This window comes from Phaseolus vulgaris, chromosome 7 (genome assembly GCF_000499845.2).
Source record: "Phaseolus vulgaris cultivar G19833 chromosome 7, P. vulgaris v2.0, whole genome shotgun sequence".
NCBI lineage: Eukaryota > Viridiplantae > Streptophyta > Magnoliopsida > Fabales > Fabaceae > Phaseolus > Phaseolus vulgaris.
This window is the reverse complement of record NC_023753.2, coordinates 37048579-37174426: the sequence shown is the minus strand read 5'-3', so window position 1 is coordinate 37174426 and position 125848 is coordinate 37048579. Positions and strand designations below refer to the sequence as shown.

Genomic DNA, 125848 nt, shown 5'->3' with positions numbered 1-125848 from the left:
TTAACTTTTATTAATAAATTATATTTAATAATAAATATATATATTTTTGGTTTATTTGTTAAATTTTTACATTTAAATAAGTCGTAAGCAACCCATACTATATACATGGTTAGTCATAAACTCATGTGAACTCTTTAGATGTCCCATAAACTTTCGCGAACCTTTTAACTTAATATAAAAAAAATACAAAAAAAAGAAATCTAGTAACTTTTACAATTTAATTTAAAAATCTAATCCTGCAAACTTTTCACAATTTAATATAATGGTTAAACAGATATGCCACAAATTCCCTCATTTTACAATTTAATACATCAATAAAAAATATAGTAATTAAAATAAAACGTATAAACTAAGTAAAATCATTTCTTGAAAAAGCATATATAATATTTAAATATTTTTATAGTTCAAAAATACTTTTATTTAGTATAAAATTGTAAACTAAGTAAATAGTAGATTTTTTTAAGTGATTTAATAAAAAAAATTGTTAATGTTTGGCATGCCATGATTTTTTAGAGTTTAAATTTAAAATAGTATTTTTAGATTTTACCACTAACCTTTGGGAGTAAAATATCCTTTTCAAGTATAAAAAATATAAAAATGTCACTCTAATACTCTAATACCCTAAACCATTGGTAATATTTTGTAAGAGGGTGATGTTGCACATATTCACATATCTTCTTGATGTACAAGAGGAAAATGGAATTAAAATGAAGAAAAAAGAGAAAATGCAAAAGAAAGTAGAGAAGTTGAAAAACTCAAAATCCTTTCAATATAGTAAATTCTTAAAAAACTTAAGTTGAATGATTAGTGAGAAGAAAATGTTGGAAATATCTAAGTCCATCTTCAACACTAACATACCTCCAATCAACAACCCTCAAAATCCCCACAGTCACTTCTTCCACCCTCACCCCCCATCCTTCTCTTCACACATCCCCACCCTCAAATCCCCCACCATTGCACTCGCCACCGCGCCGGAGCAGCATCCCTGCGCCGGCAGCTCCTGCCAGAACCACCCCTCTCCACCACCCACCAATCTCACCTTCCCCTCGCTCTCCACCATCGTCAAAACCCCTCCCCACCCTTTCAGCACCACGTTCCACGTCACCCTCACCTCCTCCTCCCCCTCCTTCAAAACGCCGCCCTCACACCCCACGCCAAACCGACACACCCCCGCCGCCTCCACGCGCAGCGTCTCGCCGGCCCTCACGCCGGAAGCCACTACGCCGTCGCGGGTGGAGACGGAGACGGCGAAGACAAGGTCCTCCAGCGAGAGACTCGGCTTCGGCGGCTTCTGGTTGCGGCGCGCGGCGGCCGCGTGGCCCATCGCGAAAAGGCGGCGGTAGGACACGGCGGAGGAAAGGGTGGCCAAAGAGGGGAAGTGGGTAGTCAAGACGGGCTTCCAAACGTGATCGGAGGACATGGAAGAGAGCCATGACTTTGACACGCATGAAGCTATGGTTAGGGTTTTGGGGTCAAGGTAGGTGGCTACGAGGACGAGAGCTTCCCATGGTGGTGGAGACATTCTCGTACTAACCAAAAGTTTGTTTCCGTTAATGTTGGCTTCGGAGAGTTACAGAAGATGACGACGACGATGATGATGTGTCGTTTTGAGGTTTCTTGCAACGCTTTTAAATTGTTTGGAAGCGGTTGAAGTGATGCAGTGAAGGAGGCACGTGGAGGAAGCATGTGATTTGCATGGCTATTGAGTGCCACGTAAGATTCGATGGTGAAAGATGAAATCTGGTTGTGTTATGACACGTGCCTAGGTTGCTTTCAACACACTCACCACATTTCTTACTTCTTCTACCTTCTGTCGAACTACATTTGGAGAACCACTTTCTTTGTTTCCTTTCTATCTCCTATAAGGGAAAATAAGTTTTATTTTATAAAACTATTACTATATTAAGTGTTCAAATATTAATTAGGATTGAATGAATAATTAATTAGAGACATAATCATTATATTTCCACTTAATTAAATATTAATACTAATAATTTATTTTTATGTAATCGGAAAAATAATGGGTATAATAGAAAGTCATATTCTATGTTTTTGAGTTTCTAAATATTGGTTCTTTTTTTTAAAATTTATAAAATTCATGTTTAGATATATTTTTACAAATTTATAAAATCTCTCACATTACAAATGATTACTTCTTATTTTTTAGAGTCTTGGATTTATCAAGTGAAGTATTTATAAATATGAATTATCTCTATTAAGGAAATAATAATTATAAAATTATATGCAATTATTGTATACAATATTTGACGATATTGTACCAATTATATGCCATTAATTTAATAATTATAAAATCTCATGATTAGTATCCTACCTAATTAGATTGTAATTTGGGAGAGAGAAACACCCTATATATTTCCTATACATGAGTGATGTAATATACACATAAGAGAATAAGAAACATCTTTTCTTCTTTGCATCTTTTATCATTTTCTTATATGGTATCAGAGCACCGATCTTGGTGCCCTGACAGCCTCTCCATTTTTATCCCCTAAATAAAAAATCATGTCTGGCAAAGAAGGCACAAGTAATGAGTCCGATAGAAACCTCGTACAACACTTCAGTGCCGAACAAATTCAGCAATTGGCAAGGGCTATTTACTCGCTCAACAATAACGGTAAAAATGACACGTTTGTTAGCTCTGCATGTCTGCTTGCCCATAACTCCTCTTCTAATTCTGCTTTTACGAAACCATGGATTTTGGATAGCGGAGCAACCCATCACATTGCATATGATTCACAATTATTCACACACACTTCATCATCATTTATTTCAAATGTTAATCTACCCACAGGCTCAACTGCGCCCATCTCATCTACAGGCACAATTAAATTCAATGACAAAATCACTCTCAAAGATGTTCTTTGTGTTCCTTCTTTTAATTTAAATCTCATGTCCATTAGTAAGATAACCAGTTCACTAAATTGTTGTGTCGTTTTTACTCCACATGGTTGCGTTTTACAGGACTTGGCTACGGGGAGGATGATTGGCTCGGGTAAACAACACGCAGGCTTATACTACATGTCCCCTCTTCCAAACCAAGCCCACGCATGTCAAATATCGACCGATCCTGATTTATGGCATAAGCGCCTTGGACATCCTTCTCCAGCGTGTCTACAACTTGTATCTTCCTTACTACCTATCCCAGTAAAAATCTCATTCCCATTCATAATCATTGTAGTATTTGTCCCAAAGCTAAACAGACAAGGCTACCTTTCCTTTAAGCACAATAAAATCTCATTCTCCATTTAATCTATTGCATTGTGACATTTGGGGTCCTCATAAAACCCCAACTCATTTTGGAAAACGTTTTTTTCTCACTATAGTCGATGACTATACTAGATGTACTTGGCTATTTCTTATGAATCACAAATTTGAAACCCAACATCTCTTAGAGTCATTCATTACATTTGCACAAAACATCTATTAAAACCATCCGCGTTGACAACGGACTGAAATTTATTTCAATGTATGATTTTTTTCTCAAAAAAGGTATTGAATGTCAACGCACTTGCGTTTACACTCCTCAACAAAATGGGGTAGTAGAACGCAAACATAGACATGTTTTAAACACAGCACGAGCCCTCCTATTTCAGTCCAATTTACCATTAGAATTTTGGGGAGAATGTGTTTTAACCGCCACATATATCATTAATCGCTTGCCATCACCTTTACTTAAAAAATAAATCACCTTTTGAGCTACTATATAATCAACCACCTTCACTTTCTCACCTAAAAACTTTTGGTTGCCTTTGTTACGCAACTGTTGTTTCACCTAAGCAAAAATTTGATCCCCGTGCCCGACAATGCATCTTCATTGGTTATCCTCACAGTCAAAAAGCATACAAATTATTTGATATAGATGCAGGCACTTTTTTTACAAGTCGGGATGTCATCTTCCATGAAAGTGTTTTCCCATTCTGCCAACAGTCACAGACACAATCCTCACCTCCATTACAAGGTATTTTGCCCACTATTGACATTGACTTACCCACTCCTGTCCAACATTCACTCGATCAACCTTCTTCTCTTACTCATCACAATGCACCTGAACCTCCATCAAACCAACCTTTTTCTCCTACTCGTCACAATACACCTGAACCTCCATCAAACCAACCTTCTTCTCCTACTCGTCATAATACACCTGAACCTCCAGTAGACCAACCTTCTTCTCCCATGCCAAGAAGTTTAGCACCCATTCCCAAACTTTCTCCAACCGACCTTCCTGTTCGACGATCCAGTCGCACATCAACCCAACCTTCCTGGCTTCAAGACTACGTAACGGGATCCCAAGCCAATCATTCGACCACTGCCCAAGACCGACCGAATGGAACCAGGTATCCTATGCATCATTTTCTTTCTAATTCACGATTTTCTTCTACACATAGTGCATATCTTGCTAACATCATAGCCACCAAAGAACCTCACACTTATGCTCAAGCTATCCTTGATCCAAATTGGCAAAAAGCAATGGACGAAGAGCTTTCCGCCTTGCAGCTAAATCAAACGTGGACCTTGACATCGTTACCCGCTGGACAGAAACCCATCGGATGCAAATGGGTCTATAAAATAAAGTACAACTCAGATGGTAGCGTCGACAGATATAAGGCGCGCCTTGTCGCAAAGGGGTACACTCAGATTGAAGGTGTCGACTATTCTGAAACTTTCTCACCAACAGCAAAATTAACAACTTTGAGGTGTCTCCTCACCATTGCAGCAGCCAGAAATTGGTTTACTCACCAGCTAGATGTGCAAAATGCCTTCTTACATGGCACATTGCATGAAATCATTTACATGGACTTGCCACCCGGACATCATCGACAAGGGGAGAACATTGTATGTCGACTCAACAAATCCCTTTATGGTCTCAAACAAGCATCTCGAACATGGTTTTCAACATTTTCTCATGTGATTAAATCTGTAGGATTTCAACAGTCCAAGACAGATTACTCTCTATTCACAAGACAGAATAACTCATCATTTACTGCCCTTTTAATTTATGTGGATGATATTCTTCTGACAGGAAATGATTTGACAGAAATTCAGCGTGTTAAAGATTGTTTATTACAACAATTTCGCATTAAAAATCTTGGAGACCTAAAATATTTTATAGGGATTGAATTTTCCCGTTCCAAAGCTGGTATTTACATGTCCCAAAGAAAATATGCGCTTGATATTTTGCAGGATACGGGACTCACAGGTGCTCGTCCAGACAAATTTCCAATGGAACAATACCTAAAACTCACACCAGACGATGGAGAGTTATTAAAGGATCCAGTCAAATACAGGCGACTCGTGGGACGACTGATATACCTCACCGGTTACTCGGCCTGACATAGCATTTTCGGTTCGGACCCTAAGTCAATATATACAGGATCCACGGAAACCTCATTGGGATGCCGCAATTAGAGTCCTAAAGTACATTAAAGGATCACCAGGACAAGGATTGTTATTGCCATCCGAAAACAATCTGACATTGACAGCTTATTGCGACTCAGACTGGGGAGGTTGTCAGACAACTCGGAGATCAGTATCTGGATATTGCATTTTTCTTGGTTCATCTATTATCTCATGGAAGTCAAAAAAACAAACAAACGTATCAAGATCATCAGCGGAAGCAGAATACCGCGCAATGGCCAATACTTGTTTGGAAATAGTTTGCTTGCGATATCTGTTGCAGGATTTAAAGGTGCCATGCAACTTGCTAGCTCAACTTTTCTGTGACAATCAAGCGGCATTACATATAGCAGCAAACCCAGTATTTCATGAACGCACAAAACACATTGAGATAGACTGCCACATTGTGCGAGAAAAATTACAAGCTGGGATAATCAGTCCTTCATATGTACCGACACAATATCAGCTCGCAGATATTTTTACGAAGGCATTGGGCAAGGAACGATTTTTGACGCTACGACACAAGTTGGGGTTCTTGATCTTCACCTACCAACTTGAGGGGAGTATTAAGGAAATAATAATTATAAAATTATATGCAATTATTGTATACAATATTTGACGATATTGTACCAATTATATGCCATTAATTTAATAATTATAGAATCTCATGATTAGTATCCTACCTAATTAGATTGTAATTTGGGAGAGAGAAACACCCTATATATTTCCTATACATGAGTGATGTAATATACACATAAGAGAATAAGAAACATCTTTTCTTCTTTGCATCTTTTATCATTTTCTTATAATATCTGAACCTATCCTACTAGAGGCACTCATTTTACTTAAAAAAACTTGAAATTTGTTTCTAATTTTTTTACATGCAATATCTCTCTAAGTTAATTAGATAAAATTTCTACATATTATACAACAATAAGTTGTTTGATATTTTATAACGAAACTTTCAGTGAGAGAATATTACAAATGAACATTTATTGTTTATAAAGTTTTAGTTTCACTATAAAGAGATCAACAATACTAGATGACAAGACAATTATTAATAACGATAGTGAAATAAAGACAAAACATAGGTGCAAAAGGTAAAAGTACTTCAAGTTTTGGACCTCAATCTAGTCAAAGTCCAACACCTCAAGCCTTTTTTATGATGTATTTTCATTCACCTGAGTAGTGTTTTTGAGATACTATTTTTGTACTGTTATTTGCACAATTAGGAGATAAATTTGTAAGATTTTTTTTTATTTTCTTTATGTATGAGATTATTGAATCCTCATATTTAATTTATAGATATATAATCTCTTTAATTCGTTTGTTTATTTATGACACTTCAATATGCAATATTTTATTTTTTCACAATAAAATGAAATAAATTTTATTTAAATTAAGTCATCTGCATTTATAGTTAATTTGTGTGAGGTAACGAGAATTGTTACAACAACTCTATTACTCTAAACATTGAATCTTCAAACGAGAGGTTTATATTATTTTATTTTTATTAATCTTATAATGTACATCGATAGAATATTTATAAATATTTTTTTCATTATTTTCCCTTATTCATTTTTTTTTCTTGAACAACGTTCCTCGTATAAACAAATATATGTTTTATACAAGTAATGCCACATCTTTTACTACGTTGATACATTTTTTCAAAACAAAATAGTGTTTATTAATGGTGTTTATCAGCAAAAAATCTAAATTTAAGTTAAAAGCCTAAGGAAAGTGGCACATACAAACAAATGCCTTCACGTGAAATTGAATAGCTGACTCTCTCTTACACTTGTCATATGCCAAAAACAAAAAAAGTAAACATGATATGTATAAGGAAATAGAGATACTTATTAATGGAATGACCCAATTCTGATTATACTAGTGATGCAAATCACAACATCACTTGTTAATCAATAAGCACCTACTAATGGAGTTATTTGTTAGTTTTTTAGTTTTTTTTTTTATGAAAAGTGTTAAAGATCACAAATCGACTAAAGATTATAATATTTTATAGTATATAAGCCGGTCGAGTTAGATTTAAAGTTCACTTCTTAATATGGTATCAGACTCATTTTGAGTCTATCAATCCTAACGATTGTTTGTTGGATTTATCAGACTATCCGCTATTAGGACAATTATTGGATATCACCTATCTCATGCACGAGCTGTCACTCTCGACGTGAGAAAGTGTGTTGGAGATCCTACATCATTTAAAAATTAAAACATTTCATAATATATAAGTGAATGTAAACCTCACTTTATAAGTGAGTTTAGTTAACCTTAAAAGTTAAATTCTTTATATAAACAATGTTACATATAAAACTAACATGTTTTTGTTGATGTATTTATTTGTTGTGAGGTAGGAATTCTTGGATAAGAAAGAAAAGAAAAAGGAAAAAAGAAATGCATGGAAGGGTTCACGGGAGTTGTGAGAAGGATTGGTGGTTTGTAAAAAAGACAAGAAAAAAGCATAGGTGAGATGGTTTCGAATGTTGTTTCTTTCTTCTTATATCTCTTTCTCTGTCCGTTATTAGTTACTCTCAATACCCCATTCCAACCTCCATCCATGTGACTGCACATGTCACACTGCCACTTCATTTTCTCTATCATTCACATGCATTCATCAACTATTAACACTTTCTCTCTTCAAAAACCTCTTATCTCTACTTTTACATTTTTAACAATATATTATATATATTAAGAAAATTCAAAAGATTAGTATTACAATTTTTTATTTTTAAAATACATTTTTACAATTTTTTTTATATAATAATTAATATTAATAGAATGTACTTATTGATCTTAGTGAATGCATGTACTTATTTTTATTTTATCAATGTGTTCTTTAATCTTATTATTGGCAGTGAGTTAACTCCCATTGAAGTTTTGTAATTAAGAAAATAACGAAAAGATTCCACAATAAAAAAGAAACCAAATTTAAAACTGAATAATTTTATAATTAACAATTTGAAAGTGTAATTTTGAATAAGAGAAGAAATGAAGTAACTAAATATTTTACTTTAAGGAAAATTTTAAGTTTTATTCATATATACTAAAATATAAACTCTTAAGCTATTGTGAAATTTTAGTTGTTAAATGTTAATTAAAAGTCCAAACATTAGTTTTTAGTCTAAAGTGTTAGGTTAAAAGTTGCAAATTAATACATTTAGTTAAAATCATCGGATAAAATTAACAAAGGCTTATTGATGGAAAAGTTCAATAAAATATCTGATAAATAAAATTTAAATATATAGTCATAATGTTAGAAATTTTAAACGTATTATTTTTTTCCAATTATATAAAAATTGGATGTAATATTAAGAAAGTGAATAAAAATTGAAGTCCGTTAGGGTGGAGAGGACTCTATATTTAAGCTTGCAAAGCCTCCGCCATCGCACTCTCAATTGCTCCACATTAACTTTTTTTTTTCTTTTTAATGTTTTTTATTATATGAAATTGTGTGTATGTGAAATATCATTAAATATTTATATTAATTATTTCATCAACACCATATTTATAAATAATATCTAAATTTAATGTTGTAATTTATTTTAATATATTGTTTTTTATAAAGTTTTTTTTAAATTTTAATTTTTTTATATATGAGTTATTAATATAAGAGAACTAACATGACATTCAACACAAAATCTTAAAGTTTATTCTTAAAATTTTGAAAAATGAAGAAATGAAGTGAAGATTTAAATGATATTAACTGTGAGAGTAGAGAATGGAGACAAAATTGAGCATATGTTTGATAAGAAAGAAGAGGTGTGAGAAGAGGCAATTTAATAGGCAAGAAAATATGATATCTGCAGTGGTCATAGTGAAAAAAATGGCTGTTTCTTCGCTATCTCTGTACCGATTCCCATCAACATAGTGCCACATTTCAGCTTCTAAAATGGACAAAGTCTTACCCAACTTCCCATATAACCACCCAACTCTACTCTACTTGGAAACCACTCTCTCTCTCACACACACACAACTTCCTTCTCTGTCTCATCTCAACCACCATGGCCACAAACATCCTTCACTTCTGCCTCCTTGCAATCCTTCTCCTCCTCAAGGAGAGCCATGTAAACAACATCATTCTTATTTCTCCTGCATTGCTCTTTCTAATGACCTAAACAATAGTGTTTTAAGTGGAGTTGATGCCACTGCATTCACATGGCTTGTTTTTTTTGTTCACTTTCTCACTTTAGCTTCTGGTGTGAAACTTCTTCCTATAAAAATATACATGAACCACAAGGCTTAACTGTTGTACTTATTATCATCTTCAGGCTATGGTTGCTGTTGCTACCTCTAAGTCTCCAGCTCCAGCTCCAGCACCAGGACCAGGACCAGCACCAGCACCAGCACCAACACCAGGAGCAGCACCAAAACCAAAACCAGGACCAGAAGCAGCACCAGCAGCACCAGCTCCTGAGTCAAACAAGGTAAGGCTTTGGAGATGTAGAAAATGTGTGAGGAAGTTAATTATTAATTAAGAAAAGAAGCATGTATGTTAATTTTGTGTTTGTTTTGTTGAGTGACAGAATAATGGGACGAGTGAGGGGAGTCTTAAACCACAAGGTATGGATAAATGAATGGAATGATAATGAATGTGATGTTGAGATTAATTAAACTGGAAAATGGTGGATGAAATTGCAGATTGTGGACCTCGTTGTGCGCATAGATGCTCAAACACACAGTACAAGAAGCCATGTTTGTTCTTCTGCAAGAAGTGTTGTGCGAAATGCCTGTGTGTGCCTCCTGGAACCTATGGCAACAAGGAGGTGTGCCCCTGCTACAACAACTGGAAGACCAAAAGGGGAGGACCCAAATGCCCTTGAATGAATCTTCAATGTCCCTTCTTTTTTCCCTTGTATTATAATCACCACCCCATCTAGATTTTCTTCCTTCATTCAGCATTTTCATTCTTCCTCAACTCACAGTTTGTTTGGATAGTTTTTACTACTCAAACTCATTTTTACTCTCCCTTTTAGTTTTAGATTAAATTCAATTCTTCTATATTTCATTTTCAGTAATAGTATTGGATCTTCAACATATCTATAAATTTTCATTTATTAAGGTAAATTTAACTCTAATTTAATTTTATGAAATTAACTTATAAAATAAATGTTTTACTCGTTTATATACTATACAATATTTTATCTTTAATTAATATAAAAAAAATCGAAAAATATTTGGCTTACCAACAATTCTACACTTAAAAGTTATAATAATAAATAGTGGTAACATCACATCTCTAACATAATGAAACTTAAGATACACTCTCTATCCAAGTAGGCACAAAATAACAGACACACTTTATATATATTAATTCGAAAATTATATTTAAACATATTATTCGAAAATTATATTTAAATTTTCAAAACATACATAATATTACATATAAATAAAATTTCTATGTGCGTAGAAGTTTGCCGGTTAATTATCAAAGCCTATGCCTAAATTCTTAATAGTAACTCGTGCATGCAGAAAAAAATTATTATCGACCAAAAAAACAATTCATTGCATATTTATATTTAATAACTAGACTTACAAGTATTAGTGAATTAATTTATAATATTATTACATATTTATATTTTTAAAATGATATAATATACAAAATTACTTTTTAAAATATTTTTAATTTATAAAAACAAGCAACCCGTCAAATTTGGTTGCAAGCCAATCCACCATTCAGATGTAATTTGTCATTCCTAATTGCAGATTACACATAACTTTACCTCAAATTGTGTTAAAATTTTATATCATTATATAATTCATATTAGTTGGCAATTAATATTTTCATCACTACGGAAAAAATCAAAATAAAATACTTAAAATAATTATTAATATGTAAAATTAGTTTTTTCTAATACGTTTAACATTTTTTATTATTTAATAGTTGGTGGTGTGTGTACTGCCACTGAGTGACAATCCATGATCATCTCAATAAAAGAATTTTATTCATTAATTAGTTATAGATTCACCATAAGGAATTCTAGAAGTTGTAGAACTAAAATTTTTACACAATTATGATCTTATCTTTCTTTTATATGAGAGTATAAAAGATAAGAAATAAGTTAAAGAATTGTTTGGTGAAAAATATTTTATTTTGTTTTATAATTTTATTTAGTCTAAGAATAAAATAATTAATAAATAAAATAATCAATAGATTAAAGTTTATACATATGTGTATTGTGTATGTTGTGTGTGCGCGTGTACACTTACACGTATAAGAGTGGTGCATGTATTAATAATCTAATATTATGTGTATGTTGTGTGTGTGCGTGAGTGAATATGTAAGATTGAGTACATAAACATGTATGAGTGTGTGTATGTGTTAATAATAATCTGACACCACTTTCATCCGAACATAAATTGTTTTATATAATAAAATTATTTGTATAATTACTTTAAAAACGTTATTTATGTATAAAATAAAACACAATATTATATTATATTTTTTGTTTATTAAAGATATATATAACAAAAGTACTACAAAATAATTATTAGATATAAAATAATTTTATATATCAAAATTAATTAGTCACTATATTAACTAAATTAGTTACTATCTTATAGACTATAATAACTATTAGCATTCAAAGTATAGTTTCTATTATTAATAAATAATTTCTACCTGGTATCTAATTATATTTGGTAGCTACAATTTTGATAACTAATTATATACTAATAATTTTATAATATCTAAAATAGTATCTAATTTAATTAATATAGTTAATATAATAATTAATTATTTTTTTTCTAAAATTCATCTCTATTTTTTTAGTGTTAGAATAAAAAAAAATTAGATAAGAAAGAATAATTTTATTTTTAATCACTCATTATTACTATGTTTATTAAAATAAAAAATAGTCCGATAATTGATTAGGGTATTCGTAACGATAATAAATTATGAAGATGTTTTTCACTATAAAAAAATTGTTAATGTTTATATAAGTGTCAATATGTTTTTGGAATATAGTTTTTTTGGTATATACTTAAAAACAAACCTCATCATGTCATAAGAAATAGATTGTTAAATGGGAGATGAAAGGGTAGCATTAGCTGTAATTATAGTTGGAATCACTGATCTCATAAAAGGAATTTAATTATAATAAACTGTATATTCTGTTTCTACAATGAAAGCTTCTATGTAAATAAAATAAAACACAATATTATATTATATTTTTTGTTTATTAAAGATATATATAACAAAAGTACTACAAAATAATTATTAGATATAAAAAAAATCTCAGTTCGTTTTTTTTTTTTTATCATAGGTCACCAATCAGAAGTTGAATATGAAGATAAATATAAGTTATTATTATCATTTAAATTTTAAATTAGGCATTGAATTGAAATAAAATAAAACAATAAAAAATAATTCAGCGCAAACTTCAAATTAAGTTTAATTTTCATACATTAATTTTAGATTAAATATTAGATAAAATCAATTGAATTTTAAAATAAAATAATGATAAAATAAAATAATTCACTAGAATCAAAGTTTATATAGATATGTGTATTATGTATTTGTGTGAACTAGTCTATATACTTTACACGTGTGTGCATGTATTAATAATCTAACATCACTTAGTAAATCATAAATTATTTGTATAACTTCTCTTAAAACAGTGTGCATGTGTTAATAATCTCACACCACTTCCATTAAATCATAAATTATTTTATATAATAAGATTATTTATATAACTCTTCAAAAAAAATACATTATTTATGTATAAAAAAATATATTTATGTTTATTAAAAATATCATATGTGTGTGTTGTGTCTGTGTGCGCATGCGTGAGTGATAATGAATATGACACATAAATAATGTAAGTGTGTGCGCATGTGTTACACTTTCATCATATCATAAATGGTTTATATAATAAGAAGTGAATTTGAAATAAAATACTTAAAGTTATTAATACGTTTTACAATTTTATCAATTAATATTTGGTGGAGTGTGTTTCTGCTACGCTATTGAGTGATTCTGAATGAGTAATTATGAATTATTGATTATTTTTTAGGATCATCTCAATCAAAATATTTTATTCATTAATTAGTTATAGGTCCACCACTATAAGGAGACTCTAGAAGTTGTAGAACTGAGATTTTTACACTATTATACTGTTATCTCTCTTTCATACAAAAGAGTTTAAAAGATAAGAAATAAGTAAAAAATTGTTCGATGAAAAAGATAATTTATTTTATTTTATAATTTATTTAATTTTAAAATAAAATAATCATAGAATTAAAGTTTATATACATGTGTGTATGTTGTGTCTATCTGCATGTGCATGTATGTATATACGTGTGTGTATGTGTTAATAATCTGACATCACTTTCATTAGATCATAATTTGTTTTATATAATAAGATTACTAGTATAACTACTCTAAAAGCGCTATTTATGTATAAAAAAAACTATATTTATGTTTATTAAAAATATCATGCGTGTGTTGTGTGTGCGTGCGTGAGTGAGTACTTGTGAACACATAAACATGTATGCTGTGTGCATGTGTTAATAATCTGACACCACTTTCATCATATCATAAATTGTTTTATACGCTACAAGAAAATCATGAAATAAAAATCAATCAAAAAAATCATATACACCGTGTGTGCATGTGTTAATAATCTAACATCACTCATATTATCCTATTAGATAATAAATTGTTTCATATAATAAGAGTATTTGTATAAACACTCTAGAAGTGTTATTTATGCATAAAAACTATATTTATGTTTATTAAAGTATCATGTGTGTATTGTGTGTGCACGCGTGAGTAAGTAGGTATGTGTGGACACAAACATGTAAGCGTGTGTGCATGTGTTAATAATATGACACCACTTTTATAAGATTATTTGTATAACTACTTTAAAAACGTTATTTATGTATAAAAGATAATATTATATTCTATTTATGTTTACTGAATATATATATATATATATATATATATAAACAAAATATGTAAACTAATTTTCTTTTTGCATTACAAGAAAATTATTAAATAAAAAATAATTTTAGAGACAAAAAATAATTAATTATTATATTAACTAAATTATATATTATTGTAGAGACTACAATAATTAGTGGTATGTAAAGTAATTTCTATTGTTAATAAATAGTGTCTAAATTGGTGTTTAATATAACTATCAAAATTTTAACCACCAACTAATCATATTCTAAAATTGATAGCTAAAATTTTGGTAACTATCAATTTAAAAATTATTTTATTAATAATATAAACTATTTTAGATACCAATAATTTTTTTAATCTTTAAAATAATATATAATTTAATTAATATAGTGACTAATTATTTTTTCTCTAAAATTAGTCTTTTTAGGATTGGTATAAAAAAGAGATAAAAGAAAAGACAAAATAAAGAAAGAAATAAGAAATAATTAGATAGAAACGAATAAAATTATTTTATTTATTATTATTTTTAATTATTTATTATTATTATTATAATTATTAAAATAAAAAATAGTCCGATAATTAATTAGGGTTTTCGTAACGATAATAAATTATGAAGATTTTTTTCACTATAATTTTTTTTTAATATTTAATATTTAATAAATTAAGTGTCATTGTTTTTTTGTAAACTGATTTCTGTAGATGCTTTTCAAAGTAAAGCTCATCATATCATAACCAATAGATTGTGAAATCACATATGAAAGGTGGAATTAACTGTAATTATAGTTGGAATCATTGATCTCATAAAAGAGATTTAATTAATAATAAAATAAAATGAGCACAATCCATGATTTCTGTTTCTACAACGAGAGCTTCAATGGAATACTATTTTCTTCATTCTTTTAGCTTTTTTATCACAGGCCATCGATTGAATATTACTGTAAATAAATAATTTATTTTTTAATGTCAGAAATTCGAATTATTATATTAGTCTTTAAATTCGAATTATTTTTTTTATGAATTTTAGTCTTTAAAATTTAACAAATTTCGAATTTCAATATTCAAATATATCTCTAAAAATAAGATATATTATTTTACTTGGCCGAAAAATATTAAGCTTTTTCAAACATTTGAATCAGATTGTTGATTCAACTTAAACACTTTCAATCTTAATTATAATCTCCAAATATACGTTATTATTATCATTTAAATTGTAAATTAGGCATTGAATTGAAATAGAATTAAAGACTTGAAATCAAATTTTAAAAATTATCAAAAAATAATTTTTATTTTTATTTCAAAGATTAATACGATCATTAGAGTTTTAATTAGAAATAAACTAATCTTTAATAAATTTGAAACAAAAAGATATATTTCAATAAATTCTTTTTTTCAACAAGTTTATTCAAATATATCTTTAAAATTCGAAATAAAAGATATATTTGAATAAATAGAAGGCTTTAAATTTTGAATAAAAAGTAAACTTCTTTAAAAAACAGTTTATTCATAAACTAAATCAAATTAAAAATTAAAATTAAAAAACTAAATTTGATTTGTTCTAGTACAAAGCATCACTCTCTTCTTCTTCACTCAAGAAAATGGCCCAAGAAAGTGGCTTCATGGTGTTTGTGGACAGTTTCTTGACAAATAGTGGTTGCCCTTTTGGTTTTGAAAGATGAACATGGGTGAGAGGTGGTACTATGATCATGCGTTTACGATGTTGTCTCTGCTTCTTGTTTTCTTCTTGTTTAGTTTGCAAGGGAAGCAGCACCTGCATTGGCTTGCCAGAAGGAGTTTCCACAGCAGAAGGTTGTGGACGAGGGTAGAACAAATCTGTCGGAAAAAAGTTGTATTGTTGGAATCCAGCCATGGATGTTCGATGTCTTCGATGATCTCAGAAACGAGGATGAATGAGAAAGAGAATGTTCTTCACTGAGACCTGCGAAAGAGTCAAAAGCATTGGTTCATGTGAATGTTATACATAGAGAGGGTTCAAGGGTGGTAGGGTTTATTCTTTATAGATTATTGTTATATATCTTTTTAACCGTTTGATATAAAATCTGTTTTCATAATATTAAATTTTAGGTTATATCATATCTTTTTGGTAAACCAGTTTATATTCTTTTTCTAATGTTTTTAAAATTTTCATTTTGGCTTTCTAATTAAGTTTCAAAAGAATCAATTGTAAGTTATCTTTTGGGAAAAATCTTTTATGTTTTCAGAATTTTATCTTGGTTTTAAAAAATCAATTTCGTTCTTCTGTAAATATTATTTGTATTTTGTAAACATTTACACAAAATCAATTTAGTTTTTATAAGAATTGTGTCCTAAGAATTTTTTTTATGAAAAATTAATATAATTATAGGAATTATTTAATTAACGGAGTTTCAAAGGTTATTCTAAAACATTAACAAAATAACGGAGGTTTTCTAAACATTCGTTAAACTTTAAAGGTTTTTGTTTTAAAATTTTAGCAAAATAACGGAGGTTTTTTAACTTTGTTAAATTTCAAAAGTTTATTTTAAAAACTTAGACAAATAACAGAGGTTTTTTTTAACCATTCAAAAGGTTTATTTTAAAATCTCAGCAAAATAATAGAGGTTTTTTAACTTACGTTAAATTCGAAAGGTTTTTTTAACATTCGTTAAATTTCAAAGGTTTGTTCTAAAACCTTAGTAAAATAACGGAGATTTTTTTTAATATTAGTTAAATTCCAAAAGGTTTATTGTAAAATCTTAGTAAAACATTCAAAAAATTTCAAACTTTAATAAATAAATATAATTAAATATATTCATAAATAAATAATTAAAAACTACATAGTTTTAATATATTTTATAACTAAATTCTCTAAAATTTTGAAAGTGTAATTCACATTACAAATAAGTTTTCTAAAGTTTAAAAAAATTATTTTAAAAACTCAGCAAAATAACCTTGGATAATAAGTATTTCAACAACTAATCTTGGATAATAAGTATTTCAACCGTATTTACATATTTTTTAGTTGGTTGGTTTATATAATTCATAGTTTTTTTGTTTGTTTCAAGCTCATATTAAAAAAATCTAACTTATTTTGTTTTAGCTTTTGATGTACGTATATTTTATGTGCAATTTTAATTTTAGTTATAATTGATAATATTTAATTACCATAATTTTGAAATATTTTAAATTAAGTTTTTTTTTAAAATACATCTAATAATTAATTTATTATGAAAATGAGAAGTAATAAAGTTAATTTTTCCTTACAATATGTATTTGCAATCTTTAGTCAATAATACACATGACTTTGAAGCCCCCACATCTGATAGATAATGCAATTATTTAGGATATATAAAGTAGTGATAAACACAAATTATTGTCGAGTTAGGTAATAATGGCTTCTGACCGAAGTTGGGAGAGTAAGGTGATGGAAGAAGCAATATTGGGGTGAGAAAAAGATAGTTTCTTATTAGTTTTTCTTCTCCTTAGATATATAATAGACATTAGTGAGAATTAATAGAGGTTTTAATTCTTGATAATGTAAAAATAAACATCAGCTAAAACGATTGTTTTTCTTGTAATGTATCTTATTTTATTTTTTTAATTTTTAAATTAAAGTTTATTATTTTAAAACCATTTAAGAGTATTCTCAGCCTTTAACCTCCTTGATTTTGATTATATGTACAAATATAGACGTTTGTAAGTATTTTTATCATATTGTTTTATATTATATATATAATTTTACTTATGTAATTTGTTTTATTATACGAAAGATGATTGAATATATTGTTTACTATAAATCATATAGTGAAGTTATGTTGTAAAAAATTTAAATATTAAATTAAATATTCTAAATGCTTAGATATTAATTTATATAAAATATGAGTGACGCTAAGTTTTATTTAATTTAGGTGGAAGTCCTTTTTTTACTATCTCTTAATTTTTTTTCTTCCTTTATTATTCATCATGTTTTAATTTTTGTTGTTTTATTGTAAATTTTGTATTATGAGTTAAAAATATATATTATTAAGAACTAAGAGGCGCATCGTGCATGTGTATCGATTTTTTTAAAAATATTATTATAAATTTATACGGTAATATTTTAGCATATGTAAAAAATATAATGTAGGTAAAGAAAATGGAAGAATTAGAATAAAATGAGGAAAAAAATAAATTTAAATTTAATAAACAAATATATATTTTTGCATAGATTAATCAAAACCTAAAAAGAAAAAGAGAAGAGAGATAAGAATGAAAGGTGGAGAAAAAAAAAATGAGAATATGAGTGTGGGTCTCCATAAAAGAAAAAAAAAGAAATAAATGAAGTGGGGCTTAAAATATCTTATTTAAAAAATGTTATAATTGAATTTGTTAAACAAAAACATGAAAACCAGAAAACAAATTAAATGATTCTTTACACAATCTTTTCAACTGCTCTGTAATAACCATTTTGAATTAGATAATATTAAATATTTTACTTTAAATGGTGTCATTTTGTTTCTCTTAATAAAATGAATAAATGAACAACTACTTAAATTCCTTTCACAATAAAAAGATTAACTAGGTTGTGCAAATAAGTTTTGAAGAACCTATTGAAGTATGAAGCATAAAAACTATTAATCAACCACATGTTTTTGAATTCATGTTGCCCCTTTTCATTCAAAGAATTAAGACAATTAAAACCTTCTCTTTCATAAAAAACATAACAAGCTCTATATTCACTTTGTTCTTTACATTCACATCAAAGTAAAACTTTATATTTGTCACACTCATTAAGAATTCAATAATAAGAATCCTAAATTGGCATATTTGTGTTCTTAATAACTCTTATTTCTTGTATCACTTATATCTTTCTTTATCTTAAATTATGAATAATGCATACCAAAATTTAGATCTCAGATCTTTGACAAAATTAAAAATACACACACTTCAATTATGACTACAAATATAATCTCAACCTTTATAATTCATATTCAATGAGAGAGAGAAAAATTGCATGACAAATTCATTTATAAATAAACTCAAACCAACAATTTTATTTAATATAACTTTTTCTAATTCTCTGTATGATTCACATCTTTAAGTTCTAATGAGAATCAATATCACAGAGCTTTAATACATGACTTGACATAATGACACTAATTGATAATTGAAATTTTAAGATAAAACATACATCATATGTGGTTTTAAACACCACCATCATTATATAAAACTCATAATAAGATCAACGAAATTACCCTTTAAATCTCTAGAGTTTCAACGAAAGATCCAACGCATCGCCATTGATATTTTCTAGATTGAAATAACCATGGTTGAGGATGGGCTTTTCCAACAATTTGATATATGGCTTTGTTCCATCAATTGGTGAAACTTCCATTGCCAGATTCTCTTGAGTTAAATGAGGCTCGATGTGAACTATAAGTGCTCGGAGATTTGAAAAAATATAGTTGCAAACTTCACATTCAACAACAATTTCATTTGGAAAGTTCATAATGTTGTTTGACATGGTTTAGAACAAGAACTCATTGAGAAGAGAACATGAGTACTTCAAGCACTCAAATGGAATCTTTATATCAAAAAATATTTACACACATTAAATATATACATATTAAAAATAAAATAAAATAAATAATATTTATTAAAAATATTTATGACATTAATTTTTATTTTATATATTAAATGTAGGCGGTCAAAATATAAAAAAATAACTGATATAATAAATGAATATTTTTCTTATGACAGCGATTAAGTTACTTTAGGATAAACTTTTGAAAAAGGTAATACTTTCAATTAATCTATATAAATTTATATATTTAGTTTTATTAAACCAAACTAGGGGTGATTGATCATGTTTATCAAGAACTAGACATAGTTTATGTGTTTCAAACTAACCTCTATAAAAACATTTTTCAATCTCTTTATCCTTTAATTTTTATATTGCATGTTATGAATTTGAACCTAACTTAAAGAGGAGAGTTTATTGAAAATGTTTATTCAAAATGAAAGTTTTTCACAAGTTTCAAGTCGTAGGTATTACCCATTAACCCGAGTTCATAGGTAATACTCACCAATTTTAGTTTGTGGCTAAATCAGTAGGTAATTCTGGATACTTTAAAAAAAAAATTATTATTATTATTTTTAAGCTTTTTATTACTATTTATGATTATTAATATTATAATATTAAATTTACCTAACAATATAGATTCGTGAGTAATATTTGTGGATAATGTAAAATTTACCTATAAATAGAGATTCATGAGAAATAATTCTTAAATAATGTTCAATTTACATACGGATTCATATTTGTGGGTAACAATCCATATAGGTAATGCAAAAGTTACCTACAGATTCAAATTGATGGGTAATAATCCATAGATAATCAGATCCATCGATAATAATTTGTAGATAAAACTAATTTTACCTACGAATTCAAATTCGTGGGTAAATTTGATTTTTTTTTGTAATGATATGTGACACCTAAAAGTTTTATACAAAAACATTCCATTTATGTAAAATCACACATTTGAAATCAAAATCAATTTTTGACTTGAATAACTTTTTTGACAAGAATGATGCTTGATTAGTTGAGTTTTCCTAAGTTGTCATCATTTTCTTGTCTTCTTAGAACACCAAAAAGATTTTCAAGAGACCCCGTAAGTGTCCTAGTCATCCACCCTAAGTGTGTACACTTGGTAAGATAATCATCACCCTAAATTTATTTTTTTGGGTGATGATATTTTGACACCCAACCCCACCTTACACCCACAACAAAATATTAATATTTGTAATATTTTGTTTTAAAAAAAATAAAAAATCTCCTTAATGAAAATATAAGCAAAATGCAAAATGTTAAAATAATTTTCAAAATTAAAAAAATTATAAATAATTAAAATATTAATATTTATTGAGATGTAGGATGGAACATGAATGTAAAAAAAAAAACATTTTTGTATTTTTTTTTATATTCACTATCTTTTATTTTCTTTTTCCATTTCTTTTGGTGTTCTTGTCATGCTTCCACACCTTATCTCTTCCACCCTCTTAAGCTAGACAATAACCACCAAAAATAAAAAGAGACATCTTGGACACACACACCCAAACTCCTAGCCACATCCTTATTTTTTTATCAGCAATGAATAAATAAAATTAGAAGGATACTTCAGGGGTATCCCAACCCATTACAGTAACCGGAAGTGAACTTCCTATATCATCCACAAAAGAAACTCTCCTTTATGGTTGGAGCAGAACAACCTTAAAGTGAGAAAACCATACCCAAAAATATAACCAACAGGTTACCTCAAAGCATCATTCAACTTTACCAAAACACCCATAACCGAGGCCACCTACATTCACCTCGCCAAGCGACGATTTACCCATGCACGTTGCATAACTTCGGCGACCACCGACTACACACATGGAGAACGCCGCTTCCTCGACCGGCGATCTTGTTGACAGAACGCCGCTTCATCGATCGGCGATCATGTAGACCTATGGAGAGCGCCGCTTCATCAAACGGCGATCAGGTTGACCTTTGCATACCTTCGGCGACAACCGACTACGCACGCATGGAGATCTTCGTTTCATCGACCGACGATCAGGTTGACCTAACTTCGACGACCACCGACTACGCACGCATGGAGATCGCCATTTCATCAACCGGCAATCATGTTGACCTTATATAGCTTCGGCGACCACCGCCTACACGCATATGGAGAACGCCGCTTCATCGATCGGCGATCATGTTGACCTATGGAGAACGCCACTTCATCGACCGGCGATCATGTTGACCTTTGTATACCTTCGACGACCACCTTCTTATGTTTATCTAAGAAAACAAAGAAACCTCACCCATCTTCTCCCAATTATAGGTCACAGACTTAAACATTTTCACCACTCAAATCACCTTCAAAATTCATAATAAACCTTGTTTTAACCTGCCTTAAGAGGTCTGCAACAAAACCCCACAAAAAAAACCTCCAAAGCAACCAAGAAAGACAACCAAGAACCACCACCTTTCATTTCCATAGCTTCCATAAACCTTTAGTCTTTGTTCTTCCAAGAACACTCCAATAAACCTATCTTAAATCCATCCCAACCCTTCATAGAACATCTGCACCTTCAAACTAGGATCCTTCTGCAACAATAGATCACCCTTCACAACAACAAAACCCACCAAGATTCGTCTTGTTGGAAGTTTTGCATCATGTTTGTTGTGTTGCACCTTTAAGGCTTGGACTGGACATTCATTAGTCTATAATTTTTTTAAAGTTTTAACTATTTTATTAATTAAGAGGTAATTTTTTTATAGAATTAATAAAAAAAATCAAAAAATGCAGAGTAAGCATAATAACTGACATGGAATGCAAACAAGAACTGGTAGCTTTCTCTGTCATTGGTTGGTCATAAGCTTTTTGAAAACAATAAACAAAGTTTTTTATTTTCTTTTGAGGAAGTTGACAACTGATCAGCTCAGAGAATATTTCAGTATTTATCTGGTCATGGATACATAATAATATCATAACAGGAATGTTTCAACCAAATCCCAGGAATTATTTTAATCTGGGGGGACAAAATCTACATAAATATACCAAAAATATTCTAAAAAATATGAGGAGAAACAATTAAGGAACCATGAACAGAGATATCAGTTACCGTTTTCAATTGAATTTGTCTCATATGTTTTCTATTAACACGTTGACCCAGTTATTTTCTTGTTATTCATAAATCATAACAACCCTTTTATGTCCATTTCATAACACACTCTCAACATTCATCCTCAAAGGTTGCAAAACTTCATAAAATAGATTAATGCAACACACGACACGACACATATATAGCACTGCACAAGGCATCACCAAACTGAACTTTTGAACTTTTTACATCCTTAAAAACATGACAGACAATTCACACAACATGTGTTTCAAATACCACAGTATGCATTGATCCTGGAATCAGATTTTAAGGCTTCTTCAGTGATAAAGAAACGTAGGTATCCATAGTGGTCTAGTGGTTTATAACGTAGAGGATGTTCCTCATCAACTAGCCCCTCTTCTGGTTCCATTATCTTGTTAACATATGAAAGTAGTCCCATTGAGTATCTTTCTTTCTTTGACTTCACTAAAACTCTGTGTTCACAAGCTGGTATTCTGCCATTACTCCATACCTGTGCCATAATGCACATGTATTTAGGGTTTGGTTATTATATAAAATTTAGTGAGACTAAAAGTAAGATTTGAAATATTTTTATGTTTGAGCATAGAAGATTGAAGAAAAGTGACTCACCATCAATGCATCACCACCCATTACCAAATACAAGGAAGGTGAAACACCAACCTCAAACCATTCCCCACCCTTCAATTTGACCCCCAAGCCTTCTACCTTCTGATTCAGTATAGTTAGAAGAGCAGTGTCAGAATGAGGAGGCACTCCCAAATTGCTCTCACCCACTTCTGGTTTTCTGTATTTGTAGCCTCGAAGAACATATTCAGTTGATTCAAGTAAAGACTCAAGTTTCTTCCTCTCCACTCCATAGCTCTCAAACATCATTCTCTTCACAATATGATCAAGTTCCACTAGGTTCTTAGCATAGGAATTCACACTTTTACTAGTGAAAAAGAAAATTCAAAGATTAACATATATTTTTTTATTAATATATATTAATCAAAAGAAAGAAATATATTTTCAAGAATGTAGACATACATGCATATGAATAATCAATGTAAATATTGAGGATGACAAGTAAATGCCGTACATATTATTTTGTCCACAAGATTATAACATTTTTTAGTTGAAAAAATAGTTTATGGAAGAAATTTTACATTATATGGTAAGTTTTGTTCACTTTTACATTGTTTATATCGTAAAAATTTAAATTTATCATGCTTTTTAATTGATTAAAAATGTAAAATAAAATACATTGACATAGTGCATAAATTACACTCTTAATCCTTATCAAACTTTTACTTTTAGTCTATGCAATTTACAAAATCAACCTTTAATTCCTTGATGAAAACAAAAACTAGACTATTTTTATATATAGAAATTAAAGATCAATAATTATTTTTTTTATCAGTAAAAAATAATAAATAAATATGAATCACTTAAATGTGTCTCAACCCTTATAAAAAAAATAGAGTTTCATTTCACATTTTATCACAAACTACCAACAAAATTTTATTCTAAAAAACAATTAAAGAGGTATGCCCTTGCCAGCAGCCAAACAGTCCGGATATATCATCACAATAAATTCCAAAATACATACAAACATAAATAGTTCACCAAACTGTAGTGTCCAACAATATAACACCTTTTCTTTTTACTCTTTTTAATCTCCTATAAAAAAAAAAAACACAACAAAAACAAAAAAATGCATAATATTTACGCATCACAAATACTCTTCCAAAAAGTCATATTAATTTAATGTAAGAAACAAATGTTACTATTGTAAAAAAAACTTTTTACTCCATTAAGAGATAATCACCCTAAACCAATAACTACTTATAGAAAGTGAAACTAAAAGCATCATAATTTCCAAGATCAAAAGTATATTTTGAAGTAAATAGTTACCAGAAATGATGATTTCCTTGTGGCCACATAACATGTGTGTATTTCTGGCAATCCTGAAAGCTGAGTGGATTGATGATACCTGCAGATTCATACAAAGGAATCGAAGGTCGCTGGCCAGAGTAGCTGAATATAGGTTTTTCAGTGGTTTTCCTTCGTTTTGTTTCTGTTGAGAGGTCAAAAAGTTTGCTCATTTCTGAGTAAATAGAGTCATATGTCTGCAAACTGATGTTATCATAGAGTGCCAAGAAAGCACCATGATCCTCAAGTGCACTACGCACTACTTGACAAGTTGAAACCCATGTTTCTGTTCCTTCTTTCAGATTTTGGTTAGTGAAGTCTACAACTTGTAGCTGAGACTGTGTTTCGGATCCCATGACCCTTTGGACTTTAAGCTCCCACCCTAAGGTTTTTTATATATATGAACCACTTATCACAATTTTGGGGGCTGATTCTGTGATGCTGGCTAATGTTTTTTATATGAGTTGCAACATTCCTAATATATATCTCCTTATTTATTTTATTTTTATTACTAATAAAAGAAATATTAATATTGATATATAGAATTTCATTTGGACTTGGAGACTGATGTTATGGGTGGTCCTGATAAACCCAACAAATACTCGATAGGATAGGCTTAAAAATGGCTCCGATATCATGTTAAGAAGTAAGCTTTTAAGCCTAACTCAACCCCATAAAACCGACTCAATGAGGTGAGGTTTGCACCCACTTATATACTATGAAAGGTTATAATCTCTAATCGATGTGGGATTTCCAACCGTTTTCAATAATATAAGTTGATTGAATGTGAATGTTTTAAAGTTTAAATAAACAATAAAACCAATGTCATATTATAATAAAAGATAAAAAAAAACATATTTAATCCTTTATAGAAAATACTATGATTTTATTTAGAAAATACTGTGGATAGTTTTGTATTTTGTTTTTGTAAGGCTGATACTTAATTCAATTATATGTTGTTATAAAGTTTGATCCTATGATAACTTAAATATAATAGAATAATGTTTGGTGCATAGATAAAATATCATTTTCTTATGTGTTTATCTTGGTAGTAGAAATTGTTTTTTATTTTGACGTGGAACTGATTAGAAAACAACAATATTTATATTCAAATAGAAAGATAGTTATAAGATAGTAATTAATAATTTTTAAAAAGTTATATATATTATTTATAATTTTAAGAAAAAGTAACTATATAAAGAAAAAGCTACAATTTACTTAAATTATGATTTTTATTTTTATTTTTTTGAAAATAAAAGAATAAACTGAATGTTACCCTTTAGAGAAAACAAATTTAATGTTGACATTTTAAAGTAATTTATAGCTTATCATATGATTATTACACCTACAGGAAGAAAGATTAAATTGAACATGATAGAATGGCCCATATGCTTCTTCCCTTATGGTTTTGATAATGACAAAGCCTACTATTGAAGCACACTTTATAGAGTCAAAATTAAAAGGAGCTAACTCCTTTCTCATCAATCAAGTCATTATACAATGATCTAATTTAAGCTTTAAAATTAGATTATAAGGTGATTAAACAAGTTACGATATTAACTTGTGTTTTTTTTTACAAGTTCCACTGATTTGGATTAGGGCTAGTTCTGGAATGTGGGATATGGGCTCACCCTTGTCAGACTTGGTCAGGTTCAATTTTTGGTTTTTGGGCTTTGGGTCAACTCTTGAACGGATGTATCTGCAAGAGACTCTGATGATAAAGTCAAGATCGGTATATTTGATTATCAGATGAAAAGTATGTTTGATTATCAGATAAAAATCACTTTACTTACCTCTTAAGCAAATCACCTAATTATAGTTAATGATGTCTGGAGTGCAATTTGGGTTGGTATAGTGAGCGAAATCTGGAAACATAGGAACTCGACCATCTTCAATAGAGGTGTGAAAGATGTGTCTGAAGTGTTTGCTTCGATGCAAGTAAAGGTGTGGTCTTGGATTGTTGCAAAGTCTAATTCTGATTATATCCCTTATTCTAGTTGGGTTCTAAATCCTTTGACTTGTATGAGGCTGTTTCATTGATTATGGTTAGAGTTGATTTTGGTGCCGGTGTGTTGGGTTGGTAGACGTGTTTCTAGGTGTTTGATGTCGTGTTTTTCTGTATAAGGGTTGAACCACCCCTGAAGTGATCCCTATTTATTTATTTTTTATAACTGATAAAAAAAAATTAGACTTTTACTCTTTGTACCTTACAATTATCAAATATACTATAATTGTTTTGAACCTGTTTATTTTAACTTTAATAATACAATATTTTCTTATTTCACTATTTATTTATTTTATTTTTTCATACGTTCTCTCAGTCTTTTGACCTACCTAGCCCGTAAATTACATTAGGTGTTTTCAAATAAGCGTTTTTAAGAAAATTAAATTATGAGAATCGAGTCCTAAGCTAAACTTAAGTTTAACATATACAAACTTGAATTTAAGTTAAGTCCTAAAGACTAAGGGACATGTTTTTAAACTTAATGATCTTATTATTATGCAAAAATATAAATGTTAATTTTATAGCTTTTAAAAATGAAGCCTAAAGCATAATAATTGAAATAAATAAATTAAAACAAGAATTTGCAGCTTTCTTTGTCATGGTCTTTTTAAAAACACAAGAAGCTAAGCTTTTTGTGATGGTTATTTTCATAAAGTTGACAATCAGGTCAGAGAATATTTCAGTATTTATGAGGTGATGGGTACATAATAATATAATGACAGGAAAGTTTAAATAAAATCTATGAATTATTTTAATCTGTGGGGACAAAATCTACACATATTCCAAAAATATTCTAAAATTATGGAGCAAAACAATACAATTAATAGGACAACACTATAGATATTGCCCATTTTATGTATCATATATAAATCCTTGGATCTTGTGCAGAGAAGAACTAACTTTATCCCTCACTAGATATCAATTACAGTTTTCAATTTATTCATCAATCATAACAATCTTAGTAAAACTAGTTTTTTTTTCTTCTAGTTTACTCGAGATTAAGGAATGTATATCCTCTTGAAGAAAATATAATTAAATATTTTTATTTATTATTTTATTAATATTATATATTTACTATTATAAATCTAAATTTTATTTTATTGTTTACTTCAATTATTTTTATAGTGTATTTTTTATTATTTTTTTATATATGATATATTCTCTTATTTTGTAATAAATAACAAATTATTAAATTTCATTTTCTTTCAAACTGTTATACTTGTAATGATTTTTTTTTTTATAAAATACTTAAATTAAAAATTTACAAAAATAAATAAATTTTATTTAATTTTTTGTATTAACTTATATGAAGTGATCTACGGATTCGTCAAACACACAATTATATAAGATAAATTAGACCTATTGACTGTTAAGTGTCATGAAAATAAGTCCATTTTCAACAATTTTTTTTTTTTAATTTTAACAAAATTTTTGGAGTAAAATAATAATAATCATTTCATCTACAGAAGATAGCCCGGAACATTTTACATCTTGAAAAATATATGGAAAGATATTAATATAAAAAAAATTATGAAATAAAAATCAATTTAAAAAAAATAATTAATTGATAAAATTAGAGAGCATTGGTAACTTTTATATTAATTATGCAAACTATTATATTTAGTATACTTTTTAATTGGTAAAAAATGCATAAGAAAATGTATGCTCTGATAAAATTAAACTCTGGTCAATTTAATCCTAGTCAAACTTTTATTTTAGACTATAAAATTTACAAAATTGGATCATTTTTATAAAATATAAAAAAATAGCAATAAAAAAAGCCTCATACTTTCAGGTTGTTGCCCTTAGTAGTTAAATATAGACTTTTGAGTGATGTTCATCGATTTTGTTTGTATTGAGAGGTCAAAGAATTTCTTATTATATACTAATATTTTTTTTCCACTAATGTGCCTTTGTAAAGATTTTGATACTAATAATAGATATGTAAGTTATCACTATAGTCAAATTAATTGATTAATATATAGCCCCATTTTATCCCTATTAATACTACTACTTTAACTCGGCCTTTTTTAAATTATATATTTCCATATTTTTAATTTCTATATTTTCTTAAATACATAATTTTTTTTATTTTTAAGTTATATATTAAATATTTACACTAAAAATTAAAAGCATCTTTAGAAAGTAATATCTTGAAAATTATAAAATTATATGCGCAAATAAAAAGTATGAAATGTAATGGGATTTGAAATTCATCATTCGACCATTTGGGAGCTATTCTAACTACTAAAAAAAAATTACTAAATAAAAAATAGTTTTAGAAACACAAATAATTAGGTATTATATTAATTAAATTAGACATCATCTTATACATTAAAAAATTATTGACATATGCTAAAATATTTATTTGCTTTTAGTGTTTTATTTTAAATTTCACCTTTAAAGTACTTTTACTCAATCATATCTTTTGTTTGATATTTAATTATTTAAACATAAAAATAAAATAAAACGTGTGAATAATTAAAAGTAGTGTTATGAATTCTGCCTTGGTTTGTGTTGCGTTTATTGTTAGAAGTAATGTTCCGTGGATGCTTCAGAATCGATGGAATACTTGTCTTAATTTTTGTGGGATAACTCATATTTTTCGTGAAGGGAATGCGTGTGCTGATAAGTTGGCTACTTTAGGATTTATTCATAGAGAATCATTTCATTGGTATAATAGACTCCCATCTAGTCTGTTCTTAGAATTCTTTATGAATAGGTATAATCTACCTATGTATCGTTTGTGTTAACATATGAGTTTTGGTATAGTCCCCCCATATTTTTGTATTTTCTTTCTTTTTTCTTTTTTTTAATAATATTTTTTTTATGGCAGATGATTGTTGTTACTTGAAGTGTCAGCTTAGCTGAGATGTCAAGTTGCATAGTGATGCATAACACGGAAATTTTAAAAAAAAAAAAAAGTAGTGTTATGAATTATGATGACATTGAAGGAACATTTGGTGAAGGAACATTTGGTGAAGTGAAAATAATTATATTCTGCATTTATCCTCCATGTATATGCAGGTGTAAGATATTGACAGGATTTGTTGGTGTTGATATGGAAAGGGATGAAGAAAAGTTTGTATTTTGTGATTGAACCTATTTTAGTGCTGCCTTTGATAATGTTTTTTAAACAAAAACAAAATGGTCATTAACACGTAACATTCAAATTATTTGGATAGCAACTTCTTTATAAATATTCCTGGACCACTAAATAACTTTACAAATTAAGATGCTTCTCAATTAATTCATTTATTTAGTTTACTTTACAATAATTGGTAATAAAAAAATAAATCTTCAAGAAATGTATAACGTCATGTGTTATCCTACGATATAACAAAATAAATTTGTTTGCATTAGTTGAATTCAACAATCAATGGATATAAGATCTTCATCATTTTCACCATTCACATTTAAATTGATCTCAGAGGCTTCCTGTTACTAGAAAACAGTTCTAATGACTCTTTAAAATCCTCTTCGTGGATGGTTTTAGAATTATAATTCTTTTAGTTGTCATTAATTTTATACTTTTTAATAATAGTGCGAACTGATATTATATATACTAAATATATAATAAATGTTATCTATGTTTCATATTAACTAGAGATAATGATATTGTATCGGTCGGTCCCGGACGACCGAAGGTTGCACATTAAATAACCAAATACAATAAATACGTGGCATGGAACGGTTACAACTAGCGTTGAATAAGTCAAAGACACTTCGAGAAGCACTTCCTTGATTTCAGGAAGCCACTACACACGACCAAGAGACCACTATGCATGTCTTTAGTAACCGGTTACCTGGCCCAGACAAACCTAAGCCCAAGTTAACCTATAAAAGGAACTTATGAGAGGGGGAAAGGTACGTTTTTTCATGATAGGAAAGACTTAACAAAATACTAGCACTGACTTGAGCGTCGGAGTGCAATCGCAGGTACCCCGCCGACCAGACGAACGTGCGCGAGAAGGAAGAAAGACTCAAAGAATCATATAGCTACCGACACGACACCAATTGTGTATCGATGTGGATCAATATTACTCAGGCCCTGACATCCACACAGGTACATATATTTTATACTATATAAATTAGTAGAAACTGAGTCAGTTTTATAAGATTGAGTTAAACTTAAAGTTCACTTTTTAATATGATATAAGAATTTATTCTAACAAGAATTTGTTGGACTAATTAGATCACCCGTTATAATGTCAATATTGGACTATTTATAATATAGTTCCACACATGAGTTGACGAACTTTGACGCGAGGAGAATGTGTTAGAGATCCGACTAGAAATAATGACATTTCATAATATATAAGTGAGTGCAAACATCATCTTATAAACTGATTTTAAGGTGTGTTGGACTCAAAATTCAATTCTTAATATAATCATTTTCGTATATTTACTTTTCTATTTAAATTTATGTGTTATTGGGTAGACATATCTCAATGAAAATACAAACTTATAAGACAATTCAATACATTCAACAAAATTAATAATCAACACAAATAAAATTTATTTCAAAACTATATAAAATAAAATATATTTCACAGTGCAAACTAAATGATAAAAAGTATACAAAAATACAATAAAACCAAGACAAAGATAATCTAAATATTGATGGAGACGATCCAAATCAAATTTATTAATCGTATAAATCTGATTATTAAAAGGTTTTAGTTCATAGTCGACTATTTTTGTTAATAAAACCACCAGAATATGTTGAGACTATGGTATGAGGAAATGGTATACAACAATATTTTACATTAGATTAAATAGTATAAAAACTTTATTATAGTTAATATATTATGAAGGTGTCTTAAATTTTAATCACCTTATTTGCCACCTATTCTGATGTGTTATGAGCAGGTATAGAACAAAGACACAATATTCAGCAAAATAAAATAAAATAAAAAGGAGAATTTGGCATGATATGAAGAGAAGAAGGGAATTTTGTATTTTCTTCTTCAACCTATTTGTGAGTTGCTGATTAATGGTATTTTGAAATAAAAATGGTCCTCACGAGCAAAAATTTAAAATTATTTACATGACAACTTCATTATACAATAACCAATAAATATTCCTGGACCACTCAATAATTTTACAAATTAAAATGGTCATGATTAATTCATTAGACTTTTCAATAATTCTTAATGAAAAAATTAAATATTCAATAAATCTGTAACGTCGTGCTTACTGTATGAGATAACGAAATACATTTCTTTTATGCAAAAAAGAAAATTCTTTCACGATAAAACCTTGCTTAACGTTTTTCTCTGTAGGATACATATATAATAAAATTGAAAATTTGAGAAATAAAATATCTGTATGCAATAAAAAATTAACTAAATTAAAATACCACGTTATAAAGGAATGATGAAATTGTAAATCTTCTTGTCAATTCTCTCACACGTATTTATTGTAAATGAAGGATAATGAAAGTGTTACGAATGTAAAGTAGATATGAGACTGTAAATGTGCAACTAAGGTTATTTTTTCATATGGAGGCACAAGGGAAGGTACAAAGGTGGAGGAATAATTTTTCATTTTAAATGACTCTGATACCATATTAACAAGTGAACTTTAAGTCCAAATCAATCTTACAAAATCGGCTCATAAAATCGGATTTTCACTTATTTATATACTATATAAATGTGTTTATCTTTAGTTGGTGAAATTTTCAACAATAGTTTAAAAGGTAAATTAATTACATTAAGTATAAGTTCTTTCAAATGCCACTAAACTTTACTAAAATCTTCACAACAAACTAAAAGCATCCAACACAGCAATTCCTAAACTAATATTTAGAAAGATAAATTTAATATTTTTAAAAATATGGGGCTGCAAGTGGAAAAAACGGGGTGCTGGAAGAATTTTCCTCTTATAGAAAAAAGGTTTTTATGGGTTTGGCCCATGTAAAAATAAGAAAATGGCAATTTCTTCATACATCATATCAATTTTTAACCTGCACCCTATTATTTTTACAAATTTCCAAAATTATCCTTATTCCGAATTTGAAAATTCAAAATAGTAAATATAATTCAAAAATAAAAAATCTGGAACAACAAAATTAAAAATACATTTCAGATAAAAAATTATGGAATTTAAAAAATGTGCTCAGAATATTTCTGGATAAAAGGTTCCAGAAGTAATTGTTATTTACCCCCTTCTTTTATGTAAGGTTTTTTTCGACATTTAAAAGAAGTAATTTTGTCTTTTTCAATAGGAGATTAGGAGATTTTTGTCATTTTCAATAGAAGATTGGACGCATGTTAGAATTGATACGGTGTTGAGAGAAATTACCTGAGAAAATATATACTTTTTAGATTTTGGATTGAAATGGAAATGGGCTTAAAAAACACAAGTAGGTTAATTTCTAACAATAATTTATATTCATATACACATTTTTAAAAGTTAGAAAACATTACAAGAAAATCATTAAATAGAAATTAATTTTTAAAAACCAAAATAATTAGTTACCATAGTAACTAAATTAGAGATCATTTTAGAAACTAAAAAAAAAATTGGTTTCTAAATTAGTTTCTATTATTGTTAAATAGTTTTTAAATTGGTTTCTATTATTGTTAAATAGTTTTTAAATTGGTATCTAATTAGCAACCAAGGTTTTAGAGACCAAATTTAGAAACTAAATAATTGGTAGTTAAAACCTTGGTTGCTAATTAGATACAAATTTAGAAACTATTTAACAATAATAGAAACTAATTTAGAAACCAATTTTTTTTTAGTTTCTAAAATGGTTTCTAATTTAGTTACTGTTGCAACTAATTAATTTGGTCGGTTTCTATTTCATGATTTTTTTTTAAAGTTATATTAGAAAAAAAACTAATCACTAACTTATACAAGAAATAGATTACTTTTAGAAATAAATTATAATAAAAGCAGAAGGACAATCAAACAAATTAAATTAAGAAATTGCATATAAAATGAACGAACTTATATGTATGTATTATTAAATGATTACATTATAATAAGTCCTTTCGTGCATCGATTTTTTTTTTAAATTTTCTTTCTCTGTTTACTATTTCAAACTACTACATGTTCTGAAAAGTGGGCTCAATAAGAAAATGTTGTCATGAATTGCAATTTTCTTTGTTCCATGAATGTCCTTTATATCTGTCATATTCTAATTTTGCTTAACTATATTTGGTTTGAAATTTGAATACAACTATATCTCTTATGTTAAACTAATTCACTCAATATTTCGCTGTTAACTTGTTACCATTAACTTTATTAAACAGAACACCAGAAAACCTTTTTCAATGGACACTTTAAAACAATGTCTTGTGTTGGTGATTTCTATTTCTCAAGTCTTGCATGACCCAGAAAAAAAAACATTGATGTTTTCTAAATCTGCTGTGGAACAACCTAATTTGTTTCTAAAGATGAACGATGATAATGTTGAGTTGAGTTCTTTAGCAAGTGTTGAAGAAATGAAGGGCAATGCAAGTGGTATTGTTCTTTGTCCTAAACCAAGAAGAGTTAGGGTTTTTGCCAGCATCTCAACAAAGTCATTGAGATGGAAATGTTTCCAACAAGGTGAAGAGTCAAATTCAAAAGCAGGGACAGAACTTCAAGACATCACTTCTTTGATCCAAGATGGAGATGTTTCCTCACCCCCATTTCTTCTTGGCTCTCCTCCTGTGAGAGTGGATAACCCTTTGATCAAAGATGCACAATTTGGATATGAAAAACATGTTTTTCAGTCATCATCTTCTCCTTCTTCTGCTTCATCATCATCAGGTTTATTTTCTCCCTCTTCCCCTTTGAGGAGTGTGAGAATGAACTTTGGAATCAAATCTGCTGCTGTTAGAGTAGTAGGGTTTGATTGCCATGTTGGAACTTTTGCTTGATCCTCTGCAAAGGAGTGTAGATACAAGACCATAGACATTTTGTATACCATGGCTCCAGAGTAAATATAATATGGCAGGCTTCAGGGTTTTGCTCATACTGTATATATCAAAATATGGTTTTGAAAGGATGATCATCATCTTTGTTTTTGTTCATGTTGGATACAACAAAATATGAAAATAAATGGATGAATGGAAATTGTAATAAACTTAGATAAATATGGCTCTGGTTTATGGGGTTATACATGCTATGGAGGAAGCTCAAAAGATGAGGCTTACTAATGTCTGGCTGAAATGTGATTCTGCTTTGGTTTGTGCTACGTTTACTCCTAGAACAAATGTTCCTTGGATGCTTCGTAATCGATGAAATGTTTGTCTTAATTACTGTGGGAAAATTAGGTTTAGGGTTACTCATTTTTTGTGAAAGGAATGTGTGTGCTGATAAGTTGGCTAATTTATGATTTATTCATAGAGAATCTTTTCATTAGTATAATAGGCTTACATCTCTTCTGTTCTTAGAATTCTTTATGAATACGTATAGTCTACCTATGTATCGTGTTTTTGTTAAGATATGAGTTTTGGTCTAGTCCCCCATATTTTTTCTATTTTTTTTCTATTTTTTTTTTAATAATACTTTTTTATGTGATGACAAATGATCGTTGTTACTTGAGGTGTCAGCTTAGCTGAGATCTTAAGTTGCATCGTGATACCTAACATAAAAACTTTTATTTTAAAAAAAAAAAACTTAGATAAATATGCAAATTTTGGTAAAGAAATATAGTTGTTTATCTTCAGATTTTATTTACCTCAATTTCTAATTTGATTCCCCTTTTCAATATATATTTTCTTACATCTATTATATTAAGGTGATAGATACTTGTATGCTTGAATTGACTATATTATTGATGACTGTTGTTTATGTGTAATTATTGGAAAGAAAATAAGATTTTTGTTTGAGATCAAATAGTTCAACTACCAATAAAATTTTAATGCTTGAATCACTATGTTTTTAAGTTTAAATTTATATTGTGATACAATTTATTTAAATTTATTTTTCAAAAGGACTAAATTTATTTGTACTAGTATTTACTTATATAATTTTAATAAAATATTAAGAATTTATACTTTCCTATCACATGTAAATATTAGGAATTTCAAAGTATTTGAAAGGTTTGAAATATTTTCTCACGAACTATATGTCCATTACACATTTGCTAATAGACTAAGTAGATGGCTAATGGTAGAAGAGAAATTTAACTAATGGGATTGAATTTTATAAATTTATTTGACATTTTTCTAATTTAAAATAACTATATGGGAAACACCCTCGTAATCTTAAAGACTAAAATGAGGGTTTATACTAAATAGTTTGATATAAAAAAACAATGATTTTTTTATGAGAGGTATGTGAAATGAGTTAAATTGTAACCTTAGGGAATCAAAATGTCTAATATAAAATTGTAATGCACAAAAAAATTGGATCCTTGGAACACATGCATTACTAAATAGAGTATTTTGGTAAAATATTATTTATGAGATTTAACCCTAATTTCACACACAAAACAATAAATTTATATTGCGAGAGATTTATATTTTTATGATGGTAAAATAGAATACAACCAATATCTCACTTTCACAAAAATGTATAATTTATCATATTTAATCCCAATTTCACTTCAGTAATGTAATATTTTTTTTTATCAGCAATAATAAATAAATAAATAGAATCACTTCAGGGTGATTCAATTCATAAACATAACAAGACATTGTAGTATACATCTTCAACACACCCACTCCCAAACGAGGAAAAAAGCCACAATCATGCATAAACAAACTAGAAACCACCAAAGTTATAAAAGGGGTAAAGAGGATAACCCAACAAACAAACAAAAAGCGATAGAGAATATCCAACCCAAACATGTATGCCATTAATGTATATTTGAAGTCTAGAATTTGGAAATATAATACTGAAATTGGTAATTTATTTTTTAGTCAATTAATATGTATATATATATATAATTATAAAATAAGTATTTTTTAGCAGAAAATAATAATTTAGGCGGAGAAACAAAATTAATAAAATATATCATTTTCTTTTAAAAAAAAAAACAATTTAGGCAACTCATGGATATCTTGTGGCTATATATTTTAATAATACACTCGTAGATAAAAAAAATATTTTGTCATCAATAAAATATCAAAGACACGAAAACAATTAAATTAATAAAAATATTTTACTTGGGTATATGAAAATGGTGAGATGCATCAAATAAAAAAGCTAGAAAAGGACATAGACATGACAAATTTGAAAATGTATCGATGAAACCCATAATTTTCTAAACTAAAATAAACCCCACAAATAGTGCTTTGAAATTATGAAAATAAATTAATGTTATCTTTCTATGGTCCCTTAATTGGTCAAGGTTCAATGAAATGGACCTTCCAACATCACCAAAAAGATTATATATGGTTTTGTTAATTAGGTTTCCATATATATGACCAAGAAAGAAAGAGCCAAATGCAATGAAAATCAATGCATTTGATTGGATATTAAATAATTATTAAAATGAATTAGCATTTGGCAGCTTCATTTGTTTGTAATCAAAATTCAAATGTTTGAAATAAAACAAAGATTTGTTTGAAATCATGAATGATTATAACAAATGTGGTCCTAAGTGTTGATTAGTAGTGATATCACTAGAGATATAATTCTATAATATTAAAAATCTGGGACCAGAAAATGATACAACATTGGACGTATATATATTAATGTGTATTAAAAAATTATTGCACGAATAATTTTCTAGAAATTGATGAAAAAATATAATAATTATCTCAATTGACGACAATTGAAAAAATTACAAGAATCATTGATCACAGACGTGGACCTTCATAAAAGTATATTTTAAATAAAAAAATTAGTTAATTTTATCCCGTCAACATAGAAAGTAATTGAATTTTGTTTAATTAATAAAATAATTAACATTTTTGTACTATCAGTTTAATTTAATTAATATTTAATACATAGTAAATTTCTACTAATTGATATCCGTTATTATAACACATATGTGGAAAATTGATAATTATAGTATTTAGTACTATAAGAAAATTATTTAATATTATTTAATTGTAAAGATAAAAAAAAAGTTATTGTAGTAACTAAGTTTGTTTGATATTAATTTAAAAATTATTTTATAGATTTTTATTAATAATAAAAATTATTTAGATACCAATAATTTTTTAGTTTATAAAATAATATCTAACTTAATTACTATATAATTAATTATTTATTGTTTCTATAATTAGTTGATATTAAATGATTTTATTGTAATACAGTAAAAAAAATTACATTATTAACTAATATTTTTTTATGTATAATTAAAGTAATTTTTTAATATATATCAATCCGAAAATTATATATTATAGTATTAGAGTTATTATATTTCAACCAATAAGTTATATATAAAAATAAACATGTTCACATGCTACCACAATTTCACACCTTACCTCCATACATGCACACACGCTCACACGTCTTCATACACATACATGCCTACACACTATTCACACTCACATACGTGAACACACAAACTATAAGTAAAAAGAATTATATTAAATTAATTTCGATACATACTTATTAATTAATTTCAAAACTAAATTCATGCCTTTAGTAAGTTTGAAATATCCTTTATACAGAATAATAATTAAAATTAAGTTTTTAATATTAATTTAGAATTCTATATTTTAATCTATCTTATATAGTGTAATAATATTTAAACAATGTAGAAAAACAACTAAAGTAGTGTAAAATTTAATATATTTATGAATAAAATTTTATAATAATTTTTATTTAATAATTTATTTTTGAATATATATAAATTCACGTAGCCATGCATTGGATTTTTTTACCATAAACAAGAGAAACTATTGGAAATAAAAATGGGAGATGTGTAAAACTAGAAGTTTTTAGGTTTAAACATCAAAGATCAAACTTATAAAATGGTAGATAAGTTAATAAATTATCACACCTAACATATAAGACAAAAGCAGGATGTCTAAAAAGAAATTGTTTGGTTTTACGGAGTTATATATGTTATGAAGGAAGCTCAAAAGATGAATCTTACTAATGTATAATTTGGATGTGATTATGTCTTGGTTAGTGGTGCATTTAGTGCTAGGACTAAGATTTCATGGATGTTTCGGGATTGGTGGAACACTTGTCTTAATTACTCTGGAAAAATAAAGTTTATGGCTACTCATTTTAATAATAATTTTTTCATATGATGACAGATGATTATTGTTACTTGTGATGTCAGCCTAACTGATATGTCAAGTTGCATAATATATCTAACATAAAAACTTTATAAGAAAAATGAGTAAAAGGAAAGAGAAAAAGATATATTGTATATTAAGTTTCCATCTATGATAATAAATATCGCAGTTTAAATAGACATGAGAAAAAAAATCTAAAATAAAAATAAAAATATTAATACAAATGTGCAACAACACATGAAAAAATAAAATAAAAATGACATGGAGCAATTATACATGCGAATATAATGGTGGAATATTCTTCTAGTTAACAGTTTAAATTATATTAATAAAATTAATTTAATTTTAAATATAGTAATTTAATATATAATTTAGAATACACATATGTATTTAAAATATAATATTATTTCAGTTTAAAAAATATGTATACTTTTTATTTTATTACATAAGGAATGAACTCTTAATTTCATGGACGAACTTGACCAAGAACTCCAGAGAAAAAAGGTAAGAAACTCTTAAGACTCTAGCCAGAATCCTACAACCAATCTACAGACTCAGAGAGAAATTATTCTCAGTGCATAAAAAGATCTCATAACTTAATCTTTTGAAAGGTGTGAATTAGGATGATGTGTGAATATCCTCTTCCTGTTGTTGACTTCTCCACTGAAAACATGAAGCCTGGCACTGATACATGGCTTGCAGCATGTCAAATGGTGCGTAGAGGCTTTGAGGATCACGGTTGTTTCCTTGCAAACTTCAACAAGGTTACTCCAAAGCTTCTCAACTCCCTTTTCTCTGCTATGGAACAACTCTTTGGTCTCCCTGTGGAAACCAAAAGGAGAAAAACCAGTGACAAACCCAACCATGGCTACACTGGACAAGTACCCACATCCCCTCTATTCGAATCCTTTGCCATTCACAATCCATCCAACATTCAAGATTGCCAAAAATTCTCACGCGTTATGTGGCCAACAGGAAATCATCAATTGTGGTACTTATTATCATCCACACTTTTACTTATATCACTTACATGTAATCACGATTTATATTTGGTTATAGCTTGCTGATTTTCTGGTTTTGGAGATTCTTGATCCATACTTATTTATTATTGTTGATAAAGAAAAAACTTATAATATAATCAAGGTTATTAACTACTTTTATCTCTCTTATCAGTGAAAGTGTGAACGAGTATGCAAAGTTGTTACAAGAGCTGGACCAAAGCGTGAAGAGAATGGTGTTTGATAGCTATGGGTTGGACAAGGTGAAATGCGAGATGTTCCTGGAATCAACGGATTATAGTTTTCGAAGCTACAAATATAAGATACCTGCGGTGGATGAGAGCAATGTGGGGGTGAATTCTCATACGGACTCAACCTTCATAACCATATTGCATCAGAGGGTAGACGGATTGGAAGTTCAATTGAAAGATGGAGAATGGTTTGGTATTGATGCCTCACCTTTGTTTTGTGTCATTGCTGGTGATGCATTTATGGTAAGCTTCTATCACTCCTCAATCAATATTTTGGTGTGGAAATATGACAATTTAGTTTCCTAGATAACAAAATTATTCTTAAAAAGTCTGAGGATTACTCTAAAATCACTTGATCTCTTACTTAGTCTCAAGGTATCTGGAAGTTTTACATCTGATACTGAAGTCAGTATTATCATATCAGTAATAAATGTCTTGATATAGTTGTTCATTTATACTATTATTCTTAATGGATCTTTAACTATGGGATCTTTAGAATTGATCAGGTCATTCTTAATGTTGATTTATTTGCTGTAAGATTATTAGTTTTAGATATTTATTGTTATTTGATTGATTACATAAACATTATATATTAACATTATATATTGTCTCACAATTTTTTATCTTATTTGTTTTTTTTTTAAGACTGATACTTCTTAGTTTTTTCTAGTATTTTATCAATGTTATTTGGTTCTTCTCGTTTACTTCTCGATTTTGTCTGGTCCTTCTTATCAAAACTGATATTTCTTAGTTTTATCTTGATTTTGCTCCTTTGTTTAAATTGTATGATGCGTTAGTCTAAATCTTATTGGTTTACAAGATCGTAGTATACATTTGCTCTTTAATTTCAAGTTTAATTTGATGAATCTAAAAGAAAATTCCACACCCTTCCCAAAATATTGGATTATGTATACACAAACTATTTAAACAAATAATATAGATGTTTTTAGTAATTAAATTGTTCCACATTTGGATTGTTGTAATAAGTGAGACTTGGAGTCAAGAGAATAATTTTATTTTTAAAGTGGTGTGATTGATGTTAAAAAATATTTATTTTGGTTCAATTAAAGGTCTAATTGTAGATATCTTCGATCTATGTTTCTTATTATGATTGATTTCTTGATCTTCTAGTTTGTATGAATTTGATTAAATGATGTTTTAGTATTGTTGGTTAGTTTCTTTATGGATAGTTTGGTGTTTGCAGGTGTATTGTTAGTTGGATGTTAAAGTTGTCATTTTTTTAGAATACTTTGGAAGTTTATGTTGTTTTATATAAAAGTTAGATTATCCTAAAAACTTGATCTTGTACTGAAATTTTATTTTGATCTGTAGTGCAATGTTTGTTGGATCATTAGTTAGTAGAGTGTTAGAAAACTTGTTTTTGGAGTTTTGTATAAGGGTTGGAACACTCCTGAAGTGTCTCATTTTATTTTATTTATTCTTTGTTGATTAAAAAAAACCCTAAAAACTGTTCATAAGCAAAAGATGATTATATACCCTAAAATATATTTGAAAGTTTATATATTGAGCTTTTTTTCATTATTTAGTCTTGGATTCCATTTTGCATAACATTTGACTTGTGTGCATTAATTGATTTACTAATTATTTGCGTAGGTATGGAGCAGTGAAAGGATTCGAGCTTGTGAACATCGTGTCATCTTGAACTCAAAAGTAACAAGGTACTCCTTAGGACTTCTTTCGTACAGTACTAAGATGGTGCAGACATTGGAGGATTTAGTCGATGAAGAACATCCAATACGCTATAAGCCATTCGACCATTATTCGTATGTTGGTTTTCGTTTCACAGAAGAAGCCGTCAAATGTACAAGTCGTATCAAAGCTTATTGTGGTATTTAATTTCACACAATCTATGTATCTTACGAGGGAGTTGAAGACCCTTTTATTTGTATAACTATGGCATGTTTAAATGAATATTATTTCAGTGTGTTGCTACATCTTAAATCGGTCCATTCATTTATTTACACTAAATTTTATGTCATAAGGTTGATTGTATAAATTCATTTCAAGAATTAAAATGAGAAACTCTTGAAAATATAACTTTTGTCAAGAAATAAATACTAGAATGTTAGTTCCTGGATCCTGGATTGATCTACTAGGAGAGAAGAATCACTATGAAGGAAGAAAAAAAGATTTGTTGAAATTAAAAGATGAAAGTGGTTTGAGAACCTGTTTGTGGTTTGGGCTTTTGTATGAGGTTCTTTTGGTTCTGTTTAAAATGTTTTTTTTTGGAATGTAGACCAAGGTTTTGAGGTTGCTTCTTCCTGCACCTCCATACCTTCTTCTCTCACCTCCATAGATTTTCGTATTTCCAAAAATGCCCCTCTTTAATATTTCGGATTACATAATCCGGAAGTCATTTTTCAAATTTGTAATTAGTTTCTGGATTATATAATTCGGAAGTCTTTTTTCAAATGCGTTTCCGGATTACATAATTCGGAAGCTATTCTATGGGGGTGGCACAAGAAGGATACAATTGTATTTTCATGTTGTGTATGGAGGTGCCAGAAGAAGATATGGAGGTGCAGGAAGAAACAGTCAGGTTTTGAATGTGATGTAATGTTTTTATGAAATTTTAAATTTGCAGGTGCTTGAAGAGTTATTATTTTTTATGTTTTATTAAGATGGACATGTAAAAGTTGACACTATTCTTAGGATTTGTTGTATAAGAATTGAATTATCTCGAAATACTCTTTATTATTTTATTTTTATTTTATAAAAAACAACTAAAATCTTAATTCTCGAAAGAATTCTAAAATTATATTGAAAGTGAAGATCTCAAGGAAATAAATAAGAGATATGTTGAAAGAATTAGAAAAAGAAATATAAAAGCTCTCAATTTGTAAATGTCATTATAGTTACTTCCCATGACTTTTACCATTTCCATGTAACACATGTGTTTCCTAGAAGTCTAATGATGAGTTTTTCCTTAATTTTAGAAACTAGACCTTGTTGTTTGAGATTAGGGGTGACAAAATGGATTGAACCCGGTGGATCGACCCACCAATCCATCTTCATTTAGATGAAACGGATTAACCTTTTAAAATCGTCAACTTATCAAGCCACAAATACAAAACAAAAATTATAAAAGTGACGGATTACAAATTTAAATATGTATAGCCTAGATATGGGTTAGCCCGACTCGATCGCTTTTGGTGGACCAACAGGGAGTCGAGTCAAAACAGATTAGACTAACTTTTCACTCCTATTTGTGTCGCTTACTTTTAATTAATATAGTAATTAATTACTTTTTATCTCTAAAATTAGTTTTGTTATGATAACCAAGTGACTATATATTTATTAATAAAAAAATGTTACAATGCAATTTATCTATTTTATATTAAAATTATCCATTAATTATAATCACATTAACAAATATTAAAATTAAATAAATTAATTCTAACAAAATCAATATTTATTTTAATAAATATTAAAAATAAATTACATGAGTACTGAATAACTTAACGCTTAACGCTAAAAGAAAGAGGGAAATGATCAATACCATAGATGATGTAAAATATTTCATAATTATGCGATCATATAGAGCATATTTTTTTATAACATATAATTATTTAAATGTCTTAATGATAACATTTTTAACTAGATGATGTTTTGTTAGTATATGACTATTATTTAAAATTCCAATGTTAATTATAATTTCAAGGTGCACCTAATTTTGTCTGTAGAGGAATTTTTATAATAAATTATCCTTAACATGTGTTTTTCATTTAGGGTTCTCGGATTTTTCTATCCCATTTCAAATCCATACATTGATTCACTTTCATTAAAATCCAACATAGTTTTGAGACAACACATGTATAGCAATAGAAGCCAAATGAAGAAGACGTAACAGAGAAAATACAAAAATCAAACATGAGAATCCAAAGTGCAGTGAAGCTATTTCCAAATATGAAATACATATAACACATAGTTTGGTGAAAGTTTAACCTAGGCAAAGCTTTTCTTCAAACGCCACAATAAGCTTTCATATTAGCACTGTAAAAGTTTAGTAATCCAAGATGATCAAAGGGCTTATAGTGCACTGGGTGTTCTTCATCAATAAGCTCTTCTGGCACTTTCATAATTCCTTTGTAGAAGGCAAACAGACCAAGAGAGTACCTTGTGTCCTCCCCATTCTTCATCACAACCTTATGATTAGGGGACTGTATTCTGTCATTGCTCCAAGCCTGCATTATTCAACTTCTCTAGTCTCAATATATTCCCCACATTTTCTTTTTTATAGTTAAAAACTTTCTGAAGTATAATTACAAAAACTACTAAAACTTCCTTTAGAGTATATTCAACCTCATAAAACTAACTTATAAGATGAGGTTTGTATCTACCTATATACTATGAAATGTCATAATTTTTAGTTGATGCGGGATCTTTAATCTTTACTCACGCTGAGACTACCAACTCGTGCATGAAACTATATATTATGGGTGATCCAATAACGGTCTGATAGCGGGTGGTCTGATAAATCCAACAAACCATCGCTACAATAGACTCGAGATGGTTATGATACCATATTAAAAAGTCGAGTTTAAACCTAACTCAATCTCTTGCACTCATTTATATACTATGAAATATCATAATCCGTAGTCAATATACGATCTCCAACATAATAAAATAAATTAAATGATATCAATTTTGCTTACACCAACAAATATATCATTTAATATAGTTTTTTTTTTATCAAAATCGACTAGTATGAAGTAACAATATTTAGTTTTGTTCTCACCATGAGTGCATCACCAGCCATGACAACAAAGGAATTTGTTGAAGAGAAATCAACATCAATCCAGACACCATTCCTTGTCTCCACCATGAGTGCATTGACATGATTTTGATGAAGAATTGTGGTGAAGCTCTTGTCAGTGTGAGCCAAAAAACCCAGTTGAGGCTCAACCTCTTCTGGTGCTGTGTGTTTCAAAAGCCTGAGGAGATAACTTGTAGACCCTATGTATGACTCATAGTACTCTGAAAGACCATAACTTTCAAATATCATTCTCGCCACCTTCCCATCCAGTTCTTCTGCTACCTTTGCATACTCAATTATATGTTTACTACATCAATCCACAACAACAAAAGTTAGTAAAACCACTTTAGTATATAATAATGAAAAGACTATAAATAAAGTTTTTCTTATCTTTCTAATGATTTTTTTTATCGACAAGAAAAAAAAAATGAAACAGTTTAGAAATGGTCCAACCTTTTTACAAAATAACTCTTTTCAAAAGAGAGATCTTATAAACTTATCAAAAATGTCAACTCAAAACCAACAGAACAACTAAAGAAAACACCACAAAATCCACTCGGTAACTCAGTATCATAGGTTTTTAATAAAAAACAAACAAGTACACGGATCAAGACACCAATCTGAAAAATAAAAATATGATAAGATAAAATAATTGAGTGAAGGAAGAAATTAGATGGGTATGTACCAAAACTGATCATTGCCTTTTGGCCACATTTTGTGGGCAAAACTTTGAATTCCCTCTAGGGTTGTTCCCTGGTCTATACCCATGCTTTGGTGGAGGGGAATCTTGGGGTGTTGTCCAACGTAGCCTTTCAAGGGTGCACCCTCATATGTGTTTCTTCTTTTGGTTTCAACTGAGAGATCGAACAGCTCCTTCATGGAGCAGAATACATCATTTCGTAGCTCATCACAAACTTTATCATACACAGCTACAAAGCAACCATGTTCTTCAAATGCTTTGCGCACACTTCTGCATCTTTCTAACCAGGAATCGCTCCCTGGCTTCAACTCTTCTGTGCTGAAATCTAGAACAGGAAGCCTAGGATGTTGTTCTTCAGAACCCCCCATTCACTGTGATGTCTCTCTTAATTATTGGTTTTGCTAACTACTGCTTCAAATTGGACTATGATTTTGAAGCTTGAGCAGAAGAACAATATTTACATACTTTTATAGAATATGTGTACAGTCTAACAGTTGAATGTAACGAGTCTAACAATATTTTATTCGATATCAATTCTATATTTATTTTCTTTATTCTTAAGATAGTATCAGAGTCATTTTTTTAGTCTATTCTAACGATTATTTGTTAGATTTATTATGTCACTTTTGTTGGACCGTTATCGAACCACTTATAATATATAGTCTCACATACAGATTGGTAGCCTAAGCATGAGAAGGTGTCACTACAGGAAAATCATGAAATAAAAATCAATTTTAGAGATAAAAAATAATTAGTTATTATAGTGACTAAATTAAAGACCATTTTAAAAACTAAAAAAACTTTTCGTTTCTAAATTAATTTCTATTATGGTTAAATGGTTTCTAAATTAGTATCTAATTAGTTACCAAGGTTTTTGCTACCAAATTTAGAATCTAAATAAATGGTAGTTAAAACATTGGTAGTTAATTAGATACCAATTAGAAACTATTTAACAATAATAAAAATTAATTTAGAAACCAAATTTTTTTTTAGTCTTTAATTTAGTTCATATAACAACTAATTAATTTTTGTTTCTAAAATTAATTTTTATTTCATGATTGTCTTGTGGATTGAACGTAACAAGTTTAATCCTTCATTTATATTATTCAATTATTATGTTATGTTATTATTCTAATATATAAATAAAGAAATCAAGAATATCAATCTTATATTTATTTTCTTGATTCTTTATAACTTTCAAACAATAATAAAGTTAAGAACAGTTCAAAGAAAACACTTAATTAAGGTATGAAATTTCAATAATGACAAACCAATTAAACTAAAGAGTTTTTTTAATATTCTCCGTATATGTTAAAGCCAACAATGTGAGTATAAATGTATTAATATTTTGTAATCTTTTAAAATATTATGTATATTATTGAATTATTGGAGGTCCCACTTTAGGGTGGTCATGATTCATGTGCCATTAGCCAAGATTAAGTTATATAATGACATTTTAGTAATTAATAAATTAATTGCTTTTCGATCTTAGCTATAATATGTCTTGTCCAGCGCAAGGTAATTTGTATTTTGTATGGGTGACAAGGACTTTGCTGTAAATACTTTTATTTTATTTCACAAGTCAATGAAGGCTTTACTTTAGTTTGAATTCTAAATTTTTAATTAAATAGTGTGTTTTACAGTGATTATGGATTGTGTCTTAAAAAAAATAATGAAATAAACTAAACATTACAAGAATAACATTAAATAAAAACCAATTTTTAGAAACTAAAATAATTAGTTGCAATAGTAACTAAATTAGAGACCATTTTAGAAACTAAAATAACAATTGATTTCTAAATTAGTTTCTATTATTGTTAAATAGTTTCTAAATTGGTATTTAATTAGCGACCAAGATTTTAACTACCAATTATTTAGTTTCTAAATTTAGTCTCTAAAACTTTGGTTGCTAATTAGATATCAATTTAGAAATTATTTAACAATAATAGAAACTAATTTAGAAACCAATTTTTGTTTTAGTTTTCAATATGATCTCTAATTTAGTTACTATTGCAACTAATTATTTTGGTCTCTAATGTAGTGAAACTAATTAATTAAATAATATATAAGGTTGAAGTAACTTAGCCTTAATTATTTATGAGTTTATTTATAATATTTTCTAATAGAAATAGTGTGTTTTACTATAGATTGTATCTTAAACACAAATGAAATAAAAAAAATAGCTAACTAAATAATATTCTGAGCAAAAAAACACTAACTAAATAATATATATACGCATGAAATGGAAGATAACCCAACCTTATGAGTTTTTTTTTATAAATATTCTTTCAATACGATTCTAATATTTTTTTATGACTATTTTTCGTCAATAAAAATTAAGAATATTTATAAAATAATAATTACTCATATATTCAATAAATTTATCATTAACTATCGCGAAATAAGGTATTGATATTTGTATTATTTTAATCAGGTTAATATTAAAATTATTTTAGTTAAGACCAAATCTAACTATCACTTCTCATATCTCTCTTTAGAATTTTAGATTAAGAATTAGAAATTCAACACATAAGTATAAACAAAGATAATAAATTAAATTTTCATTTCTAAAATAAAAGATAATAATTATACTTATACTTATTCACAATCAAGAAAAAATAATGCATTCAATCTCAAAACTAACTTATTTATTATAATAATAGAGTTCTTATTCAAGTTTTTTTTATCAATAAAAATAGATTAAATAAAACAGAAAAATTTAAGTTTTTTTTATCAATAAAAAATAGATTAAATAAAACAGAAAAATTTAAGGGTGATAGTAAAAGAATGTTTTTAAAATTGAGTTGAGCACCACAATCTCTTTGGAAAACCTCTGTAATACACTTCTTTGTAAAAAGGTTGGTCGATTTTAATCTATAATATTTTTTACTTACATAAAAACTTTTTTAATAGTTGATTAAATTTCTTCATAAAATATTTCAAATATGTTACTTTTGTAAAACTAATTTAGTTTATACATTACCTATTTTTAACTTATACAGAATATATTTTATTAATCAAATCTTATCACATAACTTAAATTCTCATTGTTCCACCAAAACCTTAATTATATTATTCAATTAAATATATTAAATAATTGAATTATATTTAATAATAAAATGTTGATATATCTGTTTTGGTGCAGGCATAATTTCTTAAACAATTGTCTTGCTTAAGTAATATTTCTTTTTATATTTCCAAAATTACAAATATTTGTTTATTATTTTTTGTTGTCGGTGATGCATATACAATAGGAATGAAATTAACCTACGGAACTTGGTCTTCTTCTGCTTTTCATTCAAAGCTTTCTGAATATGTCTGAATCATGAACCACAATAAATGACTAATTATGAGTCTTTTTCATCGAGATGAAAATGGGACGTGGCTGTGTATATTTTCATTATATTTGTAGTTGTCTCTGAATTAAATATTTTATTATAAAATTTGTATCTCCTTCGTCAGATAGTGGATATATTCCGTTTGTCAGATAGTGAATATACTTATATTTATATAATTCAATACCTTTAAATATTAATTAAATAATTTTTTATAAAAAATAAAATTTCTTATAAATATGAGATTTCTAATACTAATATAATCTTAAAACTTCAACTTTTTATGTTTAATTCAACTTCAATCTCATATAAGATAAGATTTACATAATTTAGTGTAATCGATGTAAGATATCCTATAATCCTGAAAACTAACCCTTGAACATCATTGCTTACTATAAAAAACTCAGTTTCATCAACATGGAGAACACCTATTGCAAGCTGAAACCCTTCAACTTCATGATTAAAAGAATTTGGCAATGTCCCTGTGCTTGTAAAAAGAAGCACAAAGGAAAAGCAAGAGGGGATGTGAAGTTAGAGTAGATTTCATTCATCTGTATAAGGGATATTGCTACAAATTTCAATCTAGTTGTGGACTGCATGCATTTCAAAATGGAAATCACTTTTCATCCTTGCATTCATGAGCATCACAGATTTTGAGCTACATTCCAACTGAAAAAAGAATACAGAGATTCTTGACAAGAGAATGATGGAACATGTTTCTCCATAAGCACTTCTAAAAGTGAAAATTAAGAAGAAAAATGAGATGAATCTTTCCCTAGAATAGAATTAGTTTATGCATAAGATTATAAGTTAATTTATAGAAACTCTCCTAATTTCTTCAGAATTTTTATTTTTTAACAATGCATAAGCTAATTTTAGCTTAAAGAGTATTTTTTCTTTTTAGAAGTACTTGTGGAGAAGTTTGTCCAAACATACCCTAGATGATATACTAAAATTATCAACAATATGAACAATAGCACTGAGTAAATTCAATTAGGAAAAATGGTGGTGTGATCTTTGGTGTTAACTGTCAGCAATGCTTTGATCCTTAACCAAATCAGTTGAAGAACTGAACATTGTTGATTCCTCATCACCATTTTCAGAAGTTGAGCTAGAAGCATCCATCTCCTTCTCTGGAAAGTCAATTTGTACACATTCAACCACTGCATTGTTACAACTATTATAATCATGATTCCTATTTGAAGGTGTCAAGTCTTCTTTCTTGACAACATTAAATACAATCCCATTATGGATCATTCCAGGCTGCAAAAGATCACCTTCAGATACCATTATGTTAGATCCATTCATGACAACCCTGTTGCCATTTTCTTTCTGATCTGTGCTCTCGGAGCACTTATCAGGAGTTGTGTTCCTTGAACTGTGATGCTGAAAATCATGAGGGCTAGTCTGTGTCACATTATTTAGTTCAGTATCAACTTCTAAGTTTTCAACAAAGTCAATGAACATATCTGCTGATGTAGTTCTCATCAAAGGCCCACCGGATCTGGTCCAAGAATTCAAGTCAGCACTTTCAGATTCACTGTCACTTGCCTCATGAATGCTACGATGGGACTTCCAATTTTTACCAGTGGCTCCACTGGGACTATTAAGACCTTGATGCAATGAGGAAGCAGCATCTGCATGAAGGTCTTCTAGGGATCCTGTAGAATTCTCTCGAGCAATGACATTCCACGAGGGAATTCTTCTTGGACCACTGAATTTGCCTATAGTGGGCAGACCATGAGAAGCAGCAGCAGCAGCTCTCTCGGCACTTCTTTTGAGACGCCTCATATGATTCAGAATTGCAACAGACTCATCAAGAGCAAGCTCAATTCCACAGTTTGCTTTTATGGCAGAAAGCTTCTCCCAAGTGCCTCTTCTCCCTTGGTTAGCTGCCTTTTGAAGTTCTACATAAGAAGGGTTCTGTATGATTTTTAAGTACTGGAGTAGGATGAGAGAGAAAAAACAACATACACAAGTTAATCACTATTCAAATGAATCATCTCCATTAAATTATGTAAATAAATTCCTCACAATTTTCAATAACACTTGATATTTCTTTTCTACAAATAAAGCATAGTGTATTTAATTGTTCTTGAGCACATACCTGAGACAGAGTTGCAGGCATAACAACTGTTACATCACCCTCCCAGTCTTGAGCAAACAGTTTGGCAAGTCCACCTAATGGAAAGCCGAGCTCCAGTACTTGATCACATCTATGTTTCACCTCCATCTCCACTAGATGAGCAAGCTACATAATTGAAAACCACATTGGATTAGTATAGTTGCATACTCAGAATAGTAGTGCAGCAGTATACTGAAGATCCAATGGAAAACAAGTATGATGCCTTTTTGCAAAAACTGGTGAAATATACCACCATTTTCCACTCAAGTTGAGGAGGAGGTTGCATAAAAATTACACAATTTGAACTTAAGATCCGCATATGCCAATGAATATTCAGATGGAAGTTATGCCTACGCTAAATTCGTAAACAAATAGTAACATATTCCTAAGAATATTTTACCATTATTTCAACATTCAGCTGCTGCTAAAGAAGTCATCTTGTTAAAAATCAAAGCAATGTCACTAATTACTAAGACACGAATGAACCACCTGCTTATTGGATTAAACCATCAGACATCAACAAAGATAAGTTGTATGTTTGTGCAAGCAAATGGCAATGGCAGCAATCTGTTTTAGTCATCCAAACTCTGCATGCATTAATTTCTCCTTGAAATTGACAGGGAATAGTACAGGTAATAAAACTCCATGATGATTTATTTAACCAATAAACAGTAAATACCAATAGAGCTGTGATCTTTAAATTTCAAACACTGATGAATTCACATAAGCAAACGTGCAAAACACACCCAAATCACATTCATCAGTAGAACAACAGCCAGCCAAGCCAAGCCAACCCTTCCCTCCCCCTCCCAAATGGGGTCATCAGCTATAACAATCAACTGAAGTTATAACATTTTATCTAAGTTTTTATATTTCAGTTAGGAACAGAGACCGGATTAATGGAAAATGTAGAAGTGAAAAGTTCATTTAACAAACAAAATAAACCGACACGTCAACATGTATGTATTCATAGAGGTCCGAGCCCATGACATACCTTTGCTGCAAAATTTCCTCCATAAGCTCGTATAAATTCTTTCAATCTCAACAATGGTGCAATATGAGGATTGGCCTGACTAACTATAAAATGGTTGACGTTGAACAGCTCTTTCAACTGCATCATAGGTAAATCCATCTCCAAGCTACCATCCCTCCAACGGCGCACTGGAGTGGAACCCTTTTCAGGACCCAAGTTAAAAGGAGGATGGTAAGGAACAATATCTCCACTTCTATCCTTTGCCATTAATTCCTGAGCCTCGAAAAGGCCAGGAAAGGCACAAGAAGCAGTGACTGCACTCCATATAACAACATGAGGTGAAGTCAAGTAGTTAAGACATCTAGGTGGTTCATGCTTTCTTGGGGAACAAACTGTAATCCCAAGAACTCGACCCGTCATATCATATGCTTCTTGAAATGTAAGATTGCTTGTTAGATTCCTCAGCATCATTTGCAAATGTCTGATCTCGTGAACTGCACCATATGTTGTGACCCTCTTCACAACTGTAAAAATCCCACCTAATTGATCAAAAAACTGTAATGATTGCAATGAATCCTCAAAAAAGCTTCGAAGCTCAGGCCAAGCCCTAGTGGCAACAATGGAGCACATGATGGATCCTACACTTGAACCAGCAATTATCCTCGGCATAAGTTTATGTTCTACCAGTGTTTTAACCACACCAACATGAAAAGCTCCAAGGGAAGCACCCCCACTTAACAACAAAGCAGTCCTCCCAAATGCATGTCTAGTTTCATGCATGAAAGAAAGTTTTTCTTCCAATGGAAGCTCCTCCGAATCAGAGTTGCAAACCATTCTCAACTGAGTTGATACCTCGTCAATATACTCCTTGATTAGTCTTGGCATTTGAAGCCTACCTTTGTGGAGTTCAGGGTTACACATATTACCAAGATCTCTAACAAGATCTGCACGCATACAAAATATTATATCCCTAAGAGACCCCTCTTGCCGGCGATGGCGAAGCTCTTCAAGCTTGTTACTCACCAGCTCCACATCATAAAGGTGAGATTCATTCATCTTTGGTGTCTCTCTATCAAGCATTTTGGCTGCATGAGCCCACTCCTCATAGGTCAATGCAGATCTCATCATATTTCTCCAAAATTTCCGCCTATATACCATCTCAGCCCTCACCTTCACATTGGTGTACCGTTTCAACAAGAAAGCAACTATAGTCATCATTGCCAATATCCCCTGCGGATTTCTTGGGTGCAACCATGACAAAATGGGTCCCCAAAATTCCCTAAAACCATGTAAGATATCCAACAACACAAAACGAATCTGATGTCTCAATTTTAAGATAGACTTGCAGCACAGAACCCTGAAAGCAATAGTCCTGCCCAGAATGCTAGAAGGGCCAATCGCAAAAGGGACAAAACTAGCCTCGTTGCTTATATGATCCATCCTTAGACCAAAAAGGATGAAAGTAAATACTTTTCTTCTCAAAAGCCAAAACCCTTAAGAGATCATGTACTCTCTAAAAGGGTTTAGACGATACAAGCTGGCCCTTTTATGATACCATCAAATAGCAAAATCTGAAAGGCAAGGCTTTACAATTGCATCATCTGGTAGACCTAAGAAAATATTATAAAGGAATCGACTTTACATAAAACTCCCAAGTAGAGCACAAATGGATGAAATAACAAGGAACCAGTCAGAAAGTAATATCAACAAAAGTCAGATAGATTATAAATACAACTGCACATTCGATTTGAAGATTATCCCATCAGTGATTTGAATAGAAAGCAGAGGCAAAAACACAAATTTTGCTCATGGAATCGAGTAGGGAAGGTTTTGAATCAAATATTTGATTCCAGGGGAACGATTCTGGGAAGCAGAAGGAGGGTCAGATTGGATACAGAAAAAGGGGGTGAAAACAAATGTTGTAAAGTATGATTGCAGAAAGGAAATGGTGATAATAATTGAAATAAAGAAATGTTCCCGCTAAGCCAAGAAAGATGGAGCTTAGCGAGAAGAGAAGTGGTCGTTTACACTACGAACACGATAACTATGATTTGGAAGTTAAACAAATGAAAATGAAGGAAATTGGGAATTGTGAGGTGAAGATAAAGTTGTCGTTATGTGACGCGGGGGGCAGTCAGAAAAGTGCGCCGTGGCTTCGCTGTTAACCAATTTCCAACACTACAACTAATGTTCCGTACGTTCGTTGCTAACATATAATTACTAATTCTTTAGAAAAAAAAATGGTTGTTTATGTTTAGCCTATAAAACATACATAACATATGGATTTTTTTCAATTTTAACTCACCAAATTAGTTTATCAAAAGAATTTTTTTCATTTTCTTACTAATATTTTACTCTTTTTCTAAATGGTAAATGTTAATTTAATCTATTTAAAAATATAAAATATATCTTAAATTTAGATTACTATAAAATTTAATTATAATATAAATTTAATTTTAAATACTAATATTTAAAATACAAGTAGAACGAAAGGTGTAGAGTGTAATCATAGATCTCAACGGGCAACGGATAATTTAAGAATTCCAAGCTTGCGTGTCACAATTTCATATGGATATGTTTAAATATACAATTTTAGAATAATAAAACAATAATATTGTATTTTAAAATAATATACCAAACCTTAAAATTGACTTTAATTATTTTAAAAATGATGTTTTATTCATTAAGTAATCGAATTTGGTCTTAATACCTATCCTTTATAAATATTCTTTTACAGAACAAATTAAGTTATTCAAATTATTATTTTTGGGCATTATTGTAATTAGGAAAATGTGTAATATTAGGTTTGATAATGGTACATAAGAAAAAGGTTTTTTGCATGAAATTTCAATGTTGCTGACAGTGCATTTCATCTCTCATTAATGCCTTGTACGTTTGAATTGGAAAGACTTTTCAAACACAATTTCCCAAGCTTCCGTTGAAAGACTCCAGAACCATCAAGAATTAATTTAATATTCATAAATATGTATTCATAAATTATTTATTCTAAAATTATATTTTAGATTATGTAATCTATAAATATATATTCTGTATTAAATAATTCATAATATATTTATAATTTATTCAATATATTTCAAATTATACAACTTAAATATATTTTTTATTTTAAAAATATATTTTAAAATGTTTAATCTTAAGTAAATTTATAGATGAAGATGATTATTGTATTTTCAATCTAATCTATAATCTTTTTAATTCATAAATAATTGAGACTTTTTTTCAAAAAAAAAGTGTGAAAATAACAAAACAAAATTAGTTGAGATCATATAAAGTATATTGAGCAAAATGACAAAAAGAAGTTAGTTAACCTTTACTATCAATCGTGTAAATAACCCAAACAATAAATAAACATTTCAATAAGTATAAAATTGTTCTAATTTATAAATATAATTATTTTACTTTTTTCTTATTTTTTTTAATTATTTAAAAAATAATTAAGGAAGCGAGACACATTTTTTAGAATAACATTCGTACTAGGGTGGCAAAGCGGGTCAACCCGTCCCGCATTGACCCGCTCCACGCTTAGTCCGAATTTCGTACAATGCAAAACTAATTTTTAAAATCCATCTATAAGAAAGAAATGAAAACATATATAGACATGAACAAATACAATATACCAATTTAAAATATATACAAAATTATTATAATATTTATATTTTGTGAGATCTCTCCTGTAAATATTTCTTCAAACTTCAAAATCTATATGAAAATTTGTAAATAACTCATTTCTCATAAAATTTAAATATGAAAATTTCAAATAGTATTATATAGGAAATCAATACAACCAGTCATGCTAGGATGCCAACTCCTCTATTCATTAACAATAATTTGTAGGAATTACATAAATCAAAGTAGCAAATCCAAAAGAAAAGAAGAGTGAAATAGCTAGTGACATGAGAAGAGTAATACAAGTTTTAAGTTTTAAAATGGTTAAATATTTTTTTTTCTTTTAAGTAAAATTGATTTTGAACTATGTCCAAATTTTATATTTCGATATTTTATAATAAAAAAACTATTAAAATATGTTTTTATTTTTTACATAACAAACTAATTTATAATATTATAATATTTATGTTAACAATGAGTTAACATGAAATATTTTAACATCATAAAATTTATTTGTCACGTAAAAAATTGATAAAAAATTATTTTAATAGTTTATTTATTACAAGTATTCAGAAAATATAAAATTAATCAAATTTTACGTAAAAATTTGAAAAATATATTTAATGATTTCCACAATAGGCTTTTAATCGAGAATTGGGATCTTTGATTTTCTCTTTGTCAAAAAAGTGAAGGTATCCATAATGGTGAAAAGGCTTATAACGCAAGGGGTGTTGTTGATCAACTAACTCCTTTGGTATCTCCACCATGTGAGTGTTATAAGAAGATAGTCCCATGGAGTATCTCGTTTTCTTAGCATTCATCGTCACTCTGTGTTCGCATGATCGTATCCTTCCATTGCTCCAACACTATAAATCATCAAATTAATCTATGCATGTTAAATCACTCCACACTATTCACACTACCTATATCTTTTAACATAAATAAATCATAAATAAATATTAATCAGAAAAATTATGAAATAAAAATTATTTTTTAAAGACAAAAATAATTAATTACAATAATAACTAAATTAGATACCATTTTAGAAACTAAAATAAAAATTGATTTATATTATTGTTAAATAGTTTTTAAATTTGTATCTAATTAGCAACCAAGGTTAAACCTGGTTGCTAATTAGATATCAATAATAGAAACTAATTTAGAAACCAATTTTTGTTTTAGTTTATAAAATGATCTCTAATTTAGTTACTATTACAACTAATTATTTAATTATTTTGGTCTCTACAAATTGGTGGTTTCTATTTCATGATTTTCTTGTAGTGATTTAAGAGGTGACTCAACCCTTATAGCAAAAAATCACGTCTCAACTTAAACCAAGCCTCTAACAGAAACTATCAACTAGTTTTATCTCAATAAAATTCACATCAATAATTACAACAGGTTTAATAACATTTTTTTTATTTTCTAACTTTTTTTAATTTTGTATTTTCTAACTTTTTTAACATTTTCACATCAATTATTCTTATTCATATATACTTTTATTTATTATATATATTATTCTAACGTTATTACTATCTATTTAACAAAAAAATATTGTGTTCACTAGTTTAAAAAAAAACAAATTAAGGGGGTCAGTGAAATGAAATTGAAAAAAATTATGATGATAATAATAAAAAAACAAGGCTATTAAACCTACAAATAATAGATTGATATTTTACTTGTAAGCATTTCTGTCCAGACCCACTCTATCACTCTAGTTGTTTTACCAATGTTATATGATTTTAGTTTTAATCATATACAAATAGGTTTATGGGCAAATCAGACAATTATTCTTTGCTTTCATTTTTTTTAAGACAACCAAAATCATTTGGCAATGGTAATATATTAATTAAAAAAAATACTTTGGTAGTGCATCATTAAATTATTAATAAAAATTAATTTTAGAAAACTAATAACTAATTATTATATTGAATAAATTATATATTATTGTATAAATTAAAAATTATTAATATTTAAAGTAGTTTCTATTATTAATAAAATATTATAAATTAATTTTTAAATTACTATCTAGTTAAGGTTGAGTTACACTTAAAAGTTCATTTCTTAATATGTTATCAATCTATCTTAACGAGAGTTTGTTAGACCTATCAGACACTCACGTCGCCGAGAGTTGTCAACTCATTCACGAGACTATACAATAAGTGGTACAATAACAGGTGTCCGGACAAAAACAGTAAATTCTCACTAAGATAAACTCTAAATGACTCTAATATTATATTAAGAAGTGAACTTTAAGTCTAAATCAAACCAACTTATAAGGTGAAAATCATTTGATTGGTATAATAGGCTTCCATCTAGTCTGTTTTTAGAATTCCTTATGAATAAGTATAGTTTACTTTTATATCGTTTTTGTTAACATTTGAGTTTTAGTCTAGTCCCTCATACTTTTGTATTTTTTTTTTAATAATAATAATTTGTTTGTGATGATAGATGATTGTTATTACTTGAGGTGTGGGTCTAATTGAGATATCAAGTTGCATAGTGATATTTAACATGAAAGCTTTTATAAAAATAAAAATAAAAACAACTTATAAAATGATGGTTGCATCCCACATATATATTATGAAATATATATCTTTATCTCTAATGGATGTGGATTAACTATGATCTTTAAAATCTAGATTAATGGTTAGTTATATATAATTTTCTATATCATCCCATTATAAATTTACCTTGTATTATATTATTTTTCTCTAAACTAATCAAATCAATATTACCTTTTTTTTCAAACTATCAAATCAAATAGTTATATATAACTCTAAGATGTAAAAACATAGTTTTCATTCTGAATTAATGCATTAAAAGTCATTAACCTTTAAAGACGATATGATTGGTGAGAGGTGACTAACCTGTAATGCATCCCCAGCCAAGACAAGGAAGAAGGAAGGTGAAGCATGAAGCTTCAGCCACTCACCATTCTTAAGTTTGACTTCTAAGCCATCGAGGTTATTGAGCTGATGCAATATGGAAGTGACAGACATGTCAGTGTGAGAATGAATCCCCACATCATTCTCACCCTTTTCTGCTACTCTATACTTGAAGCTCCGAAGCAGATAATTTGTCGATTCCATGAAACTCTCCCACTTCTTCATCTCCACACCATAGCTCTCAAACACCATTCTCATCGTCACACCGTCTATTTCTCCCAACACCTTCGCGTACTCGTTCACGCTTTCACTAATCATCCAACCAAAACACATTACTCTTTGTAACACAGTACACAGATACTAACAGACACGCATATATTGATACGACATGAACATATAGATACTAACACTGATACAGATATTGATACGACATCAACATATAGATACTAACACTGACACAGATAATAAAACTGACACAGATATTGATACTACATAAACATAGATACAGATAGTTTTTAAGAAGTTAGGTACCTGAAACGATGGTTTCCTTGAGGCCACATTATGTGTGCGAACTTCTGACATCCAGCCATTGTCAGTGGATGGTCGATGCCGAGAGATTCGTAGAGAGGAAGAAACGAAACCTGTCCATAGTAGCCATGGAAAATCTTGTCACTGGTCTTCTGTCTTTTGGTGTCCACGGGAAGCTCAAATGCTTGTTCCATTGCAGAGACAACAGCGTTGCGAAGCTCTTCGCCAATTTTATCGCAGCGAACGACGTAGCATCCATGATCCTCAAGCGCAGTTCGCACCACTTTACACGCTGAAAGCCATGGTTCTGTACCAGGCTTCAGGTTTTCATCGCTCAGGTCAACTATCGGTAGGGGAGATGCGCTAAGAGATACCATTCTTTGTCTCTTCAAAGCAGCAAAGTTTCAAATATTTCTTTGGAAGATGATGTTTCACACTTTTCAAAATTTATAATCACATTTAACAACTTTTTTATTTAATAAATTTAGTTTAATGTATATAGTTGTTAAATAGATTAAGAGAAAATACAGCTGTACAAATAGTTTTGGGCCATGATACCTTCACACTTTACAACTACACTCTTAATAAACAAATAAATTAATATTTTGACTATTTTTATTTTTATTTTTAATTAAAAATAATATAATATTATTGTAAATGGTTGTGGAGTAGTGTTTTTACTATTTGTGGTGTTAATAAAACTTTTTCCAATAGTTTATTTTATTGATGTCTTCACATCTAACCTTTTAGAAAACTTTTTCTTAACACTTCACAAACAAATGTTAATTTTTTATTATGTAAGATGTATGTTTTTATTGTTGATGGTGTATATCACCATCCAACCTTTTTCTAGGTCATCTAGTAATCAATATAATTTATTGCGAAATTTTTTTTGTAATTTATTTTATGTAAAAAGTAAAATTATGGCTATTTTTCCTATTTTAAGTATGAGAGATAATGTATAGTTTCACATCATTCAGGAATCGATACCAATAACATTTTATATAATTCTTTCTCCTCCAATTCATTAAACAAACCGTGAAACACGACCTCTAAAACAGATAATACTTTAAATGCAATAATTGACTCTATAATGATGTTATTTATCAAAGTTGAATCGGAATAATTATAAATGTATAAAAGTTTCAAAACAATAATTCTCTATTTTTTTATTTTGAAATATATGTAGTCTTTTTCTTAAATATTGTGATAAGATGATATAAATTAGAATATATAATTATTGATGTGATTTTTTTATCATTCTGAGCTGTATATCAACAATTTATATTTTAAAACTTATGATTAATTAGATATTAATTTAAAAATTAATTATTAATAATAAATATTAATTTAAATATTAACAAAATTTTAATTTATAAAATAGTATTAATTTAGTTAATATATTAATTAAAAAATTCATAATTTTTTTAATAATATTAATTTATTTGTAATTATTTTTAGAATAAAATTAATCATATTTACATACATAAAAACAAGAGATCCAGATGAACGTTGGATCAACAAAGTCAACAGACCTGATTAAGTAAAAAAAACTTTCTCTACAGTAATGGACAAACAATTATTTAATGTTCTATATAAATTAGTGAATTTAACACGATGCACAAAGAAAAATAATCCTTCCAAATATTTACAAAAAATAATAGTACTATATTTATCAATAAATATTAGAACAAAATACCTAACAAAACAAATGGATAAACGTTTTTGTTGTTAGCAATAAATAATAACATTAAAAAAATATTGTCTGAAATAATAAATTGATTTAGTGAAAATAATGGTATTACATTAATTATTATTATAGGGCATGGTTGGTTGTGTGGAGCCATTTTAAGACTTAGGATAACAATATTTTACCTAACATAAAATGTCTTTTGTGTAGGGAAGACTATACATTATATAAGGAATCTACTTATATTGTCGAAAACAAATGCATTCTGATATTTTGTTATGATATGATAACATAAAAAAATTGTCCTAAAAAACTATAAGCTAACCAATGATGTGAAATAATTAAATAAAGATAGTTATATTCAACTACCACCATTTTTAAGCTATATCAAAGGAGTGATTGTAATTCGTTTAGGTCTGGATAGAGTTTTTAATTTTTAAGATATTTAAAAAGATCAATAATTGATTTCATTTAAATATTTTATTTAAATTAGACAACTCTATTTAGATTAAATATTTTAATTACTGCTAAATGTAAAATTATTTAAATATAAAATCATTGTTAGTAATTTAAAATATCAAAACTCAAGACCTTTTAGTTGATATTATTTTTTTTATTAAGTCTAGTAACATTGATAGAAAAAAATTATGGAAAACTTGGAAATCAATTTTTTATTTATTTATTATTTTAATCACTTACTTTATGTTTATCTTTAAATAAATTTTAAATATTTTTTTAATCTTTATTATTATTATTTTTTTAATAGATTATGAATATTGATTTACTAATTTTAGTATTGGATTCGTCGAATTTAGATTATCTGAACACAATTATACTATTGTCTTTCTGATTATTAGACAGTTTAACACTGACAAGATGATCTACGATGAAATTATTTTAATTTTATGTGCCTTTTGAATTTTATTAAAAAAAAATTATGTAATCTGGACCAGGGCTAATTCCTCCGTGAAAGAGAGACTAGTGGTGGCTGTGGGTGGGAATGCACTATTGTAGGGTTCTTTTCGTTATTTCACATCTGTGAGGAGGTACAGGAAGAAGAATGATGGGGTGCAGGAAGAAACACCCTAATTCAACCATAGAAGCAAAGTTTTTTTTTTCCTTCTAACTTCTCTTAACTGGCTGCTTCTTCCTACACCTCCATACCTTCTTCTCTCACCTCCATAGATTTTCGTATTTTCAAAAATGCCCCTCTATAATATTCCAAATTACATCATCCGGAAGTCATTTTTCAAATTTGTAATTAGCTTTCGAATTATATAATCCGGAAGTCTTTTTTCATATGCATGATTACTTTCCGGATTACATAATCCGGAAGCCTTTTTTAACTTCCAGATTATGTAATCTGGAAGTCTTTTTTCAAATGCGTTTTCGGATTACATGATCCGAAAGCTATTCTATGGGGGTAGCGCAAGAAGAATAAAATTGTATTTTCATGTTGTGTATGGAGGTGCAAGAAGATATGAAGGTGCAGGAAGAAACCGTCCTCTTAACTTACTTGAAGCTCGAGTGAAGAGATACACCTTCGCAAAACCTTTATTCAAGGTTTACATCAATATTAATTATTTTACCAATTATGTAAATCACAATATCATATTACGTATAATTAATAGAATATTTTAAATAATATATATAATCATTGTTATTTTTTCTTTTATAACAAAAATATGAAATTTATAATAAAAAAATTATTATAAAATGAATTTTACAACATTTTTTTATTATAAATATATATTTTTTAAATTGAATATATACTTACAAATCGTATGTATGCATGAACAAAATTATAAATATATTTTTTTTAAACATTTGCAAATATAAATTTTCTAAAATAACCATGATACGAAACATTAATTATTAATGTCATTGAGAAATATAGTTTGAATTGTTTATTTACGTACATAATAATTCTATTGAAAAAAAAAATTGAACCCATTTAATAATTGGGCAAAAAAGTTTACAAACTTTATTTTTTTCTTAAGAAGTAAACTTCAACCTTACAAAATTGTTTCGTAAGGTAAAGTTTGCACCGAGTTAAAAACTATGAAATGTATTTGTTTCTAGTAGATGTGGGATCTTCAACATACTTTCCTCTCATCGAGACTTGTCAACTCGTACGTATGACTATATATTATGGGTTGTCCAATAGCGGTCTGATAACCTCAACAAAATATCGCTATGATAGACTCTAAACAAATTTGATATCATCTCAAGAAGTGAATTTTAAACCTAGCAAACTCAACATTACAAAACTGATTCATAAGGTGAGGTTTACGCCCACTTATATACTAGAAATTGTTCTTATCTTTTGTCAGTGTGAGATCTCCAACGTCTTTTATAAGTTTTGCACATTAGTTGTAGTCTAACGAAAGTGTAAATGTGTTTAAATAACCTCGAGAACACCCATGGTCTCTCTTTATTCTTCTTTCCGGTACTCTTTGGTTATGCCACCACGCATAACCATTGCCTACTGCCATCTCTTAAGATGTCGTCCTCCCTTTCACCTTTGCCAATGTCGTGTTTCACACTTCTATGTTGGAGATTTCATATCGACCAGAGATAAAGCCAATTTATACTATATAAGTGGGTGCAAATTTCACGTTCAAAGCCAATTTTGTAAGATTGAGTCAGACTTAAAATTCACTTCTTAAAATGATATCGTAGACATTTAGATATATCACAACAAGAATTTGTTGGGCTTATCGCGTCACCTGCTATTGGACCATTCATAAATATCTAGTCCAACTCACGAGTTGGCTGATCTCAGTGTGAGGGGGTGTGTTGGGGATCTCACATGAACTGGAGATAAGATAAATTCATATATAAATGAGTGCAAACCTCGTCTTACAATCTAATTTTGTAAGATTGAGCTAGATTTAAAATTCATTTCTTAAAATTATGTTAATTTTATTTATGTATATGTGAGCTTCCTCTTTGAGTGATATAAGAAGATTTCATGTTCGAGTTAAACTTGTTAGGTATGAGATGAGAAAACTTCATGAAAGAATTTGTTTTACTAACTTTGATTCTAGATGATGATTATTTTCTTGTTTTGGTTTATGTTATCAACCCATGATTAGTATATATTTTTAAGAAAATAAATTGATTTTTGACATATTCTATTCTAACATGGAAAAAGAAAAAAAATATATATTTCTTTATATTTTGATTAGGTCTGAATTGACTAAAGATAAAACCCAAGAAATTACTAATGGACGTTCACGTCATTGTGGTGAAAATTATAATATTCATGTATTAATAGTAGGATTTAGGGTTTCATCAAAGTTGAAGTTTACTTTTATGAAAAATATATGTAATAAATAAATATATATATATATATATATATATATATATATATATATATAAATTGAAGACAAAAGTAGCCTCCATGACAAAACCATAACCTTTTTTTTTTTCTTTCTAATTCATCCTCTTAAGAATATTTGAGTGGGGATTGAGAATTGCAATGCAGTTTAAACCTTGGAAGAAATACTGGTATTAGCACCTTAAATTTATCCTTCATTTTATTCTAATATTTTTGGCATAATTGTAGCAAATAATGAGAACTTTACTTCTATTTTCTTAAGACTCAGTAATATTGATGCTTGTTTAAACAAGTTGAATATTGATATTGAATCCAATTTGGACTTGAAATTGATTACATAATGTTAATGTGTAATTGTTTGTTGCATTCGACTTTGATGTTTCTTTTAAGTGTAATAGATAACAATGTGACTTGAATATGATTATTATGGAATGCAATAAATAGAACACAATCATTGACCATTTCTTCATATAATTAATTTATGACTAAATAAATATAAAAAATGTTTAATTTCTTTCCAAATTTAATTATTACAATTTCAAAATCAAAGAGATGCCATTTTAATGTCATTTTATACCCTTTGAGTTTTTTTTGAAATGTTTTGATTATTAATGTCTGTGTCTTTTCTTGAGAAAACTTTTTGCAGTGAAGTATTTATTGGGTCCTTTAATTGTTAATTTGAGTTTTTGTTAACAAACTTAACTTACTAATGGAAGAACACATGCTGATTAATTTTTTTGCAAAGACTCAGATAAAAAAAATGGCATGAGAAACAATATTTTCGCTTATTTTTTTATTCATGTCATGGATAAATAAAACGTAACATTATTATTTTTATTAACACCATGAACAAATAAAAAAAACATCACTCTTAATAAAAATAAAAATGAGAAAACAACAAATTTTACTATTAGAAAAGAAATAACCTTGCACGTGTAAAACAATTATCTTATGAATTTGTTTTGGGATTTCTACATGATTTAAATCATAATCTCTTTCCTCCTCTTTCTCTTTCATTAGGGAATTAAATTCATTCAACTCAATAATTTGTTACATTTTAAGATAGATGTTTGTTTTTTTTATTGATATTCTATTATAAATAAAATAATATATAAATTACATTTAACCTCGGATATAAAATTATAGTCAACGAGAATAATTATATTACCATAAATATTATTTATAGGTTTATAAATTTTAAGACATTTATTTATTAAGTACATTATGCTTATAACGAATGCAAACCCCAATATAGAAAACAATGCATTATAATACTATATTTGTGTAATATATTAATAAGAATATTTTTGTAATATTTTCTTTACATTATTTTGGTAAAAAAAATAAAAATTAACTCCTTCCATATAAACCCTACTTTTTTTTTTGCTATATTTATTTTGGAACATTGCTGAATTTTTATTTATAATTATATAATATATAATGATGTCATTTTTAGATTATATTAGATTGCTATATCATATAATTATATTATAATATAATGTAATATACTATTAACTATATAATATAAGTGTATAATTTTCAAAACTCATATAATATTTAAAGATTTACCTTATACAACTGGATTAGATCGATAACGTTCCTGAATTTAGTAGATTGATAATTTTTCTTATATTTTAAAAAACTAAAATTAATTTTATTTTAAATATTTTATACATTTATATAACTATAAGCTATACTAATAAGTAGAAAGATTCATGCGTTATCTAACTAGTTTTACTCTGGTTAAATTTTAATTTTAATTTTTAAAAAAAATTAATTGACAAATTTATCTTTATAGTTTTTGGTGATTTAGTTCTTCAATTTTAGTAAATTCAAATTTTTTTCTCAAATTTTAATGTTACACACGGTTATTTATCTTATTGAATCAATTAAATTCTAAAAACTTAACACATACATTTAAATATCATTAAAAAACTAAGTAGAAATAAGATAAAAGATAAACAGAAAACAATTAAGCACAAAAAATTAATGTAACTCGATACAACATAAACAAAAGAAATTAATGGTTCTACAACCACATTATATATAGCTTTTGCCCGTTTTGAAATATATCACTTAGTGTGCCACGTTTATAGAAAAAAATTAACAGTAAAAATCATATATAAAAATAGAAAACAAAAATTACAATTTGAGTTTTTAATTTTAATAATAATAATAATAAATTAAAAATAACCTAGTTGTGGTGAAAAACACTTTAAACGACAGAATAAACGAGTTGAAAATTGCAGCCACGTGGGTGTCTCGCGCCAAGTGTTGCCACGTAGCCAAAAATGATTAAATGACCATAACAAACCTTAAACAACGATTACCCAAAAAATGCAAATGAAATTGAAACAACAGAGCAAAGAATTTCACCCGATCTGAAGCTTCCAACAGAACAAAGCTCTTTCTCTCTCACTCACACTCCTTCATTCATTCACCGTTTTCCATTCTCCCAACCATTACAAGGAAACCCAACTGAGAGAGTGAAGAAGAAGAAGAAGAAGGTGGAAGAGAAGGGACAACATCAATGGGGGGTTTTGCATTGGGTTCTGCCTTCGATTCCAAATCTGGGCAGATAATAATGGCTGCTTTGCTTTTGATGATTGTGTCCTTCTATGTTGGCACGCTTTTTGGCAACAATGCCCCCCTTTACGTCTCTCAGCTTGCTTCTCATTCTTCTTCTTCTTTTCCCAACAATGTCTCCTCTAACGGTAATCTCTTCAGCTCAACTCAGCTACGAAAATCGCTTTTTCGATGCTTCTATTAAAGCCCTTTTGCCCAATTTTGAAGCTTTGCTATCTGGGTTTCTCTTGAACTTCCATAAATTTCATATATTGGGTTTCTTTAAAATGTTTCTGTTTGGAAATTCCCAGATTTATAGTAAGTTTTCAGTTTATGAATGTTGGAGCATCTTCTTTAGTTATATTCTAGTGAATGAGTGTTAAACCGCAGTGTGTTAGTTCTACATAGAATCATTTCGGTGCTATCAGATCCAAGTGGGTCCTCTCCAAAATAGATTGCATTAAATGTGCAAAGGAAACTGCTTTATATGAATTGAATGTGCATTTGGCTTGGTTGAGTTGCTTGAAGTTTTTAATTACATTTTTGTGGGGGATATCACTTAGTGTCGGTGGCTTATTTGGAAACTTGTTTTAAGGTTAAATCCTTAATGTTTCATGGTGCTGCTTTGAGAAAGATTACTAAATGTTTTTAACTCTTGCAGGTACTGCTAAATTTAGTAACAGAGTTGCTCTGACTTATCGGAAAACCCCTCTTGTAATTCCAGAAACAGGGGTGGATGTGTGCCCTTTGACGTTCAATGAGTATATTCCCTGTCACGATGTTTCCTATGTGGCAACTTTGGCCCCAAGTCTTGATTTTTCTAGAAAAGAAGAACTGGAGAGGCACTGTCCTCCTCTTGAAAAGCGCTTATTCTGCTTGGTTCCTCCACCAAAGGATTATAAAATACCTATCAAGTGGCCTCTTAGCAGGGATTATGTTTGGCGAAGCAATGTGAATCACACACATCTTGCAGAAGTCAAAGGAGGCCAAAATTGGGTCCATGAGAAGGATCAGCTATGGTGGTTTCCTGGTGGTGGTACCCATTTCAAGCATGGGGCCTCTGAGTACATAGAGAGGTAGCTGTTGTTGATTTATTTAAGTTCCTTATGTTCTTTGTCTAAGTACCATGCTGATTGTAGAAATGTTAGTTTGATGATTCCTGTGGTTACATTGGCTGACGGTTGTGATGATTTTATTTTTCTTCCACTATACCAAATCCATGTGAGTAATTTTTTAAAATCAGATTGTGAAAGAAATAACATTATAATTTTGTAGCAGTAACTCTTAGAATTCTATAATAGTGCTCTTAACAGTTACAAATATAAAGAGTAAATACTCTTAATTAGACCTTTAATACGCATTCAATCACTATTAAACTTTGTAATAACTCCTTAATCAATAACATCAAACAATGATACTTGGTCATCTCAGAACATGCAACACCACATCACATTATGCAATTATACTTGGTCATTTCATATAAGGTGCCACCAAGTGTGTGCAAACTGCAAGGAATCTAAAACAACAAATGTGGCCAGCATTTGTGCCAGCCAGTCCACACTTTTCTTATAAAATTCATAACTTAGAAATCCAAAACACATGTTTGCTTGATTCTTGTTTCTATTATTTCTTAGCACATAAATATAACTCCCCAAACTCATAACTTACCCTAACAACACTGTATTGTTCGGAGTAAGTTTCTTAAGTTGGAACTAGATTCTGGTCAGCATTTCTGCTGGCCAGTGAACACTTTTCTTGCAAATGTCATAAGTTGATATCTAAAATACATTTTGGCATGGTTCTTGTTTCTGGATCCTCATGACATATAGAACTAAAATTGTTTATTTCATGTCACCCCTCAAAGGTAACCCAAACTGTGTTCAAATCACAAGAACATTAGAAGATCAAATTTTTGCTTATAAAACTCTAGTTATAAACCTCTTTTCTTATAAAAATTATTTCTTGAGCTAGAAAATTTCTTTTACCATGATTTTTGCTTCTGAATTATCCTAACACATATAGCTAATGATTATATCTCATGGAACTCCTTAAAGGTTACTCAAAATGTGTTTAAATCACTAGGAATCACTGCACCAAATTCTGATCAGTATTTCCCTTGCCAGGGGTCACTTTTCTTAGAAAAATCATAGCTTGAAGTCTAGAATGCATTTTCGCATGGTTCTTGTTTTCTAAGCTTCTTAACACATAAAAGAAACTTCTTTGGTTCACAAAAAAATTTACATCCAAAAAAACTCGTGAAACAAGCAAAATAAAAAGGCACCACAGTAGCTGCTGGGCCTTTTTCCATTTTTCAGCAACCACCAAAATTAAAAATGTCATAACTTTTCTCATTTCAAAATCTTTTCAATGATTCTTATTTCTACATCCTAAGACATAAAGTGATTATTTTCATGTTCAAAACCTCAAATAAAGGAAAGATAACCACCACAAAACAACAACGAAAATTTGCCAATACCAAGCAAGATTTGGTTTCTTTAGCCTTTAGTCTTTGTTTCACTTTCAAGTTTATTTTAGTAACTTAATTTGTTCATATCCCGTCCAAAACTCCATGAAGGCCTTGTGTCTTAGAGTGTTTTATTGGAACTCCACCAAGTGAGCCAAGTTTTTCAAGTTTTCATCCATACAAAAATAAGCTCAAGTTTTTGGTGAAGGTGCAGCACACAACCAAATGATCACATTTTAAAATACACTCATACATCATCAACACAATATCATGTGGAGAAAAGGCAAGTGAAAAAGAGAGAGGAAACAAACATTGAGTGCGAGATTAGATATTTGTGGGTGGCCAATAAACCCAACAAACTTCACTGGGACAGACTTTGATATCATCCCAGTATGTGGTTTTATGCCTAACTCAGTATCACAAAACCAACTTGTAAGGTAAGGTTCACACCCTACTTATATATTATAATTTGACTTTATTTCTAATTGATGTCTGATCTCCAACACACCCATTTCATTTCCCTTGCCCATGGTTTTGAAATTTAGGACTTGGTGTTCATTTGGAACAGGGTTGGCACACCTCTCTATTCTAGGGCAAGGAAGACAAGTCTTTTGGCTTATTATGTGCCTCCTTGGTTAGTTGATCTTTGGGGAGAGATTAGGCTAGGTGTGACCAATTTTAATTAGCCTAATTAGGACACTAAACCACTTAGTTAGGAGTCAGCATTTCTTAAATTATTTTAAACTATTTGGTACAAAATTTTGCTCATTAAAATTCTCTGAATTTATACTAATTATGGTTTTACCATAAATGACTTGACTGTAGTCAATAGAAAGAGAATTTTTGCAGATGGATTTCTTTGCTTAAGGTTAACTAATTAGTGATGGAGCCACTAATCATGGTTAATCTGTATTATTCTCTACCTTGAATTTTGGGATGTTACATGTCCTCCACTAAATATTATTACATCATTTCTAAATTACTGAAAAACTATCATCCAGCTTGGACTCACAACACTTCTTTTGAGCCTCATCCTTGGACCTTTAGACTGTCCATTGTGTCCCTCAGCCTCTTCACTATCAACTTCAGATTCAGAGATTGGGTCTTATTAGTTGTTGTAAAATTATGTTTATATAATTTTTGTTGAAAGGATTAGTGACAAGACGAGTTACGTAGGATGTATGACTCTGGTACCCTGTTGAGAAGAGAGAAAACCAAGAAGTAATATATTCTGTGTGTTGTATATCGTGAGTGAATACGAGATGCAATAATAAGGAACAAAATATTATTTCCCTAGCAAATCACATCATATATCCCTATTTAGTGTAATCAAATCATATCTCTAACAATTAACAATTTTCTAATGCTCCAAAATAAATGAGCATGGGTGGTTGTATAATGTGAGTAGTTCAACAGTTTTCTGGTGATGATAATTTTTGCCACCTTTTCCTGGAACTTGTTCACTGCAGTTGGTGTTCCTTTGGAAATTTTCTTAGTTGAACAGTGCAGGACATAGTTGTTATCCATTTAATTTTCATGAATGCAGGTTAGGACATATGATTACCAATGAGGCTGGTGATCTGCGTTCTGCTGGGGTAGTTCAAGTTCTGGATGTTGGCTGTGGTGTGGCTAGTTTTTCAGCATATCTTCTTCCCTTGGATATACGAACAATGTCCTTTGCCCCCAAGGATGGTCATGAAAATCAAATTCAATTTGCATTAGAACGAGGGATTGGTGCAATGATCTCTGCCTTGTCCACAAAACAATTACCGTATCCTAGTGAGTCATTTGAAATGATTCACTGTTCACGGTGCAGAATAGACTTTCATGAAAATGGTAATTTGCTTTCATTATTTATGATTTACCTTTAATTCTTCAGATGATACAATAAATGAAGATGCTATGTGTTGTTACCTGTACTTCGTTGTGGGTTCTATAGCCTGATTCACATTCCTTCTACATGATCTGCATCTTGCCTATAGCATCCATGGAGTGAGGTGTATGTATAAATACATTTCAGTGTTTCAGTTAGTAAAGGATTTGCAAGTGTCAATAGTTGAGAGGCTAGAATGGGATTATCATTCTTGGGAGGTTTTGCTCCCCGTTCTACAGAATGGAGTCATCATAAAATAAGGAAAGTAGAGTCCTACATGATTAAGAAAGTTGGTTCCTTTAATAACATAGGGGAAGTGGGGATTTTTTATTTAGTTGATTCTCGAAATGTGTGAATCCATTTAGTGTGTTTGGAAACTATTTAAGAATGCGGTTTCCAAGTCCAATAAAAAAATGAATAAACAACTATCAACTTCTGTCAAGATGTGGTTTTTCACGTCAAACATCCCATTTAATTTGTTTTCAAACATCTATACGCATAGACTACTAAAAGACTAGCTTTTGAGGAAGGGTTCCCCAACTCAGCTATCAACATCATCAGTCAAGACATGGTTTTTCATGCCCAATATTCCATTGAAATCATTTCCAAGCACTAAATTAGTTAATATCTTCGCGGAACATCTATATACAAATATTCATAAAAGACTAGCTTTTAAGGGAGGGTTCCCCAAGAATGGTGACACTCACATTACAATGTTCACTTTGCTTGTTTTCACACGATTAAGGTATATATATACAGGGACCATAGGTCCAAACGTTTAAGTCCAACATGTTAGCCCAATTGTTTGTTTCTGTCTTTCATAAAAATGTCATGCGATTCTTCATCAATATCTCCCAACTCATGTTTTTTCCATCACTACTAGGGTTGTTCCCCCTTGCACCAGCACAAGACCAAGATTTCGCATACCACCCCCAATAGTCATGATCTAACAGTGAGAAAATTAAGGTTGAAGGAATTAAGATGGAGATGCAGAATAAGAGAGGATTTAACCTGAAATGGCTTACTAAAAAATGAAATAGTTTCAATGACCACCATCCATGTCCTTACTTTTGATCCAACGGATGCCAAACTAAATAACACTTGGCATCGAAGGACTACTGCACAATCAATCTACATGGGATGCTAGAGCTGTGGAGTGTGGTGGACGTTATGAACTGTTTGCAAAGTATGAGATTTGAGTCCCATATTGAAGTATAGAGAGGGAGATAGAATGGAATTTCTCAAGTGCAATTGATGAATTGCACAATAGTTATGATTTATGAAACATGTGCATCATGGTCTCTTAATAGACTAGGTGAGATGGGAACTATTTCATAGGCAGAGTAAGTGAATGATATTTCCTAAATAATAATTCCTGTGGAAACTGAGTGCCATTAATGTTTGATGCATGAACTCATTATCCAGTGATTCATAAAGTGCATGTTATTCTGACATTTTTTTTATTGTGAATTTATTTTGTCTTCTGCAGATGGGATTTTACTGAGTGAGTTGAACCGTATTCTTCGCTTCAATGGATACTTTGTTTATTCAGCTCCCCCGGCTTATAAAAAAGATAAAGAGTATCCTGTCATTTGGGATAAATTGATGAATTTGACTACAGCAATGTGTTGGAGACTCATTGCTCGAAAAGTTCAGACTGCAATATGGATTAAAGAAAATAACCAGTCATGCCTTTTGCACAATGCAGAGCAAAAACTTATAAACGTTTGTGACCCTGCCGATGATTCCAAACCTTCATGGAATATCCAACTTAAGAACTGTGTACAAGTCAGAAATTCTAACACAGATTCTTACAAGCTTCCTCCAAGTCACGACCGTCATTCAGTGTTTTCTAACAAGCTTAACATGATAGGTCTGTCCACTCTCTTTTGTACTAGTGCAAGAAGCTAGTTTCTGCTTTCCATATTTATCATCTTCCTTAATCTTAAATTATACTTTCCCAATCTTTCTACTAGTGATTCCTTGTCTGTCTGTCTGTCTCTCTCTCTCTCTGTCTCTGTCTCTGTTTGTCTGTCTGTCTCTCTCTCTCTCTCTCTCTCTCTTGAATGAAGGTCCTGCTAATTACATGGTTTCAATATTCATGCTTCTTGATGCATAGATTTATTATTATCAAAATGCATTTTCAAATGGCTATTAGACAATATTCAGGTCTTAGAAAGGCACAATCTTCAGCCTAGCAGAAATTAGCTTTACTAACATCATTTTTGTTGTGCCATGAAACCTTCATCAGTTATACTATTTTAATGTTAGTTTTTCACAAGCTGTGAATAGTTCTTTTCTGAAACTTCAATTTCAATGGAAACATAATTAACTTGTATCAACTATAAAAAACGAAAAATAGATTTGAAATGTAGGATCAACCTAACAAGGAGTGCTTGTTATATTTTCCTGAATAAATTTATTATATTATCAAACAGACATGTAGTTGAGCATTTTCCTAAATTATCTATAAATGAAAGTATTCTTGTAAATATCAATGTAAATACTAACAACATAATAATGTAGATAGAAAACCTCTGGTCCGTGCCCTGTTTTTTGAATGGGATAGTTAATGGTTAATACATTTGAAACAAAAGGACTAGTATTGTTTGACCGTTCAAATGGAAATTATATGTTAAAACAAGCATTGGTATGGTGCACTCAATAGCCTCTTTCAGTCTGATAACCCTTTAACCTTTTGAACAACAGGTATAAATCATAATGAATTTACTTCAGATACTCTCTTCTGGCAAGAACAAATTGGTCATTACTGGAGACTGATGAATGTGAAGGAGACAGAAATTCGCAATGTGATGGATATGAATGCCTATTGTGGTGGATTTGCTGCTGCCCTAAATAACTTTCCTGTTTGGGTAATGAATGTAGTTCCTGCAAGCATGAAGAACACCTTATCTGGAGTTTATGACCGAGGATTGGTTGGAACTTTTCATGATTGGTAAGACTTTGCTTTTGATATCCCAAATAGCAAATGATTTCTAAACACCTGTGTTTAGACATTATTAGTTAACAGAAGCTAACATGGATTCTGAAACATTAGGTGTGAATCATTTTCAAGTTACCCTCGGACATATGATCTTCTGCATGCCAATTATCTCTTTTCTCACTACAAAACAAAAGGGGAAGGTTGTTTATTGGAGGACATCATGCTGGAGATGGATCGGTTAATACGGCCACTGGTAATCACATTTATAAAATACTTATCTTTCATGGTTATATGGATATATGAGACCAAAGTAAAAATTCATGCAATGCATGATTTTTGGTCAAATCTGATGTTAATGCTCATACAAGTGTCCACATGTGTTTTTAAGTGTTAGTTGACCCACATTAAGTAGAATAAACTACTTGATATAATACTTTAGGGAACTGAGATATTGACACCCTAAACCTCTTTAGAACTGCAGTTTTTTAATTGAAAAAAAATTATTGTGGTACTCTTTCTCTACCCAAAACCCATTGTCATGTACTTTTACCATTAAAAGGTTGTCTCTCACTATTTGTCGGTGCCCAGTTGTCAAAATATAATTTTCCAATACTTTTGAGTCTAGAGACTCTCTTAGCTAATGGACCAGTTTTATGGGTTGAGTTCTCCAGTTGTGCTGTCTTATCATTTGGTGCTTTCATTGAGAGTTGACTATGAAAAGACCTACTATTGGTTGGATCAAGGTGCTTAAAGAGAGTGACAATATTAGGAGTTCCACCTCCACTGCACTAGAATAATTTACTTTATGTCCATACTTTCATTGTCTTTTATTCCTAATTACTCAGTGCTACATATTATATGCAGGGATTTGTTATCATTAGGGATGAGGAGGACATTACCTCAAGAATCCAAGAGGTAGCCCCAAAATTCCTGTGGGATGTGGATTTAAAATTGTTAGAGAACAAAGAAAAGAAAATGGAAACTGTTCTAATTTGTAGAAAAAAGTTTTGGGCAATCGTCTAAAGTGACTTGATCTAGAAGTGTTTTCCACATAGAAACTGTTCTTATAAAGCATAGGAGTAATTTGTAATGTTAATTTGCTCACTGCTCCAATGCTCCCACGACCATGTTGTGTAGATGTCTTGAGAGCACTCATTTTGTATATGATTTCGCTTTCAGCTTAGCAATTATGAATAGAAAGTAGTTGTTTTCCTACCTTTTTAGTCTAATCTTTGTGGTCTATTCTGTTATCTGTGCTTGGATATCAGAAATAAACAAACGAATGCATCTTAGGTTGTTTTATGGTTTAATTCATTTTATTTATTTATTGTGGCGATGCATTGCCTCTTATATTATTAGTGTTTTGAAGAATGTTAAGAAATTGTAATTGGCAACTTCTACTCTATCCATACCCCTTGTAAAATCTACAAAAATGAAGCATGGATAAGAGTTATCATATCAGATTCATCTGTTATTTGCATGTAACACTTCTTTCACTTCATTCTAATCACAGCTATTTTTGTTTTCTGCTTTTGATTCTGAGAAAGTCATGTTGTCTTTCCAATCGAACAATTTTGTTGTTATGTGAGAGTTTTATTCTAGTAAAAAAAAATCACAAAATTTGAGTGAGCATTCCATTGGGCTCATTCTTACACTTTTGCATATGCCTAGTAGAAGTGTTAAGGTAAATTGTATTAGTCTCTTAAAAGAAGAAAAATATCAAAATTTGGTCACTTAAATATCTGTGTCAACATTATACTAACACTGGGATTACATACTACTAATTAGAAAATGAAAATAAGAAGAAATCAAAGTTAAATCAATTTCTTTTCTAATTAAATATTATAATTTTTGACAAATATTATGACAATTGTGTGTGTGTGACTATATGTAAGTTCAGATTTAAGTTAATAATATAGTAATCAAGGTTAATATTTAACAATATTTCTTGACTTCCAAATAACCTAACATAATGTAATGTTATTTTACTTTCAAGAACAATTAAAATAATATACAATATTTTCTTTCATTCTTTACGACTCTAAGTTAATTCTAGAGCATAGTGTTCTAAAATATTAGATTCTGAAATCAAAATATAATAAATAAATTATATTTTTTTTAATCAGAAAAATAAATTATTAATTAGCATGATAATTTTATATCAGAAAATATTTATGCTCTTCCTAAGAATTTCTCATTAACATTGTAACATAATATTAACGACCATCCATCAGGACTCACTTGTTCAATCGAAAAACCAAATGAAAAATATATTTTTAAATGTTATTTAGATATTATTTTATTTTTCTTCAGAAATAAATAATGTGAAATATTTTTCATTTTCTATATAAGAAGCTACTTATTTAAAAAAAATTATTCTTTATTATTGATCCTTAAACCTAAATATTTGATTTTTATGTGTATTGTAAACATTAAAAGCTTTTAAAATATATTATTTATAGTTTGTAGTATTATTGTAGTATTAAATTTAATATTATATTATATATAATATAATTAATAGTATTATTTTATTAAATAATATTACCTCAGGACCCATTTTCAAAGCAGAAGATACTTTTGTGGCTGGAGACATTGGTCTTTATTTAAGAATCATAATGAGTTTTGTAACTGTTTTTGTTGTGTGGTGAGAATTGAGAACAGAAACCAAGAATGTAATTGAATCCTTAAAACCCTTTCATGTGACGTCTGCTGCCACACTTAAAACACTCTTTTCCACTTTCCCTGTTAGCTCATCCTTACATTTACCTTATTGCCCTCCATCTTCTTCTTTATAATTCCATTTTTCATGCCTTCATTTCTACTCAATTTTACCATTTATATATGTTTAGCTCATTTATATAATAACTCTCTTAAACTTTAAAATTGAACAGAGTTACCGGTAATTAAATTTTAAAGATAAATTTTTAAAAAAATTGTTTTAGAACTAAAATTAAAGATAATTACAAGTTGAGGGATGAAAAAAATTAGAGTTCAAAATTACGAATTTTGTAACATGTCTTGGTATGGGCAAAACAACCAAATTCATGTCATGACACATTCAATTGGACCCAACCAATGATGTCCACATTCAGATGGGCAAACCGACACCTTCGGTCTGTTAACGCTCAAACCAAAATTAACAAAGCTAAATCATTATTAAAAATTAGGTAATATATTTTTAAGCACGACCCATCTCACTAGTCAGATCCAACAAGGTGAATCCATTAAAATAATATAAATAATACATATTTTAAGAAATTATTTATTTATTATGATAAAAAAAATTGTTACATATTTGTTGCCCTTGACGTCGTTAGTGAACAGGAAAAAAATGAACTAAGTTGGGATTAAAAAATATAATGACCTGAGGAAAAAAAAGTATTTAAACCTAAATTTAACTTACTCAATATTTAGTGATTTGGTAAGGGACTTTAAAATTTAAAATATAACTTAAAATGTATAAAAAATTAATTATTTTAATTAAGTTATTTTTCTTTAAAATATCTGGTTTAGATAAAAACACTAAATTTATTTTTGTTCCTTGATCTTTGGGTATAATTTAATATTTTGATCGAAGTAAAATTTTAAATTATGAAAAAAAATGTTTAGCACAATAACTAAATACTGATAGTATTTTATTATCCATTGAAACATAAACTGAGAGAAAGAGAGGAGAATAGAGAAAGAGTGTTAATAGAGAGATTGTGAATATGCAAAATTATGAAAATTTACTATGTGTTATTTCAAATTCTTTCAACTTGAAACAAAATTTCCTGTGAAGTGATTTGAATTCATATCTGAACAAGTCTTTTTGATGGGTGGTATTTTGAAAGAGAAGTTTAAGAAAAAGGAAGATGATTTTTTAATCTTTAAGCTAAAAGTTAATATATTTAGAAAAATAATTAGAGATTAAGATATTAAAGTTGTTTTTATTTTTTATTTTTGGGAAATAAAAATTGTATTCTCATTTTTCTTTTTCTTCAAACCTTATATATTTATTATAATAAAAGTATAGCATTAAAAAAAACAACTTAGATATAATACTTTTGTTGTTGTTGATAGTTTTTTTTAATAATAGAATTGAAATTTTAAGTCAATTATCTATATGTAATAAAAGATTAAACGAAATCTTAAATCTAATTAAATAACAACACTATAACACCACTTATAGTATTGTAATTATAAGTTTTTTTTATTCAGTTATGCTAGCTTCTAATTTTCTTTGATCTGATATAATTTTGGATTAGGTTATGTAGGCACTAGAAATGATTTTTTTTTTATCAAAATAAATAAATAAAATAAGATATTTTAGAGATCTTAATATTTATAAAAAAATTATATCAAATTTCTTAATAAAATGAGAAGGCAACATACTCTATAAAAATATAGACCAAAGCGATGTAGACATGACAAGATATAATCATTTATATCATTTATCTATAATAAAATACATTCTCATAAAATAAAACAAAATAAATATTTTTTACTTTTTTAATAATATTTTTTTATGAGAGATGATTGTTGTTGTGTCAGCCAGTTGTATAGTAATAAGTTTTTTTTAGCAAATAGAAATAAATCAATAAAAAAAATTAACCAATCTCTGACTTTGTCTGTTCACTTGTATAATTTTTGTTGATACGTGAGTGTGTCTCTTTGTCTCTCTCACCAAAGCCAGCCACGCGTGCATGTCACTGACTCAAACTCAGAACACAACCAGATGTGAATTGTCCATGGAATTATTGGTTTTACTCACTCTTGTGCATTCTGTGTAATTCATTTTTCATTATCATACTCATATTTTATTTCTACTTTTAATTACATAACTATCACTTATTTTTACTTTATTTCTTATTTATAAGAGCTTATAATAAGAAAAAATTATTATTTTTGCAAACTTTTGGGAAAAAAATGTGTTTTTTAAATAGGATTATATTTTAAAAATACATACATGCACATGTCTCATATGCACCATTTTCCTTATTTTAATTTTTTCTAATAAATAATTCACACTTGAAGATCAGATTAAGAAAAATAAAGTAAAATGTGTAAATAAGAAAGTTTTTCTTTAGTAATTTATTTCTCCTCAAGTTTATATAGTAATGTTTATTCTAAAAAAATGTCAACTCAAAATTTTGATAATAACAGTTATTAAATTTTAATATAAAAAAATGTATATTTCATTTAACTTCCAATTAAATGAATGGAATAAGTCTATAGTCTTAAAAAGTGCTTGTTATGTTTTAAATGTTGGAATAAAAAACGTGTCTTTATTAAAAAAAATCACTATTCAAATAATTAACATCCAATATTTAACATAATAAGCACTATAATAAAATATTAAAAATTTAAATTTAAATCTAATTTAAATTTATAAAATATTCATAACCCACTTTTAATCTCTATGTTATTTTCCCCTAAAAGTCCTGTAAGATATTTTTTTATATAAGAGATGATGGTGAAACTTTGAAAGAAGTTAGAGAAATATTCCAACTTTCCTCATGTTCATAAACTCATGTACAATCGTGCATTCTTGACTTTCGTAAAATTATGAGTGATTAATTTATTTATTCTAAAATAAAATAATTTTATTGTTTTTATATTCCATATAATTTTAATTATATTCGGTATAAATTTTTATTTTAATAAGTATAAAACTACATACAAAATTTGATATTATTTTAAAATTCAGATTTTATGCAATCTTATCAACACTAAATTATTTTTTAATTAACTCTAAATTTAATGAAAAAAAACTTACATTGAGAATCAATGTTAATACAATAACCATTACAGATCACAAATTGTGTACATGTCAAATACCGAACTAACACACTATTTCTTTGATAGTATTCAAGAATGTTTAAGAATATTCAGTTTGTTGTAGACTTTTTTTTTTTTTTTTGTTTTTTTCAACACGTAGAAATTTTTTAAACATGTAGAAATATTTTTTTATAAGAATTAATTAAATTTATATATATATTTTTTAATATTTTCAAAAAAAATATAAGTTATGTAATATTGTCAGAAGATTTATAAAAACAATATTATCAAACCATAAAGAATTATCATTATATTTAATTAAAAATAAAAATAAAATGATTTATTTAATATTTATTGTTTATTATAATTTAAACATTATTTTCGATATTTTTTGATGAAAAATTATCTAAAAATTTGAAATTGTTACATCAAACAAATGAAATATTTAAAATTTTAAAAAATATAATACAAAATAATTTATAATACATGAGTATTCTTATTTATCGTGAGTGAATACGAGATGCAATAATAAAGAACAAAATATTATTTCCCTAGCAAATCACATCATATATCCCGTGTAATCAAATCATATCTCTAACCATTAACAATTTTCTAATGCTCCAAAATAAATGAGCATGAGCTCCTTTGGAAATTTTCTTAGTTGAACAGTGCAAGACATAGATGTTGGCTGTGGTGTGGCTAGTTTTTCAGCATATATACAAACAATGTATACAACTACAGTAAATTTATATTATTTATATTAAATTTAAATAATATTATTAAATATTAGCAAAAATACATGCATTTACATTTTTTATTTTTATCATTTATATATGAATACAAATGAAAATGCACATAAATAATCTAATAGTTATATATACAAATGTCATGCTATAGTAACAAATGTAATGTAATTTACAAATGTCATAGTAAATTTACAAAACTCATATAATTTACATATTCAACACATAATAGTTAATTATGAATTTAGTGTATTAAAAAGTTTAATAATAAAATATAATATATATATATATATTTATTTTATTTTTTATCAGAAAAATTTAAAAGTTATGCATATTAATCCGTGCCACTTACACTTAAAATACTTAGTTCATCTCATTCATTTTGTTATATGCTGATGGGCCAGCTCGTATAATAGATGAAAACCACAAACTTTGTGTGATGAAAAGCTAATTAAATAAATATAATTTTAATAAATTAAATGATTTTTTTGTACTGAGTAGACAAGATACCGAACATGTCCTGTACAATTGCATGCATTCTAAGGACTACTAGATACATGTTATATATTGGAAAAAATAAAATAAAAATATGCAAAGAAAAATTTAACCATGCATCTATATCTATATATAATCTATATATCTATATATAATTTTTTTTTATCACTTTACTATCATTTTTATCCTTATATTATTATCCATTTTATTATTTTATCTTAGATATTTCAATATTTTTTTAAGTATTTAATAAATAACTAATTATTATTATAATTAATTGAAAACTATTTTTATTTTATTTTTAAAACTAATATTTTATCATTTTTGTAAAAAACATAAAAAAGTGTTATCAATTTTTAATTTTAAACATGGAGTAGTTTATTAAACGTACATGTTTTTGTACGAAGTGAAGCAATTTTTTTTTCCATATCTTCGTCTCTAAAAAATCATAATTGTTATTCTTCTTTATCATTGGATTTCTTATTCTTTATTTGTAAGATAATAGGAATGAATGGTAGCAACTATGACGGAGACATCTGTCAACAACATTTGGCGGACGACCATCTTTGAATGCCTCGCATGGATGATCTGGATGGAGATGTGAACCATGAGCAATACAACTTATTCTTTTCCATTCATATTGCATTTTTCTTCACGGATCACTCATTCTTCTCATCACAAATGTGGCATCAAAGCTTCTCCAAATTTGCCAATAGAATTTTGAGTCTATGATTTCTGATGCAATCTTTCTCGCATGAGATAGGAAAGATGTTCGCTGCATTATGGAAGATTGAGTTTTCAAAACTTGGATTTGCAATGGTAACCTATGGTTGATCTCATCTTTCGCAACCATACCTTTATAGTCATTGCTATCTAGGGGCGGTGCTCACACTCTCTTCTTGACAAGTTCGTTTTTTATTTCTCTTTATCAAAATGATAATTCTTTCATTTTCTTTTATTTATTCGTTTCATTAAATTAAGAATTATTTATAAATATAAAATATTGAATCATTCTTAATCTACTTAAAATACTTAATACTTAAACTACTTAATTTGAAACAAGACTCTTAACTAGTGTTAGATTTACATCATACATATACAATACAGCAGTGAATTTTAAAATTATAAATATTAATTCATTTTCGTTGAGGGTTGAAAGACTATTCTAAAATGTGCAAGCTAAACCAACAATATTTTGTCACTAGATTTTGAATTAATTTTTAATTTTTAATAAATTACAATTAACTAATTTATAAGTTATATTATTATATATATACTTTCAATTATTTTATACTTCAGGTTTAACCTGTACTTATATATAAAGAGGATCTTCCTCTTAACTTACATAAGTTTTTAACATTGCGTCATTTTCTATTTTTTCTAAAACATATTAAAACAGTTATTAGAAACTGTTTTGAATATAGAATATCAATTTGAATTTTTGGAATTTTATCACCGTTTTTTTTGTGTCTTCACTCTTTCTCACTTTATCTCTTTTCTTCCTCAAATGTCTTGAAACCCAATAACATGACTTTCATGCTCTCTCTGTTTCTCTCATACATACGAATATATATAAATCTATATTTTATTTAAATAAATATAAATATACATATAATAATAATAAACATAAAAAATACGGATGCACATATTCTCGTAATAATAACAATTTTAGGAAGGAGAAACTTATTGAAATACTTCATTTTCGTTAATAAGAATAGTTTAAGTTTACTAATTAGTGTTGTCCACAATACATTAAAAAAATTTACATTCTTTAAGTTTCCAATGTAATATATATTATTAATAAAGTTAGTTTTATAAAACAACTAACCTCTTTTATCTATTAGTTGGTTCTTTTAAATAAATAAAAAATTATTTTAATTAAAAAATTCAAGTACAATCTCTAAGTCTTGTCAATTTAAATTAGTTAAGTATATACTTAAAACTTTAATAAGTTACCTCTCTTATACACATTCTCTCATTTTTATGATAACTGTAATTTAAATTTTTAATATTTTTTAAATAATATTATTGATATGAAGCATTCATTTCACCATTTTAAATGGTGAAATCTCTTCTCCAAGCTAAATTTTCTTAAATTTGCACCATTTGAACACGAGACCTTATTTAAGGGAATCAGGTTTAGTACTATTTTCCTCCCCCGTGAATCACCCAATTAACAACATTGTCATAATATTAAATTTTATTATAATGTTTTAAATATAGATGAATTAAATACTCTAAAATTAAATTTAACTTGAAAAATGATCAATAAAATTATCCTAAATTATACAATAATAATAATAATTTAAATGAGTTAAACTGAACTTTATCATAATGAATAAATTAAATTAAATTGTTTTAATTTGTTTCAATTATTTTAATTACTTAAATTTCTATCTATAAACATGTTATTTTAAAGTATATTTTTCAATCCCATAAATTAAAATTTAATTTATTCTGGAGATAATTTTATTTCAATTTTTTTAAAATAAACTAATGACAATTGAGTTTAAAATTTTAAAAACAATTTATTTTAATTTGATTTATCATATTAAACCTTAGCCCTACCATGAACCCCATGGTAAAAACCACCCATTCCCACTTATACCTATTAATAGTAAGTCAAGAAATGGGTTTCAAGAAATGGGATTCTCTTCATGGCGTGGAATCGCAGTGAGGAGTTCTCTGTCACCATTGTTATGGTTTTTGGAAACCCTTGTTCCTTATCTCAAGCTTGACTTTGGGAAACATGAATTTGGAGTTCAAAGGCCTGTGACAACAGTGCTGATAGGTGCCACTGTTGCATGGTGTGGATTTGACCATCACAATAAAAGAGATAAGACTAAGATTTCAGATAGGGAAAAGATTGTACGGGGAGATGAAGCACGAATTGGAAAACAAAAGGAAAACCTTATTAAAATGTTAGTATATCTATGTTTTCTTGTCCAGTGATTCATGTCAAGGTTTTCCATGCATTTCTGGTGTGGAGAAGTTGCAAAAGGGTTAATTTAGTAACCTTTTTTTATATTAAAAAACAGAAGCAACTAGCAGGTGAATCATGATTACCAAAATCTCAGGCATACCAATGAGTAGTCACTTCTCTGCTTTTGTATACAGTCCAAACCAAACTGCTAATGGCAGTGATCAATTAATGCCCTAGTTTTAGTTAAAGTCATGTACTTTTCTGTCTTAGATCTCTGTCAAACCCTGTACAACTACAGTTATACTGTTTGCTCCCAACTCCTTAAAATAATACTTTTCTCCAACTCAAAAAAACATCTATAAACACTGATTAACATCAAACTTCCCCTATTTATTGGCTAAATGAAACTAGACCTAACATATGCACTAGAGAGTCTGAGAAAGTAGAGACACTGATAAATGCAACACATAAATATTAACACACTTTTTATGTATAGTGAAGACTAGTATATTTGACAAATTATTCTCTCACCTTACCAAACTAATTTGATCTAAGCATTTATCACGAGAAGATGCATACATATGTTCATGTTGGATCAGTAGTAGAAGTGATGGTTCAACTGTTCAAGTATACCAAATATTTTTCCAATAAACAAAATTACTGGAACAGTTGCATATTTATGGCAAATAGGGTAGTGTCAAGTATAGTCCAATATAAGTACAAGTAAAATAACATATATGAATTTGCTGCACAATTTTTCAAGTATTAATTACCTGATAATTTGGGTTTGAAACTGGTTTCAGAAGAACACGTACTCAAAACCCGGGATGCATAGGTTATGTATGTGCATGCAAGAAATTAAATAGGGAGTAATAAACTGAAGAATGTCCCTGACCCACTGCTAATTATGAACTTAGACCAAAATTAGCAACAACAAAAGACATTACTACTAATGTAATTGCTTTTAGCTGTAAAGTATATTTATTTTATTCTGAAGAGCCTACAAAAGGCAAGGGGACAAAAAGAGGATTACATGGAAGGAGATAGTGCCAATATTTTAACTTGACATGTGTGGTCACACTCATTGTAGCATTCATGCAAGACAACCAATCAATTTATCCACAGCCACACCTTTTGCTTAAAAGAAAAGCAATGCACCCCAAAACTAATTATACTAACAAATCAATTCTTCCATCGGCATACATATAAGAAGAAAAAGAATCATACAAAGTGTGAATAGAAAACATGGCACAACCCATATATGACTAATCTCTTAAGGTAGGCATATATGAAACTACTCATTGAAAAAATCCTAGTTGAAGTCATGAGAGGTTGAAGCAGAAAATAGAGAAAGAAAAATAATCTGGGTTAGCAGAAAGTGGGGTGAGGTGGGAGAAGAATTGGAATGAGAAAAGGCAAATTAAAGGATCAGAAAAGAATTGGCCGTGATATTAGCTAAGCATCATTAGTGTTATATAAAAAAAACAAGGAGTTGACAGGTGAAAAGATTGACCTGCGTCTCCTCCATGCACCCTTTCGTTTTACAGCAAAATAAATTAAGATTACAGTGATTAGATTCTCCTTGTCGCTTATCCCCATCTCCTGTGAAACCGCACTTCACATTGCTACCATTTGAAAAGCCTACAAAAAAGAAACACAGACAAACCCAACATAGGCCACAGACCCCATAACAGAATTAAACCACCATATCACTGTCTAACCATATCACTAATCAACACTAGAACTCATCTATGATCTATGATTAGTTTTACTTCTCTCTCCTTTTTTAGCACCCATTGCAATTGAAATTAAGTTTAATTATATTTCCAATTTAAGTTGAAATTTGAAGGTAGACACTAGCCAGCCAGCTATATAACCAGCTACTCTAGCTCAAACATATTATATATATATATGATAACAATAATAGGTACTGGTCTAGAAACTAGAACTAGAAGTCATGAGAGTGATGGTACATTGAAGGGTCACATCCACCGCCATGCGAGCCATGACGGTTCATGGCTTCCCTCTGGTTGTTATCATCGTCACCTATTTGCGGCGTGGCGCCGAGGTTGAGATACACCAGTCTGGAGTCCAAATTGCTGCTGCTGTGCTCTTCGCTCATTGGTGGATAGATAGCAGAAGAAGTGTTGCTGTTGTTAGTGTTGTCGTTGGTGTTGTTAGCATGGTTGTTGTTGTTTCCTTCTTCACGAGACAAGACGAGGGCTGCAGATTGCACCAGCTCCAAGCAGAGCCTGAGCTTGTTGGGCTCAATGTGGGTGAGACCAGGAACTGCCCCTTTGAAGAGGAAGTCAGAGGTTAGGGTTCTGAGGATGTCCAACGGGGTCACGCCGTCCACCGTTCGCACATTCGGGTCAGCGTGGTGGTCCAGCAACACCGCCACCATCTCCGGGGACACCATCTCCGCCGCCACGTGCAGAGGAGTCTTCCCGGCCGGACCGGCCGGGAAGTTGACGTCCGCCGCGCCCAGCTCCAGCAGCGCCTTCACCACCTCCCTGCTGCAACTCTCCACGGCGTAGTGCAACGCCAGCGCCTCGTCCAGGTTTAGGCCCTCCCCCATGACCATGAGCTTCACGAGCTCCACGTCGGAGGAGTCGAGCGCGCGCCTCATCCGCCGGATTTTCTGGTCCTCCATGTCGGCGGCTCCCAGGTCGGGGTGCTGGTGCGGGTGTCGGAGCGGCAGCATGGAGCGGCGCGCGAGGGAGGATTTGAGGCGGAGCTCCTCGATCTTGGCCACGACGTCGATGGGGAGGTGCTTGGCCAGCACCTCCGGCGGAAGACCTGACTTGGCCACCAGGTGGGAGCACGTGCTCCACAGCTGCTGCATTTCCTGCTTTCGAGATGCTATCAACACTTTCATCACATCGTCGATTGAGGCTTTCTCCACCATGCTCGCAAGTTGTTTCTGTCCATCAACAACTTCAAACTGTAAGTAAGAGTTTATACCAAAATTTAACTCATCTTATTTTTGAATAATTATTTAACCGAAATTCTACTTATCCTATTATTATATTAATGCAAAAAAAAACAACTCTATAACCATTTTTAGAGGAGAGAAACAAGAAAAAAAAATTAACTGCCCTACCCATTTGAAGTTAGCTTATATAAGCACAAGTTTAAAAAATAGAGAAACTGTATGAAGAGTTTGAGAGTTTCTACACATTAACTTCTGAATTAGTTAATTTCTACTTATGGATAAATTAATTTTGATTTTTCTTGTTATCTTTTAATCTACAATGTGATTATTTAGAATTTCAGAAAATATATTATGCTAATATTAACCCGTGTTTGTTAGAGTGGGGAGGATGAGAAATAATTAATTTTGTTGTTTGTCTCAGGAAGGAAGAAGAGAAGAGGAGGAGAAAAAAAATGGCTGGTGCCTTCTCTTCTTTATCTTAATCTTTATTTTCTTTATCTATTTTCTTCTCTCAACTTATTTCTTCTTCATTTTCATCCCTTTTTTTTATCTTTCCTTTAAATCAAACATATAATTAATGTTAAATTTTACTGTACAAAGTATCCTTGATGTTATAACTTCAATAGCAGAAGGATATTAAAAATATTCAGTAAATTATGTGTGAGCTTTAAATAATTATATGGTTGGCAGTGAAAGTGTCAAAGAAATAGAGGAAATCATCGTTTATTTTTGTTTAGTTTCTTGCTTACAAAGCTCTTGATTTAGCTAGAGGTTTAACTTGGTGAAACATTGTGTAATTTGGTTCTGAAAGTAACAAAAAAAAAGAGCATTAGAACAAGTAATGTTTGAGGCAGACAAGGGTGAAGAAAAATGGCAGTTTTATCAGAGGAAATAGTGGTTCAGTGAGTGAGTTTGGTGAGAAGAGTTTTGGAAATTTAAACACTCCTTGCAAAGCGTGAGATTTGGTTGCAAAATGAAAAGAATAGTGGGAAGAGAACAAAATCCAAGAATAGATATTTTGCTAAAGTGATGTAAGAGCAGCAAACTCTTTTCTTCGTTTTAGTTAGCTTCTTCTCTTTTCACCCAAATGAGGAAAGGGAATGATTTTGAGTGCTGGCTGTGTGGAAGACAAGATTGATGTATATTTTATTATCTTAATTTGGGAAATATTTGATATGCATCATAAAGGCTCAAGAGTGTCTCTCAAATATACTACATGAAATCAAGTGTGTCAAGACACTAACTCATCAATATAACCATACATAAATCCATGTTTTGCCTTAATTTTCCCAAAATAATTTCAAACAAAAGAGAAGACAGCATGCAATGAATAACCTTCGAAGAACACAGTCAAAGGAACAAGCACAGGAATTACTGATATGTATGCAGTGGCTGAAGTCAACAAGGATTGCTCACACTTCAGAGAGGTAAGGTACCATGAGATCATATAAAATAACACACAAATCTGACTCAAAAAAAAAATCACTTTCTCCATCAATCACTCATCATGGGTAACAATCTTGTAGAATCATCAAAAGGGAGTGTTAAAAATTATAAAGTGAATAAAATAAAATAAAGCAGGAAAAAATCAAATAAAATATCAGAAAATAGCCCTTCCCAGTTTCCAAAGACCAGACGCAGTAACAGTCCGAATTCCCAAAACCCAGACAGAGAAAAACATAAGACTGGTATTAAAGAAGCAAACACGAGCATGTTTATGGAAAGAAGTAATCATAAGAGAGAAAAATAGTTAAAAAATCATTTTACGAGTTAATTATAATTTTTCTTTTCCAAAAACGTTTATACAGAAATTTTTCGTGAGGTAACTAACTGTAAACTACTTTTACCTGAGAAACAAACTTTGTTTTGTTATATTTGATCTCTATAGAAGTGTTTAGACATCCTAAATCGCAGGAGCAGAGAGAGAGAGAGAGAGAGAAATGAATTAACCTGAGTGAGCAATGCAAGTTGTTCAACGCCGAAGTATCTGGCGGCGGCGAGGGTGTCGAGGGCGAGATCAACGGCGGAGGTGCAATGCGTGTGCCAGCACCCTCGCTCGCCGCAATTGGGTCTGGCCTCGTGCTTCTGCGGCACGATGGAGACTTGTCCGCTGTACAGGAACTGCAGCAGCAGCAAGAAAACCTCGTAGCCGACGGAGTTCACGGGGATCACGCCGGGAGGGCGCGCTCCGGAGGCAGCCGCGGCTCGCGAGGCGGCGGCGGGGTCGAGGCCGGGCGGAGAGTCGGGGCCGCAGAAGAATTTCCGGAAGAAGAGGCTACGCGCGGCCAAGATGCAGCGGTGCGCGTGGACGAGACGGCCCTCGACCTGGAAAGTGACGTCGCTGAAGGCCTGGCCATTGATGAGAAGGTTGAGGTAGTCGAGGGAGAGAGATCTCAGAGAGTCTTCGAGGGACATGGCGATGAAGACGATGAGTGTGTGCGCGTGTGAGTGTGTTATGAGTAAGCGTGAGTGAGTTTTGAACAGTTTAGGGTTGGTCCCTATCTATGATCTATGGCTATGAAAGAAGAAAGAGTGATTGAGATGAAATAGTGGAGAAGAGAGTGAGGGTGTTGGTTGTTTTGTTTGATGTTGGTGTTGTTTTTGTTGTGGTCGATGATGCTACTGTTGCAGTTATTGATGTTGTTTTTATGGGATTCTCTGCTGGAGAGACAGAAGTGTTGTTTCAGTGTGTTGTGTGTATCTTTCATAGATATTTCCCTTTTAGAGAGAGAGAGCAATTTGGGTGGCTGTTATGGGCGGCTGGGTTTTAAAAAGCACTTCTCAAATTAACCAAAACATTATAAAAATTAATTCCTTTTTTTTTTTCATCTAATAATATGCCTAGCTAGCTCCCTCTGTGCATGAATGTGTACTATCGATAAAAAAAAAATAATGTGTATTATTAAGTGTCACGTATAATTACGCATTTAAGGAAATACGTACACGACGTAGACAGGATCGTACATTCCAAAGTAAGAATAATTTGTATGCACAAGACAGATCAAACTACTACACATATTAGTAAAATTGCTTTAAAACCACAAAAATTGGTTCAAGTCAGATTAAAAAAGTTACACCACGCATTTTTTTTTATTAGTTTTAGTGATTTTATGTCTAGAAAATACATTCAAAGGAAAAAATAATTTATATGAATCATACCTTTTAATCTCTTATTGACTAAATGTAGGGTTGTCAAATTTACGCACTGCACTAAAAGCAAGCACAAATTGGTAAGGTAAAAAGAAATTAAGCTGAAGAGCAAAGTAAAAAAGTTTGACATGTCAACTATGCATATACCTCAAAAAAAATTTTGTAAGCAGTAATACCATAATCGATTTGCATGTGATATATTTTAAGTATCATATACTCTTTTATATAAAGAATTGAAAAATTGTAATGCAAGTAATGTACATGATTACTATCTATGAAAACATATTATTATGTGAATTAAGTGTTAATGATAATTTAAGAGGAGAAAATTGATTTTTTTTAAACATTCACTAAAGGAAAATTATTATATATAAATAGAAAAAAAATAACTAGTTGATATATTGATTAAATTATTTACTAGTTTAAAAACTAAAAAACAATATTGATCCGGAAAATAATTTCTATTATTAATTAATAATTTCTAAATTGATATTTAATTAACTACAACTATCAACTTTATAATCTAAATAATTAGTACACTATCAGAAAATTATTAAATAACAACAGAATTTAGAGACAAAAAATAATTATTCACTGACTAAATTAGATACTATCTTGTATACTAAAAAACTTTGGTAACTAATTAGATAGCAAAAATTATAAATTATTTATTAATAATATAAACTAACTTAGATAACAACACTACAAGAAAATCATTAAATATAAACCATTTTTAGAGACAAAAAATAATTAGTTGTTATATTGACAAAATTAGATATTATTTTAGAGACTAAAATATTATTAATATCTAAATTAGATTCTATTATTGATAAATAATTTCTAAATTTATATCTACTTAACTATCTAGGTTTTAGGTACCAACTCTTTAAATTTTAAAGTAGGTTGAAAGTGGTGTAGATTATTAATACATGCACACACATATCAACACATACACATTTTATATAAACTTTCATTATTAACACACTTGATATTTTTAATAAACATAAATAAAATATAATATCATTTTTATACATAAATAACGCTACAAATAATTGTATTAAATAAAATATTTTATGATCTAATGAAAGTGGTGTCAAATTATAATTATTAATATGTGCACACGCGCGTGTATGCATACGTGCACACACATACTCACATCCTCACACGCACACTGACAATGCACATGTATATATAAACTTCGATTATTAACACACTTAATACACACATGATAATTTTAATAAACATAAATAAAATATAATGTCATTTTTATACCTAAATAACACATTTAAAGTAGTTATATAAACAATTTTATTATATGAAACAATTTATGATCTAACAAAAGTGATGTCATATTATTAACACATACTTGCAAATACACACAGGAAAGTTTACTAAATTATTTTTATTATCATTACTTAGTTTAGAAACCAGTTTACACACATAACACATGCGTATATAATTGATAGTTAACACATTGATAACTAATTAAAAAACAATTTAGAAACTAGTTTATAATTTTTTTTAACTATAATAAAAACTACTTTAAATAATAATATTTTTTTAATATTTAAAATAATATATAATTTAGTTAATAACTAATTATTTTTTTATCTAAAATTAATTTATATTTAATGATATTTTTTTAGTGGGACTATATCCATATAATAAGTATTAATTACTAATATTTACATTGTTTTAAAATTTATATTTTCATATACTAATTTTTTTTATTAATTAGTTCCCTATATTAAATTATTATTATTTTAATTAACTATTTCAAAATCCCAAAACAAAAATAAAAGTAAGAATTTTATCATTTTTTTTTGTGATACATGTCTGAAACTCACCCACCCTAAAGTTTTTATCATCTTCTTTTATTTGATTGTTTTTTTTATAAAAAATAAAAAAAAAGGATTAGAATTGGATTCTTGAAAATTAAATTAAATTTTTAGTAATCAAATTCATAAATTAATAATAAATAAAATAAAGTTATGTTTTTTAAAAATTTAACATTATAAAAGAGAGAGAAAATGAAGAATAAAAAATGGGATGGAGACAGCACATCCCAGTGGCACTGACTGTCTTATGATTTGGAAGACCATCGATTTGACTTATCACTTCTCTTTTCTCTGCTTCTTCCTTTCACCCCACTCAATACAATCATATTATTTTATAAATATTCATTTCTTATTTTTAATTTCTTATTTTTATATATTATTCAAATTTCCATTTAACTAAACATTCTTTATTTCAACTTTTATATGCATTTAAATAATAAGAATTTATAAGTTTATGTTTTACTCTTTTACATAGTAAAAATTATGATAATATACATTTTTTAATATTATTTGTATATTTTTAATTATTAAAAAAATCTTAAATTTTTTTATTTGTAGATAAATTATATTTATTTTACTTAAGTAGTTATATACTTTTCATGCTCTGTATTTATTATTAATTTTTTTGCATATCTTATAGTAAATTTAAATATTGTATAAAATTGAAAAACTGAAAAAAATATTGAAGGGTCGGATCATTTTAATTACTTATGACATTGAGAGAGAAAAAAAAATAGGTTAACCTTCCTAAAATTTTCTTTACATCATGTATTTTTAATTTTGAATAGAATTTTATCCTTTAAAAGAAAATATATTTTTTATGGACAAAATATATGTGATTAAAAATTAATCCTTGATCTATACGTTTGAGAAAAACACCTGATAAAAATATATTATGTTCTAAGTGAATGTATATATAAAGTTTTAGTATTTACTGATAAATAGAGGAATATTATGAATTTAAAAAGAAATATCTTCTTATTTTTGTACTATTTAATTATTTTAATGAAAAAATAATTTGATTTTTTTTCATATGGCATTCATCATGCATTTAATGTTAACTATATAAATAGTGAACCTATTGTTTGTGTTAACTTCAATAAATATACATTGTTTCTAGGCAAAAATAGTGAACCTACACTTACGATATTCTAGGCAAAAAATTTTAATTTTATTTGTAATTATTATCTTTCTATCGTGATTTTTTTATACGTAAAGAATAAATTGAATAAAAATAAAAATTTAAAAAATATTCCAACTTTAATAAACAAAATATATTTGGATCGTGATAGTACTAGAATTAAGCAATGATTAATCTCTTCGATGGACTATGAGTAGTCTTCAGGTCTTTAAGTTATGTTTTAATTATAAATTTTTAAAACTTTATAAATTAAAAGTTAATATCCTGAAGTAATGATATTATTTATTATCAGTTAAGTTAAGTTGTTACTGGGTTTTAAGAATAGTTTTGTAAGAAACTTAACCAAAAACAATTACTGAAAAATATTATTTTTTGAAATGAGATTTTTCAAAATGTAAATCAAAGATAAAAAAAAAAACTTTCCTAAGTTTAAATCCCAAGAGAACTAAAATTTTCCTTCTATCAATTTTTTTTTTCTTAAAGTTCATTTACTTTTCAATTCTTTTTCTCCATCCTAATCTTTAATCCACTTTGTTTTTAATTTATTGAAGACAACTTTTGGAAGCTATTTTTGTTCATACAGTGAATATATAAATATTATTTTATCATTTAACATTAAGGTTAACACTTTGTTTTTATAGAAGTGAAAAATGAAGGAAAGGAAATAAAGTGAAAAGTAAAATTATTTTAATTAAAAAATAGAGTGAAAATTAAAAGTTTTCTATTTATTTAATTGATGTAATAAAATAAAATAAAATTGTGTTAATTGATAATTTACAAAATAATTAATCAAAGTGCCTTCTATAAAAAAAATAAGTTGATAAAAGAGGAAATTGGAATTGTTAAGTGTGTTTGATTTCAAATCTTTATTCTTTGCTAAATTGCATAGAGGAAAACCAGTGACAACATTCTTATTGTTCTCTTCAATAGAATCATAATTAATTTTGGAAGAAACAAAAAAGAAAAAGAAAACATGTTTATTCATAAATTAAAATTATTTTTTGTATAAATTAAAAATAAAAAGTTACAACAAGTCATGTGAGGGATTTCTCAAACATTAAAGAATTAATTTTAGGTTATAGAAAGTATTTTTTTTAACATATTTAGATGGAAGATAGTAGAAATATGATATAAAAAAAATTGAGTTAATGTTTGAATTGTTGATGAATATTGTTGATAAAGTGAAATAAGTTTGACACTTTTAAAGATAAATATTATGATTTTGAAATTAAAATTAGTTGTGGTCAATTTTTTTTATAAAACTTTATTTACATTATTTTTTAATACATTGTCAGACTCATTGAATTATTATTAATATTTATTTTATTTTGTTAGACATTAATTTTTTTTTATTATTTAAATTTTAATTCAATATTTTATATATTTATATTATTTAAAAAGTGAAATCAATCACTATAATAAAATAAATAAATCTAAAAAAATTATTTTTTAAAAATAATAATCACTTATCTATGATATGATAAATTATTCTAAACCTTAAACCCTAAACCCTAAACTCATACAGACAAATACAAATAGGGACAAACCAACATGAAGTGTAAGGCCTATAGAAAAGTAGGTTTTGATTGTGTGTTGAATGAAAAGGAAGTGTTGATGTTTGTTCTAGTCAAATTGTCCATCTTTTCAAGCTGGGCAATGTCTAATCCAGTTGACTGAGGTTGAAGATGGATGATTTGTTGGTAGCAACCAACTCATGCAATTCAGCTAATTAGTCATATCGCAGAACAATTGATGCAAATTTCTTCTGCTTCATTCTCCTCTAACTTCATCCACATATCACACCATTTTGGTCCACTCTTCACCATCACCACAACCTTTGTCTTTTCTGTCTAAAAACTAATAATGTCATTCACTAATCAAGGATCATTTCTTTTCTAATAAATTCATTTCATCAAAACAATAGGACAAATAAACAAAACAAAACATTTGGACCATGACTTCATACAAATATAACTCAACAACAACCATTACATTAAAACAAATGTTTACTTTGTATATGAAAAATACAACTTAAATATATTTATTTTATAATTCAGTATTTCTTTAAATTATTAAATACAATATCTTTTAGAATAAAAAACATTTTAGTATTCCATTTACAGAATTTTATTGTTTTGTTTTGAATTGAACGATGGAAAGTGAGAGAGTGAAAACAAAAGAGTTAAGGAATTAATGAAAATGAAATTTATTTGAATTAAAAATAAATAAAAAACGAGAAGAAAGTATTTTTATCATAATATTATTTTATTTTAGTTTTTACTATTTATATTCTACTAGAAAATCATTAAATAGAAACCAAATTTAGAGAGAAAAAATAATTAATTGCTATTGTGATTAAATTAAATACTATTTTAAAGACTAAAGAAATTATTAATCCCTAAATTAGTTTTTATTATTGATAAATAGTTTCTAAATTAGTTGGTAGCTAAAATATAAGTATCTAATTAGATACCAATTTAGAAATTATTTATCAACAATAAAAACTAATATAGGTACCTATATTTTTTTTAGTTTCTAAAATAGTATCTAATTTAGTCAATATAACAATTAATTATTTTTTGTCTCTAAAATTGGTTTTTATTTATACCCTACTAGAAAATCATTAAATAGAAACCAACTTTTGAGAGAAAAAACAATTAATTACTATTGTGACTAAATTAGATACTATTTTAGAAACTAAAAAAAGTTATTAATATATAAATTAATTTTTATTATTGATAAATAGTTTCTAAGTTGGTTGGTAGCTAAAACATAAGTATCTAATTAGATACCGATTTAGAAACTATTTATCAATAATAAAAACAAATATAGGTACCTATATTTCTTTTAGTCTCTAAAATAGTATTTAATTTAGTTAATAACACCTAATTATTTTTTTTTCTAAAATTGGTTTCTATTTAATGATTTTGTTGTAGTGATATATTATTATTTTATTTATTTATTTTATTTTAAAAATTAAAAAATAAATAAAAGTTTACTCATAATTCATTAGTTGACCTATGTAATCAATTCTATGGTATCCACAATCAATTATGAAGTCATTAAAAAAATACTAAAAAAAATTACAAACATGATCAATTATGTAGTCACTTAATTAATTATGCAACATTTTTTAGGTTTCTAATTTTTTTTCTTCATTATTGCATCGATATGTTGCGTTTATCTCTTTCTCAACTTTTGTACTTTTCAAGCTTGTAACAAGAAGTAAACCACTAATCTCATCTTCCACCCATACATTTTGTGTCCCTTATCTTTTGATTAGGAGTGACACGTGGTAGTTTTAAAGTTTCAAAAGACATTATAGCTTTAAGTATTTCGTCCAAATTCTCTCAAATTCAAAGTATGAGTTTCTAACTTTTCTTAATTTCATCTAAAGATTAAAAAATTTCTAATGTACTTGTCTTCTAATCTCCTCTTCTTTTTTTATAAAAAGTTTTCATGTTAGGCATCACTATGCACTTGACATCTCAACTAGGCTGACACCTCAAGTAACAATAATCATCTGTCATCACATGAAAAACAATATTATTAAAAAAAAATAAAAAAGAAAGAAAATACAAAAATATGGGGGGACTAGACCAAAACCCATATATTAACAAAAACGATATATAGGTAGATTATACCTATTCATAAAGAATAACAGACTAGCTGGGAGTCTATTATTTCTAATCTCCTCTTCAAATACATGAAGTCTTTCTTTTATTAGCATTTATTGAAAAATCTATTTTATTCTTGAAAACTCTGAATAATGTTTTCAATAGTCATCTAACCTAGTCTATACTCTTCTTTAAATATGTTTTTTCAATATAGCTTTTTTGAATAAATTATTTTATATATATTTAATTCCTCCATTTTTTTAATTCTCATAAATATTATTATTTCTTTATTTGATCATTATAAGTATATTACTTTTCTATTTTAGTGCATTATGAAACCATATGATATGATGAAATTACATTTTTTTTTGTGTGATGTCCAAATGGCATAATTGGATACCTTATTACCAAGAAGATAAGCATATATTGATAAAAAAAATTAAGGGTGAGTGAGAAACTTGAAGTTATAATAAAAATATTTATGAATATATTGAAGAAAATGTAAGATTTTTGGTGTATAATATTTGGTAGATGAGGAGTAGATATGTACTATGATGTTATTGGGAAACTATGGGAAATCCACATATGGGAATTGGAAGTTTGGTGGAGAAGCAAAGTCAAAAACTCCACAAAGAAAAGAAAAGAAAAAATGGTTGTAGTGTAGTGGTGGAATATTATTGTGGTCAACTCAAAAGCTTTTACATTGACACATTAACCAAATTCTCTCATTAATATCACATTCCACTACTAAACCTTCTCATTCTCTTTCACAAAAATACCCACATTTTTCTCTTTGCTTTTCTTTCTTCAATCAGAAGTCAACCAGTTTTGACTTGGTGAAATCTTCAATACTCAATAGGATTTGACAATTTGATTTGGTTGGGTGAGATGGAGAACTCTAAGCCACAAATTTTCTTAGTCCTTCATCATATTATTGCCCTTTGACTTACCCAATTTCTCATCACTTCACTCCCATCACCATATTCTAAATTTTCAAACTACCATACTCAACTCACTTTACCCACAATAACAAAACTCAACTCAAAATATAGGAAACAATCTTAAACTTTAAATATACTTAACACTACAAGAAAATTATTTAAAAAAATCAATTTTATTGAAAAAAAATAATTAGTTGTTATAGTAACTAAATTAAAGACTTTAAAGACTGAAAAATTATTAATTTTTAAATTAGTTTTTATTATTAGTTTATAAATTGGTATCTAATTAGCTATCAAGGTTTTAACTACCAATTATTTAGATTAATTTCTAAAATAATATATAATTTAATTATTATAACAACTAATTATTTTTAATCTCTAAAATTAATTTTTATTTAATATTTTTCTAGTAGTGTAGTAGTAAAGTTTTAACATTATTATCCCTTGGCTTACCATTCTCTAATCCTTTAGTTTTTATATGTGGCTTATTTTTAACTCAAATTATAATAAAAAATACAGAAAAATAGGACTTAAATATCGAAAACTAAAAAAAATATCAAGAGATAAAAAAACAGACAACACTGAAAAAAATCTCACTAAAAAATAATTAATTACTATATTAATTAAATTAAATATTATTATAAAGACTAAAAATATTATTAATATCTAAATTATTTTACATTATTAATACAATTTATATATTAATTTTTAAATGAATATGTAATTAATTACTAAAGTATTAATTATTAATTATTTTAAATTTTAAAATTAGTAGTTAAAAATTTAATAACTAATTAGATACTAATATAAAAATATTTATTAATAATAAAAATTATTTTAGATATCAATAATTATTTTAGTTTTAAAAATATTTATTTACTTTAGTCAATATAATAATTTATTATTATTATTATTTAATTTTTTTTTTATTTAATAAATTTTTATAACTTTTTTTAGTAAGTTGAAGTTTCAATTTAAAAACAACTTTTTTTTATAATCCGCTTAAGACTCGTAACAAAACTGTGTTTACAATGTAGTGGTTCAATAATTAATAATATTCAAAATAGATTAGGATTGAGGTCATGTGAGGAATTTTTTGTTTTTTTAATAATTTATGTTTTTTAATTACATTTGAATGTAATTTTAACTAGTTTAGCACAAATTATAATTGTTGAAAGTTGATAAACTTGTAACGGAGATAGTATAAAGTTTGTGATTACCCAAAGAATCTGTATCATAAATTGACAATGCTTTTGGTTTCTAACTCTTTTTTTCTTTTATACTTTTGATTTGTAGCTATCATGAGTCATAGCTGACAAAGAACAACAATAATAGCATTACTAAATATTTACTTGTACATTAAAGCAAGTAAAATCAACACTAATTATCCAACTCCTCTAGCCCCATCAACATCAAAACAATATTAATTTTAACATCCTTTTCAACAATGCTTCTTCTCTTCAAATCTCAAATTTAGGGTTTTCTTAACAACACAAAACTTATAGGCAACAACTTGTGTTTTTTCAAATACAAAAACATGAAGAAATTGCAGCAGAATTTATAGAGAAATGAATTATGCAGAAAGAAGACAAGAAAGAAAAGAACAACATTGTAAGTCACTGACACAACAAATTTGAATTTAATGTTTAAAAAAGTAAAGTTTGAAGTTAAATTGAGAAAATGAAATGGGAATGGAAGAAGTGAGAATGAAATGTCAAATGATTTGACAAGTGGAGAGTGGATGTGTTTGAAGTGACATTTTGGAAAAAGGCTAAGCCAAAGGAACCATTATTAGCCTTTTCAAAACGGTTAACAATAACATTTTCATTATTCATTTCTTCATTTCTTCTCTTCTGCTCAAAACTTACTTACTTACACACTGCTACTGCTACCAACAAAGTACCATTTTGGAACCTAACATTTATATGGAAACAAAAATCATTGGAGACACCTTTTCTTAAACAAATAACAAAGCTACATGTCAACATTATTATGTACAGATCTTAAACTCAGGCACTTTAAAAAATTTATTTATCCTTTAGATGAAATATATTCAACATAAAATAATTTGGGTTATACCGTTTATATCCTAATTAATCTCTTGAGTAAATTTAGATATGATGTAATAAGTGAGAGTGTTGATAGGTTCACAACCTGCACCAAATTATAATTGTAAATTTTCTTTTACTGAAATGTAGATCTCTCACGTGAAGAGATGTAGTAATTTTGATATTGTATTGTAAGTAGAAGAAAATTCTTAAATAAAAATTCATTTTAAAAATTAAATAATTAATTATTATATTAACTAATTAAATAATAAATTAGATATTAAAAAAATAATTAGTTATCTAAATTAATTTCTATTATTGTTAAATAGTTTTAAAATTAATATTTAATTAACTATTAATTTTATAATTAGTAATTAAAATATTGGTAGTTAAATAAATATCAATTTAAAAATTATTTAACAATAATAAAAATTAAATTAATTAATTTAATTTAATTAATATAATAATTAATTATTTTTTCGTCTTTAAAAATAATTTTTATTTAATATTTTTTTTATGAATATATACTTGTAAACTTCTGTAAACTAAGGGTATTCAGTTGTCAAAAAATTATTTCTCAATAAACCATGATAATATAGAAAAAGCAACTAAAGGTCGATCCCCATGTTGTCTTGAAATTATAGTATATTAAAAATACAAATAAAATGTCTTATTAAAATGTGATTAAACATAGTTTTTAATGTTGCAAAACGAGAAAACAAATACAATTAATATTACTTCTCTATAAATGTAATAAATATTGTAGACAGTGAGAGACTAATTTCATTGAAAGATGTAGTTTTATTCAAGAGGTTTCTCTTTTTAACGTATACTTTTTCAAAAAAAATCTTTATTTTTTTCTTTAAAGTTAATTTCTGTTATAGTAAAGTTCACCTTTTTAAATACGTTAACGGCAAGAATAAAATTAAGGCAAATACTATTTAGTACTTTTAAGACTTTTGGTTGATAAATGTGACACCTACCATTTTTCATCTATTTTCTGTCATTTTCAAGCATGTTACTCTGTTTCTTCCTGCAGCTCCATATCCATAGCTTCTTCTGACCACCCCCATAAACTAGGCAAAAAGACTATTTTGTTCTTAAAACATACATTCTGAATTCTACAGTCCAAAAGTGTAATTTTTCCTATTTATACCCCACAGATTGTAGAATCTGTAAGGTAGATTCTATAATCCATTTTTTTTTCTTTAAAAAAAATACATTCTGGATAGAATCTGAAAAGTATTCAAGATCTGAAAATAACTTTGAGATTCTGTAACCCAAAAACACCTTCCAGATTTTATAATTTAAAGTTTTTCCAGATGACCTATTCTAAAATGAAAAGCATCAATAGAATAAAGGATAATTTTGGTATTTTAAGAAATATGGAGGTGCCACATGAAGCTATGGAGGTTAATGAAGAAAAAGCCTTCTGGTATGGGCATCCTTTTAGACCTTTTATTGATTGTTGGGCTTTAGCCCTGTCTTCACCTGATCTTTCAACTGCTTCAAGACAAACTGGGTATAGAAAAAATATAGGAAGCCAACAAAAAAAAGCAAAATGCTATCTTGGCACAGAACCTAAGGTTTTTCTGTTCTCTTTTTCTTTTCAAACATACCATAACCCTTGATGGGTGCCAGAGAAATATGTTGAGAGCATTAAGTTAATAAACAATGTACGCTTGATGCCTCATTAAGGTATCAATATCTAGAGGAAAAAATATAGGTACCAAACGGAGTAATCCCCATTATTACTGCACTTTTCTAACCATTGCTGGTTTTTCTTCTCTTCCTTTCCTTTGTTTTCTTTTGAAAGATCTAGCATCCGATATTTTCCAGGACAAGAGAAATGTTTTTAAGGTAAAAGTCTCAAACAAATTGTGGCATAACAAGCCAAATTGAACGCAAAAAAATGTAGTATGAGGACATCATTCATGGTTATCAGGCATATCAACAAATTTTCTCCATCACCCTTTCTTTATGCTTCCACTCAGATGAGACTAGTAAGAACGAAAAGCTCAATCCAACTCCTCTACATGTACATACATCACAATTCTTTAAGCTTCCGAGTCTAATGCATCTGGCAGGCAGGCAATAAACTGAAAAAAATGAATACGCATAATAATCCAGATTGTGCACCAGATATTTTGCATCTCCAAGTTCCAACATGTTACTGCAGACAAGAACTCAAGGCTGAATGTTTAATCGACGTAAAAAATATGGACAATTTAGACAAATAACCAACCCGAATTTATATGATGTCTGATTGCGCAAAGAGCTTTTGCAACATGTTATTTGAAAGGATCCTATTGGGGTCCAATTCCTTTCTTGCTTTATTGTATGAATCCACAGGAAACCTCTTTCTTAGCCTTGCTTGGAGAGCAGCAAGTTCCTCCTTGTCCTTTGGAACCTAGATAGCAGATAATATGCATAAAAATTAAGTACACTTCAATGTTTAAACACTTCCCTTTCATTTTCCAAATGATAAATTTGGTGATTATTAGTTGGATGTAATTTTGACACCAAAGCTTTCAAGAATTAGATTGTTCAATTTACATGATTTAGGACAAAGATCAAATGATTAAGATTAAGCAATAATCATATCCAAACAGTGTTCGATCATTTTTCATTATTTATGATACTTAAATGATTACCTCAATCTTAGCCCAGTGTTCAAATGCAGAGTAACGATCCCATAATTTCTCCTGAGTCAGATGCCTGTAATGAAAGAATTCTTCTGTTATGTCCTTCCTCTGCCGAGCATCCGTGCTAGGGAGGTACATGATTATACCCACCTGAAAAAACATAAAAACTATTAATAGTCAATACAATCTTCCAACGGCATTAAAATGTTGAAATTCATGGAAGGGGCCAAGGGGTTATGTTAGATTACAATTAATTAAGTAAAATTTAACTCAAGCTAACAAAACAAGTTTAATAACATGAGGTTTGTACCATCCTATATTATAATTTAATAATATCTCTAGTCATTGTGGAATATCCAACACACCCTTTCTTGCTCCTGATTAGACATCTCAAGCATGGAACAAAGGGAAAACTTGATAGCAGTAACACAAGACCCAAACAAATTTGACTAGAATAGACTCTCAATGGCTTTATTACCATTTTTAAGAGTGAAATTTAAATTTAACTCAACAAATTCAAAAGCTTAAAATTAAAGATTATGATGACATTACTGTGGGCAGTTGACTAAAATTGAAATAAATTATATTTTCAGAAAATAAATTCTCTTTCTCCACACAGAATGCATATCTAGAGTAGCTGAAGTTTTTGCATTTAAAAAACCTCACTTCATCTTTTCTCAAAAAGTTGCTAAAATTATTAAAATCCCAAATGCACCGCCAGAAGTTTAATTATGCAAAACATGAAAAGAAAAGGGAGCAGAATCATCGTGATAAACATAGAGCTATGCTCACTTCATATGATCAAGTAATACAAGTTCACCCATCCTGGCTTAATAAAGAATTTGGAACTATGTGTATATGACACAATATTATCCAGGAAAGAGTTTTATTACCCAAGAAAATATATCATCCTCAGACGGGCTTGAAGCAGGACTTAAGGGACTCCTACTGCTCGCTGTCCAGCGCTGCTCAATTGGAGCAGGTGCAGGTATCTCTTCATTCTCTATAAGTTGCTTCAGCTCTTCAATGTATTCAAGGTCTTTCATGCTTGGATTAGCTAGTTTTCCAGCCGGGAAACATGTCTCCGATACCCACTGTTGGCCTCCACAATCAAAGCCCAATATTTCATCACTCCATCCAACCCTGTAACCTTCTGACTTTCGCCAGAACTCGGCCTCAGCTTGATTGATGCTGATAATGTGCTTTTTATTGAGAGGATCCAGGGCAATTAGTTTATCTCTTAATTCTGTGAAAGAAAGCTCATCTATTTTTTGTTCACCATCTTCTACTGATTTACCCCTAGATCCTTCTGCTCTGTATAAAATAACAAAAACTTATGCACATCTTGAAATAGAAAAGTTCACAATATGGCACCAATAAAATAATGGCACATTTCACTAAGGAAATATAAAAAGAAAACGGAAGTTTTTGGCAGCAAGGTACTAATAGAGAAAGTGATTAAAACGGTAGCAAAAGCAGAAGAATACCAATGAGATCATCACAGCACTTTTTCCAACAACTTAGATCAATATGCAAAATAAATTAACATTTATCAGTCCGTGCCTTACTAGATTACAAGAATTAGTAGGAAATTCACAGGCCTACAAAATGGAAAGAGATCTAAATCTTTGGTAATTCCTTCAATCTTCTACTTCTACCTGTGTAAAATTAAATCATATTCAAGAGACAAAAGAAATAAGAAATGCCACGCAACAGCATCAGCTAGCTTTTATTAGGTGAAAAGACTCAGCAACACTTTCTTGGTACTTCCAGCAAACAAAAATAAATTGATTAATCTTAAAATCAACAGTAAAGGTGTATTTGTACCCATATTTCTGGAGGGACTCTCGGTAAAGATCACGCACATGCTGTATGGCTTCATCTTTAGTATATTGTGGTTTAAATTTGGGTAGACCTTTCCACTTTGAAACAGGATTGCATCGCACAACCACAACAGAGTCGGTATAAGGGATATAAAGGTACTTCACATGCTTATTATCAGACAGCAATTTCCTGCATAAGATAGAAAAGGGCTAATATTCAAAATCTTTGGAGGAAGATCCTTAATACCGAGTCACTCTTTTGCTCTTATTAAAATAAACATTTATATTGGTCATCCAAAATTAGCTTTCATGACATCAATAATTTGTAACTAACTAAATTAGTCCTTCAAAGATTGAAAATAGTCATAAATCTGTCCTTTTATATCACCACTATAGTGTGCAGCATTTTAGATTTTTCTGGGACTAATTTAGTGACAAAAATCTTTAAAGAATTAATATGATGACACTATAATCTATGGAGGACAAACCAAGGGGTTTCTCATTATCATTATTATTATAGTTGTTGGGAGTAAAGCAACTTTTAGATCCAAGTTCCATGTAACAGAAAGATAGAGTAACTAACGTGGTAATGATAAAATTCAACATATTTGTTATTTGATTGATATGCCAAAAAGGAAAAATAAACACCAAAATAATTACTTGTGATTTTTCTTTATCTCCTTCATGGTTGAGATAAATGTGTGCTCCACAAGCTCCTGTCGATCAACACACTGAAGGGTGACTTCAGCCACAACTCCAAGTCCTCCAAGACCACATCGAGCGAGATAAAACAGCTCAGGATCTTTATCTTTTGATATTTCTATAGTCCCTTTGGAAGGGGTGACCAATTTCATGGCAATCACTTGTTCATCAATAGGAGGCAATTTTGCACCGGTGCCATGTGCACCAACCTAAAACATGAATGCAAAGCATTTTACTTTATATGAAAGATGACAAGGAGGTCTAGTATTAAACGACCCAAAACAGAAAAACCTCAAGCAGGCAGAAAACTCTAATACCTTTTTAATCAACACGTACATAATACACAGCACGATAAATACTTAAGACTCACATAATAAATTTGGGCTACGGGTAAAAATGTGGTAGGGTACATTTTGGTAACATCTTTCTTAGGAAAATCTGTTATTGGTTATCTTGAAATATGGATTTGCATCTAACTCACCTCAACAAAATTCACTTGTAAAGTGAAAATTATTCGTACTTACCTACTATAATTTGGTGATAACTACTAAGTCGATGTCTCTCTCCTCACCCCGAACATTTTATATATTTGGGTATGAAGTTTCTAGAATAAATTCATATACCACTCATAATCTGACTTTCAACCTAAATCAACTTTATAAAACAAATTTGTAAGATAAGAATTATGTCCCACGTATATTTCATTTAATCATATCACCAGCTGATGTGATAACTTCATCACGCCCATGCTGAGTACTAGACATATTAAGCACGAAGTTTGCAAGACTGTTCTACTAGTTATAGCAATTGCTTTGATAGACCCAACAACAAGCTATGTATGATACTATCTTACAATTTGAATTCAAGCATAAGTCAATTTGAGTTTATATTCTTAATTTGTTCATATAACGGGTCAGAGCCGATCTCCGAAAAGTGGCTAAAGAGATAACAAAAGAAGAACCTGAATGATGCCACCAATTTGCTGCTCCCTAATAGAAGCAAAATTCTGCAAGGTAAGGCCATGGTCCTTGAGGCCATCCACAAGCTGCTGCACTCTGATCCCGGCCTGCACCCTCACAGTCTTCCTCTGCTTGTCCACTTCCAATATCCCATCCATCAGCGCCAAGTTCACCATTCCGATCCTCGACAGCCCGATCCCGTTCGGCGACAGCCCCGACCCGACCGGCCGTATTCGGGTCCTCTTCTCGTGCGCCTCCCTCACCACGCGCTCCAGCTGCTCCACGTTCTCCGGCTGGAGGAAGTTGCGCGTCTGCACCTCGTGTGTCCCGCTCCAGTTGGACACCGTGTGCAGGTCCTCCGGCAGCGGCGCGTAGCGGAAGATCTGCGCCTTCTTGTGCTTGGCATCGTCCGGCAGGGGGAAGGAGTAGTAGGTGGCGGCACCGCAGAAGAGCAGCAGCGCCGCGTAGCCGGCGTACTTGCGGGTTTCTGCATCGGTGGAGGAGGCGGGTTCCGGCGTAGCCGAGAACCGGCGGAGGAGGAGAGAATGCGAGTGGCGAGGAGTGAGAGGGAGAGTGCGCTTGAGAAGTAGTGTTCTCAGCATATCTGCGCTCAACTCTGGAGCAAACACAGAAGTGGTAGTAGATAGTGAGTGTAAAATGAACGCTATTACTCATAAAATCAAATTTAGTTAATTATCAAAATACGGATAAAACGAAATTTCTCTTTTTGTTTATCATATCTTACACTACACATTGTATGATTAAAATACCCTATTGCTGTATAATTCATTCACTTCACTATTATATATACAATTATTTTATATTAAAAAGGTATTCATTAATAAACATTTATAAGCATTCTTATTATTCAATTTTTTAAAATTTTGTATACAAAGAATTGTATTTACTTTTAATTTTACAATTTATTTTCTAAAATAAGAAAGAATATTAAATCAATTTTTAAATATAAAAATATGTTCTCAAACTAAACAGATCCAATTTTTGATTTTGATGCACTGTAAAGTTATTATATTGGAAAAGATCAATTTTTATTTGGCAAGAAAAATAGATTCTTAAATGCCCTATTTATTTGACAGTTAAAAACTGTTTTTAAAAAGCCAACGTGTTCCTTGTCAAAATTGTTATTATAATAATAAAACTAGTGCATTAAAATATTTTTAGCCTTTATAATTTATGTTAACAAGTGAAAAAGTTGAGTCAAATTTATTGACTCATTTCAAATTTAAATTAACTTTTTTTTATCAAGGAGCTAATAAGCAGCTACCTATTTTGTACTTTATTGTTAATCATAATATAACCTTCAAGCAAGAAAGATTAGCAATCATGGCTCTTGGGATAAACTAATCTGTTAGAACTCTGCAGTTTCCTAAAATGATATATTTTAGGAATGAAATCCCTTGAACTACTGCACTCCGTGATCCACACTTTAAATTGATATTGTAATACATCATACACAATACAACATTCTTTTGGGTATTCTACAATATGCCAATTGCAACAATAGTTGCATCTAATAGAATCTGTTCAACCCTTCAAAATGCAGTCATATCATATATTGGCAGCTGCACAGTAGGTCTTCCAGACTCCACTGACATAAACTTTGCAATTTGCCAATAACCACAGATCCCACGTAAAACTGAAAAGTATATCTTCTCATCCAAAGGTGCCTCGGTATCTACCTGCAACAGGATAAACAAGATTTGAGTGTTGTGTTATCGATACCATAAAACAACAGGATTCACTCATATTTCCACAAAGCTCTGCTAGTTAGTAGTGCAAAAGCAACCTTCATTAGGTACGTAATGCCGTCCATCCATATCAAACGTTTAGTTTATATCAAATAGCAAAGTTGCTTTTGCCAAAAATTATTTAGATTCTATTTAGTTAGAATTATCTTCAAAATTTAGTATATTACTTGCAATATTTGTGTACTAAGCTATTCAAACATTCACTATTCTACTAATATACACTCTTGTCCAAAGAAGTCAATCCACCCTTTATTTTATTGACAAAGTTAGGAGCCCACTCAAACCACCAGCTCCATACTTAAACTGTAGCTTTTTCAAAATTTTCACTTCATGCTCTGTCCCGAGTCAACAACCAATTCAATCCATTTACAGGACATGGACAACATGCAAGATCAGAAATGTTAGCAGGTATCTTATCACGCAAATATAGCATCCGTACATAGCAGATTATTAGGATAAATATATTTTTGATATCTTCATAGTAATTAAAAAATATATATCTTTAAATCCTTTTATTCATTTCAGCGTGCCTTTATCTCATTTTTTAAAGAACTTAGTTATTACAAATAGAGATAATAGTGTGATTGATATCAATAAAATAATTATTTATTTTCATACTTATTTCAAGTTATACCAGCTAGAGAAGCTTAAGACATACCTCCTTGACCGAGTATTTCTTCTGGTGACAGAGATACTATGACCTTTTTCATCTTTAACACTGCTTTTACTAGTTTTGGACCGATGAACCCCTATAATCAGCAACCTCTTGTTAATTATAACAATAACAATAGAATCAAACTCATTAGCAAAAGCTGTTTTTAAACTAACCTCTCGTCTTAACCTGGGATGATTGGATTTCAATATCCCCTCGATCCGACTCTGTCAACTCACTCGAAGCACCAGAATGATCTTCTGGCACAAGTTTAGATTCTGATTTCCCATTTGATGGCAACGTTGCCTCTTCCGCACAATCATCAATTACTTCACCTTCTGTATCATCTGGCACAAAAATCATGATTAAGAAAATCATAAGCATAACATTCACGAGAAGTTCATCCAAACCAAGAAGCTACGCGGAAATAAAATTCCTAAACATCAGAATTTTTTCCAGAGCAGACAATTGTTTATCTAACAAAATCATACAGCTTATTTATGCTTAAATGTTCGTCCTTTTAGCCAACTTATCAGTGGATTGACATTTGCAATATATTATTAATACATCATTCCATACCATCATTCTGTAAAGTCTGATCATGTCAGTGTAGGAGTAGGACAAGATTTTGGCAATGAGACTTCGTGGGCTATGATTAGTTCATTACTATCACACAATGTACATCAAGAAATATATGACGTCATAAGGAAATCACCAGAAAGTAGAACGAGGACATTTTTAAGTTTAAAAGTTAACCTGAAGCTGAATTAGACTCCGAGTGATCTACAGAATTTGTAGCCACAGTGAAACCTTCCATGCTGTCAATCTTCTGCTGATGGATTTGGGCATTTCGAGCAGTAACTTCCTGTTCCTTTCTATCAGTGTGAAACTTATTCAGTTTATCCTCGAACTCTTCAAGGCAAGCTTTAAGTTCAACTTTCGCAAATTTCTTGGCCTGGTTCCAATTAAATTATATAAAAAAAAAGACCTCTGTCATTTTTACAGAAAATATGCCTGAGCCTGACAGCATAAGGAAAAAAAATTTACCTTGTTCAGTATGTTCCTGAAGTGGTCCATAACAGAATCCTCTGACAAGACATGCTCATATGACTTAAATAACTCTATGAGTTTTTTCATCCCTTTTTCCGTAAATGATAACTGAGAGAGACAGTAAGATATATATTCCCATTGTCGGACATCTGCAGAGAAATAAAGTCACGATCACAATCGGCAATAAACTACAAATAATTAACTTCTCTTGGTTTTGTGATTTATTTCAAAACCCTTCACAATTACAAGAATAAAAGTGAAAGGGCGGGTAGTTAAAAAAAATCATGTTTTAACTCTTTGGATGATCAAATGTGAAATCAGGAAAAGTTTAGCGCATCCTAAAAAAATTGCAAAACATTTTATAAGAATAGTCTGAATCGCCTTAATATTTATAAGATATGCACGATCTTAGTGGGTGATTGATATCCCATCGCGTCAAATTGCATCCCCCTTGCAGAGAAGCTAGCATTGCTGCTTAGTTCATTTCCACTTGACTTTTACTATTAACGCACACACATAACGTAAAAGCAAACAATCGTTACATTACATGTACAGACAAACTACCAGGCTAATCAGAATTAGAAGCTGACAAAAGGAAGTGGTTTTGGGTGCAAAACAATAATAATAATTTATTAAAATATAGGGATACTATAAAGAACTTATTTAGACAATTTTTGGCACAAACTGGCGTGAAACTGTTTACTATTTAGACTGAACTGGTTAAATTTTCAGTATTTAAAAATTTTCAAAGAATGAGAAGATATACCTGTAACACCACTAAACCGATGGCATAGCTTTTCCACCAGAGCTTCCATTTGTCTATCCTGGAGTAGTTCATGAAAATAAAGTGAGGAAAGCAATCAGAATGAATATAGAGCAATTTCAGCATTGTGATAACACATACCTTTTTTATAGAAGCAATTAAAAACTGCATGATATTGCAGAAAGAATCTTTGCTCAGATTTTGCTGAGATAATTTGCTTAGTATATCAGGAAGTAAGTTATATATTGGATTGTTTCCTGTAATAATCCAGAAAACCAAATCAAACAACTTTCTACCCTTAATTCAAATATCTAAAATAATAATAGATACTTTTCTACACAAGAAAAAATCATAATACAAGTCAAAACCTTTCTTCGAAAGTTCATGAAAAAATAGCTTAGCTAGGTTTGAAATTCTCTCATCTTCATCTTCTAATCTTACAGCCATTTCATTGATGTACCCTTTCACCTGATCAAGAAATGATTGCATTAGTGTCTAAACTAAATTACAGCGCAAACTGAAAAAGAAAATAATTTAAGTGACTTCTACCTTCATCATGTCATTTAGAATGAGATGTGAAAGCACCAATACAGCATTCTTCCTAACAGATATACAAGGATCCTTTAGGCGGGCATACATGTTTTCTGTCCATGGTTCTAAAAGATTGGGAAACCGTACTGCTAAATCTCCCAATGCAATTGTGCAATTAGAACGGACAGTTTCAGAATGTGAGCTTTCCACAACCGTAAAAAGGAGTTGGAGATTTGCATCACTGAAAACAATTCACTTTATTTTCACTTCATAAATAATCAGGAATAAGAATCAGATAAGAGGTAAATATTTAGCAAGGAACTTACCAAAAATCTGCATCAATAATCATCAATCGACACAAAGCAAGCATTGCAGATGCCTGTAATTCTGGATACTAAAGAAATGGAAATTACGTCAGCAAAGCATCTGCTTTATGATGTTTAAAATTTTATTCAAGACTCGAGATTAACTAATTTTTTATATTATATTATAGTTTTACATTTCCACAATAACTGCTGGCTTCCATATATATAGGCTTTAACTTGGTTGAATATAAAAAAGCTACCAAATAATGACTAGAAAATGCAAAGACAGCTTAAGTCTCTAGAAGGAAATTAAGGTGGATTACCTTCTGCATTAGTCCAAAATTTCTACAAAGCTTTGACAAAAATGTTGCACAGGCACCAATCAAATTCTTTTCATTTGAACCACCAGATATTATTTCTTTTTCTGCCTTTTCAAACAAAGCATCAAGTGCTGCATCCTCAGAGGCAGTAAATCCTAACTCTGCATTTATATCATTATCCTGCAACAGATTAACAAGCCAAACTTAATGGAATTGACAGCAAAAGATCAAGATGTATTGCTGATGACTGATAGTTGAAGCAATCAAGGATAGCATGACAGTAAGAAAGAAACATTGATTGCACCTTCTGTGTAGCAGCTGATACTGTATCATTACTGTCTAGGTTCTGATTCTCACTGTCCTTTTTCTCTTTAGTAAGTTTCTGCTTCTGAATTTTACGGGCACAGGACTCAATATATACCAGTTGATTCATGGCAATATGGCTAACTATAAATAAACATCTGCTAAGTTTTGCTACTTGAACTGTGAGAGGCGTACTGCCACTAATTGTGTCAAAGTCACTCTGCTCATTATCAGCACCATCATTACCGACAGAACTGACAGATTTTTTTATCATATCAACAGCTATGGTTTCTGGGGTAGGGTGAATGGCATAGATGGCAGCTATGGCTTTGTCAGCAGCACAAAACCAAATATTTGTGGGAAGCCAAAAACCAGTGATTAAACTTTCTAAAATACCAAATATTCGAACACTACTACTAGCCAATAGTTTTTTCTTGTCTTCTTCAGACAGTCTCTGGATAGCAAGACAAGCTGTCCTTGCTAGCAAAGGATCAACTTTGGACCAACGACCAAACCCAATATCGATTATGTCCTGTAAGTGTGAGCCAAGCACACCAGGTGACGTCTTTGCAACCATGCAAAGGACTGATAAAGCACTACGGCTCTGCTCTGCAGTGGTTCCACCAATATTGAAGCAAAAGATATCCCATAATGCTGATATCTACAGTAGCAATGACAAGATCAGGAAATCAAATCAATAGTGAGAACCAAATTTGGTATACAGCCAACAATAATTTCTTTTGATGGGAGAAATAGATGGAAACTACAATACTGATACAGGAGATCATAACTCAATGTCAACCTCAACAACCTGATGAACCCTACTTACGACTTCAAAACTTACTTATACTTATTTAAGAGCAGTGTTTATCGTCAAATGATATGCAAACATGAAAATGAAGTCAAACTCATTCTCGTCCCAAATTATATTTAAATTTGTGAACACATATATGAACTGAAAAAGAAAGCCTTCATTCCATATTTGGGGATGGGGAATAATATATCATTCTGGAGTCTAATATTGGAGGCATTCAAATACTTTATGTAGCATAAATACTACTCAAGAAGGTACATGAAAACATACCGTGCTGGAAGATATATCACCCTTAGAGACTAGGGCTCCAATTATACACTCAAGGGCTGCTAGATCTCCTATATTGGAATCAGTGGCAAGACTCAAAAGATTATTGGCAGTTTCAATTGGACTTTTCCTGATGTATATTATATGGAAAGCGCCCTCCACTGCTTCATAGATGGATTTATCCTGAGAAAATACCTACAAATGGAGCAGATGACAGAAATAAAGAATTAATTTTATAAAAATCAAGGGCTTCATACAAATAAAAAAGTACATAGCCGACAACACATTGAAGAAATAATTTAATATAACTATCCTTATTACACAATATTTGAGATTGTGATCTGCAACCGCAGTTAATATCACATTTGCCTATGATTTCCCCCCTTATTTCAACAACCACAACGAGACTGATTAGGATACAACATTTCACAATAAAAGAAGCAAGGACTTACAAGTGGTAACATCTTTCGGAGACATTCCTCGGAGTTATCAATCTGAAACTGTTTGCATCTCATCAGTAAGAGAATTGTGTTCTCAACATCAGTGGCAGAAGACGAAGCCATCAATTGGACAAGGGTTGGCATTGTGGCTCCTATGCATTTAGAAAACCGCAAACCAGCCTCAAGAGATGCAATCAATGCCCTAGTCTGTTCCAAGTTCCCAACATCCGGCACGCTACTGTTCTGCAAAGCAATTGCATCTTCTGATTGAGACAAGCAACTATCAGTTAAACTGTCTTGTTGCTGCCCCTTCACAACAGTTTCACTATTTGAATCAACCACTTCTCCATCACCATTAAAATTATCAGTATCAGAGGAGGGTTCTGCTCCTTCTGAAGGCTCAAGCTCTTTCAACTTCATTTTGTACTGATCTAACGTTGCTTCAAAGGAGGCTACTCGAAGCTGAGGACCAAAAGGGTTGTGCTGCAACATCATGATCAACAAATTCAAAGCAGATTTTCTGACCATTGCACTCTTGTCCTCCAACCTTCCAGCAGCAACTTCTGCAACCTCATTCCACAGGCCAATTGAAATAGAGTGCCCCTCACATAACTCAGCCCACACCTGAAGAACTCGACTTCTGGTATAGGCAGAAACATCTCTACAACGCTCAAGCAAGATGTCCAACATAGCTTGCTTGGTACGCAAACGAATGGACTTAGAACTTGCTTCACCCACATCAACATCTTTAAATGCCTTGGCTATTAGCTTCCCCAGCACCGCAACAAGTGCGTTCCGTATCTTGTAAGACTCTCCACCAAAGTGTGGGACAAGAATGCCAATGTTAGTCGAAATCAATTTTGGTATGCGGTCGGCAAGCTCAACCAAGAAACGACCCACATTTTCAGCCCCAGCTGTGTCTTTCACGTAATCTTTGGGATTAGTCCTTCCAATCTCCCTAACAAGGGCCATAGCGAGGCTTCCATCTCCATACTTCTTCTCAGCACCAGCCACTGCATCAGCCATGTGCGTGACCACAAAATCATACTTGTGAATCAGGTGCACGATGGATGCACACGACTGAGCGGTGTAATGATACTTAGTAGAGCAGGCTCCAATTATACGGCATAGGGCCTCTTTCACATCGGAATCTTTTAAGAGCACCGCATCCTCAAACATAGAGAAAGCATTTCTACAACAAGAGTGTCAGTTCAGAACGGTTGTCAAAATACTGTTTCTAAGAATAAGGTCAGCTTACATTAACAACACCCACTTGCTTTTAAAAAAGTATATTGATGGATTAGAGAATATCATTGCCAGAAAGCAAGTGAGTGTGCATTCCCAGCGGTTAACAAAATCAGAAAAACACACAAACCACTTACTTTGTAATAAAAGACAAGTAGTTTTCATTCAGATCCGGCGAACTGAAAAGCAATTCAAGGTTTATCTCCAAAGAATTGGCAATGAGGTTAAGTATCCGAGCTCTCTGTGCCTCCCAATTCCATGAATTCACAGCTAGTTTCTTCCTAGCACTTGGAGCGACAACCTGAAACCAAAAACAACAATACAGCACACTTGGGCAAAAATCAAATTAGGGTATGCTTGTTGGAAAAACTTCTTCATTAAAACTTTAAGGAGAAAAAAATGAAGAACAAATTAAATAAGCTTTTCATTGTGAGTTAAAATTAGTTTATGCTAAGCTAATAATAAAAACTCTCATATAGTCTTTCTAAATCTTTATTTTTAAACTTGTAAATTGGCTAACTTTAGTTTATAATTTTTTTTTATTAAGAAGTGGACTTTAAATCTAACTCAATCTAATAAAACTAACTTACAAGATGAGGTTTGCACTTATTATATACTATAAAATGTTTTTATCATTATTCGATGTGGATCTTCAACAAGTTTATTTAACTTTTGTCTTATTTTTCTCTTCTAGAAGTTTTTGCGAAAACACACCCTAATGCTTCATATATATATACAAGGTTGTCCGCAAAGGACACATTACATACTTTGAGCCATGAAATATATATATATATATATATATATATATATATATATATATTCAAGAGCAAATTAGAGTGACATCCCTCTGGTTTTCTCAGTTCGCCCACAATTCCCTTCTGTTTTCAATTCCTACCCCAACTCCCTAACTGTTGAAAAACATCACATCGATACTTAATTGTTTGAAAACCCTACATCTGAAGGAGAGATGAACGCAATTTACTCAAAATTAAAGTATTGTTTCCGAATTGAGGAATTTCTGAGAAGGAGTAATGACGAATTTGTGCGTCTCGTTGAGAAACGAAATGGAGCATTAGAAACGCGAGAGGGAACGAACCTTGGAGGTGTTGGAGTGTAGAGCGAGCAGAATGGAGAGGAGGAAGAAGGAGTATATCTTGAAAGCGTTTCGGTGAGAGGAGAGGGGGACGTGGTCGTCGGAGGCTCTGGAGAGGAAATCGAGGTTGGGGAGGAGGACGGCGAGGTTGGAGCGGAGAGTTTCGAGGAGGGTGAGTTTGGAGGAAGGGGAGAGAATGGGGAAGGCGCGAACCAAGGAGTAGACGCGGTCGAACAGGTCCTGCTCCTCGATGCACAGAATATCCCTATCGGAGAGATCAAACGACACACCTGAAAGAAAAGGAAGAAAATTGAGATTGAATGAGAAGAGTGGGAAGAGTGAGACTGGTTTACCTTTGACGAACTCTTCGAGTTTGGAGGAGACGAAGGAAGCGACATCGACAGGGTTCTGAACGCAGAGCCTGTTATCGTCTTCTTGACCTTCGTGTTCCAGCTCTTCCAGCGTGCGAGGGAAGACGAAGTGAGGTGCCATCGACACAGAGAGAGAGAGAGAGAGAGAAGGAAGAAAGGGGTTTTTTTCTTATGATCTTTGCTCTGCTAATTTCAAATTAAACTGAAACTGGATAAAGGCGGCAAAAACACCATCTCCATCTAAATTTCTAACGTTACACCACAACTGTGTTGAATTTAATTTTAAAAAAATTTAAAAACAATTAATATATATTTTAAGTTCATTTGTAAATATAGTTTGAGTTAAATATTATTTCTTTTATCCATCATCATAAAATATTTTAACATTTATAAATTATATATAAAAAATTAGTCGAATTTATTTTAATAATTTTTTATTACACATTTAAGAAGTTTGAAATTTGGACAAAAGACGAAAATGAATCAATTTTACATGTATGGGAGTGTAAAGAAAAAAAAAACATAATTAATTCATATGTTTTTACACTTTTCATATTCTTTATGTTTGGGATATGATTATAACTAAATGAGATGTTTAGAAAATACTTTTAATAAGGGAAGATCTTTTTGAATTTACACCAACATTTATTAAGTTTATTTTTTACTCTTATTTATAAATATATAACATATAATGTATAATTGATTTAAATATGTTTTTAATTCTTATAAATATGATTTCTCATCCTTTTAGTCTCTATGGAAATATTTGTTCGATTTAAATTTTTAGTATTTTCTAACTTATTTTCTTTAGTCTGTGCCATGTATCAGGTTTAGTATAACACTAAAAATAAAAAATATTAATTAATGTAACCAAGATATTAACAAATATTTTAAATTAAATTAATTGTATTTTTTATGTGTAATTTAAGTAAGTAATATAGTCCTTCATTAATAGAAATAAAATGATAACATGGGATATTTTAAAGCCTCTTATAAATATGATTTTTCCATCTTCAAATAAATTAACTTTGTTCACTATTGCCTTCACCTTATAATGAACATAAAGAAAATATATTGGAATTTCCTTCTTGTAATTACGATAATAAAATTCTGCTAATTAGTGTGTGATTAACACAGATTCTCTCTTTCTCAACAATAAAGTGGTCAAATAGCATAAAGTAACTTATTTAACCGAACATAACTTAATTTTTCTCTGCATCTCTCACGCACTATGAAAGTTAATAAGAATATGGACATCACCTGAATACAAAAACAGTAGAATTAACTGCATAAATGAATCCTTAATAGCAAGTGAATATGAAATGCCTACCATTTACATTACATATCAGACAATAGGAAATGAAACCAAACAAATTTTTGAACATCTTTTATCTCACCATTTCTAAAGGTGCAGCTTGATATGCTTCATGATATGCCACAAACATTGATGATGACCACCATTTCCTCTGATTATGCCACCTTGACATTGTTGGAATTGCCTCGGGCACGCAAGAAGTTAACGATAAAAGAGTCAACAATAATCTACAAGGATTCATAGATTAGCATGAGGAAGAAGAAATATTAGAATCTGGAAAAAAGAATAAAACTATCAACTGACCTGGTTGAGGTGTGCTGCAACACATGGAAGAACCAGTAACCCGGATTCTCCAAATGCACCTTGAAGTGGCTCTATCACTGCTACCATTACTGGTAATGTTTTCTGAAAGGAATGAAAACTTGTTTGTAGAGCAGATCAAAATGGTAACTATTTGACAACTGACTTGTTCGAAAGCGCCTCCCAAGTTGATACTCATTTCATGGGAGATCTGAAAAAGTAAAAAGTGATGGAGTTATTACCTGGCTTGCAACAAGTACGAGTGCACTGGCATTTTCTTCCCGAGAAAAAATTGATTTTCTACCACCAGAGATAACTGAGAGACTCCAGACAGCAATGATATTGAAAACCAATAAAGACAGATGAAGAAGTCTGCAGTGTATCATGAAGACAGTTTTAGTTACCACAATGCCATTGAAGCTGATAGCATTTTACAATAATAAATTAATAGTGAATAATCCTATTAAATGCACATTAATTCTCATACGAGTGCCAGAAATATCTCTATGTTAAACAAGACTTCAAATGACCAGAAGAAGACTATAATGCTTTAGTAAAGAAAGGTTGCCAATATATGACTTGTGCCCTTGGTACTAAATCAATGTTTTCTAAAAGGTAAAACCATGATATCTATAATATAATTTTCTAATGACAAATATGCATTTTCCAATTCAATGGATCTGGTGTTATCCATGATATACTGACTTAAAAACAGAGTCAAAGATACATGGGCAATCAAAACAAAGTGTTCTATGTAAATGCTAAAAGAACCATACAACACTAAATATCTACAACTTCTTGACATGGGAACTCTTTTGTTTTAACTTTTCATTTTAGAATGATATACAGAGTAAATGTTAAATTTTGACTATTGATTTGTATTACAAAACAAAAACTAGTGAAGACAAAGATTCCAATTATGTCATGATAACACAAATGTAAACTAACTCATGTGCCATACATACGTTCCCAGTCCAATAGCTACGAGAAAAACATTGGGCTTCACCATTAACAACAGTGGCCTTGACCTACTCACCTGTATCCAAGGTACCTGTATCGCAATATTCTATTAGACCATAATCGGCTTGTTGATGAATAAATAACAAACCAAATTTAATATCCCAAACAAGAGAAGGAAATTAATTCCAGAAAAACCTCTAGGACAATAGCTTCATACATGTTTTGTTTGCTGGGATAACTACCCATATATGTAAAGCATTCATATCAAAATAAAATGTAATGAACAAAGACAAATGTATGGCACATGGATGCAGAATTGGAAATGTTTTAGTTTTGATCAAAGGTGTTCAGTTAAAGGGTATTAGATTTCACAAACACAAACAGAATGTAACTAATGATTCATCAGCACAATGATTTTTCTGGCCCTGAATGCACAAAGAACAATGAATCTAATACCTTTAAGTAGGACGGGATGACCAGAAGGACTAATAAATCATTAATCAACAGTCCACTAGTCAAATTGAATATAATTTTTTTTATTTTTTTTATAAAATTTTCGTGTTAGGCATCACTATGCAACTTGACATCTCAGCTAAGCTGACACCTCAAGTAACAACAATCATCTGCCATAATATAATTAGAAAAGTGGAAAATTATAATTTTTCACATACAAAAGATTGTAGATTGCTGACTAGTGGCTCTCAAAGAAGAAAAAAAAAATGAAGGGAAGGAAGAGTATACATCACAACAAGGGTAAAAATGTTATCGAAGGAGTCAAGAAAACTCAATTGATGTGAGCCGTGATGAAATTCTAAAGGCTATGTCAAGCCAGGAACAATAATACCTTGTCCAGAAACTGATGGTTATAAATTGAGTTATTTACATTTTGGATGGCTCACTTTTGAACAAGGATTTAAATTTAATGAGTTGATTCTAAAACATGGAATGTGCCACTGGTCTGGTCCAACAATATAAACAATTAAAAGAAACAGGATAAGGCAAAACAGAACTTATGCAATCATCAACTTGGTGCAATGAAAACCACCAACTTGGATAAAGGAAATAGGGAAACACCCCAAAGGAATTGTTCTTACAAGGCTAAGGAAAAGTGCACTGATCAATGAGAAAAGCTTGCGGTTTTTGTCGACGAAGTCAGCCACACCTGTAAGGTATATTTAATAATTAAAAAAAATCTTAGTAATGATAATGTTATGATGAGAAAAAAAAAAGAGAAAGAATGCAAACGGAGAACAAAAGATATCCTATTTGTGCAACAAATAAGAGCAACAAGGTATAGAACTAGGTTAGAGCATATGAAAGTGATTATAAGCAGAAAAAATGATTAAAAGATAGGGTTTTGACTTTTGAGAAAGGCACTAAAACAACTTTCTTAATTTCTATTTTTTAAAAGCTTAATTATTATAAATTTCTGTAAACACGTCATTTAACTTATAAAAGAAAAGTTTTATGATAAAAAGAAGCACAAATGATCACACCCAATAGAGTCCTCCTATGCTTCTTCCTATCTACTAAAGAAAAGACAGACTGACAACAAAGGTGTACCCATAACATAACAATGACAAAGACAACTTGTTTCTTAAAGACAAAATTTCTAATTTGCTCTTTGGTTACTACAGGTCCTTGCAGTTTAGAGAAATATGAAACTAACTAATGCTAATTAAAACTAAAAGAAAGAAACTAAACCTGACCCACCAACTGCTTGTGGATTTCTGTAAGAACATTTTGAAAATATTAAGTTGACCAGACTTTGCTTGACATAAAGTAATGTCAAATGTGTGGAGATGATTACAAATGACATGCAAGTAAATAATCTAATCAGAAATTATTTTTCCTATAACTATTAGATACCACTTTTCAACTATGACTTCCATAGAAACTCTGCATTACAATTTCATTCTCATTGTCAGCTATTTATTTCATGTAATAACGACAATAGATATTTTATCCATCAAAACATGTGAGAAACAAGCTACTTGAGCAAGCATAAACAAATGGACACACCTTTAAAAGATTCACGTAGAACCTGTCCATTCAAAGCAATAAAGAAGATTAAAATACTTTTAAGAAACTCATGTAACATAAGAATTTGGGTATTCAGCTCCAGAGACCAAATCAAAATTCAACATATGGAAGACGCAAAAAACAAATGTTTTATACTGTCATTACATTACAGTGTACATAAAGAATTAAATTAGAAGATATTTACTACACAACCTTTTGAACATAAAGAACCCAGCAGTAAGCCCATGCAGAGAAGATAAGATTTCAGAGTCCAGAATCAGATCACCTTGGAATTATTCAAACAGCATCTATAGTATCAGATGTGTGAAGGAGAAAACCCAATTACCTTTCCCAAGATAAGGGGGATTAATATGGTCAGAACAAGACTTTTAAATAACTGCTTGATAGGTAGAGCCACTCCAACTCCAACAGCTACAAATTTTTTGATGGAAAGTGGAATCTAAAAGATAAAATATTATTATAAATCTAACAAAAACTAGAATTAAAATTAGATGGAGAAAATGTATATGTAACAATAAAAAATATTGAAATAATATGGACTTCATTCTGAAATAAACTTAAAAAATGTGAAACCAGGAATAAATTGAAGATAATGTTAAATATGTAACTCTTTATGACTCACAATCATTATTCCTAACAAGTTGGATATTACAGTCATTGCAAGAGCAAGTGCAGAATTTCCCCCAGCAAGCTGCAAAAGCAAAATGAGAAAACTCAAGCAAAATTCAACTTGTTTACGGCGGTAGATATATAAAATTTATTATAAAAGACATCCAAAAGGAAAACAAGAAAGGAGACAGAATATGATACCTGGGTAAGTGCAACACCACTCGATAATGTAGTTGGCATACAGCTAAATATAGCCAGCCCTGTAGAGACCCAGAAATTCATATCTCAAATTGCAAAATTATTTATGACTAAGAAAGCCAACCATCAACAACTAGTACAGGTATTACAGAGCATCAACTGTTGGAAATGTGCAATATATGATACCAAATTGGGAGAGTGATATACCAGCAAGTGTTGATCAGCAAATAAACACAAGGTAGAGTTTTTAATGATCATTTTATAAAGCACAATCACAAAGTACTAAGAAAGCAAATAAACAAAAATGCTAAAATTAGAAAATCTTGCTATGAATAAACAAAAGCATATGTCCATCTATCCTCCAATTAAACAAAAGTTCAAAAAATTGGTCATTTGACAAGACAATATCTACAGTTTATTTTGTATGACTTATTATATTGTCTAGATATATGTCAAGTTCTCAACGAGGCTTGCTGTTTGATGATTTGTTGCATCCATCTTCTTCTTTAACAAAGGTAGCTCCTTCAATATATATCACTTTCCAATGGTGCCTTTTCAATATATGGAGCAGAAACATAACTTCAACAACTGTACAAAAGTTCAAGATATATCCAACCATTCCTCCCAGCATTTTCTTTATTTTTTCTGATTGCTGTATACAAGCCAGTTTCCCAAATTATAAGTATCTAAATCAAATTATGTTCTATCATTTGACAAACATGTTTGCATCATGGAAACTTCAATGAAGTCACAGCATATAGTCTTCAAAAAATGCTGCCTCAAGTCATCTAACAGCTCATCACAATGTTAAGTCAACCTGTTGACCTCTTCCACTATTGAAGGAATGGTTGTCCCTTTCAACAATAAGGGAGGATTAATGCCTTGAAAGGTGTCATTTAACTGGATGCATTATATGCAGTGTTGAACCAAAACTCTACCTACATAAAACATCTAGCCAAGCCTTTGGTTTAGTTATCACATACACTGTAAATATGCCTCTACTGACTGTCTATGGGCATGCCTACATAATCTACAGTCTGACATAGGCCTACTAGTATATGTATACCAATATATTGTGCTGAACATAGATAAAATAATAATAGAGCCAGCATTGAACACATGGAAAAAGAAGCACCCTTTAAGGAAAATAAACCACATAAAATTTAATCATCAACTTAAAGCAGTGACAGGTTTCAATGAATCAATGCTTATCAAATAAAAGGTGATCTTTTCAATAATGCAAAATTATTCAAGTTACCAACAGTATTTTATATCTGCAAACATGAAATACTTCTTCAACATAGAAATTTGAGTTTCTTAAATATCGAAAATTAGTCTATAAGGTAACACAGTGCAGTCAAAATTTAACTACCAGTTATTCAAGGTTTGACAAGATCTAAGGTCAGCCATATACGAATGTGGTTACACAAGCTCAAAAATGATAAAACTACAATAAGAGTATCTTGCAAATGGCTAAAACCAACTCATGCTTAAGGTAGAATAAAAATAAATGGCTAAACCTGTAATAAATTCCTGGGGTTGGAGCTGAATTTGCAATATTATCCTAGAAAAGTATGGTGTAAGAAATAAAATAGACACCTGCAAGAAGAACAAAAGAACATGTTTCACGTTGGGAAATACATAAAAATAACCTTTAAGATTTAGTTTTTAAAACAATGCAGACACACAAGAACAAGTTGAGATAATTCATTTTATAGAGTTCAATGGTGTCAATTGATCCATGTAGTAAAACCCATCTAACAATATGCTCAGTTGTTACTTCTATTGTACAAACAATATGACAAGAGGTACGAAATCTAGTTTTTCAAGTTAAAACTTTTATTCTTGACCACGGAAATAGAAAGCTGAGCCACAAATGAGATATTACATTCTTTTTCCTTGCTAGGAAACAAGACATAAAGGTTGATCATAGTTTTCAACAGGTTTAAAAAATCTTGTCCTGTATAAAACACACACACACATATTCTGCTTAGAGGAGAAGTAAACAAAAGGAAAAATGAAATAAGTTTCTCCAATAAGCTGATATTATCCCATGCATAAGTTAAAAATCAGATTTTGGAGAAGTTAATATAAGAGAATTTTTACAAATTAACTTATAAAATTTGCAATATTATATATTATATACAAATTCATAATAAACTTGTAGCATGATCAGTTATATTCCAATTAGGGAAAGTGAGGTCAGAAAACCCAATCAAATATAGGTTAAGATTTTAATCAAATATAGGATGACCAATCGAAACAGGCTGTGGTGAACCAGCCTGTAAAATTCATCCATAAAAATTTTATGTTCATACAAGCCCAAAGAGTCCAACAGGCCATGCTTCTACAGCTGCACCAATTTCTTCACTACGCAACATCAATCCTATACGATAAACCATAATAACGCTTTGAGATAAGGGTATAATAAAATCAAAATAACAAAAAGATGCAAAAGACTATCCTCGAAAACTAACCTGAGATAACAAAAATTCCAAACGGTCCAACTTTTGACAAATTAATTTTATCAGCAGCACAACCAAGACTGGGATATGTTAATCCTAATGTCACTGCACTAACCAGAGCTACACATTGCCTCAAAAATACAACCAAAATTGTTATCCATTAGAACGTAATCAAAATGAAGTAAACCATAAACAAAATCACCAAAAAAATAACAACAAAATTTGAATGCAAATGACTGAGAGGAGAGCCACCCAAAGGTAGAACGTTGCTCCTAGCAAATTTCAAAATGGGTTCCAGCCAACTCAATCCTTTCGTCCCGTTACTTCCATTGCCACCAATCTGAATTTCCAAAATTAAATTAATTAAAAAAATACTCATAAAATTACAACATCACACCAACTCCATTACATTACATTACACAGGATGAACTAAAATGTAGGTCTAAAGAATATTCAATTTAGGATCACATTTAGTATACCAAAAACCTTCAAATCTGATTTTTAAATTAATCACTACCAAAACCTTCTCCAAAGCGTCAGCCACCTCACTCGTATAGCCTAGTCACTCCACAACAACAATTGGGTCCAACATAATCTTTATTCTAAAAATCACATAAAAAACCTTAATTTTTTCACCACATTGCGAAAAAAAATAATTGGTGTTTTTCCCCCTAAACTTGGGAACTAATGCAAGTTCAAATTAACATTTTTGTTCATTTTTGTTTTGTCAGCTGAGAGCACAGGCGATGGAAAGAGAGAACCTGGTTTGATCGGTCACAGGCTGTGATGATTGCGGGTTTTAAACGGCGAGTGACGGAGCGGAGAGTTAGGGGTTGAACGGCGTAGTGGTGGCGGTGAAAGGAGGAGGAAGTGGCGGCGGGAAAAGGCGAGAGGGTGAGTGAGTGAGGCATTGGGTGGGTGGAGTGCAGTGAGTGAAATCTTAACAGTGATTGGGAGGAAGCTGATGCGAACATTTTGGCGAGAATGAGTGAGTGAGAAAGTTGAGGAATGATGGTGAATGATGGTGTGAATGGTGGTGAATGGTGGTGGTGAGAACAACGTGCACACTCTTCTTTTGTGATCACTTGCAAAGAAGACTTGAGTCTCTCAATTTAATAAAATTTTAAAATCTTCTTCAAGTGTAATTTATTATATTTTTTTATTTTTTTTAAAGGAATGATTTCAATTTTTTTAAAATTTTACCATTTATATTGGATATCCACATTCACTATCTCAAATTTTTATATAGTTAGAATTATATTTTACACTTAATATCTTAGATGAATTCATATAACAAATTTATTAGTATTATCAGTTATACAATTCCTATCAAATATTTATAAATATATAGTCTTTTATCAATAAAATAAGGTGTGTTGGAGATATAACATCAAAATAAAAGCATTTCATCTTATAAACTTATTTTGTAAAATTGAATTAGAAATTAAATAGTTTAAGTGTTTTCCATATTAAATTAAATAGTTTAAGTGTTTTTGACTTATTATTATAGTATTAATATTTCATTTATACAAATTGGGATGTTATGAATAAAATAAATATATAATTGATATTTTTTTTTTATAAAATACATATATTAGATGCTTAATTATAGATGAAAATAATAACATAATAATAAATTAATTTAAAATATGAGTTAAGCTAATCATATTTAACCATTACATTGAAGTTATAGTGTAATTTGGCCTGGAGTTTTCTTTTCCTATACTTTAAGTCAAATAAGATTTCATATCTTGGATTTCAATTTGACTTTTGATAGAATTTTCAAGTTAATCTTATAATGACGTATTATGAGAGGTTAAATCAAAATTTTAAGTGTTTAAGAATACTTTATTTTTTTTGCATTGTGAATAGCTATCAACCAATGAAGAAAATCTATAAATTGTGCACCTAAGCAAGTTTTAAGAGAAAAATTAAGTAAATTTTGATATCAATAAGTTATTTAAGGAAAACAATATGTTTTTAGTTCCTATGCCTCTGGTTAGATCAAACTTAAATATCGTTCTTATATTGTTGAATTTGCTATTAAATCCTAACAAAAATTTTAGCTTTGTTCGTATTCTTTAAGAATCCAAAAAAAAAACATCTAAGAATCCATGATGGATTAGAAACAAAGATAAACAAACAAAAAGAATGTTCAGTAAAAAACACAACCTATTTAAAAATATACACA

The 125848-nt window shown here is 29.7% G+C and overlaps 13 protein-coding genes across 20 annotated transcripts; 4 read left to right on the top strand and 9 right to left on the bottom strand.

The window, feature by feature from the left end:
- Positions 1-746: 746 nt before the first annotated feature.
- LOC137830527 (probable F-box protein At5g04010) lies at positions 747-1542 on the bottom strand. Its single transcript, XM_068637934.1, is given in 2 exon segments — positions 747-907; positions 910-1542. Coding segments are annotated over 2 exon segments (729 nt in total). The 5' UTR covers positions 1523-1542; the 3' UTR covers positions 747-791.
- Positions 1543-9237: 7695 nt separating this feature from the next.
- Positions 9238-10444, top strand: LOC137830525 (protein GAST1-like). Its single transcript, XM_068637931.1, has 4 exons — positions 9238-9497; positions 9702-9857; positions 9957-9993; positions 10072-10444. Exons 1-4 carry the CDS (start codon positions 9435-9437, stop codon positions 10251-10253), a joined length of 438 nt encoding a protein of 145 aa, XP_068494032.1. The 5' UTR covers positions 9238-9434; the 3' UTR covers positions 10254-10444.
- A 12578-nt stretch (positions 10445-23022) lies between these two features.
- Positions 23023-25351, bottom strand: LOC137828354 (probable 2-oxoglutarate-dependent dioxygenase AOP1). 2 transcript variants are annotated; one of them, XM_068634884.1, is made up of 3 exons: positions 24878-25351; positions 23594-23915; positions 23023-23474 (listed from the first exon to the last, which is right to left on the bottom strand). In XM_068634884.1, the coding sequence occupies exons 1-3, from the start codon at positions 25249-25251 to the stop codon at positions 23232-23234; spliced, it is 939 nt and encodes a 312-aa protein (XP_068490985.1). In that variant the 5' UTR covers positions 25252-25351; the 3' UTR covers positions 23023-23231. The 2 variants fall into 2 exon arrangements, with proteins under 2 accessions (XP_068490985.1, XP_068490986.1); XM_068634885.1 differs by having other exon boundaries at positions 23690-23915; positions 24878-25330.
- Positions 25352-34306: 8955 nt separating this feature from the next.
- LOC137829460 (uncharacterized) lies at positions 34307-34774 on the top strand. Its single transcript, XM_068636262.1, has one exon. The coding sequence runs from the start codon at positions 34307-34309 to the stop codon at positions 34772-34774; it is 468 nt and encodes a 155-aa protein (XP_068492363.1).
- Positions 34775-39488: 4714 nt separating this feature from the next.
- On the top strand, positions 39489-42254 carry LOC137830524 (probable 2-oxoglutarate-dependent dioxygenase AOP1). The gene is made up of 3 exons (XM_068637930.1): positions 39489-40034; positions 40217-40535; positions 41907-42254. The coding sequence occupies exons 1-3, from the start codon at positions 39667-39669 to the stop codon at positions 42147-42149; spliced, it is 930 nt and encodes a 309-aa protein (XP_068494031.1). The 5' UTR covers positions 39489-39666; the 3' UTR covers positions 42150-42254.
- Positions 42255-44052: 1798 nt separating this feature from the next.
- Positions 44053-46286, bottom strand: LOC137830523 (probable 2-oxoglutarate-dependent dioxygenase AOP1). Its single transcript, XM_068637928.1, has 3 exons — positions 45755-46286; positions 45052-45376; positions 44053-44497 (listed from the first exon to the last, which is right to left on the bottom strand). The coding sequence occupies exons 1-3, from the start codon at positions 46135-46137 to the stop codon at positions 44276-44278; spliced, it is 930 nt and encodes a 309-aa protein (XP_068494029.1). The 5' UTR covers positions 46138-46286; the 3' UTR covers positions 44053-44275.
- Positions 46287-49706: 3420 nt separating this feature from the next.
- On the bottom strand, positions 49707-54391 carry LOC137830522 (triacylglycerol lipase SDP1). The gene is made up of 3 exons (XM_068637927.1): positions 52224-54391; positions 51212-51355; positions 49707-51045 (listed from the first exon to the last, which is right to left on the bottom strand). The coding sequence occupies exons 1-3, from the start codon at positions 53640-53642 to the stop codon at positions 50128-50130; spliced, it is 2481 nt and encodes an 826-aa protein (XP_068494028.1). The 5' UTR covers positions 53643-54391; the 3' UTR covers positions 49707-50127.
- A 1569-nt stretch (positions 54392-55960) lies between these two features.
- LOC137830521 (probable 2-oxoglutarate-dependent dioxygenase AOP1) lies at positions 55961-59680 on the bottom strand. The gene is made up of 3 exons (XM_068637926.1): positions 59249-59680; positions 58700-59027; positions 55961-56695 (listed from the first exon to the last, which is right to left on the bottom strand). Exons 1-3 carry the CDS (start codon positions 59620-59622, stop codon positions 56450-56452), a joined length of 948 nt encoding a protein of 315 aa, XP_068494027.1. The 5' UTR covers positions 59623-59680; the 3' UTR covers positions 55961-56449.
- A 6915-nt stretch (positions 59681-66595) lies between these two features.
- Positions 66596-75434, top strand: LOC137830518 (probable methyltransferase PMT6). Its single transcript, XM_068637924.1, has 7 exons — positions 66596-66992; positions 67505-67919; positions 70854-71143; positions 72670-73053; positions 73890-74136; positions 74239-74377; positions 74989-75434. Exons 1-7 carry the CDS (start codon positions 66809-66811, stop codon positions 75145-75147), a joined length of 1818 nt encoding a protein of 605 aa, XP_068494025.1. The 5' UTR covers positions 66596-66808; the 3' UTR covers positions 75148-75434.
- A 9901-nt stretch (positions 75435-85335) lies between these two features.
- On the bottom strand, positions 85336-89742 carry LOC137830517 (BTB/POZ domain and ankyrin repeat-containing protein NOOT2). 4 transcript variants are annotated; one of them, XM_068637921.1, is made up of 3 exons: positions 88931-89742; positions 86019-86989; positions 85336-85686 (listed from the first exon to the last, which is right to left on the bottom strand). In XM_068637921.1, exons 1-3 carry the CDS (start codon positions 89393-89395, stop codon positions 85671-85673), a joined length of 1452 nt encoding a protein of 483 aa, XP_068494022.1. In that variant the 5' UTR covers positions 89396-89742; the 3' UTR covers positions 85336-85670. The 4 variants fall into 4 exon arrangements, with proteins under 4 accessions (XP_068494022.1, XP_068494024.1, XP_068494021.1 ...); XM_068637923.1 differs by having other exon boundaries at positions 85345-85686; positions 86019-86968; positions 88931-89739; XM_068637920.1 differs by lacking the exon at positions 85336-85686 and having other exon boundaries at positions 85915-86989; positions 88931-89741.
- An 11637-nt stretch (positions 89743-101379) lies between these two features.
- On the bottom strand, positions 101380-106623 carry LOC137830507 (L-galactono-1,4-lactone dehydrogenase, mitochondrial). 3 transcript variants are annotated; one of them, XM_068637907.1, is made up of 7 exons: positions 105847-106623; positions 104844-105094; positions 104188-104373; positions 103254-103674; positions 102370-102510; positions 101961-102125; positions 101380-101795 (listed from the first exon to the last, which is right to left on the bottom strand). In XM_068637907.1, exons 1-6 carry the CDS (start codon positions 106444-106446, stop codon positions 101967-101969), a joined length of 1758 nt encoding a protein of 585 aa, XP_068494008.1. In that variant the 5' UTR covers positions 106447-106623; the 3' UTR covers positions 101380-101795; positions 101961-101966. The 3 variants fall into 3 exon arrangements, with proteins under 3 accessions (XP_068494008.1, XP_068494006.1, XP_068494007.1); XM_068637905.1 differs by having other exon boundaries at positions 101380-101888; positions 105847-106530; XM_068637906.1 differs by having other exon boundaries at positions 101380-101814; positions 105847-106508.
- Positions 106624-107177: 554 nt separating this feature from the next.
- LOC137830506 (condensin-1 complex subunit CAP-D2) lies at positions 107178-115982 on the bottom strand. Its single transcript, XM_068637904.1, has 17 exons — positions 115750-115982; positions 115400-115686; positions 114441-114604; positions 113071-114250; positions 112622-112813; positions 111539-112198; positions 111238-111414; positions 110936-111003; positions 110628-110850; positions 110447-110546; positions 110220-110335; positions 110082-110139; positions 109313-109464; positions 109022-109220; positions 108442-108612; positions 108272-108362; positions 107178-107544 (listed from the first exon to the last, which is right to left on the bottom strand). The coding sequence occupies exons 1-17, from the start codon at positions 115886-115888 to the stop codon at positions 107541-107543; spliced, it is 3981 nt and encodes a 1326-aa protein (XP_068494005.1). The 5' UTR covers positions 115889-115982; the 3' UTR covers positions 107178-107540.
- Positions 115983-116965: 983 nt separating this feature from the next.
- On the bottom strand, positions 116966-124781 carry LOC137830504 (probable sodium/metabolite cotransporter BASS4, chloroplastic). Of its 2 annotated transcripts, XR_011084240.1 has the most exons (15): positions 124419-124761; positions 123910-123997; positions 123670-123777; positions 123511-123578; positions 122713-122791; positions 121196-121254; positions 121008-121076; positions 120711-120824; positions 120365-120386; positions 119437-119504; positions 118348-118433; positions 117625-117754; positions 117386-117487; positions 117165-117309; positions 116966-117027 (listed from the first exon to the last, which is right to left on the bottom strand). XR_011084240.1 is itself a non-coding variant. In XM_068637903.1 (14 exons), exons 1-14 carry the CDS (start codon positions 124629-124631, stop codon positions 117238-117240), a joined length of 1278 nt encoding a protein of 425 aa, XP_068494004.1. In that variant the 5' UTR covers positions 124632-124781; the 3' UTR covers positions 117029-117237. The 2 variants fall into 2 exon arrangements, 1 of the variants encoding a protein (XP_068494004.1); XM_068637903.1 differs by lacking the exon at positions 116966-117027 and having other exon boundaries at positions 117029-117309; positions 124419-124781.
- Between the last annotated feature and the right edge of the window lie 1067 nt (positions 124782-125848).

Coding starts and splice junctions, on each gene's coding strand:
- LOC137830507 (XM_068637907.1), bottom strand. CDS start 106,446: ATGCTGAGAACACTACTTCTCAAGCGCACTCTCCCTCTCACTCCTCGC. Junction 103,675..104,187: donor GAGTCCCTCCAGAAATATGG/GTACAAATACAC, acceptor TATTTTATACAG/AGCAGAAGGATCTAGGGGTA. Junction 102,126..102,369: donor AACACTGGGCTAAGATTGAG/GTAATCATTTAA, acceptor TCTGCTATCTAG/GTTCCAAAGGACAAGGAGGA.
- LOC137830518 (XM_068637924.1), top strand. CDS start 66,809: ATGGGGGGTTTTGCATTGGGTTCTGCCTTCGATTCCAAATCTGGGCAG. Junction 66,993..67,504: donor CAACAATGTCTCCTCTAACG/GTAATCTCTTCA, acceptor TAACTCTTGCAG/GTACTGCTAAATTTAGTAAC. Junction 74,378..74,988: donor ATCGGTTAATACGGCCACTG/GTAATCACATTT, acceptor TATTATATGCAG/GGATTTGTTATCATTAGGGA.
- LOC137830521 (XM_068637926.1), bottom strand. CDS start 59,622: ATGGTATCTCTTAGCGCATCTCCCCTACCGATAGTTGACCTGAGCGAT. Junction 59,028..59,248: donor CAAGGAAACCATCGTTTCAG/GTACCTAACTTC, acceptor TTGGATGATTAG/TGAAAGCGTGAACGAGTACG. Junction 56,696..58,699: donor TGGCTGGGGATGCATTACAG/GTTAGTCACCTC, acceptor GATGATTTATAG/TGTTGGAGCAATGGAAGGAT.
- LOC137828354 (XM_068634884.1), bottom strand. CDS start 25,251: ATGGGATCCGAAACACAGTCTCAGCTACAAGTTGTAGACTTCACTAAC. Junction 23,916..24,877: donor CAAGGAAATCATCATTTCTG/GTAACTATTTAC, acceptor CTTTTTCACTAG/TAAAAGTGTGAATTCCTATG. Junction 23,475..23,593: donor TGGGTGGTGATGCATTGATG/GTGAGTCACTTT, acceptor ATTATGGCACAG/GTATGGAGTAATGGCAGAAT.
- LOC137829460 (XM_068636262.1), top strand. CDS start 34,307: ATGAACGATGATAATGTTGAGTTGAGTTCTTTAGCAAGTGTTGAAGAA.
- LOC137830524 (XM_068637930.1), top strand. CDS start 39,667: ATGATGTGTGAATATCCTCTTCCTGTTGTTGACTTCTCCACTGAAAAC. Junction 40,035..40,216: donor ACAGGAAATCATCAATTGTG/GTACTTATTATC, acceptor CTCTCTTATCAG/TGAAAGTGTGAACGAGTATG. Junction 40,536..41,906: donor TTGCTGGTGATGCATTTATG/GTAAGCTTCTAT, acceptor TTATTTGCGTAG/GTATGGAGCAGTGAAAGGAT.
- LOC137830504 (XM_068637903.1), bottom strand. CDS start 124,631: ATGTTCGCATCAGCTTCCTCCCAATCACTGTTAAGATTTCACTCACTG. Junction 123,998..124,418: donor CCTGTGACCGATCAAACCAG/GTTCTCTCTTTC, acceptor TTGGAAATTCAG/ATTGGTGGCAATGGAAGTAA. Junction 122,792..123,510: donor CTGTTGGACTCTTTGGGCTT/GTATGAACATAA, acceptor TTCTTCTTGCAG/GTGTCTATTTTATTTCTTAC.
- LOC137830506 (XM_068637904.1), bottom strand. CDS start 115,888: ATGGCACCTCACTTCGTCTTCCCTCGCACGCTGGAAGAGCTGGAACAC. Junction 109,221..109,312: donor TCAGGAACATACTGAACAAG/GTAAATTTTTTT, acceptor AATTGGAACCAG/GCCAAGAAATTTGCGAAAGT. Junction 108,363..108,441: donor ATCCCAGGTTAAGACGAGAG/GTTAGTTTAAAA, acceptor TGCTGATTATAG/GGGTTCATCGGTCCAAAACT.
- LOC137830525 (XM_068637931.1), top strand. CDS start 9,435: ATGGCCACAAACATCCTTCACTTCTGCCTCCTTGCAATCCTTCTCCTC. Junction 9,858..9,956: donor CAGCTCCTGAGTCAAACAAG/GTAAGGCTTTGG, acceptor GTTGAGTGACAG/AATAATGGGACGAGTGAGGG. Junction 9,994..10,071: donor GGGGAGTCTTAAACCACAAG/GTATGGATAAAT, acceptor ATGAAATTGCAG/ATTGTGGACCTCGTTGTGCG.
- LOC137830517 (XM_068637920.1), bottom strand. CDS start 89,395: ATGTCCCTCGAAGACTCTCTGAGATCTCTCTCCCTCGACTACCTCAAC. Junction 86,990..88,930: donor AACTTGCATTGCTCACTCAG/GTTAATTCATTT, acceptor TCTTACTTACAG/TTTGAAGTTGTTGATGGACA.
- LOC137830523 (XM_068637928.1), bottom strand. CDS start 46,137: ATGGGGGGTTCTGAAGAACAACATCCTAGGCTTCCTGTTCTAGATTTC. Junction 45,377..45,754: donor AAAGGCAATGATCAGTTTTG/GTACATACCCAT, acceptor GGATTGATGTAG/TAAACATATAATTGAGTATG. Junction 44,498..45,051: donor TGGCTGGTGATGCACTCATG/GTGAGAACAAAA, acceptor TGAATAATGCAG/GCTTGGAGCAATGACAGAAT.
- LOC137830522 (XM_068637927.1), bottom strand. CDS start 53,642: ATGGATCATATAAGCAACGAGGCTAGTTTTGTCCCTTTTGCGATTGGC. Junction 51,356..52,223: donor GAGGAAATTTTGCAGCAAAG/GTATGTCATGGG, acceptor TCAATTATGTAG/CTTGCTCATCTAGTGGAGAT. Junction 51,046..51,211: donor TGCCTGCAACTCTGTCTCAG/GTATGTGCTCAA, acceptor ATCCTACTCCAG/TACTTAAAAATCATACAGAA.